The sequence below is a fragment of the Rhynchophorus ferrugineus genome, unplaced genomic scaffold (genome assembly GCF_030347505.1).
Source record: "Rhynchophorus ferrugineus isolate W39M unplaced genomic scaffold, kcgeb_rfMv2 rfM6, whole genome shotgun sequence".
In the NCBI taxonomy this organism is placed as follows: domain Eukaryota; kingdom Metazoa; phylum Arthropoda; class Insecta; order Coleoptera; family Curculionidae; genus Rhynchophorus; species Rhynchophorus ferrugineus.
In genome coordinates this window covers 19,597,088-19,721,185 of record NW_027472585.1, presented here as the reverse complement: position 1 = coordinate 19,721,185, position 124,098 = coordinate 19,597,088, and the positions used below count along the sequence as shown (strand labels likewise).

At 32.7% G+C, this 124,098-nt stretch overlaps 6 protein-coding genes and 1 non-coding gene across 8 annotated transcripts; 5 read left to right on the top strand and 2 right to left on the bottom strand.

The window, feature by feature from the left end:
• The first annotated feature begins 5,796 nt into the window (after positions 1 to 5,796).
• Positions 5,797 to 14,448, top strand: LOC143198434 (uncharacterized). Its single transcript, XM_076407632.1, has 3 exons — positions 5,797 to 5,885; positions 11,441 to 11,517; positions 14,076 to 14,448. Exons 1-3 carry the CDS (start codon positions 5,862 to 5,864, stop codon positions 14,320 to 14,322), a joined length of 348 nt encoding a protein of 115 aa, XP_076263747.1. The 5' UTR covers positions 5,797 to 5,861; the 3' UTR covers positions 14,323 to 14,448.
• Positions 14,449 to 28,829: 14,381 nt separating this feature from the next.
• Positions 28,830 to 31,912, top strand: LOC143198435 (uncharacterized). Its single transcript, XM_083059056.1, has 3 exons — positions 28,830 to 28,947; positions 29,010 to 29,071; positions 31,676 to 31,912. Exons 1-3 carry the CDS (start codon positions 28,930 to 28,932, stop codon positions 31,830 to 31,832), a joined length of 237 nt encoding a protein of 78 aa, XP_082915182.1. The 5' UTR covers positions 28,830 to 28,929; the 3' UTR covers positions 31,833 to 31,912.
• A 16,221-nt stretch (positions 31,913 to 48,133) lies between these two features.
• Positions 48,134 to 48,548, top strand: LOC143198923 (uncharacterized). Its single transcript, XM_076408546.1, has one exon. The coding sequence runs from the start codon at positions 48,207 to 48,209 to the stop codon at positions 48,474 to 48,476; it is 270 nt and encodes an 89-aa protein (XP_076264661.1). The 5' UTR covers positions 48,134 to 48,206; the 3' UTR covers positions 48,477 to 48,548.
• A 1,582-nt stretch (positions 48,549 to 50,130) lies between these two features.
• On the bottom strand, positions 50,131 to 63,567 carry LOC143198630 (small subunit processome component 20 homolog). 2 transcript variants are annotated; one of them, XM_076407971.1, is made up of 16 exons: positions 63,375 to 63,567; positions 63,036 to 63,322; positions 62,651 to 62,984; positions 61,407 to 62,591; positions 60,589 to 60,770; positions 60,175 to 60,537; positions 59,955 to 60,119; positions 57,307 to 59,899; positions 57,058 to 57,248; positions 55,915 to 56,170; positions 55,249 to 55,854; positions 55,023 to 55,193; positions 52,904 to 53,142; positions 52,692 to 52,845; positions 51,362 to 51,544; positions 50,131 to 51,303 (listed from the first exon to the last, which is right to left on the bottom strand). In XM_076407971.1, exons 1-16 carry the CDS (start codon positions 63,417 to 63,419, stop codon positions 50,206 to 50,208), a joined length of 8,052 nt encoding a protein of 2,683 aa, XP_076264086.1. In that variant the 5' UTR covers positions 63,420 to 63,567; the 3' UTR covers positions 50,131 to 50,205. The 2 variants fall into 2 exon arrangements, with proteins under 2 accessions (XP_076264086.1, XP_076264085.1); XM_076407970.1 differs by having other exon boundaries at positions 60,175 to 60,770.
• TRNAC-GCA (transfer RNA cysteine (anticodon GCA)) lies at positions 56,277 to 56,348 on the top strand. The gene has a single exon. It is a non-coding gene; the product is annotated as a tRNA-Cys (tRNA).
• Positions 63,568 to 63,850: 283 nt separating the features above from the next.
• Positions 63,851 to 65,171, bottom strand: LOC143198631 (beta-1,3-glucan-binding protein 2). The gene is made up of 2 exons (XM_076407972.1): positions 64,713 to 65,171; positions 63,851 to 64,345 (listed from the first exon to the last, which is right to left on the bottom strand). Exons 1-2 carry the CDS (start codon positions 65,065 to 65,067, stop codon positions 63,918 to 63,920), a joined length of 783 nt encoding a protein of 260 aa, XP_076264087.1. The 5' UTR covers positions 65,068 to 65,171; the 3' UTR covers positions 63,851 to 63,917.
• Positions 65,172 to 71,027: 5,856 nt separating this feature from the next.
• On the top strand, positions 71,028 to 123,207 carry LOC143198433 (facilitated trehalose transporter Tret1). The gene is made up of 4 exons (XM_076407631.1): positions 71,028 to 71,118; positions 92,509 to 92,714; positions 112,070 to 112,352; positions 121,885 to 123,207. The coding sequence occupies exons 2-4, from the start codon at positions 92,660 to 92,662 to the stop codon at positions 122,984 to 122,986; spliced, it is 1,440 nt and encodes a 479-aa protein (XP_076263746.1). The 5' UTR covers positions 71,028 to 71,118; positions 92,509 to 92,659; the 3' UTR covers positions 122,987 to 123,207.
• Positions 123,208 to 124,098: the final 891 nt, after the last annotated feature.

The following is a 124,098-nucleotide window of genomic DNA, read 5'->3' as shown; positions in this document are numbered from 1 at the left end:
AATGTACCGTGTCAATGTCAGTGAAAACGATGACTCCTGACTGAAAAAATCCGTGAATTGGGCTTCGAATTGCTTCCTTATCTACCGAATTCTCCAGATCTGGCCACCAGCGACTATTTCCTGTTCCCAGATCTCAAAAGAATGCTCGCTGGAAAGAAATTTTCATCGAATGAAGAGGTGATCGCCAAAACTGAGCCTATTTTGAAGCAAAGGACAAATTCTACTACAAAAATGGTATTAAAAAGTTGGAGTATCGCTATAATTAGTGTATTACCCTTGAATGCTGAGTAAAAAAAAGCTAATTTTGCCAAAAAAATTTGTTCTACTATGCTAGGTCGGGGCCTTTTCAATTGACCTGTTAGTTATTCTTAGAAGTGCTTATTGTGTATAAATTGTTGAACTATACTTTTTCACTTGTGCAAGCAGATCCAGTGGTGAACTGTATCTTTCATCTGTAAACCAGATACTTTTTTAAAAATCGATCAAAAGGTTGCAACATTAACGAGGGTTGATTGTTTTACAGTAAGAATTTTTAATCGACAGTAAAATTCACAATTCAATGGTGGATTTTAAACTGAACACGTTTCAGGATCAAAGGGTTTATACTACTTTTTTATTATGGTGGTATTAAAATGTGTAAATTACATTTTTAGTGTAACTAGTGTTAAACACTGTTTGAAGAGTAATGTACGTCGTTGTTCACACCTGTAAAATTCATATCATTATTCTGATCATCCACTATTTCCGGTCCATCTTGAGCCTAACGATATTATTTAATACACATTTTAATAAAGGATATAAAATAACTTAACTAACTTTCCCCATATCACGTATTCTCTATAAATGATTAGATTCATCAAGTACGACAAAACAAAGTGAAATTTATCGATAAATCTTGTAACACGATTCACTATATCAAGTTAATTATGTTGCGCATGGGCCATCTCCGTAACCGCGACATAATTTATGATTTTTCCGTATCACTGAAACATCTAGCCGGTCAGTTAATCATCTGACTAATCAAAGAGAGCCGCTGATCTTAAATTATTTGAAAATTTCGACCGGGCTGCGTTTCGCCTGCGTTCACACCAAATCTCGTAGGGATTTATACGTTAAGCATGCTCGAAGTGCTTCAAAGTTCATGGATTTGTTAAGTATTACGTTGATTTATTCGGTTAGGATTGCGTTTCTACGAAACAATTAATCATTGATATGGAGGAAAAATGAAAATGTATTCTTATGGTTTTGTTTATTGCCTCATGTTGAATAAAAAACTATTTTTATATAACGGTATAGGAATCTCTAAATAAACACGAAGTTTCTGTCTATTTTATGTTAGTTCTCAATAATACCATAGAATAATATCATAAACTGTTAAAAAATTAAAAATATGCATCGGATAATCAGATCGTTCTTCAAGTTTGTTATTTTTTATCAGCTACTCTATGGTAATAAGCAGTTTTGAGAATGTTTTTTTGATTTACTCTCACTAAGTTAAGCAACCAAAAAACTGTAAATAATTACTGTACGTAAATAAATGGACATAGATCGGAACTGATGAGAACATATACCAATCATTATGAATAATATTATTATTTCATAAAGTAACAACTCTAAAGTTATACCCTTATTTATCTTAGAATAATTCTTGATGCAAAACTTCATTTGAATAAGTAGTATACAAATCTTGTTGAAAAATAACTCTGGAGACCATGTTTATATATAATAAATTCACCGAAGAACTTAAAACAAAAGTTAGTGAGTGCTAGTTCTTGCGATCGTGAGCTGATCGTATCTGAGTAGCCTTTTTACCTAGGCTAATATATATTACAAATTACGCCTTCTAGCCGCCTTGGTGACGCAGTGGTAAAGGCGATAGGACGATCCTCCTACTGTTGCGATCCTGCTGGGGCATGGTCGTAAATTTATGTTTGTTCTTGTTTGAAATTTCTGATTGTCCTAGGCAAGAGTGTGACAAGGAAAATGATCTCAGTTATGCCAGTAACCAGGCTAGGTAAGACCGGATGTCTTCTGGGATGATTTTTAAATTTGGTCACTCGCCAGTCGGTAGGCTTAATGCTGAGGACCGTGGTTTGAAGACAACGTTAAACTGTAGGTCCAGTCCAGATAAACCCATAGTTGGTAAAAGGAGACTTTAAAGTATATTTAAAAAAAATATGCCTTCACCATTTTTTATAAACTTCTTTTAATAATATCTTCATAGTGATATTAATTATTTCAATGTACAGACAATGCCCAAAAAATGTTGTTTTATAAATATTGGCTAATGTTAATGTTTCCTATTTATGTAAGTAATTGGAGGTATTTTTGTACTATACTGTCATTGCCCAAACAAAGTACTCGCATAAAAGTGCAACAGAAAACTGTAACAGACATCAATATAGATAAAAGTACCTAGACTGGAAAATAAAAGCTAATGAGCAAATGCTGATCACTAATAACCATAAATAATATATTAAAATGATTAAATTGATTGAATCAATGTCCGTTTAAATTAAGTTATCAAGAAGAAATGAAAATAACTGAATTGAGATATAAAAAATATAACCAGTTTTCCAAAATAAATAGTATATCGTATATACATCTAGATATTAATTGAATGATGATTTAAGACAACACCTTCAGATACCGACTCTCATTCAATGAATTAAGAAAATTTCATCGAGTTCTCAAGAGAGACTTCATTGCCATTTTAATATAATAGTATAAAATTACCACACAATTCTTAGATTGTACTGGAGTAGGTTGGTAGGTATATTTAATTTAAACCAAATCCTAAATTAAGCATAAAAAGTATTATTGTAGAAATTAAGCAATTACTAATAGTTTCTCCTGCGTAGTTCTTATACGTAATAAGACAACGGTTTCAACAATACAGATACATATTTTGAAAGTATTTTAATTACGTTACGATACTGTCGATTATATTTAAAATATAAAGAAAAACATTTTACCGATGAAAATCTGATTCAAAAAATCTACTATTTTGGTATCAAACGAAAATAATTTAAACAAATAAAATACACTGAAATGGACACTGAAATGAATAAGTGCAGATTATTTTCGCTCTGAGCTAATCCATTTGACATGACAACTCTGGGCCATAGATTGCAAGAAGGATACACTATTGCAGCTAAAATCAGAAATTCTAACTCACCCACGTACTCATCAAATATAGCCTTCTAATTGTTCAGCGCATAAATATGTTATATAATATATAATAAATATAATACGAAAATGAATCTATTATTGAATCGCTGACAAATCGACAGCACACTTCGTCAAAAATATTTTAATTAACAATAAGGGGAAAAAGTAATCACAATACATGCAAATACCTAATTCCTTAAAATTAACAATTCACCATTATCAGATCTTTTAGATATTTAAATAATTAAATTCTTACGTTATATAAAAAGTTTCACATCAAACAGATTAAATCAGGTGTACCAAAAAGTAGTGAATTTAAGAGCAATACCACTTTATGCACTGAAGTAAAATGTCTCGAGTGGTCAAGACGGCGAGACAGTGCTCTACGGCTGTACGAGCCGCGGGTTCAAATATCATATTGCCCTGTAATAATGAAAATTTATTAATTTCAATAATAGATGTTTTGCCAAATAAAGATGCATATTTGGCAAAATGCCTAAAAGTCAACTAAAAATAACTAATAAACTATTAAATAAACTCTTGTTTAAATCAGTTTGTTTCTCTTGAAGAATTTCCTTTAGAAGCACCACACAGTTTATATATTATACATTTCCGTTTTCAGACTGCATATTATATAATATCTGTTGAACATATTGCAGAATTACTGAATTGATTACCTTTACATTAAAATTCCACACTTGTGACTATTATTTAGACCAATATTCTTATGTTGTTACAATTACTGTACTACTATTAATTATTATATATCATTTGACTGTTCAAAAATCACCAGAATCACCAAAACCAGAATGTTCATTAATGTGCTTGTTCGGTATCTTACATATTAAAATAACGTGCCAAATCCTATTCCTCTTGAAAATTACCAAATATTCATTAAAATTAAATAAAATATACAGAATAATTTATAAAGTATTCCATGTTGGTTGTAGTTTTGAGCCAAAATACTGCAAAGAACACTATCTGAATCAAGCGAAATTGACTGATGTTACTCCAGAGCAAGGTGACAACGCCCCAAGAAAAACGACAAAACTTCTGGCAATCAGCCTATAAAACTATAAAAGGTTAAGTTTTTATGATATCAATTGTCTGATATGTTAATTAAGAATATTTAATTAAAACGTAATAATATATGAATTAAATAGTAAGTTTAACTATGTTTACACACATTCTAAAATACCTATGAGAAAATTGGTATGAGAGAAGATAAACAAATAATAACGAGAGAAAATTAATCGTACGGAAGCTTCCAGGTATAATCTAAAAGCTGACAAAATTATATAAGCATTATAGAAGTGTATACACCATATTTAAAACAATATTTTGATTTCTTCAAACATTTAAATAGTAGCTAAAATAATAATGATTCCCAAATCAGGGAAACCCCAGGAAACTAGATGACATCATTTACTACCTGACTAACCATCTATAAGTTTATTATCGATATGTTTAAGCCTTTTAACTATACATAAATATTATTACAGAACGTAGATATAGAACATTAAAAAATAAAATAAATAAGGAGAGGAGACGGTATTTTTAGCATCTCATGAAGAATCAATACTAGCATCAAAGAATCTTTAAACACACTTTAATAAAATACTAAAATAACTGGTAATCAAAGAAAATTAAACAAATATGACCAATAACTCTTACACTCAGTAGAAAGTTCATCAGCGAATATTAATAATTGGCATTTCCAGGCCAAAGACGCTAAATACATTAGCATTCAAATAGATTAATGCCTAACTTAGGGAAAGCAAAAACTTCCAAAAGGAAAACAACTTGGATTTAAACTATAGTAAATGTTTTAGTCCAACTAGCATAAGTTATCATTAAAAAAACAAGCTATTATTCTACGAATCAATAATTACACGTATATCGTCATATGGACTCCAATTATCGTGAACTGCTAGCAAGTCTAATATGCCATCATTCTATGGTGCCAAAACCAGATTGGTGTTATTGTCATTGTTGAAGCTCTATACTATGTCTCTAATGAAGCTATATACCTTTAGAATCCATAAGAACTCATATTCATTCAAATCAAAGTGTTACTACATCTCAGTGTATTTGCTAATCACCTAATCGAACGAGCTAAATGTATGACCTAAGAGTGAAGTGTGTAGACTAAAATGTTTAACGCATTCCCGGCTGATTGATGGACATATATATACTTTAGATTATGATTAAAAGTAAGATATTTTACAATGAAGTGGTTTTCTACATGTTATTTATATTATAGTTATCATAAGATACTTATTGAAAGCTGGACAGATGAACGCCTAAGGGTAACACTTGATGGCATATTAAATATGTCTAAAAATAACTATATACCAAGCATAATGATTCTATAAAAACGAAACAGGGCCAGGTCAAAATGAAAAACAGAAAACTGAAATGATTTTTATCACGTAGATATTCTGACCCCTAATTTCATTCATAAAATCTTGAATAGCAGCTGTCGGAGCGATGCCGGCATCAGAGTTGGCCGCCTAACGGTCAGAGGAAGACGAGTGACCAAGGGCCGGTAGCATGGAAGGGTTATGGGGCATATAAGCTTATATAATCATCGTCGGCGCCAGTTCGATGCATTCCTTCGTTTATCTCCGATACTCTAACAGGTGTTGAGACACAGAACAGCCCGACCGAAACTTCAACATCGCGTCATCATGTTCACAACCAGTCAATTAATGGTGAGTACACATTCTATTGTGTTTTTTTTTCTTCTTATCTAGCAACAATAAACACATAACCGCAATTAGTTTCTTACTAAAAATATCTAATAATGCAATTATTAATTATAATTATTTCAAAAACCCATATTAATTTTACTCATTTGATTCACTCAACTACGTCTCGTAAGTAGTTGCTTGCTTTTACACTTTTTTATAATCATAATTTTTATTAATTATTTATTTGAGAAATAGAGATTTATTTATTATTTATCATTTAACTTTTTCCTAATTTTAATTGAAACTGAAGTTTATAATGTTTTATTTTAAATCAATTCAAATCAATAATAAATCAATCAAAAAAAAGTTATTCGTATATTCGTTTTAAATTGTATTTTCTAAAAGTTATTTTTCCACATATACCTTTTGTATTCTTCACCAAATAAACCTTAATTTTAATTAACTTTGTTTTATCTAGGCCTGTAACAAACCGAAATTAGTTTCTTAGCAAAAAATATATGAAAACGCAATTATAAACAATAATTTAATTATACTTTAAAATACTACTTTAAAAAACCAAATGAACTTTTACTCATTTCATTGGCTCAACAATTACGTCTCCTAATTGGTCGCTTGCAAACACTTTTTTTAATTCTAATTTTAATCAGTTATTTGTTTAAAATAAATAAATATCATTTATTGTTTGTCATTAGTTTTTTTTAATTAATTGAAAATAAAGTTGAACAAATGAGTAAACAGAAAAAACGAATTTCCCCACTCATTATATTATGTATAATGTCAATTTAATTGTCAATTATAAAAGAGTAATTAACATTTGTTCGAATTACAATTTACTAAAAGTTTATTTATCATATATGCCTTTTATATTATTTACCAAATAAACTTTAAATGTAATTAACTTTGTTTTATGTAGGCATGCAATAAATTTATGTTTATATCACAAGTTATTTTATTCCATATGTTTTCATATTTAAGAAACAATTTAATTTTTCAAATATGCCTTTATTACTTTAAAAAATATACTGTTTATAAGGCTTTTAGTTAGCTTTGTTAAATGTAAATCTGTAAGCGTCAGATATATATTTTAATTATATGTGTTATATGTATAAATAATTTTAAATCTTATTAGATAAATGAATAATATTTGAGTGGTTGTTAACTGAAATTACAACTTGTTATATATTTGTGCAATTATCTATTGAGTTGTGTTTCCAATATTTTATGCAGTTTATAGTTTAACATATTCTTGGACATATATTTTCTTAAGGTGCGATTTTGACCCGGCATTCGACTGAGAGAAATTATAATCTGAGAAAGCAATGTCTAGATGGAGTGTGATCTCAGTTAAACTTATTGCTATTTTGTAAACATTGTACCGTAATAAGAACTTCTTGTCTATTCAGCCATTCATTATATCCTACGAACTTACACTAACAGTTTCACTAATACTTCAGTAATAGTTTCAGATTGTTTTAGCTATTTTGTATTTTTATATTTCACAAAAACTGCTGTGATATATTTCCTATCGAGACGGTATTGTTTTTTTTTTCTTATTTTCTAATAAAAAGAATTACAAAATTAGTTTCTTGCCAGGCAAAGAACTAATAATGTAATTATAAACCCTATATTGTATTCATCTTAAAAAAGAACCATATAAAACTTTTAAACTCATTTTATCGACTAGTTGTTTGCTAACATTTTGCGGATTTTTCATAATTGTAATTGTCATTTCAATTAAGTATTTATTTAAAAAAAATAACCAACATTTATTATTTGTCAATTAATTTTTTCTAGAATTAACATGTATAACGTATAATTTCATTTTAATTATTTCATGATTAATTTATTAGGTTCTCTGTAACGGGAATGTAATTAATATTGAGATCATAAAAAAAACGGTTATTAAAATATTTTCAAATTTCAGTTTTCAAACAATTGGTTTTCAACACATACCTCTTGTGTTCTTAGCCTAATAAAGTGCAGTTGTAATTAATTTTGTTTTATGAAAGTCCATAAAATTTTATTTAAACAAAATACTTCTATTTTGTGGTAAACTTGGAATTATCAGCAAATTTTATTTTATTTTTATAAACGATTTTTAACCATAAAAGTTTTAACTTTCAATTATGATTGTTTACCTACCTGAAATTGATGATCAACTAGTATTTGTTGATGATATTTAAGTAACAATTTCATTTTCCACATCTTTTTTTTTAATAAACTGATATAATGGTATATGTTACTGTTAGCTTTGTTATTTGTAAATCGGTAGACTTCTTGACTATTCAGCCATTCAAATCTCGTTTTTATGGCACTTAAAACTTACATAAAATTTTATTTCATGTTTATATTTATCAAGAGATATACAATTTTATAATATAGTAGTGATTTTCTATACTTTAGCTCAAAATTGGCTATTTCATGCCATATCATTGCAGGAAAATGGCTAAAATTGGCGGAAGGCCTTAATATTTCTTCGAACCCAAACCGTTTAATATCGTATCAATAAGCTTCCACCTATTTAAAGATAAATTTATTCAGTACCATCTTAAACTCTCCATGAACATTAAATCGCAATCACTGCTCCATTTTCATGATGTAAACTCCCATTTTTTCAGCGCTAACTGGTCGCATTCTTTGATAGACCAGAAAGCCGAAATACAGGTGTCGATCTTTTTTTTATATCTATTCTGACTCGGTCAATCTTTTAACATGTTAATCGGGCCGATCTGTCGGCTTATAGAATGAGTTCTCTAGTTAAAAGCATCATGTTGGTATTAATGTAAAACCTGACGATGAATCGAGAGAGACAAAAATAGTTTACCTTCTCCTTTTAAACCGTATAATTAGAGCTTTCCTCTTCAGTATTTCCATGTAGATTTACGTGGATTTTGTAAAATGCGACCGAAAATTTTCGTGATAAAAAAAATTAGTGTTAATGTAAATTATGACGATAAATCGAGAATAGTTTGCTTCTTTCTGTTTAACTCATTTAATTGGGGTTTTCCTTTTAAGTAATTCCCTGTAAAATTTCACGAATCTCATGCTAAACATTTGATACAATTCACGCGTCAAATTTAATTGAAATGAATGAAATGAAAATAATAGTGTTCTGATACAAAATCCCTCATATGCTAATTTTTTAAATTTACAATATTGTTAGATATACAATCAAATGACATAGGCATAAAATAAAGATCTAGAAGGCGGTCTCCGATATATAAAAATATTTTTGCAGACCAAGTTTGGGGGGTCCAAATGAACAGAGGAAATATTTATAGCGGAAAATTAAAAAAAAGTATTTAAATAAAACAAGTTTTTTCGAAACATAAAAAATATTATCTAATCTAACAATTAAGCCTAACAAGTTTTATCAATTTTTGATTTACCCAATTATCACATTGGCTGAAAAGTCCCGCGCGTAACAAAGAAAACAGGTTTTTTGTTCAAAATTGGCTTTATACATATCCATTACTTTTATTGATCTTCAACGTAATCTCCATCACGAGACATTCCCACAATCCCCCTTTAATCATTCCGGCGCCTCTATTTTGTACAACGATTTATCTTTTGCCTAAAAATAGGCCTATCACCAGTTGGTGTCCGTTCAGATGACGATCGTTTTGATTCCGGAATCAAGTGGTTCATCCAAGTTTCATCCTTTACCATTGCCAAACACTGCTCTGCAATTTTTGGTTAGCCCTAACCTTCAAAAGATGCCTGTATAAATTTGACAGCTGTCGGATCATTAGTTTGTAATTTATAGCATTTTGAGTGAAGCAACTTTTTTTATTGTGAAAAAAATGGATATAAAGGAATTTCGCGTGTTGATAAAATATTACTTTTTGACGGGAAAAATACAGATGGCCGTAAAAACATCATATCATTCACGAATATTTGGGTATGAGAAAGCTCTGTGCATAGTGGGTGCCGCGCGAGCTCTTTTTGACCAAAAACAACGACGAGTTGATGATTCGGAGCACTGTTGGAAGATGATCAAGCGTAATAAACCCGAGGTTTTGCGTCGATATATGACAATGGATGAAACATGGCACCATCATTTCACTCCGAAGTCCATTCGACAGTCATCCGAGTGGACTGCACACGATGAACGCGCTCCAAAGCTTGGGAAAACGCAAGAGTCGGCTGGCAAGGTTATGGCGTCTGTATTTTGGGATACGCATAAAATAATTTTCATTGGCTACCTTGTAAAAGGAAGGACCATCAACAGCGACTATTACATAGCGTTAGTGGATCGTTTAAAGAGCGAAATCGCGGAAAAACGGCCGCATTTTAGGAAAAAGAAAGTGCTGCTTCACCAAGACAATGCACCGTGTCCAAAAATCCATGAATTGGGCTTCGAATTGCTTCCTCATCCACCGTATTCTCTATATCTGGATCTCAGTGACTATTTCCTGTTCTCAAATCTCAAAAGAATGCTCGCTGGGAAGAAATTTTCGTCGAATCAAGAGGTGATCGCCGAAACTGAGGCCTATTTTGAAGCAAAGGACAAATCGTACTACAAATGGTATCGAAATGTTGGAGGTTCGATATAATCAGTATATCACTTGAAGGAAATTATGTTGAATACAAAAACTAATTTTGCCAAAAAAATGTGTTTTACTATGGTAGGCCGGGGACTTTTCAATTGACCTATTAGTTTGGAATAACATATATTTCATACAATAAAACGTGTTCTATTAAAAATATATAATAAGAGTTCTTAGAGATATTCTGTTCTAGTTTCGACAATATCTCTGATGATAATCATTTAAAACTGAAACATAAAATTCCAATTCATTTATTACAAGAGATAAAAACTTTAAAGAATCCCATTGAAAGATGCTGAAAAGAAATTACTTAATTACTTAAAATAAATGAGTAAAAATGTATGGTTGTCTCTTTTGCGATTCAATCAATTATTATTAATTCACAAACAATTAAATAATAATACAGCCGACTTGGTGGCGCAGTGGTAAAGGCGATGAGACGGTCCTCCTACTGTTACGATAGCCGTGGGTTCGAATCCTGCTGGGGCATGGTCGTAAATTTATGTTTGTGGTTGTTTAAAATTTGTGAATGTTCTTGGCAAGAGTATAAAATCCGACAAGGAAAATGATATCCCAGTCACGCCAATAGCCAGGCTGGGTAAGACCGGATGTCTTCTGGGAGGATTTCTAAATTTGGTCACTCGCCAGTCGGTAGCCCACATTAAACTTTAGGCCCAGTCCAGATAAATTCATAGTTGGTTAAAGGAGACTTTAAAATATATTTAAAAAATAATAAAAATAATACATAATTCTCGCTAGTAAATTATTATCGGTGATTTTCCACACACTTGGAATAATTTTGCAATACATTGTAAATACCACACAATTAATTCAAAATATAATTGCATTAAACAAATGTTATTAAAATAATACAACCCAAAATAGTAGTATTGTTTACCTATTTAAATTTTAAAATATATTATCTCATTAAAAATAAGATCAGCTTGTTTTATGATAATTTATTTAAATAAGAACCAAACTAATTTCTTGTTCTAATCTTTCTAGACTATCCTGGCGGTCATTCTAGCCCTGTCATCACAAGTATCCGCCTTCTGGTTTGGCGCAGAGGAACCCAAACCCTCGTGAGTACCATTCCGCATTAACATAAACTAATTAAATTATTCGATGTTTCCTTTAATTCCGATCTTATTAAAACGAGACCTGTTTAACAATTGCTCTTTCCGAGTGATTGGTATGCAAGTACTACCGGTCGTCAACGCATGTGGTCAAATATTTTCGAATTTAATTACGTGAATGGGTAGGTTTCGCTTGGTCATGATGAACGTGGCGAACAGAGCATTAGTCTATTTGGCTACCAGCTCTCGGATGTTCAAGTCACGATCGATCTTTTCGAGAAAATCAAATAAAGCTGCTCGTCTCCAATGGAGTAGAGTTTAATTTATTTTTTCGATGTTTAATATAATTTTTTTCAATATGTTATTAATTGAATTGGGCCGACATAAAATATTTTCTAGTTAGATGAGTGAATAAAATATGTTGTATATGTGTTATTTGATATACGGGGTATTTCATGAATATGAATGATATGATAATGAAAAACACCTGAAACTATAACAATTCATTCGTATTAGGTGTATTTTAGCATACACGATAATAAGAATCCTCAACCATTCGCAGAAATTTTGATATTGTTGACTTCTCAACCAATTTTTATTTAAAGAGCATTTGGCATATCAGTAATTTTTCCTAAATATTTTTCTTTATACCAGATCTAAGATTTTAGAGTCAAACTGATTTAACATCTGATTAGTGATCAGCCATTATGCACTCCACTGCCTTTTCAACCTCAGGATAGTTCGTTCGTCCATAAGGTGTTAATGCTATTAAAAACATTGTTTTAATACGTTTGGAACATTTAATTTATTGGTGCAATCCCAATGATTGTCTTTTTGTCCAACTCCTAAACAAGTATATAATAAAACTTGTAAATGTTTCTGTTGATCATCTGTTGAAACATCTGATTTTTCGTAATAGAAAATAAGATTATTTGTTTAATTAAATGCTGTATTATTCTGATAAATGTGGCTCGAGATTATATAAAGTAAAAAGTAACAATGTATAATCTACTCAAAGTTTTTTGTAAATATATCATCAAGATGTTTAATGTATTACCTGCCGCAATTTGTAAATTCATTTCAGAATTAGACCTTATTGTCAGAGAATATTTTCCTTCTCATTTTATTCTAGTTAAAAAGAGACACAATGCTGTCTGACAAGTTCGAACATGTTACCGAACCAGCCTGTCAAAATCGTCCGGTTGTCAAACGTATGCAAAATTGTTGAAAACAATAGTAAAAAGAGGTTATAACTCTAATCTATAAACTGTTGTGGCTGCATATTTAACTGTAGTTTTTAGATTTACTATAATGTTAAAATAAATTATATTTAATAATATTTTTGTTTCATTATTTTATTTAGATTAGAATTTTATTATAGTTTAAAGACAAAACAAACTAAAACTCAGAGTTGATTCAGAGTTAAAACACAAATTTAAATGACGTAGGTACAAAAAACTTTGAATAGACTATAATTTTAAAATATATTAAATGTGCATTGTTGGTTGCATAAATTAGAATATTGAATTATTGAAAAAAAAAAGATTTCATTTGAAAATGAAGCTTATAGAAACGGGTCGTTAAAAATAGTCGTAGAAATATACAGGGTGTTTAAATGAGAATGTTTATATTTTAAATTTAATGGATTATAGAGGCTAGCGAGAAGGGACCAGATATTGCAGCTCCGTCGTGTTCTTTGAGAAAAAGTATGACGTAGTTCATTCGAGACTACATTTCTTCATTTATACATTATCAGTGGGAGTGAGAAGCCAAATTCATGGATTTTTGCCATCGTTTTCACTGACTTGACACGCTGGACTGTTTTAGTGAAGCAGCACCTTATTTTTCTTCAAATGTGGCTTTTTTCGGCAATTTCGTCCTTGAAGCGGTCCAATAATGCTATGTAGTGATAGATGATCCTTCCTTTTTCAAGGTAGTCAATGAGAATTTGAGAATTATTCCATGGGCATCCCAAAATACAGACGCCATAACTTTGCCAGCCGACTGTTGCATTTTCCCACGATTTGGAGCGGGTTCATCTTGCGGGTGCAGTCCACTCGGATGATTGTCCATCCACTGTCATATATCGACGCAAAAGCTCGGGTTTATTACGCTTGATCATCTTCATATGACGTTCGGTTAATATTTTAGACTGTCTGCTATTTCGTTCAATTTCAATTTACGGTCAATCAAAATCATTTTGTGGATTTTTTAATGTCTCGCATCTTTTGAGGCTTAGGGCTAACTAAAAAACATATAAATTTAATTCTATCTATGTGTCAGGCCGGGGACTTTTCAATTGACCTGTTAATGTAAAGAACCTTAGAAACTTATTTTACTTAGAAAAATATCAAAACCTTCGATTTTAACAATTAAATGTTATATTGATATATTCGCCAATAGATATCGCTGACAAAAATTGCATGAAAGCACCCAAAATGTTATTGCCTATAATTTATTTAATATCTATTCTGTATATGTAAAACTTGCTCCACTACATATCCAATAATTGAACTGTACAATTCGAAATGTGGACTTAAAATAACTGTTATACTTTTTTTCAGGAACGCTAGGGTTTTATACCAACCATCCGACTATTATAGACAATATGTACCTGCCCCATTGCCTTATGTGCCCCTCCAAGTACCTATACCAGCTCAACTAGCACCAGCCACAATTCAAAATGTACAACTAGTACCCTGTCTGTGCCCAGTGAATCAGGAATATCCCTACGAAAACGACTTTTTCGCCAGAAAAGCTCCGATCAACCAACAACCCTCAGCATCACCTCAACAGAAGCGCCGAAGATAGAGACGGAAGAATTAACATTTTATATCGAGCAAAATGTACAAGAAAAACTTTCACGGGTTACTAGAAATATTAGTACTTAATATATAACACTGTAGTAATTTTATACCATATGTACTGTTAGTTAGCTGTTAGTAGCGATGTTCTCTTTTATTGTTGGTCAGAGAAAAAGTATTAGACTGAATGTATTTATTGTCATTGTTTAATATAGTTATAGTGCCTTAACCTCCATATATATAATTTATATATTATTTATTTTATAAATAAAGACTGTTAGCATCGTATTTTATTTATTAATTGTTTGAAAAAGTATATTCATTATATAAATAAAAACTACAATCACAGTTATTTGTTACAATAAAATGAAAAGATATCTAAAAAACATGCACAAGACAATTAATTATTTTTATTATTAATTACTTATTCTTAACATTAAACATTCAAAAAATCTAACTTTTAATACTTAACTATAGCTTACAGTGGTTTACACACACATGATATCGTAGTTGAACACATAATATAGTGAAATATTGTTATAATATTTTATAAAAGCACTACTTAAATTTTTTGTTTTAAGTTTGGTTCTAAAGAAGTTTTCTATATTCCTTAGACAGAAACAGTCTATATTATTTCACTAATTTCTTATTATATTTTTTAACCTAGTTTCCTCCATTATTGGATGTTATATCTACATTACTGTATTATTTTGTATCATTATATCCCTCATTTTTCTAGCTTCCAATAGTTTTCGTATATTCCACATGCATTGCTGATTTTCCGTTAAACAACACATATTTTCCATTGATTATTTATCATTTTCTCCTTAAATGATCCTACGTCTTCTACGGAACTATCGGAAGTACGGAACATACGGAAGATCACGTACTGAAGTGATTTTCTACATTTCATGTATATGATAATCATAAAAAATACTTGTCGCCCACTAGGATAATAACTTTCCCCTGAGGGTTCTAACACTTAGGGTTATTAAAAATACTTCTTTTTAACTCTTTAACAATTCTCTTGTTCGTTGGTATTTTCATTATTTGCATTTCATGGTTTTCAGTTCATACTAGAATATGACTGTTCCGACTTAAATAAAATACAAGCAGGTATGCCACAAGGAAGTGTATTGGGACCAGTTCTTTATCAGCTCTACACTCGAGACTTGTCTACATTCAATAAAAATGTTATTACTACATTTTCAGATAGCACTGCAATTCTAGCCAATGGAGATAACAACACTGAATCAACCGAAAAGTTACAACTATTGCCGAAATACATCACTGGAATGAAAATTGAAATCAGCATATTGATTTCACCAACAAAAGTATCAAGCACTAGCCGCCAAAATATATAAATAATCAATCAAGTAATCCCGTATGGAAATATAGCCAAATATCTTGACATGACCCTTGATGTTAAACTCAGATGGAAGCCTATATAGTTTCTTCTTCTACTCCCTTCTTCTTTCCATTAAGGAAAAATGTGAAGAACTCAAGCTGAAATTCAAGAAATATATACTGGCTATTGGGTAGATATTGATCCCTGTCAATTACCAATAAGTCTTGAAACCACTTAACTTATGGTGTTCAACTCTGGGGTTGTACCAGCCAAAGCAAAAACAAATATTATATAAAGATTCCATAACAGGGTACTACGAGGTATTGTTGATGTTCTATGGTACATTTGTAACGACAAACTATATAATGACCTTTTTTTTATAACTTTATTAGATACGCTTAGTACAATCTTAATTTACAATTAATTTATTACTACTTTTCCTATGTACTTGGATTAATTAACAAGCAAGACGAGTGCGAGAAAATACATCAGTATGTATTCCTCAATTATAAAATTATAATTATTTATTAATTATTAACTTATAGCTATGGTTTACACTAATAATACACACTAAATGTTCACACAAGTTCATATGGTTGTGTTCGTTTCAATCTCCTGACATCCTGCGCGCTGTCCAGCAATTGTATTGCTTCCACGTTAGTATGATTTAGTAATCTTCTTTCGTGTTTCAATGCGATATCCTGCACAACTTCGCAAATCCATTTGATTTCAAGTTCATCGTGCAGTTCTTCATTGGTTACATAGCGATAGGCATTGGTAATCAATCGAAGAACCTTGTTTTGAAAGCGCTGTATGACTAACTGATTTGAATTTTTAGTGCATCCCCATATTTGCACCCCATAGGTCCAAATTGGCTTTATATTTGTATTATAGATCAACCTCTTTGATTTTAGATCAAGTTGAGAGTATCTTCCGACTAACCAGTATAGTTGTTTTATTTTGGTTCTGTGTTTTGCTTTTTGTCTAACGTGATGCTTCCAATTTAATCTACCGTCAAGATGGATTCCAAGGTATTTTGCTGATTCTGCTTGAGGAATCGAACATCCATTGAGTGATATAATTAAGTTTTTAATATGACGACGATCTGACGGCAGAAACTGTCGATAGCATGATAAATGACTATGCCTAAATACATTAATAAAGGGTCCATCAGCATATCAATGTTGAGATTCTCTACTTCCTATAAAGTGATAACTTGGTGGAACCATTATAGAGAGTAAGACCATTTGATCTAGTTCACTGAAGTTAAATGCAGTGCACATAGTAAAAATAATGACATAGATGTTAAGCCTAAATTGTCCGTAGAATAAAGAATAAAGAAGAATAAATCGTAGAATAAAGAAGTACTTTTAACATTTTAAAACCGTAACAAATTAATAGTTTTCTTTAATTCCTCTTAACGTAGGAATTATGTTCATATACTCTGTATTTTCTCTTATTCTCTTATTTCTTTTTGAAACTTTTTAATTTTCCGAAGTATAAATTGTCATTAACTGTGGATAATGTCATATTTACCGAAATGTAAACAACAAATTAATGAATGTATAAATAACCCGAAGTATGAAATTATTTATCATCGCCAACCTTCATAAAACTGATAAGAAATAATTTCTGCCAGTAATACAACCATTTTAATCACTTCCTGCTTCATATTTACAAATGAGAAAGAACATTACATCACTGTCTGGTTCATGCTCTTCAATTAATACTTTACTAGAGGGCTTCTAACATACTTATTACACAACGTTACGCAGTCGATGTCGACCGAATTTTGATATGGTCTCGAATCTATGGACCAGAACACTTGCGGCGATTATTATTAACAGACTGCTTGAAAAAAGATTCATACGAACCCAGGAAAAAACACAGAGGAGCTTATATAAATTAATCTGTTTTCGACTCAGTTATGTAACGACATGTTGTAATTATGTTTCGTTAAAATTAATCGTTTTTTTTTCTAGACAGAATAAGCCATTAAGCAATTCTAGGTGTCGAATTTTCCTATCATTGGATAGTTTAATTTGATGCAAGATTTTTTGCACATAATATTAATAGTGGTTGTTCAATAACGCGCTTTTATTTTTGAGTATGAATTATAGAGGAATATATAGAAAGAATAAAAAATATCTTTGATAACGCATTTCAAGAAGCAATTGTTTTAGTATAAAGACCAAATTTCAAACAGTGCTCATCTTATATATATTGACTCAATTAACTGATATTTCCAGAAGGTTAGGTTGAAAGGTTGATCTCATTTATATGTTGTAATAGTACTGATTTTTCTAGTCGGTAGAATAGCTGCATATAGGAGATATAATATCGTATTCAGTATAGTGTCTTGTGGAACTCCTGATTATATTGCATGTATCTCAGCGTGTTTATTGTCTTGTTTTATAGTAAAATTTCTATTTGTGAGATGAGATTTTAAAACAGAAAATGAGCATGATGGAGTAGTTTTTCTAATTTAACCAGCAAATCGGTATGGCATACCACATCAACGACATGAAATATGACCAGGAATGATGCCGAGCAATATGTTTTAGCATTTAAATCTACACTTATTTTGTCTGTCAGTCTATGCACTTGTTTAATGATTTCTTTATTCTTGTTTCTATTGTATTATTAAGCTCCTATAAAACCATCTATAATATCTCGTTTTTTCCTGACTTGAGATTCATAATTAGTTCAACGACTTTCTAAATGGTAGATTGATAATCAGGGAGCTTTTTAACAATCAATCTGTCTCATCAATTAAAAAATCAATCGATGTGAACTTTTTTACCAACTTAGGCATTGATTATCATAGTAATTGTTAAAATAGCACACCTCTAATCCACATAAGAAGCAGTGTAAAAACAATACTGGCTAAAGATATCTTAACTTTTTATAATTGACTGGATTTTTCCAGGATAGTGTCTTGGGACGGCTGCTGTATCTGCTAGTGATGTCCAACAACAAAATAAACAGTACCTGGAATGTTTGACGAGGACAGAATTATTATGGAGAAAGTTAGACGTCTAGCAACTATACTGGTCGGAATATACTCTCAATTTGACTTAAAATCAAAGAGATTGGTTTTGTCAGTCAAACTAAAACCAATTTCGACCAATGGAAGACAGACATAAGGTTGCACTAAAACATCAAAAGAATTAGTAATCCAGCACTGTCAAAACAAAATTCTTCAATTAATTATCAATGCTTATCGCCGCATATCCAACAAATATATGCATGATGAACTCGATGTCAAGTTTATTTACGAAGTTATTCAAGATTTTGCTTTAAAACATGAAATAAACCTAATAATTCACAGCACAGTGGAAGAAATACAGCTACTGGACAACAGGCAGTAAATCAGAATATTAAAGAAAACCAAATCACAGGAACTTGTACAGTGAATAAGTGTTACTCTCAACTTTAGCTTAAGTAAATTAATTTAATTTTAATTTGGGAATTACTTACTGATGTATATCTCTCGTACTTGCCTTGATGGTGTATTAATTCGAATAAAACAGAACAGTAGTAAAAAAATAATTTGTAAATTAACATTGTAGTAACCACATATAATGTAAGATGTATTTAATAAAAAGATTATAATCAAACTCTCAGTTTCGTTCAGAACCTCCATCAGTAATCTGTTTTTAAACAATACCTGGTGGAATAATGCCAGCGATGCAACGTTATACATTAAACTACCAGCCTCCTTTCAGAGCATTCATCGGTTGTCATAGACCAGGCCCTCTGGTGACCCGCTAGCAAAGATAAATCGGTGTCCGGCCCTAATTCTTTCATTTTAACGTGAAGAACCAATTTAGGCTTCAGCGTGATCATCAATCAAACCGGAAAACTAGTGAGAAAGAAAAATTACGAGCCAGCCCGATCAGCGTCTACCATCTGAAGAGTTTATTAACTTTCAATTCATTATCGACAAATATTCACCGTTACTGTTTCGGATAATGCAACTGAGGTGGTTCACAATTGATCTGTCGATCGACAATTAATGTTCCCACGTCTGAAGCGATTATCTTACGTGAGGTCGTTTAGGAATTTCTATTATTTCGTGACTATTGAAGTTGTCTTAGATTTTTTATCGAACTGATCATTTTTTACTTTAAAAGTACAATTTATTAGTACAATGAGGGCGTCTATTTTTAGACATCTCAATTAATACACCATTCAATCTTAACCATTCAACATTTGGTGGCCACATACCCTGAACTGCAAGCTTCTGTCTAAAATATCGTAAACTATGTTTGTTTCCAGCAACTTCAGTGGGCCTTTGATGGCTTTACACCTTGAACTGCGATGCATGTGTCGAGAGTCAACAAGTTTTTCAAAGCATGGATGTTTCTTACTTATAATAGTTTATAACATGTCAATTGAAAAGTCCCCGGTCTACCATAGTAAAGCACATGAATGGGAAAATTATTTTTTTTTATTCAACATAATTCCCTTCAAGGGTGATACACTGATTATAGCGACCCTCCAACTTTTCGATACCATTTTTGTAGTACTATTTGTCCTTTGCTTCAAAATAGGACTTAGTTTTGGCGATTATCTCTTCATTCGACGAAAATTTCTTCCCAACGAGCATTCTTTTGAGATCTGAGAACAGGAAATAGTTGCTGGGGGCCAGCCTCTATCCTGACTTGTAGTAGATCACTTCAGTAAATGATCTACTGTACAACTTATAATCTAAATCTTATTCTACATACTATTCTAACTTATTTTAAGGTCTATCCTAACTTATTCTAAAATCTATTCTAGCTTATTCTCGAGATTATTATCGTCATCGCGCACATCTAAGTGATTGGCGAGTGCATTGGGATGCACTAATAGTCTCTCAGGGTACTTCGCACTAAAACTCCAAATCACACTCGTTATGGGTTCTATGGAGATATCACGCTGAATCATTTTATTGGACATATAATATGGGGCATCGACGATGACTCGCAACTCTTTATTCTGAAACCTCTGGAGGATAACTATGTTAGATTTGCTAGTAGTACCCCACAGTTCAATACCATAGGTCCAAATGGGCTGAAGTATTAACTTATACAGCAAAACCTTATTATCTAATGATAATTTAGATTTACACCCTATCGGCCAATACATTTGGTTTAGTTTAAGCCCAGGCTATTTGCCTTTTGTAACTATATGTTCGAAATGCATTCCCAGATATTTAACTTTGTCTGCTTGTGGAAGTTCATGATTATTAAATTTTACTGAGGGACAAGCTCTTCTACAAAGGGTGAATCTCACATTGGTAGATTTTGTCTCATTTGCTTTGACACGCCACGTTTTCAACCACAATTCGACTTTGTTGATGAAGTTGTAGGTTTCTTGTGGTTTATATTCGAAAGTTTTAGATATAAAACGATATTAAAACGAAAAAATATTTCTAAAACATTTTTAAACGAAATTATTTAAGATTTAGCAATGCTTTACATTTTGAATTACTTTCCATTCTTCCCATATTAATGGAATTATCATGGCAAGAAGAGTCATGGCAAATTTGTGTAAAAACACAATTAACAATAGTATGATGATGTTGCTACATTTTATACTTTTATAGAGAAAACAAATCGAAAGGCAAATAGACCTATGAGAAAAAGTTTCACCCCAACATAGATTAACAAAATTAGAAAGTAACGAGAATTGTCTTTGTTTATAAGGTATTTAGATTTTCTTAAGCAGCTTTCGAGAGAAGAGTGTAATAAATAAGCAAAGAACGATGCAATTTTATTTAAAAATTTAAGTAAAAAAATATTATTTTAGTCAACCTGGTGTATTTATTGCTCTTCAGTATAGATTTTAGGTGAAAAATATGAATAAAAGATTAAAATTATATCAATATACACTTAAGGTAATGAAAATATGCAATTAAAATGAAACAAACTGTGTTTAACGATTCATGCAATAAGGTGTGACTATATGATATTTTATTCGTTAAACCTTGTATCAATTATTTTGATTATTTACTTATAGACCTAAGTTTTGCAAAGTCATTAGTTCATTTAATGACTGTAAATACATTTTTTAATATAAATTTCTAAATTAAAAAAAATACATTTCCTAATTGTGTTTGTTATTGTTTTAATATTCACAGTAAAGCCAAATGTCCATTTCAAAATTGTTTTATTTATATATTCTCTGTTTTAATATAAAACATTTAATCCTTCATTTATTATTCCATATTTATGTTTATAACATAAAACTTGTAATTACTTATATTTAAAGCCATAAATATTTCTGAAAATAATCTATTGATAATTCTGTTATAATTTTCAGTGATGTAGTAATAAAAAAAGTAATTAATACTTTTTGATTGTTAAAAGTTAATGAAAATTATAGTTTAATTAAATGCAATATAGAAAAGATTAGTGACTGTTAGATCTTGAGATAGCATTCGCATATTTTAACCAAGTTTAAATAAGTTTTAATAGCATCATTTTGAAATTATTCTCTTTATTATGTAAAAAACATGATTAAGTTAATAAACGAAAAGTCTCGCATGGTAAATAACTTCAACTTCAGTTCTTTTATTTTTAACTTGCTCCATACAACGGAGTATTGCATCGAGATTCATAGTTCACCATATTCATTCATTAGTTAAAATTGATGCTAAGTGGGTGTATTATCCACAGTTATTATTGTATGTGCAGTTGTACATATAAGAGGGAGTAGACAAAATTATATATCTTGTTGCATGTTGGTAAAATTACTTCCATAAAAATATTGCTACTCCTGGACACAGTTTACTGTCAAATGTAGGTTATATTTCAATGTATTATATTCTAAGTTCTCTAAGACTTCAAAAGAAGGCAAATCATTGATGATCAGTTATCAGGAGATTCTGTGATGAAAATGGATGAATTATTTAAGGCTTCACAAAAACAGTATCCTCGGTCTTGACAACATATGTAAAATATAGTTAAACATTAACGGCGAAGGAGAACAAGGGGCAAAACTTAAATTTTAGTGACTGAGACCGACGAATATTAAAAAAGATTCTGACTACACAGTATAGCGGGAGTTCTACAAAGCTAACATTCATGGATGGGCTGCCTTGCGAAACGCAAGCCAACGCTAAGCTGCGAAATAAGTGGTGCAACGATAATAAAACCTGGACATTTGATAATTGGTGGAATGTTGTATGGTTCGATGAATAATCGTTTAAATTGTTTCCTACAATCGGTCAAGTTTAAAGATGGAGAACCCCAAAAAAAGGCCACTATCCATAGTGCCATCTTCCTACAGTCAAGTAATATCGTAGTATTCGGTAATACTGCCCTATACCAAGATGGTAATGCACTCATAGACACAACCAAAAAGATTCAGTCTTGAAATGAGGATTATCTGAATACCATCAAACATCTTCCCTGGTCAGCATAATGGCCAACGTAATTGAACAATTATGGGGTATTTTATAGCAGAGAGTGACAGTAGATTTCCAACTCCAATATAATAAAAACAATTAACTAATGTTTTGGTAGAAGAATGGGATAACATTTCCCTGAAAGCTATTCAGAACTCACTGAAGAATTCACTTTTATTTTCGATGTCTAGATTATGTTGTTTATATGCAGATATTTGTGGTAGAACGACGATATAATTAAATTTAATACGCCGGCTTGGTGACGCAGTGGTAAAAGCGATAGAACGGTCTTCCTACTGTTGCAATAGCCGCGGATTCGAATCCTACTGGGGCATGGTGGTAAATTTATGTTTATTCTAGATTGTTCTAGGCAAGAGTGTAAAATCCGACAAGGAAAATGATCCCAGTCACGCCAGTAACCAGGCTAGGTAAGACCGGATGTCTTCTGGGATGATTTCTAAAGTTGGTCACTCGCCAGTTGGTAAGCTTAATGCTGAGGACCGTGGTTCGGAGCCCACGTTAAACTGTAGATCCAGTCCAGATAACCCCATAGTTGGTAAAAGGAGACTTTAAAATATACTAAAAAAATAAAGATATAAACACATGATAAAATTTAATTAACAGATAACATCAATTTAATATAACAATAATTCTAAAATAGCTGAATTCTCAAATTGAAATAAAAATACTAAAAACCGAAACATATTTTTGTGTGAAATTAAAATAATGACATTAAAAACGTCGATTTTCGTCATAGACCGCGCTATTCATGCAGAAAATGACTTAAAAAAGCGAAAGTATCAGTTCAGCTTTGACGATTACGACTTTTGGTTAACCGGTAACGAGCCAAGCTTAACTTTGAAGCATCGGAAGAAATCAACGGGTGCATCGGTCGATGGAAAAAGTGAACGTTTACATTTTTGATTCACGACGATATAATTTAGACCGGAAGTGAATAAAATAATCGATTTGTTTTTTTTATACAGGGACTAAATAAAATATTTTCATTCAACTTGGGTAATTATTGTATATCGGATGTGTATTTTATTGGATGTCTTGATTAATTGTGTCTAGGTCAACTTATAACATGTTCATTTTGCAAAAATAAATAGTAGGAAGAAGATCTTCCAAATATATATACATATATATACGAAAATTATATATTCGAAAAGAGTATGAGTAGAAATTTGAAATAGCCTTACCACGTAATTTCCATTTCTTGCCTTTACTGGTTTAGCCCACCTTAAGCAGTATACAGTCCAAATTAAATTTAAAAAAACATGTTTTTTAAAAATTATAAATTATTTTTCTCAATTAAGTAAATATTAAGAATTCCTCAATCTCATATCCTACAATTTATATTCATACTTACAACACTTCGGTTAATAAGTTATCACTCACACATAAGTAGTATGTTATACAAAGGCAACATTAAGCTAATCTAGACATACTATGGGGCACAGTAAGCAACGGCAATATTGAAATAGTAGAAAGATTCCCATCAAAGTATTAAGGGACATGCTCAATATTCCCCAAAACATTAGCAACAGGTACATGTCTCTGATCTAGACATTAATATGAAAAGAGTTATGACAGTATAGCATAAAATATAGTGATAAAAAATAGGTTCTATTTAATATATAGTCTATTCAAAGTTATTTTGTATATACCTCATCGAAATTTGTAACGTCAAAACGTCGCAATGTTGCCGCATCAACTCTGAGTTTTAGTTCAGTTTAACTTTGACATACAACAAAATACTAGTTAGATAAATTAATGAAACAAAAATGTTATCAAACATATAAAGTTTATTTTAACATTATTCTACTTCTGATTCATATAACAAATTATCCAAGGACTTAAAAATGCAATTAAGAACGTAGGTGTAATAGTTTGTAGGTTACAGTTAATAATTTTGCGTACGTGTGACAACCAGACGACTTTGACAGGCTAGTTCGGTTTCACGTTCGAACTTATCAGCAATATGTCTCTTTTTAGCTAAAATAAAATGGGAAGGAAAATATTGTTTGATTTTGAATTTTTTATGCAAAAAAAACCTGTTCAAACAAAAAATAATAGGGACAACATAATATTTCTTTCCAAACCGAGCAGCGATGTGTCGCCCAAAATGTATTGGTAATGAAGGTAAAGATGAAGAAAAAGTGGCTTAAATAGGCAAATAACTATGAAAATTTCATCACTAAATACCGAAAAGAAATTATGAACAGGTCATTTGCCTGCTCTATATTAGAAAAAAGTCAATATATCGCGATATAAATAAGCATAAATATCCTGCAGACTATAACAAACTTCCTATAACAATATAATATTTTTGCGGTCTGAAGCCCATTGAGAATATTTGATACCTCATTAAGACTGGTTCTCTGATGATGAAAAACATATATGCTTACTATAAAACTAAGAGTATCATAAAATTGTTACAGCAATAAAATATTCAAGTTTTAGAATGTCCTGGAGACATTCTGCATTACACCTCTTTAAAGATTTAACTAAACTTAGTTTTTGTGGAGCGACAGAAATAACAAAATCTACTGTATTAAAAAAGGGGGAAGATGTTTCATGATATTTGGCTGAACTGAATGTTTTTGGACGTAATATGCTAGACATAGTAAGAACATCATTAAGGATGTCGAGAACACAGCCACTCCAGCTAATCTTGCTTGTTTTTTTTGGTAAAGTAAGCACTACATACATTATTTATATTTACACATTATTTATATATTATTTCCATGGAAACAGTGTTGCCATCATGCAATGTAGTATATCTTGATGTCATTCATATTATTTTGTGTATCCCCCCTATGTTTTATTATACTGTTTATTCAAAAAAATATATTAACAATTATATATTTACTTTTAAAATAATTTTCTATCATATATTATTTAATTTAATAAGTATAATTTTAATAATAGTTTAATACATTATTAAAATTATTACATATATTACATAATTAATTAAGTTAATTTACCAAATATACATATTTAATATGCAATTTTGTATTATTTACAAACACGTATAGTTTTAATTTTTATAGGGCTTTAGAAACTGATGATTAGAGTGATCTTTTAGTTAAATATGAAATTGTGCATACCAAGTGACAACTTGTAATAAGAAAAATCTTAAAATGGTAGTTCGAGCCTGTTAGATTACTTTTTTGTCGCTTTAACGATCGATAACTTCGTGTTAATATAAAGGGGACGGAGACTTAATAAATAAATAAAATTATCAACACAAGCAGTGGGGCTAAAGGTATAAATAGTGTATATACAATCTAAAAATGAACACAAATACAAGACTACAAACACAACCATAACGAAGTAGAGGTTCTATCCAGATATCACACATCAGCACCCATACCGAAGTAGTAATGGTTATTTGGTCAGTAACACTAAACCGAATGCACCAGAAATCCAAGGAATCTGTCTGTATTTTCTCCTCTTAAGGCATTTCTAAGATTTTGCAGCCTGTATATAGTTCTAATCTGGGTGAAGCTTGGACAGTCGTTCAGTATGTGGTAGATTGAAATAGGGACAAGATCACAAAAGTCACAGTGAGCAGGTGGGCCCGAAGTCATCAAGTGACCGTGCGAGAGACGACAGTGGTCCAATCTCAGTCGATTCAAAGCTACTTCATGGTAACAAAGAGAAGGAACGCGTAGAGAGGAGAAGAAATAATCAGCTCTAACATCAAAGAGCCCGTTGTGGTTGGCCTCCTGGGCTCAACGACGTTGTACCTTGTTATTTGTCAGTATGAACACAAATATCCGTGATGGGGAGAGGAGGCTGCCGATTTAGCCACACTATCCGCGCGCTAATTTCCCGGTATATCAACGTGAGAAGGGATCCACAGTAAACTTGTCCTGATCCCACTCAGAGGGTACGGATGGTTGACAGTGTGTCGGTGACCAGAGGATGGTTGAACTTCTATTGGATTTTATTGTATTATTTGTTAGATTACTTTCGAAAAATGCATTAAATTTTTGCTTTATTAAATATTAACGCTGGTTCAAGTTAATAAATAAGTTGTTCTTAAAGATGTCAGTGATTCACAAAACTGACTTTTTTTGTTTCTTTAAATAAACTTAAAGTGTTTATTAATTACTTATATTATAGTTATGTCTACAGTTACAATACAATGAACACTATAAAATACCCGAACTGTCTTCGATCATACCATTGGATCTTATTTTATAGACTTAACTTGACCAATAACTAGTCGTGAATATAAACTTACCGTGAATATGTTCGTGAATGCTTACGAACTTTAGCTAAAACCAAATGGTCTTTTGCTGATATCGCTTCGGGTTTGGGTTAGTGAAGTGTTCTGCAGGCGACAGAGATCCTGTCTTATCATACTTGATTTACTGGGATTTAATCGAGGTGTTCAAGTGTTGTAAGGCGCCTATGGAGAACCTTACACTGAGCATTTTCGTGAAATTCTTTACAAACGGGATAGGGGTATTGAGTAACGCGCGAACTGTAGTTCAAGTTGTCTCTCAGAAATACACCTGTACCACATCTGTGCTCCGTAGAGTCGCTTTCTGGGGGATTGAAAATTTACTTTTTCTGCAGAAGAGTTGTAATAGTAAGCTGTACACGCCATTGCCTTTGCAAATAGCGTGCTGTATTTGAGCTGACCATTAGAATCTGCGGTCAAACTGGAGACTGAGGTATGAAACTTTCTGGAGTCAAGGGATGGAAATTTTATCAATTTGGAGGCGATAGGCGCAGAACTCCTTCTTGTGGTGGAATAGAATAGCCTGAATTTTACTCGGGTTTATCTGCAGCCGCCAGAATTTGTAACAATTACTGGTCTTGAAGTCTGTTGCGAATAGCGTCGGAACTATAACCGGTTGTGAAAAAAGCGGTATCATCTACCTAAAATGTTCTGTGGGAAAGTTTGTGGAGTGGGAAATCAGCCATATAGAGGTTGAGTAAGGCTGGAGTTAGTGGAGCACCTTGCGAACCTCCTTCCGTAGGAGGAAATATTTTTACGAGAGGAGACTGAGTCACCGATCCTCACTTGAAAAGGCCTATATGAATCTATCAGAGAAATTAGACCTAGAATATTAGACCGAGGATACTTGATCGAAAGCTTTGGAGACATCTAAAAGATGGCTCCAGTTTTTCGACTTTTCTTAATGCTTGGTGGATTGTTGCTACGATGCGGATACCTTGATGAAGGCTTGAATCTTTGGCACGGAAACCGAATTGTTCGTTCGGGATTATGTAGTATGCGCCTGTGAGTTAGTTTAAAGCGTGTAATATCGTTCTTTCGGCAAATTTGGATACTTGTGAACCTCTTGGTTCGCCCTATGGTAAACCATACGGTATCTAGGTACGGTAAACTAGTAGTCAGGCAGTGGCAATAAAATATCCTGCCAGAGAAATCCAAAATATACCGCCTATAATATTGCAGATATAAAAACGATATTTTGGGATACAAATATAAAAATTGTATAAAAATGTTTAACAAATAGACTAATTTATCTCTCTAACATCCTCAACAGAGTCTATTAGAGAATCTTTAATGATTCTACATATCATCTTCAAATACCAGGAAACGATAATCTTGAACATTTCTCAACGAGACCCGGTAAGATTCCTCGTTAACTCGATTACGACGCGCTAAACAAAGAGGTCCTTTCTCCATGACTACCACTCCGAAGCGACAATCGACCGGCTGGTGTGTTATATGAACATACCCGATGAGTATTTGGGTTGATCATGTAACACCCTCCACTTAGGTCGACTAATATGTTTCCTTGTTATATAAAAAGAGAGCGGTCAGACCGAGAACGCGACAGATAACGTTTTGGTGGCCTGTTAACGAAGCTGTCGACGGAAGAATGAACTTTTTCGCGCTGGTGAGTTTGTCGTGTTAATTTTTTTTTTGCACAGGGTTCGAACCGAGTGATTTTTTTTCCAGTTATTCTTTTATTTGACGTCGTTGTTGTCGATGATTTTCGTCAAGGCAGGCGGAGGAGGGGGGTAAGTCACTTATAATATAACGAATGAAGCTTAGATACAATAACATGATTTAAAAGCTTTTTTTAATACTGAACCAATTAGTCAACGAAATCAAATAATCACAGTTCTTTCTAAATAAGTTTTACAGCATTTTAAATATAATGTGTATACCAAAAAGTTTCCTTTGTTATAAAACAAGGTATGAGAATTATTATGAAAAAGTATTGTATTTTTTGTAACAAAATAACGCGAATATTATTTGGTTGAGGGAAGAATTCCTAAAGAAATATAAATATATTATAATAAAACAATTTCACTATCTATAGACCTGCATATTTCCTAATATATTCACCAATGAATCCAAATATCCCAATTTTTCCTAGTATATTAATATGAAAATATGTAGAGTAAATTTGAGACCTTAGAAAAATTTTATTTTAAAAATCAACTAATCACTTTTGGAGACAAAAACAATTTTAATAATATTATTTTACATGAAAAAGTAATTTCTCATTAGAGATAAATTAAATTTAAAATATTTTTATCAAAAGTAATTTATCATCTTATCATTTAACTAGACTTACAAAGAAATGTTTGAAGATAGAAATGTGTCACAGTTTTTCTTGATAAGAAAAAAGTGTAGACAAAGGCAATAAATAGCCAGAATAAGCTGAAGATGGAATTTAAGATGTTGACAAAAGTAAAACATAAAATATGTTTAATCTAAAACTATTTAATCTAGTATCCCTCAAGTAATCATATTTCACTACATAGCAATTTTACCACGTAATTAAGCATTAAATTTTATTTATTTACCAAAATGTTCATAAACGTAATACTTCCTAAACCAGACGCACAAAAACAAATTTACAAATTGCCAGATACGTCCTCAGTATAATGGGAAATTAAAAAAAAAACACAGCGTATAAAATTACTTAGAAATTTTATTTCAGCTAATAAAAATAATAAAATACAATATATGGAATAAAATATTAAAAATTACGCTGAAGCTATTATTCATATTATGAAGTCCATTCAATTAAGAGTACTGGAAAAAGTAAAGTTTTCAAAATATTTAGCAAAAAAACTAGTTTAATTAATATCTTTCTGAAATGATAGTTCATAAAAAATCAAGTTTTCATAATTTGTCTATTGTATAATAATCAAAGGAACGCCTTTTGTAACAAAAAAGAGTGTAAATTTGTTATGTGCAGTGCAAGAATCAAGCATTTCCTTTCCGATGTCATATTCTTCAATTATTTCATTAAATGTACCATCAACCTTTCCTACTCCATTCTTGAAATCTCCCAGAACTTATAATTTTCGTTCAGCTTTATCAGATATCTGTGGTAGATCCTACCAGAAGTTTTCTTTATTAACAATACTATCGTCTTGACCTGCAGCTCATGCAATTATTAAACATTTTATTCTTCTCTTCTTCTTCTTGTTGCTCTTCCTCATTTATTATTAGTAATATATTTTCCAATGCTAAATGACTCTATGTAATAACCTAAGCAATGCACGACAGGAGTGTTGACCACCGAAAAAAATATCGATATTTCGATATATTGATATTTTAATAAATATCAATATATCGTTTTCGATATTTTTAAAATAATATCGGTATATCGATATATCGGGAAAAAAATATGGATATATTTTTTGCAACAAGTATAAAAAAGTTTTAAAGGCTTATTAAATATTTTATTTAATTTATTTTGAAAAAATATCGAAAAATATCAGCAAAAAAGAATTTGGTATATCGACCAAAAAAATTTCAGCGAAAAATATCGATATTTTTTCAGAAAATATCAGTATATCGATATTTTTTCGGCATCCCTAATAGACGCCAGTACTCCCTTCCGTCCTTTTCATAAGCGCACTAGCGTTATCTATGTCTTTATTGCGTAACGTGATGGCCTAAACATTTCTCTATTTCTTTATTTTTTTTTATTTTTTTTTATTTTATCTACTCCATTATAGATAAACATACTAACATTACTCATTTTAATTAATGCTAAACAACTACCTTTTTGTTTCAGTTACTGCTACTATACGATTCCCAACGTGTTTAAATTCTTCCGCCAGTTTCTTTTCCTTGCCCATCAATCGTCGTAGGCTCCAGATTACCATTTTCCAAATTTTCCTCATTTTTTCAATATATGGTGTCTTTTCTCTTTTTACCTTGCTTAGTCTATCTTTATTTACAAAATTATTACACCTATACCGAATATTTCATCAGTGCAACTTCTGGATTTTTTATCTAAAAATCGACATAATGTAAAAAAAATATCGATAAAACGATATAATCATCTCATTCAAAGCAGTCCCATTTGAAGAACCATTAGATCTTTAATGTTTTTGGCATGTATATGATAAGAAAGTTGTGATAGTTTTATTAACTTCATTGTTTAAACCAACTTTATCAGTAATAACCAAATGAAGTCTTGGTAATTCACCATATTTTAGAACTAATTAATAGGAAAAGCTTTAATTTAAATTAAAGCCCTCTATTTTGCTATTTTCATTCTGTAGAATGGAGAAATTATTGTGGAGAGATTTACAAGATTTAAAATCATTCAGTAAAAAAATGTATATTACTAACTAGTATTTTTTATACCCTAGACATCATGAGCACGTTAAGATTATAGTTCCTGAAATCCATCACACTCACCATCATTACGAAGAAGTGTACAAAACCGTTCATCATGGAGGTGGAGGTGGTGGTGGACATAGCCACGGTGGCAAACCGTTCAGTTTTAGTGGACACGGTGGATGGTAACTGACGTATTATCTAGTCGAATAACCATGTATTCAGTACAATATTTGTATATGTAAAAACGTGATATGTATTATGTATTGTTAAAATGTAATAAAGTTGTTAAAGTTGTTAATAGTTGAATGGCAGTCTATTATTTTTATTTTTATTTTACGATGGCGTTCCACTAAACAATTGGCAATTTCCATTACGGCAGTTTTATCATTTATATATATTGAACTCACGTATATAATTTAAGAATTAGCAATACCTATTTTTCATAAATGCTAGTATCTTCAAAAAATATTAGGACTCTATGCTCGTAGGACTAATAATATTATCGGAAACTATCATTTTATGTCATTTGGATGCAGAACTGTACCGTAACAACAATAATTATTTTGTTGGGAAATCATTTCACAGTCAGTCATCGAGAAATTACATTTTTTTAAACATTTGTAATCAAAATTATTTACAGTAATATCCCTCAACCTCACATTATAAACCAAAGTGATTTCAATCACCAAATTAAATGTATGGCATCAAACGTTAATTAAGTTTAGGTCTGAACCCTTAGATCTGAATAATAACTGTTACTATGTATAATATATTACCTACCGCAATTTCTAAATCCGTTTCAGAATCAGACAATACTTTCCTTCTCATTTTATTCTAGTTAAAAAGAGACACAATGTTGTATGATTAGTTCGAACACGTAAACGAATGAGCCTGTCAAAGTCGTCCAGTTGTCAGACGTATACAATATTCTTGAAAGTAATAGTGATAAGAAGTGAACTCTAACTTATAGACTATTGTGGCTGTATAATTAACTGTAGCTTTTAGATGTACTGTAATGTTAAAATAAATTATATTTGATAACATTTTTGTTCAATTATTTTATTTGGATTAGAATTTTGTTGTATATCAAAGCCCAACTGAACTAAAACTCAGAGTTGATGCGGCAACATTGCGACCTTCCTTTGAGGTAACAAGTTTAGATGACATATGTACAAAATAACTTTGAATAGGCTATAGATAGTTTAATAATTAGTTGCAGTATATGTGACAAATGTTTTTTAAATAAAATACATATTTTAATTATATATACGTTAAATTTTTATGGCTAACCACAAAATTAAAAAATTGTTAACTAATTTTGGCAGCAAAAAAGAAAGATGTGTATGAAGGGAATTTTTAAACTGTTTAGATGTGCCTGGCTTACCGCCGTACAATTTACAAGTGAATATTGGTTCAGTAGTCATCATGCTTTGAAATTCAAATCAAGCAAAAGTATTCGTTTACACATTTGGAGTCGGCGATTTCGGTCAAACGGTCCAGTAACAGTATGTAATAGTCACTGTCGATGGTACTTCCTTTTTCAGGGTAGCCATAACCTTGCCAGCCGACTGTTGCATATTCCTACGCTTTGGAGCGGGTTCATCGTGTGCAGTCCAATCGGATGACGGTCAATTGGACTTCGGATTGTAATGATGGAGCCATATTTCATCCATTGTCACATATCGACGCAAAAACTCGGGTATATTACGCTTAATATTCTTCAAATATTGCTCCGAATCATCAGTTCGTCGTTACCAAATATTCGTGAATGTTATGATATACACATTCAGTTGATATCTTTAGAGTATTGACGATTTCATTCAGTTTCAATTTACGGTCATTTAAAATCACTTTGTGGATATTTTAAATGTTTTTGTAGGTAACAACCTCTTCTGGGCGTCCACTGCGTTAACCATTTTCGGTGCTCATTTCATCACGTCCAAGCTTAGCATACCAATCCTTGATGGTTGATTTTCTGGGGCAGTGTCCCACTCAGCATCAAGCCAAGTTTTTGCTTCAACTGTATTTTTTCCTTTTTTATCCATTTTTTTCACAATAACAAAAGTTGCTTCACTCAAAATGCTATAGTTCACAAACTAATGATCCGACAGCTGTCAAATTTATACACGCATTTTTTGAGGGTTAGGGCTAACTAAAAAAGCGCCATTCTCAAGCGCAATGATATGGAATCTACAATAGATACAACTCCTGTTAATCAGTCTGGTGTAGCTGTAAATTTGATTTATCCAATGGAAGTTGTCATGAAATTTAATAACAACAGCAAGCCTAAAAAGACGCTTGAAATCGATAATATTTCACCCGGGTTATTGAAAGAGCTGCCACGAAAAGCATCATCATAATGACATGCATATTTATTATACTATTTATATATGAGACTGAAACATGTCTCAGAATGTCTTAAGATGACACAAATAAGTATGCTTAAAAAACCTGGCCAAGCGGAAGAACAAGTTGGATCTTACAGACTTATTTCACTGCTATTTATAAAAATACAAAATTTTCCAAAGTGTACAGACCAAGTGTACAGAATAATAAAGGCCATTGAAAAGGCTTAGACAAAGGAAAGAGGAAAGAAAGGAAAGATAAATTCTGCCCTCCAATATTTTCAGACGTCTTACAAGCTTTTTACCGCGTATGGCATTTGTAACTAATCTACAAAATAACCAAATTGCTGCCGCCGAACTTAACTGGTGGTGTAATATTTGTTCGAAATAAAATTCCAAAAAAAAGTTTCACATCAACGTCAATCTCAATTTTCAAAATTATTTTGGCTGAAGTTCCTCAAGTTATTTATTGTCTTGGGACCATCCCTGTATCTCATATGTTGCTCTATAGTGCTGATATCCCAACAACAAAAGGAACAGTTTTTCGGGCACTTGCTGACGACAGAGTTATTATGTCAAAATATATAACTCTGCCTAAATATGTAAAAATTTACAAGTGGCAGTCAACAAGATCTACAAAAGGACTACAGACTAAGAAATATAGCTTAATAGCTCCCAAATATGTCTATGTTAATTTTGTATTGCGGCGAAATAACAAAAACCTAAAAACAACGTATCTTGATGATAGGTTAAATTGGACACATCATGATGGACAAAAAGCAGAACAAATCAGATTCAAAATGTACTGTACTGATTAGTTGGAAGATACTCTCGACATAAAATGAAAACATTGGTTTATCAGTTGTAGGTATGTTCGCCTGGTCGGTCGGAATGTGTGGCTGTCGATGCGATTATTTGTCCGAACACTCACTACTATTTTGTGGAAGGAATTCGCACCAGAACTGAAAACATTGGTTGAATCAAAAGTTGTTTATTACGATATTGGATGATACATCTGGTCGACGGAAGAATGAACAGGTTAGGTAGAGGAAGTACGGTAGCGCTATGGAAGTGGTACTGTTACAAGGGGGTAGAGAAAAGAAAAGAGAGCGAGACATCGTCGTAGTGGTCTTTTATAGCCGGGAACCGCATGGTACCAATCCACCAACGTTGCCAACCTTTGACGTTGATGTAGGTGAATGCGTGGTAGCCTAAAGGGTTATTGCGGTCGCTACATCACCCCACTCCTAGTGGAGCTGCTGTGAAACGTACCTCTATGTAGTGCAGGTTCCGGAGTAGTTCTGTGGTTTTCGTCCATCGCGTTAGTCTCGTGAAATTCCACATCGAACGACGCTCTGCAGGTAATAGCAGGAACACCACCCCTATACCTGGAAATCGAGAATGAGGGTGGGCTGTAGAAAAATACGGATACCCCAACGGGCCAAAAGGATTAGAATCGAAGGAAATGGAAAAATGGAGGAATGGGAAAATCGGGAAAAGAGCGTCGAAACTACTAAGATATGGATAGATGCTAGTGCCAAAGAAGGGAAAGCAGGCATAGAAATAGTGATATAGACAGAAACAGACGCCAAGGAAGAGATGAGTCTTAGAACAAAAGTCGAATCGAGCTCCAGAGCGGCAGAATTCGTAGCGATACAGAAAGCCATAGAACTGGTACGGGACAGAAGTCTCCCGGGACCAATCACCATACGAACGGACAGTAGGATGGTGCCGGAGGATGACAATGGAGTAAAAGGTAACCGCGGACAGACTCGCGAGAGAAGCCACCGAAAAGGAATAAATAGGGCTGGAAAACCAGGGATGGATCAGCACCAGAACCATCAAAAGGATCAAAAAAGGAGAGGTAAAAAGAAGGTGGCAGATATATTGGGAACTATCCATTAAAGGAAGAACCCTTTACAAATACTGCCAACAAGTGGAGACAGGAAAGATAGGACTAAGTATAAAAGCTATGCAACTGATGACAAGCCACGGGAATATGCAAGCTTACCTGCACAGATTTAAATTGAGGGGGACCGATAGACTCTGCGAATGTCGCACAGGACCAGAAGACACTACGCATATCTTGGAGACATGCATAATTGGGAAAAAGGTAGAGGCCCGAAACAGACATCGGACAGCCGACCGGAACTACCAGTTAAGAAACGAAGATGGGCTAGTCGATGAGGAATCTGTTGAAAGATTAACGTTTGAGCCGAAACGGTGATCGATTTTAAAAAAAGGGATACCCAGAACAGCAGCCAAGAGGAGACACATGCAGGCGCACAAGAAAGCGGCCAAGCTAGAAATCTGGGCGTGAACAGGAGAGGAACTTAAGGGAATAAAAGGCGCAGTAACATCGCGACGGTACCGAACAGGCGCTCGGAAACTCATTCGTGAATGTTATGGAGATTTTATGTAGGAATGACCAGCTCAGAGCTTTAACAACCGCCAGAACCAATGACAAATTCAAATAGTCTCGAGGAATAACGTCGACTATGTGATGTTGATGGAACCCATCCTGGAACCGTTCCTCGTGCTATCCTTTCATGCACGTGTCGAGCACCTGTCGAGTGGCTTATATTCACGTCGGGGTTACCAATTTAGGGTTTCGGTGAATGGAGGTAAAACGAAATTAAACATAGGTGTTTACATTATGAAATCGTTATTTATTGAAGTAATATAAAAATGTGAAATACAAGTGGTAAAAAAAGGCTGGCAGTGATGTTACATGGAGGCAAGACTCGGGCAGTGGATGGTGGCAGGTCTAAACTAAACAATGGTCGGTAACTGAATGATGAAAGTACCCTTTAATAACATCCCAGATAAACATCTCAGGGTTGCCAGATAATCGTTATCGTTTCATAGTTGGCGTTGCTAGCACCCCGCCCGTGTTCAACATCTGGGATTATATTTCTGGGTATTTTGTAGACCACTATATTTTGTTTGTTATTCCACGATGTAAAATTCGATATGCATCAAGGTAAATACACAATTATAAAGCCAATACAGACCAATGGAGTATAATTGGAGTACTTAGATTAATTACCAATGCTATCGCTACATAATCAGCAAAGAACTGCATGACCTATAAATCCAAGTTATCCAAGATTTCGCCTTAACGCATCAAGTAAGTTTACTAAGTCACAGTCACGTGAAAGTGATGTAGCTACTGGATAACACGCAGTAAATCAGAAGATTGAGAAACCCAAACAATATTTAGTATGTGTTTACGTGTCGTCAAACTATATTTATTTGTTCTCGTATGTGATAACCAAAAGAAAATGTCGTATATCACAAGGTTATACACTATACAGAGTAAACCCAATTTATTTTCTTTATAAATTACTAACAAATAATTGAATTTAATAATTTGTATTACCTTAATAAAGTGCTAAATTAAGCTTAGCAAAAAGGCAACTCGACATTCATTGACTCTTAAGTGGTAAAACATTCACCAGGATCAGCTAGCACATTAAAATTTACTGAGCTTAAGAGTTGTTTTGTAAAATATAGCTTATTGTAGGTATAAACGATTTGTTGCAAATTTTATAAAATGTAAGTAATTAATTTCAACACCTAATATAATATTAATATTATATCAATAAAGAAAACTACTCTTCTTCACGATAATAAGTACACCAGACATAAGAGATCATCAATCGGTCGTTTCTATTAACATATCAGAGATATGGGGAACTATAAAAACCAATCTTTGTGGCTTAGATGCGTTACGGCTTTATCTAGATCGGTGTTGATTGGTGTTCTTGACACAACACCTCGATATCTTATTCAATTTCGGAGGCGTCAAAGAACTATAACACCGAGCCACAATCTCCACCATCTAATTTTCGGCGAGAGATTAATGGTTTTTGAAGAAAATGTTTATTACTTTATCTCTCTTTCTTTCTCGGTCTCTCTCTCCTTCTCTCGATGTATCCGGCGACCGCTGCGACCGCGGACATCTTCATTCCAATAACCTCTAACGATCTTCCTATGCAAATCTCTCTAATTAAATATAAACAGCGTGTTCCGAGAGCATACAGTTAGAGACAAACGTGAACTTTTATGGTGCCGACTCTGGTTTTAATGACTAGAAGAGAAGAGCTCTGTTGTAGAAGCGACGTAGGTTTCTGTGAACGTTTATCGTTGATTGTAACTGTAATGATCTCTGGTGTTCATAAAAGAGTGAAATATTCTGTCGTAAAAATCACCTTTTACCACAAGCTGCATTTATATTATTTATAATGCTTATTTTTTATCAAAAAATAACCGGAAATTGGACAATAAAACATGAAATATTTGTTATTTATCAACTGTTATTCCCCTTCCGAAATAATATATATATGCCAAAGAATAATCCAACAATCTTGTCGCGAGTTCATTTTTGTCTTCTATGAACTGAAATCTGGAGTCCCGATGTGGTAATTGGAGTATTAGACAAAGAAATAACTAGCCGGAAATCGAATCAAGTGATGATATAGAGTTTAATTATGTTTGTTCAGTTTCAACCAAAATTTCATTCACAACGATGGTCTTCAAGAGTGTTCTAATCCTAAAGAATATTTCTAATAAATTCGATTCAGTCTAAGCTTTTGAAACATTCTCAAAAAATAGTGTGATATTATAGAATATTCCTAATTTTCTATTAAATTTTGAAATATCACCCAATCAATTTGCAGTATAATCACTGCCAATATCTGTCCATTATGAGTTCACATACATTTCAGTGTCCCTCTAACATTCTGAAACATTTTTAGAATAGACCATAACCAAAGAAACAGTACTTGGAACATTTGCCAACGAAACAATTATCATATCAAACGATGTATTTCTGTCGAAGGTTATAAAAAATGTACAAGTATCAAAAACAAGTACTGAAAAATACTGTTCAATATCTCCAAATCTATTCATCTTAATTTTGCGTTGCGGCGAAATGACAAAAACATAATTATATCACTTGACGGATGCCCGATTGCTCAAGCAGAATCAGCTAAATACCTCAGCATACATGTCGAGCAGATTAAACTCTTGATCAAAAACCAAAGAGATTGGTTTATCAACCAATCATAAAGTCAATTTGGGAATATGGGGTACAAATATGGAGTTGCACTAAAACATCAAACCAGATAGTAATTAATTGCCAATGTTTATCGCCACGTAACCAACGAAGAGCTGCACGATAACTTCGAAATCAAATTAATTTACGATTTATCAAGATTTCGCCGTAAAACATAAACTAAGGTTATTAAATCGCAGCAAGGAGGAAGCAATACTGGACAACACACAAGAATTCAGAAGATTGTAGCGAATCAAATGACACAAATTTGTATAGAGTATAAGTAATTCTCTTAACTTTATCTTAAGTAGCTTAATTTTATTTTAATTTGGAAAATATATACTGATGTCAATTGAAAAGTCCCCGGCCTACCATAGTAAAACAAATTTTTTGGCAAAATTAGTTTTTTTTATTCAACATAATTCACTTCAAGGGTGATACTCTGATTATAGCGACCCTCCAACTTTTCGATACCATTTTTGTAGTACGATTTGTCCTTTGCTTTAAAATAGGCCTCAGGCAATCACCTCTTCATTCGACGAAAATTTCTTCCCAGCGAGCATTCTTTTGAGATCTGAGAACAGAAAATGGTCACTGGGGGCCAGATCTGGAGAATACGGTGGATGAGGAATCAATTGGAAACCCAATTCATGGATTTTTTCCATCATTTTCACTGACTTTCTTGTGGTTGGGGAAGCGGCACTTTTTTTTTCTTCAAATGTGGCCGTTTTTCGGAGATTTCGTCCTTCAAACGGCTCAATAACGCTATGTAATAGTCGTTATTGATGCTCCTTCCTTTTTCAAGGTAATAAATGAAAATTATTCTGTGCGCATCCCAAAATACAGACGCCATAACCTTGCCAGGTGACTGTTGCGTTTTCCCATGCTTTGAAGCGGGTTCATCGTGTGCAATCCACTCGAATGACTGTCGATTGGATTTCGGAGTGAAATGATGGAGCCATGTTTCATCCATTGTCACATATCGATGCAGAAACATGGGTTTATTACGCTTGATCATCTTTTGAAGCTGCTGCAAATCATCAACTCGTTGTTCTTTTTGGTCAAAAGTGAGCTCGCGCGGCACCCACTTTGCACAGAGCTTTCTCATACCCAAATATTCGTGAATGATATGATGTACACGTTCAATTGATATCTTTATAGTGTCTGCTATTTCGATCAATTTCAATTTACGGTCATTCAAAATAATTTTGTGGATTTTTTTAATGTTTTCATCGGAAACAAACTTTTTTGGGCGTCCACTGCGTTCACCGTGTTCGGTGCTCATTTCACCACATCTAAACCTAGCATACCAATCCTTGATATCTAATTTTCCTGGGACAGTGCCCAAAAATTCGGCATCAAGTCAAGTTTTTGCTTCAACTGTACTTTTTCCCCATTGTATATTTATCAACACGCGGATTTTGCTTTTTTTCACAATAACAAAAGTTGTGTCACTCAAAATCTAGTATTATATCTAGTATCTAGATTTAATTCTAGTAGCGCCATCTATGTGTTAGACCGGGGACTTTTTAATTAACCTGTCATTAATCCCGTACTCGCCTTGTCCGTGTATTAATGTAGGTACAACAGAACAGTAGTAAAAATTATTTCGTAAGTTAAAATTTTATTAATTATATTTAATATAAGATGTAATTAATAAATAATGCTTATATTTAATTATATTTGAAGATTTTCATGTGGAAGGAATTTCTTGTGATTCCGATATGGAATTTAGCGCCAGTTGGAATTACATTTTTACAGCATTGCTTAATTATTCTTTCAGAACGTTTTTCTTTCTCATTTCCGTTCAAATATTCGCAATAAAAATTACATGGATTATAAAGAATCCTATGGTGAATTGAAAAGTGCTACAACACTTTCAATACTTTTTAGGTTATATAATATATTGTATATTTTGAAAACGAGGGGATCTCTATTTATGTCCCATACCTTAAATATCATAAATTCTAAAGCAATTTAATACGGATATTCATTTCCTTTTCCCCGAAAAACATATTCCACATATTCCAATCATTTGCCTGCAGATGAGATATTTATTAGTCTATTCAAAGTGTTTTTGTATATGCGTCATCAAGATGTTCAATGTATTGCCTGCCGCAATTTGTAAATTCTATTCAGAATCAGACACAATTTTCATTCTCACTTTATTCTAGTTAAAAAGAGATATAATGCTGTCTGATAAGTTCGAAAGTGAAACCGAACAAGCCTGTCAAAATCGCCCGGTTGTCAACCGTACACAAAATTATTCAAAATATTATAATTACGGGTTATAAACCGAAAGTTTTTTTAAGGCTTTGTTGCACGTGATGCAGCTGCACTGAATATTAGTATGGGCAAGGCTTCCAAAATATTTCAAAGAATTAAAAACACTATAACCTTAAATTCACCAAAAAGAAACCATGTATCAGAGTTCCAATATACGAAATGTATAAAAGCATTAAGTAGTTTTTTCAATCGACACATAATTTAATACAATTATTTCAGAGAAAATTGTTACTCTTGAAAGTATCCATAAAGAGCTGAAAGATATGCAGCTATTATAGGGGTGTTGAACATCCCTTCATACACTGTAGGTTAATATAGGATTTAAGTGGTGTAAATATAACACACGTATTGGTTTAATGGAACTTGCAGACATTGCTTTTAAAAGAATTCAATGTCTAAAAACATAACAAAATCAAGGAAGAATTATTTTATTAATTTCTATATTTAGATAAGACGTGAACATTTCATAATGGTACATTGGGTCACTCATGGCAAGATTATAATAAATATAGCGTAATAAAGGCGATAAAAGTTGATTGAAAAAGATAAACGTGGGAATAATTATCGATTAAGATTTGTTAGTCATAATATTTATTAATAATTCATTGCAGGTATAACTAGATATCATGAGGAACTACTTCATGGTGGAAACAGTAATATAAATGAAGTATTTTTATTTTTGATGCAGAATTAGTGTTTTCCTTTAAGTCCAAGGGTGACTACCATGGAGAAACGAAGCATAACTGGTTTTTGCAGTAGTTTGAAAATTAGATTTTAAAGAACTTGGAGGAACCTTCAGTTATTGTTATGGACAGTTCACCATATCATAATAAACTGGTGGAGAACATCCCAACAATGCATCAAAAAGGACTGCAATTAAAGAATGGCTTAAAGTACATACAATAAGTTTTGAAGAAACCATGTTATAAAATGAACTATTTCAAATTGTTACTAGGTAAATATAAATGAAATATTTCATTGCGTTTTTTCGCAATTTACTTTTTTTAGAGATAAGCCCGAAATAAAGCTATATAAGTTCATCAGATGGCTGAACAATATGGTCACTTACTATTACAACTTCCTCCCTATCACTGTATATTCAATTCAATGGAGTTGATATGGGGGGGGGGGTACAGCAAAGACTTCTTATAATAGACATGCTGGTCGAGAAGGATATTCCATCAAGAACTGTTTGGATATGTGGAAGGAAGCATTGTTGACCATATCACCTTCGGTTTGGATAAACTCGGTAAGACATACAGAGGAAGAAATTGAAAAATGGTGGAGTCGTGTACATGTTTTAGACAGATTGGAAATTAACATTTTAGTGATTGACTTGGACAGTAACTCAGAGAGTGAAAGTGACTAGAGGAAACAGGATATGAGATAATGCTGCGCAATGCTAGAAATTCCTGAGACGGAGTGATGAGAGTGGAAACAAGTAAATAACAACTAATAAAACAACTCCTACAAACTATTATACCTGTATTCTTAATTGTACTTTTAAGTCCTTCGATAATATATGCATTAGATGTACTATAATGTTAAAATAAACTAAATATATTTGATAATATTTTTGTTAAATTATTTTATTTAGATTAGAATTTTGTTGTATCTCAAAGCCAAACTGAACTAAAACTCAGAGTTGTCAAATTTGGAAGACGCATATAGATATAAACTTTGAATAGACTATATGTTGAAACGAAGGTTATTTATATCAGATTTAGTTTATTTAAAAAACGAGTGTATTCTTTTTATGTCACATGTCTTAAAAATCACATATAAGTATTGGGTATGATTTTCACAATTGATGATTTGAGGAGTTCCTCCAAATACCCATCAAGTTAATAGTGGAAGCAAAGATGGTAAGTACTAATTAAAATTACAATTACTGCCCTCTCTACTAAGTTACTATAAACAAACTCATACAATACCAGTTAATGGATTAAACATGATAGATAAATGAGTTTCATAACAATATCATACAGAATATCGCAGAAAAATAAAGATCAAGCTATTGTTACCATTTAAAATTCAGCTAATATATCTGAACTTCGTTTCCTTCTTTCTTCGCGTAATCCGATAAATGTTTAAGGATATATTTCCATGGTTCAACATCGGTTATGGACCTGATGTTTAATGTACGCTCAACAATCTGCCGCAGATAGCATACCGTGGGACTTTAGGATGATTTACTAATACGTTCAGATCGAGGAGTATTAGCATAAAACTACGATTTGGATGGTTTTTGTACAGACGTCCGCAAGCTGACGCATAAATACGTGTTTTCATTCACGTTTCTTCAGAAATAACTGTTTCCTGTGTAGGAATATCTGTCAGTTCAGTTTTATGGCGACATATTTTACACGGGTTTCTGTGCATCGTTGTAGGTTGAAGATAAACTGCATCATACCATATTTGTACGACAAATTATTTTTTGATTTTAAGATTATATTAACTAGTTTTCGATCCACAGGATGTGTTACGTATAAGCACTATTTCTTGTATATTTTAGTATCGACAATATGTCTTGTGACATGTATAACGACATAAGTTGGTAGTTAGACTCAGTAAATATTTTAAATTATTTTTTACGACTTTTCCTCATCTGTTCGATAATATAGTGGCGCCACCTTGATTAAACGCATTTCGGATGACTATATCAATCATGTTTTTGGGGATGCTGAATACGAAATTTGCTTCCTTTTTTCTTAAGTAAACAGGTTTCGTGACAGTTTGGATAACTACAGTCCGTTCAATAAAAGAGTGAAGTCACGTCGTCTGAATTAATGACGTCAAAATATTGCAGTGTTGCCACAGCAACTCTGAGTTTTAGTGCATTTTGGCTTAGATGTACAACAAAATAATTCTAATCTAAATAAAATGATTAAACTGCTAAACATCTAATACATATATTAACGAAGGACTTATAATAGTTTGTAGGTTAGGGTTGTGTTTTAGTATATTTCCATTGAATTTTTTCTGTACCATCTATAAGTTCCAGGCGCGATTTTTTAAGTAATGGCATCTGCTTTCCTTTTTTTAATCTGAAAAACGTTTTAATTAAACTTAACTAAATCTAATATAGCCATTAGTAACGAAATAGGCCTGTAAGTCGGATCTTATTCTGCCAGTTTTTCAAATTTTTTAAGCATAATTATTTAAACAACCTCGAAACATTCCGGAGCATACTTCGGTCTTCCTTTATGATACAAATCATGGTATAATGCAAATCACATAAAACGCGTATTGCCCATTGGTCAGATTGTTACATGCTAGTAGAATAAAGAAAATATCTGATTCAACGTAAAAATCTTTATATTCGCTGTGATTTTTACTAGTCTGCGGTAACTTCAACGGAAATGATAATAAAAAAGGCACGTTGCCAAAAGCCACCAATAAAGTATATGAATAAAAGTTACTTATAAACCGAGCTTTGAATAACGCACTTTCAACTAATAAAGTCACAATTCACAGATTCTATTCAGACCACTCCATCCAATATTTTCAGGTGTTTTCAGGGCAGTGCTCTTGGCCCTTTGCTAAATATCCTTTATACAGCTAGCGTACCGGCCTCAGACACCACGACTGTGGTAGCATGTAGTGACGATATGGCCATCATCTCAGGAGGATCCAAAATCAGCCAAAAGGAACCTACAACTTCATCTCAACAAAATCCATTTGTGGTTGAAAACATGGCGTATAAAGGCGAATAAGACAAAAATCTACTCACATGACATTCACCCTGCATAGGACTTGTCCTCCGGTAAATCTTAGTTTCTTTTTTGATAACATCTTTATTAGATATGCTTATAATTAAGATTGTACTCTTAATTATAAATTAATTTATTACTATATTTCATTTGTACTTGGATTATTTCACAAGCAAGACGAGTGCGAGATAAATACATCAATATGTATTCCTCAATTATAAAATTATAATAACTTAAACTATAGTTTACGAGTTATCCAGTAGTTACATTGCTTCCACGTTAGTATGATTTAGTAATCTTCTTTTGTGTCTTAAGGCGAAATCTTGGATAAATTCGCAAATCCATTTGATTTCCAGGTCATCGTGCAGTTCTTCGTTGGTTACGTAGCAATAGGCATTAGTAATTATTGGAAATTTCTTTTGGCAGCATTGGATGGCTAGTTGATTTGAATGTTTAGTGCAATCCCATATTTGCACCCCATAGGTCCGAATTGGTTTTATCTGATAAATCAATCTCTTTGATTTTAGATCAAGTTTAGAGTATCTTCCAATTAACCAGTATAGTTGTTTTATTTTGGTTCTAATGTGGTACCGTCAAGATGGATGCCGAGGTATTTTTTCTGCTTGAGGAATCGGGCATTCATTGAGTGATATAATTAAGTTTTTATTATTTCGCCGCAATGTAAAATTAACATGAACAGATTTGGAGCTATTAAGTTGAATCTTTCGCCCATTCGTAGATTTTGTTGACTGCCTCTTGTACTTTTTCTACTTCTCTAGGCAGAGATATGTCGTTTGCCATAATAATTGTGTCGTCAGCAAAGATTCTAAGTAGTGTTTCTTTTATCGTTAGGATGTCAGCAGTGTAAAGCAGATGCAGGAGAGGTCTTAAAACGCTACCTTGAGGAACTCCAGCCGAAATAGTTTTAAATATCGAGATTTCGACGCCATTTCGTGCGAGACTCTAAATTTTCTTCTGAAAAGATATGACTCCAGCAATTGACAATAGTTACGCGGTAACAATTTGCTCCTTTTACGGATTAATCCCAAGCGCCAAAACCGATCAAAAGCTTATGAGACGTCCAGGAATATTGCAGGGCAGTATTTCTTTTCCTCAAACGCCTTTTCAATAGCCGCAGTTACTCTGTGCACTTGATCGATTGTTGACTGGTGATTTCGAATTTAATATTAATTATTAATACGTCTAAATATAAGTTTCTCAAATAGTTTGGATATTGCAGGTAGCAGTGAAATAGGCCTGTGAGATTCGACTTGTTCTGCAGGTTTTTTGAGCATAATTAATTGTGCCACCTTAAAGCATTCCGGAACATGCTTTAAATATATATGTCAACATGAAGATAGCTTTTCGTCGCAGTTCTTTCAATAATCCAGGTGAAATGTCATATGTTCCAGCTGCCTTTTTAGGATTGAGGTTATCAATTTAAGTGGCAACTTCCAACAGAGAAATTAGATTTAGATCTATATCGGGTTGATAAACAGGAGTATTGTATGTACTCATGGTAGATTATATATAATTAGGTTGAAATATGTTAGCCAAGTATTGTGCGAACAATTCAATTTTTTTTGCGTCGAACCCATCCATTTCGATCATTTTTAATTGGCGGTACTCGAATAATTGGTCTTTTAAATCTTCGAGTTGCTTTCCATGGCGAATAATCGTTGTCTGCTTCTGGGCTTAATTCACTTACATCTTTTTGAAAGCAATTCTGTTTATATTCTTTGATCTTTTGTTTCGTCTGATTACTAATTCTATTAAAAATAGTTTTGTGTGCAGCATTTCTGGTTCTGTGTCATACTCTTCTAGCTTTTCGCATTTCTTTTATCATTTCTCTAATTTCGAGATGGTAAATTACTTCATATTCTGATTTCTCTTGGAATAATATCTTTTGCAGCTGACCGAATTTGTTATATTTTTGGTTTGTTGCTCAAGGTCATCTATATTTTTAAGTCTTACTTTTAAACTGTTTGTTGAAGATTAAGCTTTTTTGTTTTTCTTAAGATTATCGCGCCCAGTGTTAACAATACTGGAGTTTGATCAGATGTTAGATCGCACAAGCTTTCTGTATTAATTTTATTTCATGAGATGACTTTTGAAATGTAGAAATCCAGCAGGTCTGGATAAATATTAATAATGATGAACTCCTGCAAGCAGATAATATTAAATACCTGAAAAATCATCTGAATCAACGTTTAACTTGGTTGAAACATATACTAATACAGCGTAAATACCTTGGGCTTAAACTGGATCAGATGTATGGGCTTATGGGTAAATCGAAATTATTTTTGGATAATGAGGTATTGCTGTATAAGTCAATTCTGTATGGTATCGAACTGTGGGGTACTTCTAACAGATCCAATATAACTATCCTTAAGAGATTCCGAAACAAAGTGCTGTGTGCCGTCGTTGTCTCCCCACCTTACACCAGTAAAAAACTAATTCAGCGTGATATCCTCCTGGAAACCATAATGCGTGTGACCACAATAAGTGTCAAGTGCAAAGTACTCTGAAAGAGTGTCAATGCATCCGAATGCACTCACCAAACAATTAAATGTGCGCAATATCAGTGAGGTGTGTAGGTTAAAACGTTTACTACATTCAAACCTGATTAATAGACACGTAGAATAGTTTTTAAAATAACTTAGAATAAAAATTAAATTAAGTATAACAATATTTTAGAAGTTTGTACAGGAGATCACTTATTAAAACAATCTTCTATGTCTCATTGTATCACATAAATCCCATACTCATTGTCGATTGGGTATATTGGGGAATGCTAAGAGAATAATTAAAAAAAACCATTTTATAATATTTATATAATTATCCCCGAAAAATACTTCAAAGATGTTTATATCTTACTAATGTTAAAAAAATTGTTAGTAATTTACGTGAAAGAGCAACAATGCCGACGTTCTAACTTGTTTAAGACTTGATGATAACAAAATCCTTAGAGACTGTCATATCCAAAATAAAAAAGGGACTATCGTTAAGGTTCTCATAAAAATAAATAACGTTTGCTTCGCGAAAACTCTTTCTAGCAATATTGCACAAAGTAAAAGAGAAAGTACGACAGACGAAGCACGTCGCGCAAAAACCCAACGCCCATAATTTCGTCGCGTTCCGCTTTTAGTGAACCACAATGCGGTCCTGCTCGTCCGTCCTCCTGCTGACCATCTGCCTGGTCCTGGTGCATTGCTACGACCCCACCGATCCGGAGATCAAGACCGTCATCCCCCCGAAAGGCACCTTCGAGGCGTTTTACCCGCGCGGCGAAGATGGCGGTTCCGCGAGAGCGGCCCATTCGCATGGCAGCTTCTACAAGCACCGCAATCCCGCACTGGTAGATGCTAAAAACGCAGCCGCTTACGGATTCCGCTTCGACGGAGGAAGAAGATTCAACTATGAATAATACTATTGCACCTTTCGTTTGATACCATATTTTGTACGCTGATGTTATACCGCAATAAATTGTCCGAATCAAGCACGTTGTTTTTATCCCAAATTTAAATCCATGATCGAAATGGTTTGCGTAATTTTCAAAGAATGGTGAAGGAGTTAATATAAAATGGTGAATGCCGTTTTACGACAAAATTGCGAATGATTACTATTGTGTCTTTCTTCGATATTGTACCTATGTATATAATTAATTTAGTGTTTTATATATGAATAACAGCGTAAATAGTCTGAGAACAATTACGACCAAGCAACATAATATACAGGTTATATTATATGTCAGAAGTAGATACATTTTTGTAATACAGGAATATCATAACCATAATTATCAATAAACCACCTAATGAATTAACCAATGAATTATTTAACAACGAACTGTCTGTACATTAGAACCCAAAATTTTTTTCATATCCAATAAAACCGCTAATGCGCGACATAGATGACATGTGAAAACATATGACATAAGTTTAAATGTAAAATTCGTTTTAAACTCAGATCGGATTTTTTATTCTCATTTTATCCCAATTAAAAACAAACAAAATTCTGTCTGATGCGTCGTAACATGTAATTGAACAGTTTATGAAATTCGATTTGGTTGTACTGTCGACCGTGTTGTCAGATGACTACAAAATTCTTCAAAACGTTAGTGATAACAATTAGATGTCATAAACTGGTAAACGAACTGATGTCACAAATTTTGATGACGTGCATTAGCTGTTTTATTGGATATGCCATATGGCGTACCATTTTAGATTTTCTTGTAGCGACCTTAGGTCACCACAAATAAACCCACGCTGAATTCTGCGGTTGTCAACGCTAGCGGATTGACACTATGCGATCTCAGGGTAAAAAACACCAACAAGACGATGTGTCTCTGTCTTTCCTCTTTCAACCTGTCCTTTTACCACATAACCTTGACCTGACTTAACCTTCCTCTCGTCGATCACATGTAAATTTTAACAACATAATTAAAGAGGTTTATATTTGTCAGTGTTTTCTGTTGGTGTACAATAGATCAATAGAGCAATAGATTGATTCAAAGTCAATACACACAACAAACGAACCACAAAATAGACAGACCTCAATGTTTTGTGAAATGAACATTCTCACATTCTTTAGTTCCGAAGCGCCATCTGTGTCAAATTTCGTTTAATATTTATTATGGGATTTAACAGTCTGTAAACTCTGCTGACCGAACAATGGAAAAATAATTCATGACATTGCCAAAAAACCAGTTGAAACAAAAATTTAAATTTTATATTTGCATTTAAGGTTGAACTGGTTGTATAAGTATTAAGTTCAGTACCGATAGTTCAATTAATAATCAAGTACTTAAAAAGTAATGATAAAAATAAAAAGACAAAAATACACAAAAAGAGACAAGCGACATGATTTATTTTATTTTTAATTTGAGAACTAAAATAATCTAAAAATTATTCAATGATTGAGTTTGTTTAGAGCTCCATTATTAAACTAGGCTATTTCTAAAAATAGAAATAAGATTGGTATTGATATAACAATATACGCCCATTAAATATGACAAACAATAGCCGCATTGATTTGGTTTACCTTTTCCCATAGTTGTTACTTTAGAAAATGAAAAACCCACCAAACAAAAAAATCAACTGTATTTATTTTTTTAAAAACTTTAATATCACAAACTATCGTATTTTCTTCCTTTTAACTTAAATGATGTCCGAATTATCTTCCAGATCGACAACTTTCCGCCGCTTAAAGTTCTTCTTCCCCCTGAGCTCCTCCAGCTTCCGTTTTTTGGTCACCTTCTTCTTCTCGTGTCTCTTGATTTTCTTTTGGGCGTAAGCCTCCGGATCGATGACGGCCAATTGCGTCCTTGATCTTTTGCGTTCCGCTCGCTTAACCTCCAGATTTTGTTGCAAACTCTGCAAGGTTTGAGTGTAGAGCTCCACGCCGATCTTACCCTTGAGATGCTTGGAGACCTCTTTGGCTAGTTGTCGTATAGGAGCGTTTTTCTCATCTGTACTGATCAGTTCTCGAACCAACGGTGCCACGAGATGGTGTAGAATTGGTTTCACGTTATCTGTGTCCAGCACTGTGACTATACCGGCAATCCACTTGAACACCTCGGTTCTTAACGTAATACTAGATACATTTTCGATGACCTCGCTATTGACGATCTTCCTCATTCTCTTAGCCAGCCACAACAAGTTGATTTTCTTCTCAGATGTGTGAGGAACTTTTTGTAAGACTCGCGCGATGAACACCAGATTCTTAATGACTTGTTCGGCCAGATCGCTCTTGATGTCGCCGGGTTGTAACTGATCACACAAATCCAATGTGAGGTTTTTGATGTACATCTCTGGTTCCTCACACAGATAGCCTTCTCCCGACTTGCTCTCCACTAGTAAATCGGCGAGGTGGTCGATGTCCGTGGAGGATAGAACGAAGCCCAGGAACTGAGCGGCTGATAATCGGACCCAGTCATGCGGATAGGCCAGCAAGGACTGTGCGTGGAAAGCCAGCAATTCAATATCCTTGGTTTGCTTCAAGAAGGACGGGCAGACGGCGCATATTTTCAGGACCATCTGCATGACTTGATAGTGGTGGTGATCCTGAATCTTTTGCATGACATCCGATAGCGATTTCTCCTTAGGGATCATAACGAACTTCCCCGGCGTTTTTTTAGCGAGCTTGAACAGTCTGAGGATGCGCGGTGTTACTACAGGCAAGCGGCTTTCGAAGTCTTCTTTCTCCACGGTCACGAATATCCCACAAATTTGGGCACCGAGTCTTTGATGGTTTAACTGTAAAAACATTAATATATTCGTTATTTATTTAAGTGTAATAATCAAAAAGTATTACATCTGAATCCTTCATCCACAAAATTAAGACATCGAACAAAGGATCCCGATCGGTTTTGGAGAGTCTGGACAGCATCATGGCGATGCAAGCTGCCACTAATTTCCTACACTCTGGGACATCGTCGTTCACCAGCCTAGCTCCGAGCGATATTAGCATGGTTCCTGCATGATTCTTCAGTACTGGCTAAAATAACATCACGATAATATCAGTTATATGTAAACTGTTAGATGTAGAAAAAAAATAATCTAAGATTATTTTGACTTATATATTGTTGCAATAAATTTTCTTCATCAATCATTTCATATTATTTACAGCATTTAAAAGATATTGAAATATAACAAATATTAGCCAATTAGAAGAAAATCTTAATTATATGTAAATAAGTTGCTGTTGTATAAGTAAATTCTAAAATATATGGACCTATAAAATCCAGTAATGGGAAAGTTCCGTGAAAAGGAATATAAATAAAATATAAATATTTCAAAATAAAGCCCTAAGTAAGGAGGCATGAAGAGAGAATCTAATAATAATATATATAATAATATATAGAATATATAGATAATAATAATAATAGAGTATTTAACTGGTAAAACAGCAGTTAACACATGAACATTATTACTATGGGGAGCTAAATAAAGATCGATAGGTTCTCGTATGAGATATATATCTATAGTTCAATAACAGCCAATGCACGTCATTAACACCGTCGAACTTATTGCTAAATTCGGTTTATAAAAAACGTAAAATCCCTTTTAAACTCGCAGCATGTTTCTTTCTCATCTTAATAATTAACATTACCCTACTGGTCGACAACGATGTCATATATCAATGTAAATATAATAAAACGCTAACCTACAAACGGTTGTCGCTATTTAATTAACTTTAGTTTAAGTTATTCAATAAATATGCATTAGATATACTATAATATTAAAATAAATTTTATGATCAAAGTCAAACGAAAATACGAAGTAAAAAAGTTCAGTGCGGCAACGTTGCATTATAAATTTTGATGAAGCGCATTGGCTGTTTTATTTGAAGGTCTATAGTTTTTAAATTAATGTACAAATTGTAGATCAGGCTACAACGGCTAGTAAAAACGTATTAATAATTGTGCACAAGAAGAAACTTCATTAAGCATTCCAAAATTGGTCTTATACTAGAGGCCATAGACAATTTGGCTAAAACATTAGTTAAAAATGTTACTGCGTCCGCTATATAGCTTAAATATTATTTCATTATAAGAAAACGTCTTTAAAAAAATTATGTTCTACCATATACTTAAAAATTTAAAACATTCATTACTTTTTCAACCACCTAATACATTACTTACCAGTGGGAAGGTATGAATCAAAGTCTGAATCATGTCGATGGCAGATTCTCTACCATGTTGCAGATCGTAACTTAACTGAGACAAATAGAATCCCAGGTGTTTCTCCAGTGTGTCCTGCAAGGGATACTCCATCAAATATTGATGGAACACCGTTCTGAAAAAGAAAATAGATCAGTTGTAGCCGGGAGAGAATCGCGATGGGAGACAAGTACCTTGCTTGGGTCCGGACGTGGTTCAGTTCGGACGTTATACTCAGCTCAGCCACCTTCGACATGACCGAATTGATCTCGGTAGCTGTCAGTTTCCTGGCTATGATGGCCTTCAGCAGGTTGAAGGCGGTGGCTTGTCGATCGTGATCGTGCATGTCTTGTTCGACGTAAAGCAGCAGGATCTTGAGTTGGTTCTTGTCGATTACGTGATACTGTACGTCCCTGACCAGCACTGCCGTTGCCTATCAAGATGGATTTTAATCATCATGAAAATTATAATGAAAAACATGAAAAACACTATGCATGCGTTCAATTTTTTGACCATGATGCATGAAATATGGTAATGTTAATATATTTGTGGTATGACAAATACGAGGCATGTTAAAGAAACGAAGGGAATTTAGACATTTTCTGAGCTTTATTGATCTGATCTGATCTGATCTTTAGGACCATTTTTAAGGTGTTGTCTTTGCAAGCATTATAAGAAAATATTACTAAAATTTTCATATTGGTTGTTTACATTTTTGTCACCTCCGTTTTGGTAATTTCGATGATTTTGAATGTGTTAGGAACAATGAACCAGAAAATTAGGATACAGTGATATAAAGATCTTAAAATATTGCTCTCAGTTAATCTTCTATGAATAAAACAATACATTACACGTGGTATAAATGTTTTTAAAGTCACTATAGAAACCTTAAAGATGACGAGTACATAGGTTGCCCTAGCATATCAACAACCAATGAAAACGTAAACCATGTATGGCTTTTAAGTTCCAATAATATACCACACTGCTAGTTTGTAAATTTTTGCCCAAAGTGTAAAAAAATCATACGCCAGTCTCTATATTAGCTAGACATTGCACTGCGTAATTTCGTCAATTGATAAAATTAAAACAACTTGAGGAGGCAAATAAGACTAAACATTAATCGTTGAAAGATCACAAGGCTACCTCAAAAAAACGACTTCCAGAAATGCTCTGGGGATTGGAAGAAAACATAAGTATGGACGAAGTATGACTTTGGAGGGGATTTAAAATATTTTTTTATAAAAATCAAAAATTAATTTTTTTAAAAACACCTTGTATGATCTAAACCAGAATCGAAATATCAATAAAAAATTCAGAGTAAAGATGCTGAAAAAATATCGATTTATATCGATCCATATATATTTTTCAACAAATATCGATATTTTATTGACCGATATATCGATATTTATGTTAGTCCATATTTTTTAAACTGAATTAATTCTTCCTTAATTAAGATATTTCTTAAACGCTTTAAAAACGTATTAAATATTTTTAATAAACTTTAACTCGGTACTTAATTTTAAGGCTTTACTTCATTTTAGTACTTAACTCGAAAGGTATATTAAAAACATTGCTATATTTGAAAACGTTAGGATATCGTTATTTTATTGAGCTGATATATCAATATTTTTCCTGATTGTTGTAAAAAAATCGAATTTTTTTTTTCTCTGATATATCGATGTTATTTAAAATATCGATATTTTACTCTCGGCGGCCGACATCCCTAATATAGACCATTAAAAAGGTTAAAATTGAGATTTTTAGTTCTTTATCAAATTTGTCGTGGCCAATTTCCTTTTCTGGTCCTTATATTTTAATTTTATATTAAAAAGTATCGATATATTTTAAAAAGTAAAATATCGATATTTTTGTTGCTTCCGAGGTTTCTACAAAGACTCTCTCAGATAAGATGGTGATAAATATTAATTAAAGCCAAAAAATTCACAATTTCTTAAAACATTAATCATCATTGAAATGAAATCATTTTAGTTCGATTTAGTTTTGATTTATTTGGAAACAAAAAACGTGATAGATTTCTCTAGGAAAAGATATGAATATAATTTCCAAAATGTCAATAATTTTACAGCATATAGTATCTGGTGTAATGTTAATGTCCATTGTGGATATTGTTGACTCAGACCACCAGTATTAACAACGATCAATCTCATATTGTTTGCTAATAATCGTTTCATTACATATATTTGTTGAACTAAAATAAAATCCAAGACATCATTATAATGTCGATTTAGTACCATCATATTTTCCAATCGATATAGAAAAATCGCCAAAAAAAAAAAGTTAAAATATAGTTACCTTGAATGCCGAGACTACCAAATCGAAATTATCCCCTTTGCTTAATCCGGAAGCTGCGTATTTATGCAGGATTGCAAACATCTCCTTGGCGATCGACTTAATGCGCGCTTTCATGGATGGCAGCTCGTATTTCATTACCCACTGAAGACACTGCAACGTCACCGTGCACAACTGGAAATGCACGAGATTGTCATTGAATGTCAGTACCATCAACTCCAACTCTTACCTTGACATGTTTTGATTTCAAAGAACTCTGGAAAATACCCACAAATGGATCTATGTATGGCCTGTAAACGACATCTTTTATTTTCTCCCTCTTCAGCAGGGCTAGGCACAATCTCAAACCGAACTCGACCAAAACGTAACTGTTGGTGTTTGAGGCCACTTTAACGTTCAGTTCCCTGTACTGAGTCCTATTGCCCGGAATCCTGGGTATAATGAAGCAATCCTCCCGTTTTCTCGCCTGTTTCTCCTTGTCTTCCTCCTCCTGCTTCTTCTTTTTGCGAGGTAAAAGTTCAGCGATCTTCTGCGCTGACGTGCCATAAGCAAATTTCAACAAAGACTCGCTGGAAATGAAGGTATTCTCCACCAGTCCCATTACAATGAATCGCAGAGCTTCCTGCACCTTCTGGATGGTCTTGAACGAGTGCGAGGATTCGATGTACTGTTTGATGGGTAGGATAATATCCATCAGGCACTGCTCGGTGATATGTTGCGCGAGTATCTGCAAGGTATCGTAGCTTTTGGTAGCTTTAGCTTCAGAGACCTTCGCGGTAATTTTCACCACTTCTTTTTCTTCCGACAGGATGCCGAAAAGGTCAGCCATACAAAGCTGAAACGAAATAAACAATCAGAAAACGCGAAATATATAAAAAAGAATCGATTTACTCACATTCAACACAGTCAAAAGTATTTCGTCAATGTCTCGTTCTTCATAGGTTCCTTTTAAACAACTCAATACTCCATGAACCGTAAATACGAGAACGTGAACTTGAAAACCTCGGTTCAAGAGTGGAGCTATTTCCCTTAACAAGAGTTGGAGATACTTCGGACCTAAAGTAATCATAATATTTTGCAGAGTTTCTCGAGCAATTCTTCTCACAGACTCCAGCTGAGATTTCAAAAATGAACATAGTTTCAAAAATACTCTAAAAAGCAATAAATATTTTATTATTACTATTCGAAATATGTAGGCTGTTCTTGTGGGTGTTAACCATTAGTATTAAAAGAGATCTAGAAACAAATTATTTAGATGGGGGTATAGCTCAGTGGTAGAGCATTCGACTGCAGATCGAGAGGTCCCCGGTTCAAACCCGGGTGCCCCCTAGGTACTTTTTTATTTAAAAATGTTAATTGACTAAAAAAATATTCAAATTTTCTAAATTATATTTTATTAAAATATGTTTATATGATAAATTGATTTACTGAAAATCCTTAAAGTATTTAAAATTTAACCTTAGATTTTAATGACTTAATTAAGTAATGAATTCATTACTGTCACTGTTTACATTTTTGGTGGACACTGAAGCAGATATCAGAACTGTAGAATGATTTTTCTTTACTTGAAACAACCCATATTTTTATTTTTATTTTCATAATCTTTGGTAAAAAAGTCTATGTTCTGATGATGGTGAGATATTACAGTTTACAATTTTGTTGATCTTTTCAATAACTTACATATTTTCAATAAAAACCTTTTGAATATATTTTTAAAAGGATTTTTCAATACTCAGAATATTTAAATAGCGAAAATTTACTATGTACTTAAACATAGTTAAAATTTAAAATAGTAGAAGAGTGTAGTAGCCATTCAATAAAACTTTGATAAAAACATCCTGTTTCGAATTGTTTTGTACTAATTGCTGTTGCTGTTCAAATAAAGAAGTAATTGTTGAAGCAAAATTTGAATTTTGTCTAAAAGCTGTTTTATTAATCAGCCCCGACATCTACTGAAACAGCACATAAGTATAATGTTTCTAGACCAGAACACCACTTCTGTAACCATTAAAGGTTAAATTGAAAAATAAAAACATACCCCGGCAAATTATGATCTAAAATTTCCTTTGGCAATCTTTGGAGTAACTTGACCACAGCTAAAGATATAGGGACTCTAGCCATATCTTCTTCTTCTCTCTCTGCCCCTGTCTTTTTCCTGTTCACCTTATGGGCGGTCTCGTAATTGGTAAATTGAGCCAAGACCCGATGTAGTTGCGGCAACAAAACAGTCTAAGGTTACAGAGAAATTATGAGTTACAATATTCCACAAAAAAAAGGATTCGATTACCTGAATGGTTTTAATAATTCTTGTCGCTGTAGATTTACACAATATAGTGATTTTCTCGGTGATCTTCTGACTGTTATCCTCTGTACCTTCTTCATCGTCATTCTCGTCGACATCCTCATCCAAGACATCCTCGACTTCCACATCAGCCTCAGCATCATCTTGAATTTTTTCGTCAGCCTCTTCAGTCTTATCCTCCGTAGCTGTGACTACTTCCTCTTCCTTCGGAAGGTTTTTCCTCGACAGATCCATATCGACGTGTCCCTTGCTTAAGTCGAAATGGAAGGCATCCAGAATAGTGACCGTCAAACGCACCAACTGTTTTTGGAACTCGATCTTGTGCCTCAGTCTCAACAAGCAAAATTTCAGTACACCCTCGTACTGATGCCATGGTAATATGCGGCAAATCACTCCCATCATCTCGATGGCGGCGTCAATGACCGCATTTTTTCCTTGGAACTTTTCCGAGCACAAGTAGTGAGAGGCCAGGGGGAGAAGGAATTGAGTCAGGGACTTCGAATTGGGACACTCCGTGAGATCTCTGGTGACTTGGCAGAATTTTAACATCGCCCTGGCGTGCCTATGAATCTGGAGGTGGGTTAAGTTCTCGAAGAAGTCCACTTCCAGATCTTCTTTGTTGGCATATCTGTTCAAGTCTCGTAAAATGAAATGGCTTTCTGGACATTCCCTTGCCAGATAACCCAGTAGTGAGATACACTCGTTCCTCAAATCGGCATTATGGTATGATCTCATTCCTTTTTTGATCAGTACAAAGACACAGTTCGTCAAAACATTTTCCAAAGTTTTATGGTTATTTCCGAACTTTTTTATCAAGTAAGGGCACAAAATCTTTAACGTGTGAGAGGAACTGTCTTTTAAGGCCAGATCTTTCTCGCTTTTCATCAAATAAAAACAGTTATGAATCAGCAATGTGCCCAGGAGTACATCCACTGAATCCGCATCGATCTCGGTCTGTATCAGTCTGAACGCATTGTGTCTGCGTTCGAAATCTGGCTGATCGATCCATTTAGAGTCGAAAGCGTTGAGCTCGCTGGCCAGCCGCGCCAATCCGACCAAGTCCGGAGAGATCTCAGAAACCCTATCCAGTACTTTCAAAAGAATTTTCCTGGATGATGGGTGCGGAACTTCACCGAAAAGAGGTATGATGTTTGGTAGATGCAGTTTCGGGTCGTTGACGTTTCGAATCAGATTGTAAATAGTGGTGAACAGCTGTTGGACGATGTCCTCGTCGCTGGTGCACCGTTTCAAAGCAAGCGGAAGGAGCAGGTGCAATATCGTATCGCTGATGTCGCTTTCCCATACCAGCTCCGATATCCTGGATAAGATGAAGAGTTCGCGCGCGTTCAGAGTCTTATGCTTCCCCTCCAGCTTCTTTTTGATCTTCTCCAAAACGGCCGGAACGTATGGCAACAATATACAGCTACCATAGTTTAATTTATCGTTAATCTGAACCCATTTCAATATCTTTTCATCCAATGGCCGGACGTTGGATATATCCAGGTCCATATCAGTTGATCCCTGCTCGAATTTCAACATGCTCTCGACCATCTCGAGGATGGCGTTGGACACAGAGGCATTGCTCTTTTCATTCAGCAACAACTTAAAGACATGTGGCAGGATATAGTCATCGGCGTCCTGCTGCCTGTGTTTGACCAACAGTTTGAAGAAACGAGGATGAGACGCCCAGGTTTTGAACAGTTTGAATAACGCCGTCGGACTATGGATACCCTCAATGTTCAACTTGTCCAGATAAGGCCAAACAAATACAGCAAAAACGGCGTTAACTTGGGCCTTCGTCCATGGATACTGATCGAAGCGTTCGAAGAATTGCTCCACCGAATTGATGATGGATGTTCTCACGTTCTTCAACATCGAGAAATACCCGGAATGAACCTGCTCGATGTTGGCGGCGATGGATTTAATCATTGCACCAATGGCCAAGAGAATTTTCAACAGATAACCCAACAGTTTGTTACCCATAAGTCCACCGAACTGATCTAAAATCACGTTCACCAAATTTACAGTACTGAGCATTTTTTTGGGTGCTAGACATTTTTCCAAATTAACTTCACCGGCCACATAGTCAACCAACTCTTCCTCGTCGTCCAATATAAAGCGAGAATACGCGTGAAATGCTTTCTGGACAAAAATTATCATTTCACGCTCTTCGCATCCGGCCAGGAACCGCAAAATCAGATGTCTCCTGTTCTGACCGGAAGATTTACCGCCAGTCCGCAGACCCGTCTTCGTACTCATCTTGCTGAAGACTATTTGCAGTATCACCGGGATTAGATTGTCTCGATGCTCCAGCTGGATATCAGAGGTCTCTTTGTCTACACGGAAACTGGTTAAGGTGTGTTTGAAGTTCTTCTCATCCACCAAGTTATATAGGTGCTCCTTGTAAGGTACTAGATATTTGAATTTGTATGTCATGACACAATCTAAAGCTGCCTTTTGAACTGAGGCGTTTTTGTGCTTCAAGAGCTCAAAATAGAGCTGGTATAGTTCGGGTTCTCGATACGCCGATTTGGGGCTTCGAAATTTGGAGAAGACGGATAGTTTCTCTAAGAGTACCCTAGATAATTCAATATCATGTTAAATATAATCAAACCAAGCACAAACAAACTTACCTGATTACAGTTTTCCGACCCATTTTTCCCAATTCGTTTGGTTCAATTCTGGGTTTAGCATCATCATCCTCTTCCTCTTGGGTATCTATAGGGCTATTCTCATCAGAAAATTCCTTTATATTACACATCGTCGCCAGTTCTGCATTTTTCCTGGTGTACTCATGCCTACAAAAAGAAACATCTTTACAATCTGCTCAATAGAAACCAGTAACCAGCTTACTCGATAAAATTTAGAAACAACTCCGATAGATCCCTGGTTCGGGCTTCAGCGACATCAGCAAATGAGGTCATTGATTTCCACAATAACCTTCTATAATTCAGGAAGTCAGGTTTGCCGGAAACCTTTTGGCTTTCCTGATATTGTTCTTGTAAAATGTTAAAGTCGGTTTCCAATACATCTACCTCGAACGTAACAGGTTTCTTGACATTTTGCACTACGCTTCTCAACTCATCCCCGAAAATCGGCCAGAAGACATCTGTTGGTAACCCATGGGCGTGACTCTCGATGATATTTACAACGGGTTCCCACAACAGCTGGAAGTTCATGTACAAGACGCCGCACAGATACCTCATCGGTATCGTCCTAAAATCAGTCTTATTGCACATGATCATCTGGGGCTTGTCAAAACTCAACTTCTCGAGCCTTTGCAATTGTTCCCGATAAGTTTGCACCGAGCTCTCGATAGATTCGACCTCGTAACACAACGAGAACACTTTCCATTTTTCCTGAGGCACATCCGGGTCGTTTGAGTGTCTCAAATTGAAACATGGAAGTGACTCAAAGGCACTGTAGATATGGGAGGTTAAAAGTCTTATCTGAAACATAAAACCAGATTTAACGTACAACATTTAAAACAACCGCAATGAAAACCTAAAAGACTAATTTACAATAATAGTAGATATATGTAGTAAATATTTTCAAAACTGTTATTGTCTTTTTTTGTGAGATATGTATTAACTAAAAATAAAAATAGTATTTTTTAAACACGTTGATCTAAAAGCACAACCTTAATATCAGTAAATAAAAACATATTAAATATTTATTTTACTTTTTTGGATTAATTGAACTAATTTAATTCATTTAAATATAAGAATCCCAAATATTAATTTTTAAAGCGGCGATCTAGAATAACAGCCTTAAGGAAAGCAATAATTAAATTATTAATATTAATAGTAATTAAATTTAATCCTTTTGAGTTTTTTTATCTGATTTAGAATATATCAACAAAAAAATTCTAATAGGGCTAAAAAATATCCCCTTACATAGTTTTTTTGTAAAAATACACTTAAATTCATGAACATACTAGCTTTATGATGTAGTTGGTCATTTCAGTTCATTCATTACAATTCGGTTTTTATAAAATTATTAATTGGAGGTTTTTCATGTTTTATGGTAAACTAATTAAATTAAAAAAAAAACTTAACTTCAATTTAATTCATTAATATACTAACCTCGTGATATGGACTGGTGAAATTAACATTGCACGTCGAATCAATCGTCTTCAAGAGGTCCAGTGTAATGATATCTTCATCGTCTTTTAACATTGTGACTAATAGGCTGACTATTTTCAGAGAAATAATATATGGAAGATCAGTCAGATACTTAGATAGAACAGACAGAATTTTGTTGAAATGTTCTTTTATTACCGATGGTCCAGTTAAATGAAACAAAGTCTCTATTGTGATATTTAGTATAAACAATCTTTTTACTAAGGTGTTGTCATCAGAAGATTCGAATGAGTCTAATAATATATTCAAATGATTTGATATACGTCCAACAATGGCATCTTTTTTTGTTGATTTTAACACCAAATGAGGACAACAGACCAGAGACGAAAAATAACCTCCCACGTTAGTCTCCCATTCTTCTGAAAGAATTCCATCAAAAACCACTGCAACATCCTCACTATAATCCTTAAAATCCAAAGGATACTTGATCCAATCCTGCAACTTGATACCATCATAACACAAAGGAGATTTTATCAAAACTAACTTGGTTAAGATATTCAAACACTCGGTATCTAACTTATAGGTACCAATTTTTCTTAGAAAACTAGGAAGAATGAGCATTTCAAAGAATGAACAACTCTCTACATTATCTACAAAATATAAGAGCAACTTTTTGTCATTCAAAGCAAGAGTGTTTCTGATTATTTGCGAAGCTTGCTCCTGGGGAAGCCGGATGTTTTTGGATAAAAGAACAGACACAGAAATCTGTATCAACACCAATAAAACAGGCTCACTTAATTTATCAAGAGAAATTAATCGGACAATTTGCTGAACAACTGGTGAGGCATTTTGTAAGAGTTTTCCATTTCTGTATTCAACCATTTGTCCCAGTAACTTTAGAATCATTTCTATGTTTTCATTAATATTTGAACCAGTTTTATGTTGTTCCTCTAGATTGGATAGGATTTTCAGTAAAATTTCCCATATTAATGAGTTTTTTTGAGGGTTTATGTACATAGCAATATTAGCTATGATATGTTCATTTATTTGGAATAAGATTGTATTTGAAAATTTATTGTTCCATAAAGATTCCAGAAAAAATGGTAAAAAGTGCTCAGCACAGCTATGAAACTGTCCATTTACTCCTTTTATAACTTCAAATAGCAATCTTCCACAGCCAGCAAATCCCTAAAAATGTTAAATACTAATACTAATATTCATTAATAATTTATTTCACTACTACTTACATCATCCCTTTTTTCCACTTGCTTTATTAACAAATCCAAAAAAGCCTCTTTATCTCTTACTTTTCTAGTAACAAAAGCAAAACTTTCTGCAGCAAATCCACTAATATAATAAGGCTTGTCATCAGATAGCAGTGGTAATAAGGACACAAATATTTCATTGATATTTTTAATAAAAGGTCGCCACAACAATTTAAACATATGAGCAAGGCATGTAAAAATCCATTCTAATTGCTCTGTATCTTTCGTATTCAACAATTCTATCAATATCTGAAGGAACTGATCATAATATGGGTAAAATTCCTTTTGCAAATCCTGTGCTAACGCCACAGCAATCCTACAAATATCTTTTTAAATAATATTCCTAAATACATAAAAATACACTTACTCTAGAAGAGGTTGCAAACATAGTGGATTCTTTAGTTTTATATGTTTCACCAAAACTTCAATAACACGATCCTTATCTAACAATAACTGAGGTAAAGTTATATAATTCTGTACCCTCAACTCTCTTCTAAACTGATTATAAGCCTCAGTTAAATTTAGAGTATCCCATTTCTGGATAGTTTGATAGAAATAACACTCGCCTTCTTCAGACTGTTGTTCATATTCGTGCCGAACTTTATGGAATATATCGACATCTATATTCGATATACGTTCAGAGAATGGTTGAAACTAAAACGATATATTAAATTATCTTTATACAATATAAGATACGTTGTATTACCTTAAAAGTGTTGGTTTCTTTGTGTTTGGTCGATTTGTTCTTCATTTCCTCAATATTCACTGACTGAATCCTATGTCACTAAATCACTTTTTTAAAACATTTGATCTCATTTTAAGCAGAAAATACGCGTGTTTACAATTAATATAACCTAATGTATTTGAGGTTAGAGTACTAACCATAGAAAAAAGGTACTAACCTTAAAATTTAAAAGCACATCTAAACTTTTGGAGATACGCTACGTTGCCAACTTGTTCGGATATTACTTTTTTGTTGGTAAAATAATGTATAAAAATTAGATATTATATTTCATCTCAATTTTTTATTAATAGTTAATATGAAAGCAAGATTGGCATTGTTTGACATTGTGAATTAAGACAAGGGCTTGCTTTTGCTGGTTACAGAACGTTTTAAAATATTTTATTCAACCAGCTGTTAAAATCAAAATTTGGTTAAGATAAAATAAACGGGGCAACCAGTAAAACATAGGTATTTGTAGATTTTAATTAATAAAAACAATACAGATTTGTTTATATATGTTATATTCTACCAAATTAGCTCATTAGGTGTACCTCTCAGTTTATCGCTTGCCAAAATTACTTTAAGTTTATCATTTAATGTTTTCATTTTAAATGCAATAACATTGTCGAAACCTCTGTCAGCACTTTCTACTTTAATATGGGGAAGGTGTAATTTATGCTGAATAATATCGTTAACAAAAACATCAGCGGGGTGCGGATGGGAATTATGCCCGGAGATAATCAATAAAGTAGCTAGATCAGGATTCTTCTCCACTAAGGCAAACAAAATCTTATGGATTTGTGCCAGAGACACGATTTGTGCAAACATATCCTTCTGTAGTCTCGTGGAGTTTTCGTATAGTTCACAACATAGATCCGCTTGCAAAGAAGGAGGTGAGGCAGGCTTTCCATCACTTTTTTCCACTGAGGCAGATGTGGTGGTTGTAATAATATCTGTAATTTAAATAATGAAATTATTTATTAAATAGTATCTATACATTTATGAAAAAATAAGTACTGCAGCGTTAATATGGAGAAGGAACATTGCCATCTAGATAATTATTTATAATTTAGTAAATGTAATAATAATTTAATTGAATTGAGTTTAATATAAAAATATAAAAAATATATTAAAGTATAAAAATTGAATTTAATACATTGAGAAAAGGTTTAACTGAATGCTGTATTTCTTAGCTACAGTACTTTAGACAATTATATTGACTTTTGTGGATAAAGTATTACAATTATTTTTAGAATTATTAATAGGATATATGGCGAAGGTGCTGGTTAGATCATATGTAAAGAAAGGATTAGTACTCACCGGTCACACTGTATTGACCATCGTCGTACCGGTATCCCAACCCGTCTTTAATCACGAACAACCAGTAATAAATCACGTCTCCCTCTTTCAACTTGGTGCGGGTTTCGTTGAAAACCCATTCGTGATTCTTCTTCCGCAGGATGTCCTTGGAAAATTGACCGGCTTCCAGATCAGCCATCGGTTTATTGATGTTGCCGTGAAAGGCAAACAGACTGATGCCTTCCTCATCCGGTATGGCTACGGTAAACCCCTTGGGATGGACTTCGATCTTGGGCTTGGGCACTTCATAAAGTTGGGTCTGCGTGGCCCGGACAACCGAAAACACACAAACGACTATCAAATTGCACATAAACATTTCGGCCTGCAAGGTCTATGCGAGACTAGCGATGGTTTGAAAGATGATTATTATTAATATGTGCTGATGTACTCTTTCTACCAGATCTGTCCAAAACAAAACCGGTATAACATCCAACTTACATTAAGTATCGCTTTTATATGGAATGTATCTATGACTAATAGTAAAATTGGATGGTAAATTACCAATTCTTTTAAGAAATGAATAATTGTATTTTCAGTACAATAAATACCTTGTCAATATAAACATATTCGATGACTATAAATCAGGGATTATATGACGTATTTTCTGCTGGTGGTATCTTAATTGCGAGTTTTTGAAAGTTTCCATATTAATAGTCATCTGTTAATTCAGATAAACAGAAAATATAATTCTAAGATATTTCTTAATCACTAAAAACAAAACAAGTACAGTTTTTCATCGATAAGCTTCTGTCTATTAACCTAGCAAAAAATAACAAGGTCATTTTATTTCATTAATACTGGGAAAAGGTTCGTCGATTTTATCAAGCCATCCTTAAACGATAAAATAACTTGAAAATCCATTTTTATATCAAATTTGGTGCAATTAAAATGTTCATACGTTATTTTAATACTTAGAGATAATAAATTTGATACTTTTAACTAGAAATAATCGTGACAGGGGGTCTTATTCGGTATAATATTGGAGAAAACACGAAAAAAGCACGTCACCCTCAACGTCATGTCAGGTGTTGTCGCTGAGAACAAATGAATTGTTTCAATCTTGAAAAATTAGGACGCTTGCTGTTTTATGTGCAGTCCTGGTATATTTAATGATAACCTTTGTTGTTGCCGTTTGATCTTAATTAGTATTAATTTTGGCTATGTTAATTAAAAACATATGTGCATAATAATCAAGCGGTTCTGTGCTTTAGAATAACGCCACTCGTAATATTATGTCATCATTGTCAGTAGTAAATTTTGCATGTGTGTATGTTTATGAGTTGTGTAGTAAACTATAAGCATTTTTAATATTCAGGCGATGTAATAAAATTTAAAATGTCGGAAATGTTGATAAACAAAAACGTTTTCGTCATTTAATATGCTTAATATGCTATTCGAAAAAAAACGGTATTAATTTACATTAATATATACAGAAGACAAGTAGATGACGTCAGGCTTAATTAACCAATTTTAATATGAGGGATAGGTTGATACTGATATTGACTTTTACGTAGAGACTTTTTAATTATATTATTAGGGTGTTCATCTTCCTGAATGAAAAATGAATAATACAGAGGAAATGAGATGTCCAATAGAATGTCCAATAAAACGGTGAACGCACGTGTCAACATTTATGACGTCAGCGTCGTCTATATGTTGCCGCACCAAATTTGGCTTTTAATATATAATGTTTGCTGATTTCTGACATTTTTTACCAATCCAAATAGGATTTTATAGATTGATTCGAATACATGTTCTAAAACATTAGACAGTATTATATCTCTTTTTAATTAAAATAAAATGGGCAGGGAAAGTCCGCTTCGAGTTTAAAACGAACTTAGAAACGATGGAGACGTGTTTTATTAAACCATTATATCAGGAGTGGCTACTTCTGGAGAATCCCAACCGTATTCTGAAAATTTCGGTAGTTTCCGCCTGATTATGCAACGTTGCCATTTACAAGCATTCAGGAGTTCGACAGCTAATTCCAATTCTAATCCAACGTATTACAGCAGCCATTTTGGATTCAACTTTGGTGTTGGTAGAAGCTCTGTTTTGTAAGATTGAGAATTATTTATAGTTTATTTGTTCTTGTATTATCTATATTTTGATTATAAGTAAGTAATGGATAAATCATCAATTTGTGAATATTTTCAAAAAACTATTATAACACTAAATCTAAACAGATATATGAGGTGAGAATCCATTCAATTTTTATTTTAATATTGCAAATTAGATTCAATTCTATACCGAATTCTTCATACTTTATACGTAGTTGACTCAGTGAAAATAAAAGTATAAATAAACATGACTTTATGTCCTTTATGGGAGTATATCTCATCAGAATTGGAGCTCGTTGATCATATAATCAATCCACAGCCTTAAAATTGAACAAGAAACATTGAAGCTCATGAAACTCGCTTGAAGACTTTTAGTTTGTTAGTTCCTATTTTGGTAAAAATGTGACTACTTCTAAATTTGAGTGGATTGATCAATCATGTTATTAAAATCAAATAAAAATATGATGAAACTAGCTGGAAAAAATGAAATAGATGCTATATTGGATGAAACATGAGTTAATTTAAGTAGCGAAAATTTGAGGAGACTAGATTTATTGACTCATAAATACTTATGTAATATTCAGCTAGCAAACGAATTGAATTTGAGTGTTGAAGCATGAATTATAATCATAATAAAAATGAAAGACAATATGAAATGTTAAAAGAATCAAGTTATGAATTGTGTGTATACTGTACACACACAGGCTTATCGACATACATATCGATTTGAATAGCATTCATTACTTTTATTGAGTGAATTGAGACAGGGGTTTCCATACTGTTTTTGCGGGAGATTCCATGAGGAAAAAATGAGGGTATTTTTAGCGATGTGTAGAATATATTATTGAGTAATTTTAAAGATAAATGGGTGCTTGCGTTTTTGTATATTAACAAATAAATTATATTTGTTACTTTACATGTTGCTTTATTTTCTTTTTTTCCTATTATAATTAAATTTGTTTATGACAGGTTAAATAACTTAGACATAATATATAAGCTTATATAATAAATTAAGTTTCAAGTGAGATTGTACGTTAATTTATGAATTAAATAATATATACGTGAGCATGCGTCACTTTTGGTCGGGATGAGATCTCCTTCGGGTATTCTGAGAAATAGCAATACTAGAATGGCTTTCTCTCCCCCTGTCAGGATAACCGATGGAGGGGCCGCAAATGAGGAGCCTGCTCCACCAGCGTACCATAGAGGGATGGAGGGGATTTATAATCCCGATTGAAGGAACTTCTGCTCGGGGCATTCATTGTTTTCCGACCATTAGAGTAGCTTATTAACGATAGTTTCCTCTAATAAACTCTTAATCGTTCCTATAGTTTTATTGACTTAACCACGTGCCCTCTTCACTTATATACTATATTACTCTAGAGATTATACTTCACGTATACGAATAATTTACGAGAACTATAACTTTGGTTTGTTATTCTAGTGTTGCTGTATTGATAAATAATTACATACTGTTTTATTTTCTCTTTTCTCTTTTTAAATTGATATGTTTATGAAAGGTTCTTCACATTATTTTTTTTTATATTATAGGGGATCAAAAATATATAAAAACATTTTAACCTGACTCTCAGCGGAAATATTAGGTTATATGATATTAGGTTAAATTAATATTATACTTATATTCTTCAAATCACTACATAGTATAAAACAAAGTCGCCTTTTCTGTCCCTATATCCCTATGTGCGCTTAAATCTTTAAAACTACGCAACGGATTTTGATGCGGTTTTTTTCAATAGATAGAGTGATTCAAGAGGAACGTTTATATGTATAATACATGCATAATATATTAAGGCAACATTGCTAATTTTAGAGATTTCTAACGTGATGTCGTAAATTAACCTATTTTTTAGGCTTATTTAGCAATTAACAAAAACGCTGCCTAACCCTACGAGTTAGATCAAATTAATGTACTACAGTATTGTATACCATAAAAAGGTCTACAAAAAAGTCCGCGATGGTATATGTTTATCTTTTAGGGATAACCCACATTAACGATTTTTATTGTTTACTTTTTACGTGAGAAAATGGCTTATTTACGAAGCTATTTTAAGCAATACGGCATTAATCCTTATCGAATTAAGTACCTTAAATACAGTGTGCAATTAATATAGATCAATATGGTTCCTTACAGCATGTAAATTAAACAAATATTTTCGGAGATATTACAAATTTAAAATTTGCGTTTAAAAATGTGTAATGTATAGTATAGGGGAAGTATAGTATAGGGGAAGAGGAATTGTTTTATTCTAAATTTAATGCGTGCAGGTCAAGGGCAGTAATGAATGAACCAAAAATACTGGATCGATTTTAATCATGTTTTCATTGAGTGACATAGGCATATATATTTTATGCCCGTGCAAAGTCGGAGCGGGCCGCTATGTTTTTATATACAACGTTCATATTTTTTCTGCAGTGTATTTAATTTAGTATCAGCATTGCACCCGTGCGAAGCCGGGGCGGGTCGCTAGTATATGTATAATTTTTGACAAGTGGCAACGTTACAAACTCAAAAAATTTACTTAATACCAACTTCATTGTCATTCGACAATTAAATATTCTTTATAATTTTAAGTAGAAAATCCCTAAAAACTAGTGACATTTAATTTTTGGCTATAACGTTTCGAATAAAAAAGAAGAAATATGCTTTAACAATTACAAACTGTAATTGCTATTATACAATGTCATCTATGATCACAACACATAGAATTATAGAATGGACACTTAAAGGGGCACAGCTGTAAACATCTTTTGCGCGTTGGATTCACTAGAGGGCGGTAGGTAAAAATATGACAGATTCCTTTTCTTCCTGTCCATTTGAAATTTTGTGACAGATTGTATTGCTTTTTTTTTCTATTTTTCTGTATAATTATAAGAAAGTTTGTTGTTATGGCTTTGTATTGTAACTTTTAAGGTAAATATTATTTGTTTAAATACAAAAATTTGTTAAAATTCAAATAAGACCGGATGTCTTGTCTGGGATGGTCTCTAAGTTGGTTACTGGCCAGTCGGTAGGCTTAATGCCGAGGACCGTGGTTCGGAGTCCACGTTAAACTGTAGATCCAGTCCCAATAAATCGTCGTTGGTAAAAAGAAGACTAGAATATTTTAAAAAATTCAAAATCATATGAGTGTTAATTTTCATATACAATTAAATATTTTTCGTAAGAATCTCCTCTAGCGAGAAACCGTTTTTAATTTGTTGGAACTGGAATTGACTGGTTTGAAAACTGAATATTATAACACATGGTCCTTCACGGATGCTTTTGAAATTAACGACTCATGCATCTTCACTTTCATGCTGATAATGACCAGACAGTATAACACCAAAATTACTAAAAATCAAGTGTATATGTTTTAATATTGCATTCAAGAAATGTTATATTTACTTTTATGATGCTATTATTATGTTGTATTACCTAAAAGGCAAAAGATGTACAAAACCCATGTACTCATGCAGTTAGACGAATGAAACATGGTTATAATTATTATAAGTCCGTTTAATCTGTGTCTATGATGTGCATTGGCCGTTTGGGCTTAATAACAATTAAAATGTTATCAATGTTGACGAAGAAAAACTTTTTAGTTATTTAAACTGCTTGTTGAAAAAAAAATATTTATTCATTCTGAAGGTTGGGTTGATATTGGCATTGACATTAATATTATTTTAATGTAATTTTAGGTTACTTATTTTTTCCATTATGTTTAAAATAAAAATTAGAGAAAAAAAGTGATTTTTTAAGTTATTTTTTGAATAATCTGATAATAATCACTATTTCATTCGGTTAAGATTCGTAGGAAAGTAAAAACTGGTATCAATTAACTAATGCCTTTAATCCGATGAAATTGACAATGAAATATCTTCTTAAAAACTAGGTTATCTAATTCCGATTTTTGTGACAATTATATTTTAATCTTAAATAGACCACTAATTCTAGATGAGATAAAGCTAGAGGTTTTTAACCACTCTGAAAATATATTAAACTAGGTATAATTTTGTTTTAAACTACAGACATCTTTTGGTTAGATGTAGCCTTATATAAAATATATAGCTATTGATATTTAATTAAACTTTCTTTGCAATGAATATCGACGATATATGCTAATAAAGAAACCGTTACAACCAATAACCAAAAAAAAACCAGCCTGTCGACCTTGCGCACGATTTTCAACGTCATGTTATTGAACTTACGCCAAAACAACAAATCCACACGACTCAATCTGAACTTATTTCCGTTTGCCAGACGACTCCGTCCCAAAACAAAAGCGTATCGTAAAAAAATCAATAAGGTGAGTAGGCGTTGCTTGAAGTTCGAATTTTAATAAAATATCTTTGCCTGTAGTGAATTTGTTTTATTGACCTATTATAACTACAATTGCTATTTTAAGCACGTTTATTGCTTTTGTGAGGTTTGCTGAGACTTCGGGGTGTCAGTTTTGTGAAGTGATTTTATTTTATTAGCTTGTTTTTTTAAATCTAATTCATCAGTAATTATTTGACTTGTAATTACTCTGGGTTTAAGTGGTCGCTTTAGTTCACCTTGTTATCTGTCGTAATCATGTTTACTCGTGCAGTTTTTTTTGTGTGTACCGTAGGAGATAAGAAAATAATTTATTAAATACTCCATGCCTATAACAAAATATATAGGTGCTGACATTGAATTCATTGGAGTTTATATTTATATAAATGTACGTTTTCTCTGGTTAGTTCATATCATTGACCTCCTTTTCATTACCTGTTTAGTTTTCTATTTTTAATTCGATAACTATAACAATGTTAGAGGTTTTTATATAAAAATATGCTTACAAATTAAATTGTAAATCATAATATATTCGTTAATTTTAAATAACTATTCTGCAAACATGTCAAATTATGTTGCCTTTTATTAAATAATTCATTATGATATTGCTTTAAAAGGTTGTAACATAATAATTGAATTACTGGTATGACACGTGCACATTCTCTTTACGATTTTTTGTTTACTTTCAGCAGCTTGTAAGATAATCTAATGTTATTACAACAGTAGTTTAAAGTATAGATATGAATTAGCTATGCTAATTGAATAACTAAATGCAGCGTAGGCTATGATTTGTGGTTTGGCTTGCATATATATCCGTATTCAATATCAAAACTATATCTATGATTATTGCTTATTTGCTTTACATATTTCAATTAGCAATGCCAAATGAACAAATAAAAATGATATAGATTAGTGGTGTCGGCCACCTAGAAAAATATCCATATATATATTGAAAACGATAATAAAAAAAATATTTCGATATATTGGAGAAAAAAAAATCGAATAATTATCCCTTACAAATAAGTAACAAAACCTATTAAAGCTTTAAAATTAAGTGTCAATTTAAAAAGTATCAAAAATAATTAAATGGTAATTTTTTTAATAATGTTTAAAAAATATATTTAATTTTTTTCAAACAATATCGGCTGACAAAAATATCGATATATCGAAATATTGACTAAAAATATTAATATTAAATGGTTTTTAATAATGTTAAAGAAATATATTTAATTAGTAGGCTGTGATTCGTGGCATGGTTTGCAGAATTTCCCTTGTTTAATATCAATGATATATCTATATTTGTTTTACATATACATATTTCAATTTATTCCAAAGATATGGGATTCTGTTGGTTTTCACAAAATCCCTCTTATCGCGGTTTTTTTACTAGAGAGATTTCATTTCGTGCGAGATAAATTAAACAAACAATGGAGATCGTAGATCATGAATGTTGTATCAAGGAAAACCAGTGAACACTCTCGAAAGGGTATTTCAAGGCCAAGTCGATGTTCAAGATATCAACCGAACGTATTGGTGACGGTGGTATTGTTCGATTACTGGACTTGAAGGTGGAAACGTTGTCTAAATCTGTGTCAGATGCGTGAAAAAGTAGCGTTTTTCTGTAATCATTCGAAAGTGTGTTTTTCAATTTGATATGTTTGAGACACCAGGAGTGTACTAAAAACTAAAGTAATGATACATTAATCGTATTTATGAATCTTATACCTATAGTCATATAAGCCTCTCGCGAAAAGTTTTGCTTTACCCTACATCCAGATTGGGTTATATCGACCGTTCAAGTAATTTGATTGGCCAATTTAAATATGCATTATAGGCACCTGTAAAAAACATTTCGCTCTGAAGACATTTTAGTAGTTCTTTGATAAAATTTACCAGGCAGGTGCAGCACGTGGCAGCCCTAACGCCATGTTTAATTGAACAATATAATTTATATAAAAAACAATTTAATTTCTGAAATAAATTTATTAAATAAAATTCAAATAATGAAATAGATATAATTTGCAAAAATAAATATATCTAGAAAATATAAATATTATATATACAAAATCATAAACAAAGAACTTTGGAACAAATAAAAAATACTTCTTCAGTCTTTTGTCTTCTTCATATTTGTTTAGTGCCATCAATTTAATAGGATCTATCAGAGTTCTGTCTTGTTGTTTTCTTTTACTGAAAGCAAACTTTTGAGTATTTCTCTGTTAAAATGTTTCTGTTTATCTCTTTTGTCTTCAAAGTATATAGCGTACCTTTTTATTTTTAATATTTTATCTGGAAAATTATTATGCAGTGTAACAGGTCAATTGAAAAGTCCCCGGCCTACCATAGCAAAACACATATTTTTGTCAAAATTAGTTTTTTTTATTCAACATAATTCCCTTCAAGAGTGATATACTGATTATAGCGACCCTCCAAGTTTTAGATACCGTTTTTGTAGTTCGATTTGTCCTTTGTTTCAAAATAGGTCTAAGTTTCTGCGATCACCTCTTCATTCGACGAAAATTTCGTCCAGCGAACATACTTTTGAGATCTGAGAACAGGAACTAGTCGCCGGGGGTAAGATCTGGAGAGTACGGTGGATGAAGAAGCAATTCGAAGCCCAAGTCATGGATTTTTTCTATAGTTTGCACTGGCTTGTGACACGGTGCTTTGTCTTGGTGAAGCAGCACTTTCTTTTTCTCATGCGGCCATTTTTCAGCTATTTCGTTCTTCAAACAGTCCAATAACGCTATGTAATAGTCGCCATTGATGGTTCTTCTCTTTTCAAGGTAGTCAATGAAAATTATTCTATGCGCATCCCAAAATACAGACGCCATAATCTTGCTAGTCGACTGTTACGTTTTCCCATGCTTTGGAGCGGGTTTATCGTGTGCAGTCCACTCGGATGACGGTTGATTGGACTTAAGGCCAAGTTTTTGGCACGGATAAAGTTTATATTGAGGAAAAGTTTTTAGGCCTAAAATGTTTGCGTAATATTCACACCAAATAAATAAATTGTAATAAAACGAAATAAGTCCAAATCAAGTAACCAGGAATAGCCGTCAGATCGGTGACACAAAGTATGTAAACAAATATTTGAGGCTCTGGCCGACGCGCTGCCAGTTCTGACTCGTGTTAGGAATCAGTTCCAAGTGCTTCGCGTCCGTTTACGTAGATTCACATTTGTTTACCGTATCCAGCTGAGTATGTTAAGTTATTGACTCTGGTCAGTTTATTTTGTAGACGGTGGGTTTGGAAATTGGAGTTTCGAATTGTCTTGGGTATGCCATAAGAAATCGGTTTCTTTGAGGGTGATCCAGAGAGGTACGTTTGATAACACTCGGATATATTGGAGATGTGTATGGTATGTATCACTTAGCAATCTGTTTTTGAAACAATAATATCATATAGATTTTCATCGTAGATATATCATTAGCCGATTTGTGTACCTATTGATGCCATCCTCAACATATATCTTCAAATCTTGATGCTATATCTGGTATAGTATTTCTCTTGAGGTGAGAATATCTTAAACTGCCCACTTCCTGCAGTTCAGCGTCAAAGTGGTTAATGTATTGGTCTGGTCTACTCTCAATTCCTCAATTTCAACTTCATTGTTCGCAGATTCAAATCTAAGTACAGATATTTATTGTTTATGTGCGTTGGAGTTTTGAACATAGCTCACTTCTTTTTTTTAAACCTTTCCTAGTATTTCGATGTTAGTGTGGCTCTTCAAGTAGTTATAACTCGGAATTTGATGTGTATATTACAGTCTGAAAAAAACCAAAACTGTCATGTTTTCCCTTTAAGATATAAGTTTTGTTTGTGTGGTTGTAAAAATACGTCTAAGAAGGGCTAAAACTTCACCCGGTTACTTGTGTATCAAAGAAATATAGATAATTATTTACCTCGGTTATTTCATTAGAAAGAAAAAGAAAATTCTAGACTTTTGATTGGTTTTTAAGCAAAGTATTTATCATGCAGATACGTAATGTGAGACCGTACAATCACGTGACTGACCTCTGATATTTACTTGACATAGCCTCTGACCTAACCACCGAATACACAGGCTTAGAATGTGATATTCCTTGTATAAATTTGTAACCAAGTATTGTTCGTCCGAGTCACTTGAGGGCGCGCAAAACGGGGAAATACTAAAGGGAGAAATTGAAAAATAGGAGTAAAAATATTATTTATATTTCAGGGAGAAATTAAAAAATAAAATATAAATAAAAGATTTTATTTAAACAGTAGTTAACACTTGTGTAAAACTTTTTCAAAATACATCGAAAAACAATATCTAATCTGATAACTAATTATTTTCTAATTATACATTGTTATTACCTTAAATGTTATAAAAACTGTTTGTCTATGAATATATATGTATCTATAAAAATTTCCATTTATGCTCTTTGTAATTCTATTTATTTTTTTCATCCGCCAGAACAAGCAACACCTAACTATTTTTCTCATTACATTGATGTTGCTCAGTATGTTGTGCACAATAATGTTAAAAAAGACCTTCCTGGCAATATCTAAATGAGAAATTTCATTATATCTGGTTATGTACATTCTTTAATGAAAAAAAAAATTAGATACAATAAATAAAAGGTCTAGAAATATCTTCCTGGTACCGTCAAATAACATTTAGATAATATAACATAATAGCAGAATCATAAAAATATATATAATAATTCTTACTTGCAATATTACCTGTATATGTGGCAGTACTTTTTTTGATGTTATGCTGTTGTTTATTACTCCTTAAAAAGTTGTTTGTAAAGTGCCATCAACTTAAAACATAATTATTTTGAATAGGTTTCATTTCATTTTGGTTTTAGTCAGTAGAATATGACGTCCGAAATTAGTCACGTGATGCGTATGAAATCTTCGATTAATGAAATACTATCCTAATTAAATATTATCATTACAGGTGCCTGTAATGATAATTTAAACTAACCAATGAAATTCAATTGCCATTCGACTGTTGCGTTCTCAGCCTTTTCCTATTGAGACCACGCAAAACAATTATGAAATTATTTGTATTGAGTTAACACTCTCTATATTACTCTATAGTTTTAATTTTCATACATTTCAATTTACTTCCTTCGAAAAAAATAGCTGAACTGAACAATTGCTGATTTTATTATTTAATTTGTAGCCATATTTTCCTTTCCGATGGGTTAAGGAAAATGCATCAGTGATTATATACATGTATTTCAATGCACTTATGGATGTAGATTTTAATGAAATACTAATAAAATTACAATTAGTAATGTTGGTCAAACAATGACATTCCTCATTTGGGTCCACAATTGCGAGCCTGAAATGAAAGGTATAAACTCCCTCTTTCTGTTAAAAAATTTTATATAAGAGATCACAGGAGGTTTCCTGAAGAATATCATTATTTAGTTTTTAAAACCATTTCTGCATTAGAGCAGAATCCTTCCGAATATAATAAATTTTATTTGAACCTTTCACTTTCTGAAGTATAACACTCAGATTATTATTTCATATGTAGACAAATAATATTTAACTTAAATGGTACAAAAATACGTCATAACAACAAATTTACTTACAATTAGACACAAAAATGGAGAAGAAAAAAATATAACCTGTCGCAAAGATGTCACAAAATTTGAAATCGATATAAAGAAAAGAAATCTGTAATATTTTGACCTTCGCCCTTTTAATGATTCAAACGCGCAAAAGATGGTTACGAGTATACCCATTTAAGTTCCCATTTTATATTTTATTAGTGTGTTCGTACATTTAATTTTTGTAATATATATATATATATATATATATATATATATATGCATAAAAAATAAATACAAAAAGAAATTTTACTGCATTCACATATTCTAAGAACAGAAAATAGTTGCTCGGGTCAGATCTGGAGAATACAGAAAATGAGGAAGTAATTCGAAGCCGAATTCATGGATTTTTGCCATCGTTTTCACTGACTTGTGACATGGTACATTGTCTTGGTGAAGCAGCACTCTCTTTTTCTTCAAATGCGGGCGTTTTCCGGCGATTTCGTCCTTCAAACGGTCAAATAACGCTATGTAATAGTCGCTGTTGATAGTCTTTCCTTTTTCAAGGTAGTCAATGAAAATTATTCTATGCGCATCCCAAAATACAGACGCCGTGTTGCCAGCCGACTGTTGCGTTTTCTCACGCTTTGGAGCGGGTTTACCGTGTGCAGTCTAGGATGACGGTCGATTGGACTTCGAAGTGAAATGATGGAGCCATGTTTCATCGATTGTCACATATCGACGCAAAACTCGGGTTTATTATGCTTGATCATTTTCAAACACTGCTCCGAGTCATCCACGCGGCACCCACTTTGCACAGAGCTTTCTCATACCCAAATATTCGTGAATGATATGATGTTCAGTTGATATCTGGTAGAGTGTCTGTTTTATTTAATTTCAATTTATGGTCATTCAAAATCATTTTGTGAATTTTCGTCGGTAAAAACCTCTTTTGGGCGTCCACTGCGTTCACCGTCTTCGGTGCTCATTTCACCACGTCTAAACTTAGCATACCAATCCTTGATAGTTGATTTTCTTGGTGTAGTATCCGCAAACTCGGCATCGAGCCAAGTTTTTGCTTCAACTGTATTTTTTCCCTTCAAAAAACAATATTCCATCAACACTCGAAATTCCTTTTTATCCATTCTTTTCACAATAAAGAAAGTTTCTTCACTCAAAATGCTATAATTCACAAAGTAATGATCCGACGGCTGTCAAATTTATACACGCATCTTTTGAGGGTTAGGGCTAACTAAAAAATGTATATGAATTTCATTCTAGTAGCGCCATCTATGTGTCAGGTCGGAAAATTTTCAATTGACCTGTTAAATATCTATCGTTTGTTTACTTATATCGAAAGAAAACTTGTCTTTCCGCGTTAAAATTCTATTAAATAATTTAATTCAAAATGTATCGTAAACCTTATGATTATTTGCCATACATTGCTATGCAAACCGTTATTTTTTTAATTTTTTTAAAGATGTCTGTTAAAATTACTGTAATGTTATTGACATGACAGACTAGGGAAATAAAATAAAAGAGTGTCACATCATGGAGTAATAGAGAGAAAACTCAGTATGGGTATCTGGAAAAGTTTTGCTTTGTCCACCATTCAGATGGGGTTATATAGGCCATTCAATTAATTTGATTGGTCAATTTAAATCTCCATTATAGGTACCTGTAAGGGAAATATTTTGCCGTGAAGACATTTTATTTACATAAAATTATCTCTTTTGGGTTTTTTTAAAAAGGGTTTCATATTTGTTTAGTGCCTTCAATTTAATGCGATCTATTAGAATTATGTCTTTTTAATTTCTCATACTGAAAGCAAACTATAAGATTCTTTCTAAAGAGGATTGATTTCTAAAATTAAAAAAATAAATATTAGATATTTTATATAATTATTAATATGAATAGACTTATCCCAACACACAGTCATCCAGTCAGTTTGGTATTTTTAACATTATCAACCATTTTTTAACAGCCAAATACTTCTTCAAAGAAAACGATTCTGCTTATCTTTACTATTTGTGCATTCGGGTATACAACTTCCTAGATCGACAATTCACTTTACTTATTGTAGCACCGACATAAACGTTTAAAAAAATTATACGCATTATTCCTTACAGATATATTGAACGATATATATATTGACTTTGATATATTGACGATTGATATATTGACGGAATCAGGCATATTGAAAATGATGCCCGAAATAAATAAAGAATAAACGCATCACAGAAACAAAGTGACCTTTTTCTTTTCATTTACTCGGTTGACCAGCTTGAACTAAGTGGTCTTCGGCTCATGTCGCTTCAGGTTCGGGGTATAGTTGTTTTGCGGGCGACAGAGACCCTGGGTTACCACTGGAACTGTCGTAGTCTGTTTACTACCGGGGTTTGTGGACGGGAAGGGTTTTATCAAGATGTTGTCGTGTTTTAAGGTTCCTATGGAGAACCTCGCACTGAGCATGTTTTGAGATTTTTCACAAACGGGAGGCCTGATTCGAGGTTTGTATTGACGTTCCTCATAAACCATGGGGCTCGGAGTAACGCATAGACTTTTTTGGATTGGAACACTTGTAGTAGTTCAAGTTGTCTCTCCGAGACATACCTGCACTATACCTGTGCTCCATTGAGGTAGAATGGACGGACTAGCATTTTATACAGAGTGGCTTTCTGTGGGATTGGGAGTTTGTCTTTTCTGCAGAGTAGAGGAAATAGGCTGTACATGCCATTTCCTTTGTAAATGGCGTGCTGAATTTGGACTGACCATTGGAATCTGAGCTCGAACAGGAGATCGAGTTATGAAACTTTCTGGAGCCATAAGATAGGAACTTTATCGATTTGGAGGCGATAGGCGCGGAACTCTTTCTTGCGATGGAACAGAATGGCCTGAGTTTTGCTCCACGCCATCGCTTGGTTCAACTGTACTTGAAGTCTGTGGCGAATAGCGTCGGGTCAGTAACAGGTTGTGAAGAAAGCGGTATCGTCTGCGCAAAATGCTGTGTGGGAATGTTTGTAGAGCGGGAAATCAGCCATATAAAGGTTGAATAGTGCTGGGGCTATTGGAGCACCTTACGGGACTCCTGCGGACATTTGTTTACGAGAGGAGATTACGTCACCGATCCTCACCTGAAAGGACCTTCCGTCCAAGTACGAATCTATCAGGGATATTAGGTCATTTGGTAGACCTAGCTATTTCGCTTTAAATATTAGACCATGGTGCCAAGCTTTGGAGACATCTAAGAAGATGGCTCCCGTTTTTCGACCCTTTATCAGTGCCTGATAGATTGCTGCGACGCGGGCAGCTTGATGGAGGCATGAGTGTTTGGCACGAGAATCGAATAGTTCGTTCGGGATTATGTGATGTGCGTCAGTAAAATCGTTTAAAGCGTTTAATATCGGCTATATTTTTCGGCAAGTTAACAAGGTGAGCCAATTAGATCCCGTGGTGGCTCGTAACATAGCGATTAAAACAATAAATAACTCAAATGTAGTGACACCTAGACGTTGGACGTCGAAATATTTCCCTAAAATTTCCTATAAAGTTAAATCTCTATTATTATGTGGTGGCATACTGTCAAACAGAGGCATAAAATAATTTTGATGAAGTAGCTAAGTAGGGCATGGTGCTGTCTGGCCCCTATAAAATTTGTCTCATCTTGTTAGTTTACAGAATTAGTCATAATAGAGTGTAAACATAAATTGCATTTTTACATATTTGTGGGGGGATATATATTTCTGACTATATGCGTTTTAATTGATCCAAAAAATATGCTACTTATCTCGGCTTAAAATATAATTGTTTAATTGATGTCACTTTAATAAACATTTTTAACGAGCAATATAATTTGGCGCTATTAAAATAGTAAATATATTTTTGAAATTGTTTTGTCATTTATTGTTGATAACTAAGTGAAAAATAGGTTAACTTTCTACAAAATAATACAAATGCTCTGTATAAATAATTATATACATACTGGATAAAAACAACGATGGTTTATACACACTCGTACTTTGTTCAGATAATTTGGGATTTATAAAATGACCCATTTTTTAAATAGAGCTGGAACGCTATTCAAAGGAAAACGATGTTTCATTTCTTCGTTTTCTGTACATCCATAATTTAGCCATAAAAAAATGTTAAACGCACTCTTTCCTATGTCAGGTATACAGAAAATTAGGTTAAAAACAAACAACAAACGCGTTATAGAAACTAATCAAATGACCAAATCACTCAAACAATAAAAACTAAAGGCTCGGAAGCCAATATTCAAAGTCATCTATAAAGTTAAATCTCTACTTAGTTTACGACATTTTTTTTTAGCTAGAAATATTTGGTCTTTGGTTTTAGGCTAAACCTTTAGCTTGATCAAGCTGTCTATTAGACATATATTTGTATCTGACTTGGACGTCGGATATACTGATATAACCAGCATCTTATAAAGATTGTATTTCATTAGTCCGAGTCAGGATTTACGCCATTGTTTTATGACTTAGATAAGGTCGTTAAATATTGTCTTTTTTGTAAAGAAAAATTGCCGGAAATAATATTATAGGTAAAATAATAAATACAATTTCTGACATTATGTATATTGCTACTTTATTCTTAAAAATAATAAACAAGTTGTTAAGTCTAATTAAGTAATTGTGTAAAGACAGTTAAGTTTAAAATCTAAAAATATTTTCTAACCTATTTCAGTCTCATTTTGTAAATTACATTCATAATAATTATATAAAGTTAGTACTTATTAATCATATTATAATAATATAATCAGACTTTTACCAATCATTCTAAGAGATAGTTTAGGTCCTGGATTTTCTTTCTAGGAAAAGGTTTTATAAAAAACAGGTATTCGCAAAAACAGCGTCATCATCTTAACTTCATTATCATCCTCGTCAGTAGATTCTAAAAGTGAATCGTCATCAGATGTTTCCTCATCAGAAGACTGTTTCTCTTGTCGCTTGTAGTTGTTTTTCTTCTTCGCTGCATCCATATTCATTCTCCCACATGTCAGTGAGTGACAACTCGCCCTGTATGATTTGGAAACCATTTTTCAATCTCCTAGGCATAGTATATTTTTAAAAGAAACAAATGAAATATCGAAAATTAATAAATAATGCGCAGACAGTACATATACCATTTAAATGTGTAATGCCATTTACATTTGAATTTCTGGTATTGTTGTAATGACCATCTAATACCTGTATAATGGAATTGTCTTTAGATAATTTTACTATGGACATAACGTGCTTCAACCATTTTGTGAACAGTTCACGCTGGGCCCAGCCAGAACCGGGTAACGTCCATCAATGGTGCCTGGAGGTGATCCATCGAGTAGTTTAGTCGCCATGTTTTTTCTTGAAAAAGTTATCAATGAAGGAATAAACTGACTAGTAGCTGACATACAAGCAGCAATAGTTAATAATACACCCTTCCCGGCAGATGTTAACTTGTGAACTTCTCCTATGCCTTTCACAGTCAGGATTTTTTGACTTTGTGCTGAACAGTGCTGATTCGTGTTTCATCAACATTGAATATATTATTAGGATTGACTAAGTTAATAATTTGCAGCTCAGGAATCAATATGTCAAATAAAGCTTTAATGTTTTCTGCTGTAAAACCTTGGACAAGAGCTCGTGCAAATTATTCTGGTTTACTGAATAACAAATCAGGATAACGAGTCACAAATAATAATAAATTAAAATATAATACATAAAAAAATAAAAATAAATGTATCCATTTTTCTTTCGCTTTCTTTTTGATGTGTGAAAATGGATGTGGAATATTATTCCTGATAGCCAATTGGAAAGCTATTCGTTTTCAATCAGAAACGGTGATGCCATAATAACTCTTATCCATTTGTGAACAACAGTTTACCAACTTGTCTTCTAATTCTACTGGCAAAATGGCTTTTCCAGAATTTCTCACGTACTCTTTCAGTAGTTTTTTAGTTAGCTCTTGGAAAATGAAATAACTTTACTGCTTTTTTATAACCAATTTATATCGTTGATATAGCTTTATCAGCTTCTCTCACCGTTAGGGTCCAAGAATGCTCTTTGGCATCCAAATATTAAAAAAAAATCTTATGTGGTCTTGTTGTGTTGTTACTTCAACGTCAATTAACTATATTTTAAATGTTTAAAATACATAAAAGTAACGCTGGGAAATTGGAATGAAATATACTTTCCAATATTTATTTGGCTGGATATTTTCACTATCCAATGAAACATATTTACTAATTTTTGGCATTCTTATTTTACACCCTTACCCATAAACTTGGCGATAGAGATGTGATATAAATGTTATGGTTTTATTTATTGTTTGCATTATGATAATTGCAATGTAAATTAACATAGTTGCTTTTAAAAATTGTATTGTAAAGGATTATATATTTAAAAAAAATGGATAAATAGTAAATTATCTTTAACTGAAAAATAATAGAAAGAAATTACTAATATACTTAACTGATATGCAGTTCAATAAAATATGACGTTAATATTTTTTTGTTTGATAAGAGTGTTTTTATGTTACTTTAGGAACAATTATGTAAAATGTTTCAGTTTTCTAACCCTTTCGATATTTGTTCAAACCTTTTGAGCTGCTTTCGAATTTTAATATGGAAAGATTTGTTTTCTATAGTCTTAATAGCTTTTTAAAAAATTGTATTATATTATATCATAATATAATATAATACACTATCAATTTAGCAATGAGGACTTTCAGAGAGCAGTTAGAGCCTTCGTAAAAGTACACATTATGTTTCGAATGTTGGAAGGAGTTCTTCCTGCAGATCTATAACCACAGGGTTTAGCAACTGCGGAAAATGAATTTTCAGAGACTTTGTCTCTTCACGTCACGAGCCAACAATGGACGAATTGCGATCGAAGTCAACAAAGTTTGGTAAGATCACCCGAGTCAATCAAGTGACGTTAAAAACGACTGTGGGAAAATATCGTTCCAACAGCTTCATGTGCTACTCACATAAATTTGGCATAAATCAGAAAGAGTACTACATTGTAAAAACTATGCAGGTATAGGCCTCTTATCGATTGTTAGGGACCTGTTTATGAATATCACATAAATGAGGTTTCAATAAGATGGCAATTCGAGAAAAGCAAGTCGGATTTAACGCAAATTGAGGATAGGACATTCGCAGTTAATCAGTTTATGGAGGACTTTGACGTCCAGCTGGACATGTGCACCTAATGATTATTAATTTTCTTATATCCAAGTGACCCCAAGTGAGATCTCAGCTCTGCTTTTTCTTTGATATGGCGTTCAATTTGATGCTCTAAACTCGTTCACTGATCTGATGTTCACTAAAGATAGGGCTATTCGTTGATAAATGCATTGAGATTTTATCATTCTTCATAATAGAGTTCGCACTGCAGAGCCATATGGCTTCAGAGTTAATGAAGAAAACAAGTCAAAAGTATTAATAACTGACGTACTTGCTGCTGTTGTAAATCATAACCGGATCCGATACTTGAGTTAAATTCTATATGTTCCTAGCCGAGATTGTGTTAGAAATCAAGTTATTCGTTTAAGGTACCACAATTAGTGCACAGTTGAGGAACAACAAATTAAACAGAAATGCAATTTACAATGGTTTGGACATGTGAATGAGTTCCCCATAGACTTCTGTGGCGAAATCGAACTTTTGAATAGAAAACTCAGCGAACACTTCTAAAAAAGACATGTATATATCATATCATAGAAATCGATGCCAAAAATAGAAGATTAACATTGTTCAAGCCCAGAACAGCTGTGGCCGGTCGCCAACTGTGGCGAGATTTAGTGAAGAATATTCGAATCCTACGATACCAATTGCAGAGTATCGGTTGGGATTTTTGAGAATTGATATTGTTCCCGAGCTACGGATTGATTCTGTTGATATGGTATTATTTTATTCCATTATTAGGTACCACTATTTTATTCCTGTTTTATAAAAGAAAAGTAACATTGAAATGTGATATTAATTTTACACTATCCTTTCTCCAACTCTTGTTCTTCAATTATCGACTATTCCGACTGTTTTTATTCGATATTTCGCAATAGTATATAAATGTATTGACCAGGTGTACCGAAAAGTCATTACCGGTTTTTCTAACAGATGTCGCCAGGCTTGAGTATATATGCTCTGTGTTTGGTGGGATCAGAGTGGCGTGGTGTATTACGAATGTTAAAACTTGATGAAACAGTTAATAGTGATCGCTACCGACAACAAGTGCCGTCTGATAAGGCAAAACTGGTCAAGGAAACGTTGAAAGCCCTTGGATGGGATATTTATCTCACCGTACTCTCCAGACCTTGTCCTGTCTGATTATCTACTTTTCACGTCAATGGGGCACGAGCTTGCAGAGCAGCACTTCGTCAATTTCGGGGAAGTTAGAAAATGGCTCGATGAACGGTTTTACCAAAAGACAAACAGTTTTTTTGAAATAGCATTCATAAATTGCCTGAAAGTTGGCCAAGATGTATAGAATCAAATGGCTAATACTTTGAATAAATACATTTTCCATTTTCTTGAAAATCAGTATTTTTTCCGAAAAAACCGGTAATGACTTTCCGGTACAACTGGTAATTTCATAAAAAATTAGAATAGATTCAGGATGAAGAGTTCCTCCAAAATGGGATTTGTTTATATAATGTTTAATATAAATAACAACACAGTAAATGTATTTTTAAACTATTCCTTATAAAAAAGTGTAAAAGATGGATTACTTTTTACCACACTTGTAAATACCTCAATAAAGTAGACAATATAGTATCGTAAATACATAAAAATGAAGTGACAGTCCTAGTAATCATGATATAATTTATATTTAACATAAAAATAATATTTTAATATCGTCATCACTTAATCCTAAAGTATTTGTAAAAACAATTTCACTTAAGTTAGTAATTTTTTAAGCAGATTCCGTGTTGACTCTACACATTTTATTTGAGGTAATTCATCTTGATATTTGTACTCGATTGTTATCTAATCAGTATTTTTTTAGACTGGGCGTCAAAAATCTTTGTCTGGGTATAACACATTCGGTAAACAAGTTTACATTGATGTTCAAATTTGTATGATTCTAGTGGTAACCGAGGAGTGTGCTTGATTTTCAATGAAATGAACGATAACATAACTTGATTTTTGAAATTTTGTTTATAGGGTGTAACAATTTAAATGAAACCTGGTAATCTTCTTAAAATAGCTTTAAACCCCATTTTTATAATGGCAAAGTCATTGTGGATTTGCTGGCATAAATCAATAATCCCAAAAAAGATATCAAGTGGTGCTAAATAAAGTGATCCTAATAGTTAATTCTGGTTATCGAGCTCAACAAATGTCTGAACCAATGGATTGGATACTAGGAAATATATTTTAATAGCTGCAAATCCGTCCATGTCTATATTGCGTTACGGCAAAAGTTAGAAATTCACACTTGAGAGATTCCCAGTTCCTCAGACGAATTAGTGAAATAGCTCAGCATCTATCCATTAAATAGGAAACATCACTTTAGACAAAAGGTTGGCTAGATTTACAGTGGCAAATATGGAGTTGCGGTATATCGTCAAATCCGCTTCTAATCCGAAGTTACTAAAATAAATTTCACAGATTAATTACTAAAATCATTTCTATGTAACCAAGAAATAACTGCACGATGCTCTCTCGCGCATTGTTTTAGTAAAGGACCTAGCAATAATACCAGCTGTTCCGGTATTGTGAGTTTCAAACTTTCATTGATCGACAATGAAAGAGTTTTCTGCCGGCTTGGTTGGCACAGTGATAAAGGAGACAAGACGGTCTTCTTACTGTTGCGATATCCGCGGGTTCGAATCCTGCTGGGACCTTGTTATTCATTTATGTTTGTGATTGTTTAACATTTAGGATTCCTGCCACGCCAGTAACTACGGCTGGATAAGACCGGATGTTTTCAAGGATCTCCAAGTTGGTCACTCGCCAGTCAATCTCGCCGAAGACCGTGGTTCGAAGGTCACGTTAAACAGTAGGCCTAGTCCAGATAAAACGAAAATTTCAAATCTTATATTTTTTATATCGGTACTCATAATTATTAAAATATACAAAAATCCCCGTTTTACTTACACCAAGAGTCTGTAATTAATAAAAGGTGGACGTAATTTATTATATGCATTACAGAAAGGATTTGTTTTGCATAATATGGTTATGTATTTTAAATAACTTAACAAGTAGTTAAATAAAAATTAAATAAAATGCTATTTAAATATTTAGTAATAGACATTTTAAAATTATTATACTACTTGTTCTGAATATTATTTACATATTATAAACAAGTTGGGAGACAATTGAGAAAAAATAATAATGGCTAAACCAGATTTTGGCTCATGGCTGTTCGCCAGATTATTTTGCATGAAGTCATTCGATTATTTGAATATTTTAGATTAATTAGATATTTATTTATTACCTATTTCATGCTTTTGTTTGGTTACGTATAGATTAACATTGGTAAATATTCGTAGAACTATTCGTAGAAATTATTTGCTTTGACAGCGTTGGATTGTTATTCGGTTTAATGTTTTAGTGAAAACGTATATTTACAGCACATAAATCCAATTAGTCAAGTTTGAAATATCTTAAGACTAACCAGTACAGGTAAATTGTATTTAATAAATTAGCTATTTTGTTGCTTCCTAAAATAATTTAAATCCTATTCAGAAATGTCTATACAAATTGTATATACCTTAAGATTAGTTTTTTAGGAAAGAAATACAATTTATGGTAGTTAAATTTAAATTAAAATTTCTAGTCTAATGCAAAAATCAAAGATCTTAAAGTCTTAGTGGTTCAACAATCTGCACAGTAAGCAATAACCGTTTATTATGATTATAATATAAGTTATAATATGTGAAAAGGTTTAGAAAACAAAATTATTCATTTACTTAAAAATATTATTTTATCTAACGGAAAGAACAGGCGACTGGTTGAACGGCGATATAAAGCGATATTGAGGGTAAAAACATACCAACCCGTCTCAAACGTTTAACATAGAGGTAATCAAAAAACAGATGGATAGATAGTCTGGGCCATATTACTTAACATCTCCCTTCTAAATAAACAGCCATGAGGATGTACGTAGTCACTATTATGCCTGGACAGCTTATAGTTGTAGTAAAATTATGTTTGAGTATCCCCTATACCTTCGTTTCGCCTTTGAAGATTCTTCAAATGGCACTGTTTTTTACCCAAATTTCCATGGTATCCCTCTATCAAATGGTTTACCAGCTTTAATGACTCTAAATTCCAATAGAACCGCAAGCTTCTACTCAAAAAAGTCCTCAGTTTCGGCGATCCCTCTATATTGGGCGAAAATTTCTTCCCAGCGAGGATTCTTTTGAGATCTGAGAACAGGAAATAGTTACTGGGGACCAGATGTGGAGAATACGATGAATGAGGAAGCAATTCGAAGCCAAATTCATGGATTTTTGACATAGTTTTGATTTGCTTGTGACACAGTCTTTTTGAAACAGCACTTTCTTTTTCTTCAAATGCGGCTATTTTTCGACGATTTCGTCCTTCAAACGGTCCAATAACGCTATGTAATAGTCGCTGTTGATGGTCCATCGTTTTTCAAGATAGCCAATGAAAATTATTCCATGCGTATCCCAAAATACAGACGCCATAACCTGTTGAGATTTTTTACGCTTTGGAGCTGGTTCATGGTGTGCAGTCCACTCGGATGACTGTCGATTGGATTTCGGAGTGAAATGATGGAGCCATGTTTCATCCATTGTCACATATCGATGCAAAATTCGGGTTTGTTATTCTTGATCATCTTCAAACACTGGTCCGAATCATCAACTCGTCGTTGTTTTTGGTCAAAACTGAGCAATATGAAAAATGTCAAGTCAAGGCACCCACTTTGCACAGAGCTTTCTCATACCCAAATATTCGTGAATGATAAGATGTACACGTTCAGTTGATATCTTTAGAGTGTCTGCTATTTCATTCAATTTACGGTCATTTAAAATCATTTTGTGAATTTTTAAAATGTTTTCGTCGATAGCAACATCTTTTGGGCGTCCATTGCGTTCACCATCTTCGGTGCTCATTTCACAGAGTCTAAACTTAGGATACCAATACTTGATGATTGATTTTCCCGAGGCACTGTCCGGAAACTCGGCATCAAGTTTTTGCTTCAACTGTATTTTTCCCCTCAAAAAGCAATATTTTATCAACACGCGAAATTCCTTTTTATTAATTTTTTTCACAATTACAAAAGTTGCTTCAAAATGCTATAATTCACAAACTAATGATCCGACAGCTGTCAAATTTATACACACATCTTTTGAGGGTTAGGGCTAACTAAAAACATATGGATTTAATTCTAATACCGCCATCTATGTGTCAGGCCGGGAACTTTTCAATTGACCTGTTACTGGGAATTGTTTATGAGTCATTGAACACCTTCAATCCACCTTTTGTGATCTTAGAGCTTCAGTTGGGATACATTTACCCGAACTCCCCCCACTACTTCGCTAAACTCTTCGACTAACTACGGAACGATGGTCAATCCAACGTGAACCTGTCTTCTTTTCTTTATAATTAATTTGATTCCGGTTAACTGAATGAATTTAAAAGAAAACAGTCTTTTGATCTTTTCGAAATCTTACTGACTGCACCAGTTATAACATGTCAAAGGGTTTCGAAAACACAAACGAAAAAAAACCATTATTTTACTTGAAAATAAAATAATATTTAACGGGAAGAAGAGGCGACTAGCTGAACGGCGGTACAAAGAGACGCTGAGAGTCTCACTCGTTCATCTTGGTCAAAAAATAAACAGTTGACCGGATAATCTGAAAATCACTTCACTGTGATCCACCATGTAAAATATTATCTTAATTAGTTAGTTCTATTCTAAATGTTATTCTAAAGGCCATATAAGGCCGTAAGACCAGATCGGATAGTGTTAAAGCCTTAATCTATGCACTTCATCATCACGTCTCACATTTAGCTGATCAGCGAGCCCATTGGAGTGTACTAACACTTGTTTAAAATGGTTAACACAAAAATTTTGAATTATACTCCTTATATGTTCTAGAGGGATATCGCATTGTTTCACTTCATTGGAGGCATAATACAGAGCATCGACAGTGGCACGAAACACTTTGTTTTGGAACCATCATATGATGGCTATTTTTGACCTGCTAGTAGTACCCTATAGTTGGATTCCATATGACCAAATAGTCTTAAGTATTGATTGGTATAGCAATACCTTGTCTAATCATAAGTTGGTTTTGAGCACGAGCCAATACATTTACTATAGTTTAAGTTCAAGATGTTTTCGTTTAGCAAGTATAATATATAGATATAGAGTTTTCTTCTACGGAAGTATATTTGTGTAGTATATGTACATGTAGAATGTACTGTTATGAAAATTTGCCGTACTAGCTTCGACAAGTAACATGTACTACAAGCAAATCTTTTTGGAATGTACTCAACTGCCAGAAACTTTTTATGCCGAGAAATATGCTATAAATGTAATTCCCGGTTGACGTATTTATATTAGATCAAATTGTAGATGCAGTTATGCCATAAAAACTCATGCTCTATATTATGATGGTTTTGGCTTTTGCTACCTTTTACCTACTAAATATATTACAAACGACTTCTCAAACTAGTCGATTGTTCTGGTAGTATATTAAAGTACTTCTTACGGATAACTACATAATGACGGTTGAGTAAGAATATCAAAATCAGTGGGTTCTGACATCTGTCAAATTATAATTATATAATTTTCGAAGTAACTTAAAAAAATACACTTATAGTTGTTAACTTATCCTCATTATTTTCATATATTAAAATTAAAAAAATCACCTCATGGGCTTTGAGAGATATTTTGCACTATTATATAACTTCAATTTGTGGGAAATTCGTTTTTTAATATTGCCACATCTGTTATCTATCAAAATATAAATAATCTAGTTGTTGGATGGTGGATACTACTGCTGTAATAGTGAATTTCTTGTTGTAATTGGTGCAAATTATCTTGTTTTTGAATATTTTCAAGAGTATAATTTGTTACATCAACATACCATGAAAATACAGATGTGTAAATTTGGTGTTTTTTGTTAGCTTTGTGGTGAAATGACGTTTTCTGGCATTAACTAACGTAAACTAGAATTACATTGTCGTGAATGAAGGATTATGAGTTAAGCAGAATCAATGGATTTTGGCTTGTAGTATGCTCTATCATAGTAAGGATGCCGAAAATATCGATATATTAATAAATTTTTCAATTATATATATACATATATATATATATATATATATACATATATATATGTATATATATATATATATATATATATATATATATATATATATATATATATATATATATATATATATATATATATATATATACTAGCGACCCGCCCCGGCTTCGCACGGGTGCAATGCTGATACTAAATTAAATACACTACAGAAAAAATATGAACGTTGTATATAAAAACATAGCGGCCCGCTCCGACTTTGCACGGGCATAAAATATATATGCCTATGTCACTCAATGAAAACATGATTAAAATCGATCCAGTATTTTTGGTTCATTCATTACTGCCCTTGGCCTGCACGCATTAAATTTGGAGTAAAACAATTCCTCTTCCCCTATACTTACTATGAAGATTTCCTGCTATCTTTGGAATATCTAAATTCATACAATTTTTATTACATTACACATTTTTAAACGCAAATTTTAAATTTGTAATATCTCCGAAAATATTTGTTTAATTTACATGCTGTAAGGAACCATATTGATCTATATTAATTGCACACTGTATTTAAGGTACTTAATTCGATAAGGATTAATGCCGTATTGCTTAAAATAGCTTCGTAAATAAGCCATTTTCTCACGTAAAAAGTAAACAATAAAAATGGTTAATGTGGGTTATCCCTAAAAGATAAACATATACCATCGCGGACTTTTTTGTAGACCTTTTTATGGTGTACAATACTGTAGTACATTAATTTGATCTAACTCGTAGGGTTAGGCAGCGTTTTTGGTAATTGCTAAATAAGCCTTAAAAAATAGGTTAATTTGCGACATCGCGTTAGAAACCTCTAAAATTAGCAATGTTGCCTTAGTATATTATGCATGTATTATACATATAAACCTTCCTCTTGAATCACTCTATCTATTGAAAAAAACCGCATCAAAATCCGTTGCGTAGTTTTAAAGATTTAAGCGCACATAGGGATATAGGGACAGAAAAGGCGACTTTGTTTTATACTATTTAAAGATATATCTTATATATATATATATATATATATATATATATATATATATATATATATATATATATATATAATATATATTATATATATATATATATATATAATTTGTTGTATGCTTATATACTATAAGCATACAACAAAGCAAACGAAGAAATATAAGAAAAGAAGAAGAATAGTTCGTAGAAAAGCTATATATATATATATATATATATATATATATATATATATATATATATATATATATATATATATATTTATTTATCTATATTTGTTTGCCATATTAATTTTCCTTGCCTAAAATTAATAGGAATATATTAATGAATTTTATTTATTTCTTCAATAGTGTTATCATTTATGTAGTGTATAAAAAATACACATTAGAGAAAAAAACAACAGAACAATACAGTGTTACTAATTAATTAATTAAATCATAAGTTTCTTGAGAAACTTTCTCCCAGAAAACAGTAAAAATGTATAAGTAGAAAAGTACGGCGGCATGATAAGCTGACGATTTGATACCGACGAAAAGCGGTATCCCTGTCGAGTTCATCGTTTGTTATACTTTGTACAGTTTTCAGATTCGCGTGGATCGTACAGTTCTCCTTCAATCCACCATCATCAGTATGTGAGAGGCTATTGGCGATGTAACTGCTACGCGCGTGGTGACTGAACAAGTTCTGTTGTTTTAACCAATTTGAAACAATCTCAGGAGAATCATCAAGATGGGTTCCCATGGAGGAGGATCATCGTCTTTACAGTATTTCGCGTCTTTTTCGGGTGAGTATAATAGAAATGGACAAAGACTTTTCTTTTTAGTGACCGCCAATTTGAAAACAAAGGAAAACATTTTGCGTTATTGTAATTGTTCTAAATTGTCATCATATCGGTACCGATACGAAATGTTTTTGTTGTTTGTTTTTTTTCTGTGGTTAACCATACATTTTAATTACTTAGCGTTTTTAAAATGCCAACTGCTGACTGAGTTTATTGTTTTATTTTATCGAATTTAAACATAATTTAACTATTAACAATATATATTAATTTTTATTAATTTTATTCAATCTTAAAAAAACTATTTTTATTCTAATTGTACTGGAATTATATAACCATCCAATTATTGTTGAAAGGATTTATTATTTAATATTATACAACTTATGAATTTAATTATTGTTTATATTGTTTTTTTTGTAAGTATCTATCTGTTTTTAAATAAATATTTGTTTTATAGATAAATGTAAGTTTTGAAAATAATCAATGTGAATTTTACTTGGTTGCATATTGTTTCCTTCCTATCTTTCTGTAGTTGATATTGCTCTTCCTCTCATTCTATCTTATTCCTATATCCAAAAGATTCTTTTTCTAATGAATAGTTTTAATATTCGGTCTATTGAGGGAACCACTGACCTTCTAAAAATAGTAATCAATCGTAGAGTGGGTCTGTTCTCTGTTTGCCAAATATTTTATCAACGACTCATATATTCATAATTTAAAATGAGAAAGTAATCCAGAGGTGCTAATTCTGGCGGATAAATCGTGTGAGAATGGTGTTATCTTTTAAAAACTAATCGTAGAGAGAATACCAAGACCTGACATCACGTATTTTCCAGGTGATGATATTGAATTTGCCTTCTTTGGAGCAAATTATTCTTTTTTGGTTTACTGTTCTGACTCTTTATTTCAGATGTTGCCTGCTAAGAACTATGGCTCATTCATGATTGATGTGAAGTAATGCCAAATACTCTTTCGATAATATTTTTTATTTAACGTTAATCAATTCGTGTTGATATATTTCATTAATATGCTTTGATATGCAACACTGTCTTAAAATACTTTTTATGTCTGCTAATTCACGCACTTTTCAGCGAAATATACTACCAAACAAAAAAATTTTGGTTGTCAATTCTCGTTAATTTTGGTTCAAGAAAAATGAATATGACAATGAAACACTTCAATTAGCTCTAGTTTCGATTTTTATAATTCTGATAAAAAGTTTTATTGCCGTAACAATGACCTTGAAAGTTTATCGGTTGATCTTCTCGGTTTACAATGTTAATTTCTGATCATATAAGAATGAAAGTCGAAATGTTGAAGTAGGCTGTCTCTTCAATCTTCGAATAAGTCCAGTATTATCGAGCAGTTGTAGTATTTCGACGTTTTAAAATGTTTAATTTATTCGCTGACTTAGATCTTTATAGATGTCCTCATTGTAATGTATCATGGGACGTTAACGATGCTTCGAAAAACTTTGCCTTGGTAAGTCTGGATTATACTAATATGAGATTTCTTTGTGCAATCCCATAAGATTTGCTTGTTTAAGAATAATTTATTGTGGAGTGTTAATCCGGATTGTCGTCCACACAATCACTACATTTTTGAGCATTATACAAACTTTAACTTGGCGTTCAATGTCATGCATAAGTATTATAGTCTTTCCAACAAAACAGCCAATAAATTTCATTAACGTAAAGTTAATTAAACCTAAGTTAATTTAAACTCGGAGCATTTTTCTTTCCCATTTTATTAATTAGCATTACTTTAGTTAAAATGTGAGAAGAGATAAAATTCGATTTATATTGGTACTGGTCGACACCGCTTATGCACATCATATGTCAATATAAATATAATAAAACAACTCTAACCTACAAATCATTTTGGCTCTTTATTTAACTGTACTTTAAAACCTTCAATAAATATGCATAGATGTTCTATAATGTTAAAATAAATTATATATTATAACGTTATTTTTGTTTGATTATTTTATTTATGTTAATTTTGTTGTCAGAGATAAAGTAAACGAAAACTAAAATTTGGTACGACAACGTTGCATTATAAATTTTGATGACGTGCATTAGTTATCTTATTGGAAGGACTATAGCTCTGTTCACATATGAAATTACTCTTGAACTACTTATCCTGGCAGGTGATCTACTTTTTTTTGGTCTGTACTTCCTCAAAATTCATTCCTCTATTCAGCTAATGAAAATACCTGAGAAAATATTGTGCAGTGTAATTATGTTACACTATTTTGCGAATTGGGCAACTATTTATAATGTGATGACCTCAGAGATTATATTGTACGACGAAGCAAGGAAGCAAATCTCTCAAGGAAACCCGTCCTTGGCCAACACAAAGTCTCTACATTTATGAGGTCTACGGTTAATTTTTATGCAGATTTTAACTTGGAATTAAAATGAAATTTTAAATACCACTATTTCCGTATTTTTTTTTTGTGATTTTGATGATGCAAAGTTACCTAAAATCAAGTGTATGTTACACTGGCGACCGATAAATAACGTATTCAGAATTCTGTACGAATGCAAATGAAAATATTTTTATATACATTGTATATTTTGAAACATATAAATTTTGGAACCATGTTTTGAGACTGGAGGAAGCTGATGAATATTAGCTAATGATAAAGGGTTAAATGAAATTGGTGTTGACGAAGATCTTAAGATCTGAGTTTTAGCATTAAAGCAAGGAAATAATAGATATTATTACCTTACAAAAATACGCACTAATAGAGGTTAAATTGTATGATATATACTAAATGGACCAATATGCTGCAAATAGTGTGGTATATTGCTACCTATGGTATATGCTATATTGGAGAATTATCTCAATGAAAATGTTTAAACAACGTAGGAAATGTAGTAATGTCTATGTAGGGAATTTTATATGTGATGCCCCTGACTAGAGATAGAAAATATGTGTAGAAAACTTACATGATTGAAGAGATTAGGTATTATATCCTCTTATAAATATTGGAAGTAAACAACTCCTAAACATCCTGAATTATCTTTTTTTTAAATGTTTAAAGTTTCCTTTTTACCAACTAGGATTTATCTAGACTGGCCCTACGGTTTAACGTGGGATCGAAGCAACGTTCCTCGGCATTAAGCCTACCGATTGGCCAAGACCATCCTAGAAGACACCCGGTCTTACCCAGGCTGGTTATTGGCATGACTGGTATGGTTACTCCATGTCGGATTTTCAACTGTCGTCTATAAAGACATTTACAATTACAATCACAAGCATAAAGTACATCCGTGCCACAGCAGGATTATAATCCGCGACCATCACAACAGTAGGAAGACAGTTCCGTCGCCTTAACCACTGCATCAAGGAAGCCGGAAAATTATCTATTGCATTTGATGATTTTAACATTTATATACATAAAATAAAAACTGCTATCCATTTTGTATTATTGAGTTATTCAGTGTAATCAGTATTAAGAATTATGGCACACTTAAAGTTGGCGTGTATTACTTCTGATTTGTTTAATTTGGTGATGCTGCTCCGATATCCTAATTATCGATTTTTGTTTCAATTATATATGAGTGATGATTTTGATGACAATGGCAAATAATTTCCTGGAGGACCAAACATGTTCGAATATCATGCATTGCAAGAATTATTAGATCAAAACGTAGCCCAAAATAACTTTCAGACAGCTTAACAGTTGATGAACAATGCTTTTAACCATAAAATTTTTTCATATATTGAAACAATTACCGATACAAAGAAAAATATATGACTTACTAGTTGTTGCTGGCTGTTACCATTAACAGATGCAGATCCCCAATTTTTACATATTATTATTTATTGTATATTATTTTACGGCTAATCCGGATGCGGAAATTGCAATAAAGAATTAACAATAAAGCGTAGTGTTGTTCAAGAACTACAAACATTTCCTCATCGGAACAACGATTTATCGCTCGACGTCTCAATGTCGTCATAAAACCTGACAAAGCACTTGGTGAACACACGAGGAAGTTTAATTCACCTATAATCGATCAGGTGGTTATTGTTATTATCGGAGAAAATTTGCACGATACATGTTCACCAGACCATCTAATATGAAATAAATGAGAACGATGTCCTTATTTCGAATATTATTTCATCATTTGAATCAAATATTTTTGCTATTCATATCTGAAGACAAATAATAACGACTAAAAACTGTGACTGGTCACTTCAATAAAACGACCATGATGATAATTGTTTATATAAACCATTATATTATTATATTTAGGTAAAAATAAAATTCTCTTGCTATTTCTGTGTATATTTACGTAATAATTTATGTTAATTTTCCTATGTATTTTAGAACATTCGTTAAAGTAAATATAGTTGATTATAGTCTATTTCTTAACTTTTTTCGGTGTTTAGAAAGTTTTTATAGCATCACTAAAATAACAGTAAAGAATATTTAAGTTACGAAACACCACATAATATATAAGGGTGGAAACGAAAAATAATTTCGGGTTTTTTTAATAAAAGATTGTATACCTCTAGTAATATTTATTCAATACATATATAATATATCTAGCAGTGCATTCTAATAAAATGTAGTCCAGATATAAATGACTATCATATAAATGAGTAATTCGTTAACTTAGCCTAAAGAAAATTGAAATGTAGCTTAGGTAGCTGCTGAAATAAACACAAATCGGGATATTTTTGAAAAGAGTGATTATGGGAAGTAGAAATTGGACCTCGTACGATAATGATATATAAGGAATATAAGATAAAAGCCCAGATAATATTTATTCAAAACCGATATTAACACCAAGAAAATGTGATGTTTTGGTAGAATTGAATATGAATAGTTATTTTACATGGCGGGTCCCCAATATGTCATTTTACAAATCCATATCACCCACCTTCGAACTCTGCTCTTTACCTTTTTCAATTGTCATTACGAAATTCTAACTGAAAACTGGTAAAGGTTTACATTAAAAATGATAATCTGATGGAATTAACAGTATTCTTAGATTAAATACATTTTCGCCTTGATATTTTCTTGTGAAAATGGTTGTTTATTTATATTTCTCTATAGAGTTAACAGAGTAGCGAACACTCTCTCCTACCTTTTATTGCGGTATTCAGAGATTCATACTTTACATACTCAATTATCCATTTGTCTAGCAGAAAAATATTAATTTTATTAGCGCTTTTAGTTGTTGGAGTCAGAACAGTTTTTTCTCTTAACCATAAGAAACTATTTAAAATTGCATTTTGACTGTTTGGATATATTTTCACAACTAAAGAAATTACGTTGTCTGAAATCTTATCTTCTTTTTTCGAAACATTGTCATTATTTATATCAAGCTTCAAAATATCTTAAATTATGCTGATGTGGAATTTTGCTTGGAGTTGTTAGAAACATTATTTTTAGATTTTTATTAACATTTAAACCAATAGGTATTTTAAAAGCTGAGTGAGCTGTTTTGCCTTTATGAATAAAGTAGCTGCAGTCCCTGATAAAGTGACAGTAGCAGCCTAGCTCTTAATTTTTACCATTATTGATTAAATATGTTGTTCCATTTCCATGGGCGTTATAATTGTGTATACCACTATTTCATTTATTATTAAAATCTTTCTCTTGTAATCGATTTAATTTTAAAACTACTTCGATCGACTGTGATAAATCGTGAGTTACTTTACTGAGATACTGATGGTTATTAAATCCTCAATCAATCTGGAGGCTCCAACTATTGCAGTGTTTTGTAACAATATTTTCTGTCATGTAACAATATTTCCAAGAAAGATAATATATATGAGTAAGTACTATAACCGCGAAATCGTCATTTCTCCGCTCTATTTTCATTTGTTTTTTAACATTTTGACAAGGGCTATAGAATTAAAAGACCTGCAATGCGATCTTCCATAAATTTTTATTACACAATCTACCCGTGGAAAATAATTATTACAATATAATTTCCGTTATGTAATATAACTCCACTGACATGTAGAAGATCGCTTCAGTCGGTGGTCTGCTGTACAAACTTATAATCTAAATCTTATTTTAGATACTAGTCTAACTTATGTTAAACTCTTATTCTAGAGATTATTAAATTTCACTCGATGTGTCTATTAATCAGTTCGTGTGATAGTTTACGTTTGAGCCTATGCAATTCACTGTCATCGCACACATTTAACTCTTGGGCGAGTGCATTGGGATGCATTAACAGTCTTTCAGAGTACTTTGCACTAACAATTTCAATCACACTATTATTAGTCACACTAGAATTCTTTTTTTGAGACGTACTATGAGGCATCGACGATTATTCGCAACACTTTATTCTAGAACCTCTGGTGGATATTTATGTTAGACTTGCTAGTGTTACCCCACAGTTCAATACCATAGTTCCAGATGGGTCTAGGATTGACTTATAAAGCAAAACTTTATTATCTAAAGATGATATAGATTTCGCCCTATCAGCCAATACATTTGATATAGTTTAATTTCAAGCTGCCTGCGTTTTGTAACTATATGTATTTTTTCATGTCAAACGTCGATTAAAATGCATTCCAAGATATTTAACGTTGCTTGGGAAAGTTCATGATTATTAAATTTTACTGAGGGACAAGTTCTTTTACAAAGAATATGCACCTAGTTCTTAATCTTTTTGGTGCTATGTTGTCTAGTTCAACTCTGCGTAAATTTGAAGGCACATATTCGCCTGTTTCCAATGTATCCGCTGAAAATACGTGTTATAATTTTCAGTTTTCAAACCTCTCCATATTCTTCCTTTGGAAAAATATTATATTTCAGTTTACTTCTGATTCTTTCTGAAGATTCAAATGTGGATTGCGGATTCCAATGTTTACCATTTAGCCCTGTTTTACTTTTCGGAATTATCTGTGAATATATACATATTATATATTTAAATTTATTTATCGATGTAGATTTTAATGAAATACTTTAAAACTGTTAAAAAATTTAAAAGGAATTGCATTTTGGTTAAGCAATGATCTTCAACATTTGGGTCCATAGTCATCGTAAGAGCGGTTGTTGCATTAAAACTAATTTTTATTAAACCTTCATATTCTGGAAGACTCTAGTTTCTATTTAAACAAATAATATTTACCTTTGACTATATAAAAATAACGCTATAGCAACCTTAAAATTATACACAAAATTAGAAGAAAATAAACAAATATAACCTAAGATGTCTTACAAAATTTCAAATTGATAGAACGAAAAGTAATCTGTTATATTTACTTCCGGCCCTCTAGTGATTTAGACGCATAGTGAGAACATGATGCGATGTCCATTTAAGTCGCATTCTATAACTTTATGTTTTGTGACAAGGACAGTGGGCGAAAATGTTACCATAGTAGGGTAATTATTGTAGCTGTTAAAACTAATTTTAAAAACTCCCTCTCTCATTATAAGACAGTCAGTCAGCTCTCCTTATTAGGAAAAGTCGCTAATCAATTGTTTAGTAAGTTATTCTACAGGTTATGTAACCGATAAAAGATCCCTTAGTAAAGTAGCTCTTGCTATTTAAACAGACGCTATAGCGCTATAAAAATAGAATATGTTAATTGATGCTATCAGATGTTATAAGCATTATCGGCATAGCGAAAACCTAGTTTAAAATGAAAAGAAAGAAAAAAAGCTGCCATGTGGCCTGTGAGTGATGAGACATATAACATAAAGGAATAAAAACAAGCGATAAAAGTACCGATTAAAATACAAATTCCTTTCAAAGACGTAAAAACATATCAAACAATATTTCCTGTATGTCTCATCCCAGTCTAATTCTTTTCATTATGCATGGTAATGTACAGATAAAAGTTTATCTTTATTTAAGTTATCGCTATATATAATATTATTTGCGCTTAATGATGTGTGTTATATGTGGTTGTGTAATTTTTTTTTGTATAATACAATGTAATCTAAATACCCGACAATTTTATCTATATTGGGTGGTTTTATTTCTAACGGGTGTGTATAGCTTTGTTGATGTCTGGAAATTACAATTAGTGGGATGTCGTTTCCAATTTATTTGAATTAAACTTATTGAGCGAGTTTTCCGGTTCGGAAAATGGGAAAAACAGTTTTTGTTTCGGCAGCGTTATTGCTTTGATATCAGAATGCAATCACATATTTATACTTCAAAAGTCCAAATATTCTTTATATATATATATATATATATATATATATATATATATATATATATATATATATCGCTAAAATCGATTTGGATAATTTTGGTCTTGATTTTTGTCTCTTTGTGCAAGTCCAGGGAAGGTTTAAAAGGTGAATAGATATGAAAATGCTTGAAATAAAAATAACAATTTTGCTTTTCCTTCGATGTCGAGGATCGAATTCGACAATCTACGTGTGCGAGAACTTTCTTAACTTCGGTGATTTTTTGTGATAGTGACACTTTACTGCTAAGAGCGCGAGAACTTTTCTCACTTTGATTAATTACAATTTATAATGGCGAAGAAAAGACGAGCAGACTTAGTTCGTCGCTGTCATCAAATGTGCGAAGATGACCGGAGAGTGACAGATCAAGAAAATAGTCGTATTGCTATGTCAAAATTGAGTTCTTTAGAGAGTGACAATGAAGTAGATGGGCTTAGAATGCAACGAGCTCATGCATATCAAACACAACAACAGCGAGCACGACGTAATGAAATTGAGTGATTCCGCAGACACAGTGCTCCTGTGATCCTGGAACGAGCTACATTCCACTATGATGCGACAATAGATTATTGTGCTGACAAATATGTAACAATTGGGAGAAATGACAATAATTTGCAAGGCGTTAAAGTAAAGTGGTGAATCTACTGGATTATGTTGTGCTGGAGACATAGTAACATTGCTACAATTGGTCCCACCACCAGATCCTTTACGCTCTTTAGTTTCTTGGATTGGAAATGATTTTAAGCATTTCTTGACCAACATTCAGAAATATTACAGCTGTTTCCAGATTACATCATTTGGCGCTACACATATTATACAGGACAATTTCATGCCCATTTTCCCACAGTTGACCCAAATTGTTTGCAGTGGTTACCAAACACATGATACATGGACCTTGCGGAGTTTTCAACTACAATTCACCCTGTATGGTTGACGGTAAGTGTTTCAAGCGAGACCCAAGATGCCTGATTGCTGAAACCATAACGGGAAATGATGGATAACCATTGTATCGTCGGCGAATGCGGACAGTGGACGATCAGTAGTTGTGAAGGTAAGAGGACAAAATGTTGATGTAAACAATCGTTGGATTGTGCCATACGCGCCAATATTATCCAAAGCCTTTGAGACTCACATCAATGTGGAATATTGTAACTCTCTGAAATCGATAAAGTATATATGTAAATATGTTAACAAAGCTAGCGATATGGCCGTCTTTGCTGTAACCAATGCAAATAACGAAATATCATAGTACGAGATGGGTCGCTATATACGTAGCAACGAAACAATTTGGCGTATCTTTTCACTTGCGATCCATGAAAGACACCCTACAGTAGTCGATTTAGAAAATGGCCAGGAAGAAAAAAGTCGAGGATTCGAGATTGTCGAGGATCTCAATGCGACCATTCAGAATTTTGTTCCGGGACGGTAGGTTTCCTTCAAATCAGTCGACACCGTTATGAATAAAGACGACTTAGTCAACTATCCCACGGAGTTTTTAAATTCACTGCCATTGCCTGGATTACCACCTCACAACTTGAAGTTAAATGTAGGATCAGTTGTCATCATGCTGCGAAACATTAATCAACATCGACTGTGCAACGGAACAAGACTGGCTGGGAATAAGATGATGAATAACGTCATTGAGGCAACAATCCTAAAGGCAAAAATACAAAGGAGAAGATGTTTTGATCCCGCGTATACCGATGATTCCAACGGATTTACCATTTGATTTTAACCGTTTACGATTATTAGGTCTTTTATTTATCGATTGAGGCAATACGAAGTCTGCCGGGTCGGCAGTTGACCGGTAAACAAATCCCTTTGATCAACCTCAAGTTGGAAGTATCTTCAGATTAACAACTACATTTCTTTGATTTTGAGACAGTTCTGCATTTTGTCTAGCGCGATGTTTATATTTATACCCCTGATACGGATGCCGAGATGTTTCGGTAATTCTTCTTGAAGAATTGGGCATCCATCAAGTTTTATAATTATGTATTTATTATTTGGCCGGAACCTAAAATTAATGTGAATAGATTTATTACTTCCTGAGCTTTGTCTTCCAATCTGTAGTCCATTTGAGGATCTCAGGGACTACCACTTGCACTTTTTATATAACTGTGTGTAGAAAAATGTCTTTTATTGTAATGACTGTGTTATCGGTAAAAGTTCCAAGTACTGTAGGTTAGTTTAAGGACATCAAAAAGGTTTTTCGAAATTCTAATTGTTTCCATAGTTGTAACTCATATATACTTAGTATATGTATATATTCAGAAACAAGAAACAATTTATTAATTTAGCCTCCCGCTCTAAAACATATACATATGGACCGGGTATAGGACAATGTGAATTGCGAATTATTTAGCCGTTACCATTTTTAATTAAACACTATCATTAGTACTTAGGCACTTAGGCAGTTGAAAACAACGACAATTAAAAATAACGGCATAGTCGATAATAAATATATTTTAATTATTCTTTTACTTGGAAAAATGCATAAAATTCAGACATCCAGACCTTTGCTTAAGGAGGTGAGGTAAGAACACCGTTATCTTTACGTGTTTTAAGTAGATTTTTACTTTTATTTTTATCATTGGTAGCTGAAAAACAAAAGCTACGGAAAAAAGGCAACAAAATAAAACGTCTGAAGATAAAAATATTTTAAACAATATAACCCAAGGGTTAAAAAGGTAAATATTGGAAATTAAAAACAATTCCATAAATAGCTGTCTGATAAATCTAATACATGACATGGAAACAGACTATTCGCTCTGGAAAGCCACTAAATATCTGAAATAATCATGTCTATACAGCCTACTTATATGAGATCTATATGGAAATTGGGCATGCAACAATCAAGAAAGAGCGGAAGCATATACTGACAAAGTATAATTATTATAATTTTCCTCACAGAGAATGTGAAAATTCGATAATACAATTAGTCACGCTGAAAGCGTTAACTAATGTTATCAAGGTTGACATTAATCCAAAGATATCACCAGGAAATGACTTAATAATAGGACGATCGCTGCAAAAACTACCAGGAAAACTAAAATATATTCCAGACGTTTGGGAGATCGCTAAAATTATCATTATCCCAAAATCATTAAAATTATTAAATTAAATAAATAATCTCACCAGTTCGGGTTTATTAATATTCGACACTTGACCAGGTCCATGGAATAACAGATGCAATTAAAAAGCCCATGAAAAAGCCCAGCTATATTCTTACATATAGTAGCACAAGGAGCAGTATTCTGACCAATGTTAATTTAGGTTTGTACAAATCTTAATGAAGGTTTAACCGAAAAAATTTGAATCGACGAAACAGAACTTTTATACGAATTACAATTTATATAAAATTGCAATAAAATGTTACACCGTCTGTAGTGGAAACTAAATAATTTAGTTCATTCTTTCTTAAACAATCGATTGTTTCATGATGCAACGAGCAAGTGTACGCCTAAAACAAAGAAAGAAAACCTAAAACAAGAGATAATTCATTGTTTTTTGTTCTGGCCTAAAACCAGTCGGTGGAATACAGGACGCATAGCTGGTCGCGGATACTTCCCTGGAGTGACAAGTTGGGTCGGGTTATGTGGGACTGCCACTGGCCTTACCAATACACCAAACCGAAACTGTCTCACAGTTGACCCCTGTGGATCGCTACTGCTACTGCATTAAATTTGGCGATGTGGCACCCACTAACCGGGCAGCCGTTATTGGACAGGAGGACCCGACGAAAAAACAGATAGTGAAATTGCCTATAGATTCCCGAATTTTGGATTTAGAGAGGTCCACGGCACCATCGAGCAAGTGCATGACTTGGATGGTTGAACGTAAGAAAACGAACAATAGTGTTGCGCAGCCTTCCTTGACATTAACTAAGCATTCGACAAGATGTGACATAATGTGACAACTCTAGAAAATTAACGAAATGTTAACATACTCTTACTTCCTATTTTTAAAATCTTATCTTGAAAAAAAATTGCTACGACGTAAAATATAACTCCGACAACTATACCACAAGACACAAGACAGCATACTGGGAGCAATTCTTTATATAACATTCACAACAGATATTCTCACTCATAAGCACCACTACGACATATGCAGATGATATCGCGGTTAACAAACTCATCTCCATTGCTAGCATCACTTTCAATCACTATTCTGATTTATTCTTCAAACTTCCGTATCAAATTTCACTTAAATCTCGCTTTAATATTCGTCATCTGGATACACGTCAAGGGAATCACGATTGTATCCGAAAGGCCCCAACTACGCCAGCCTCTGATCGAAGCACGGCTGGAGCGATGATTAAAGCCAACATAGATAAATCGCTTCAAGTAACGTTAGACACGCAACACTTTTAGACACAGGTACGCATCTTGACCGACTTACTTGGCGCAAACATATATGAACCAAAAGGAAACAACTGGACTGCAAGCTTCGGAACATGTACTGCTTTATCGGACGCAAGTTACATTTGTCGGCTGCCAGTTAAAGGGTCATCTATAAAGCTATACTGAAGCCTGTATGGACGTATGGTATACAGTTACGGAACACAACCAGCCACAGTAATGTCGAAATACTGGAAAGGTTTCAAACTAAAACGATGAGGCCTATCCTCAATATTTCACCGTACATGAACAATAAATATGTGTGCCTAAATTCACATCTGCGAACACTGAAGGAAGAAACTGAGTAATACAGCAAAAACTATTAAGCCAGACTAGATTAATACATTAACCAGTTAGCTGCTGAACTGCAGGGAGTGGAGAGACTAATTTGCAGATAGAAAATGAGGATGGCATCAATGGGTGCACAACTCAGCTGAAGATATATCTCTCGATGAAAATCTGACAACATTGTATATTATTGTTTCAAGGAAACAGATTGCTAACAGGATATACTAAAAGACTATTTCTCAAACATTACTATTGCCTTATTGTTATTATTATTATTATTATTATTATTATTATTATTATTATTATTTATACCAATTAATGTAGCACAGCTGAGATATCATTCTCTAAATTAAAATTAATTTAGGATTACTTACGATCTGGAATGTGCCAGGAGCGTTTTTTTCTCGTCTTTTTCTATCAAATATGTTTATTTAAAATGGACATTCTAAATATATTTTATTTGACCTTTTGTTTTTTAATAATTTGGAATACGCATTATATAACTTTTTTTTTCTTCAAATGCGGCCGTTTTTCGGCGATTTCGTCCGTTAAACGGTCCAATAACGCTATGTTATAGCTGCTGTTGACGGTCCTTCCTTTTTCAAGGTCAATGAAAATTATTCCATGCGCATCCCAAAATACAGACGCCATAACCCTGCCAGCCGAGTGTTGCGTTTTGCCATGCTCTGGAGCGGGGTCATCGCGTGCAGTCCACTCGGATGACTGTCGATTGGACTTCAGATTGAAATGATGGAGCCATGTTTCATCCATTGTCACATATCGACGCAAAAACTCAGGTTTATTACGCTTAATCATTTTCAAACACTACTCCGAATCATCAACTCGTCATTGTTTTTAGTCAAAAGTGAGCTCGCACGGCGCCCACTTTGCACAGAGCTTTCTCATACCTGAATATTCGTGAGTGATATGACGTACATATTCGGTCAATATCTTTAGAATGTCTGCTGTTTCATTCAATTTCAATTTACAGTCATTCAAAATCATTTTGTGGATTTCTTAAAATGTTTTCGCCGGTAACAACCTTTTTTGGGCATTCACTGCGTTCACCGTCATCGGTGCTCATTTCACCACGTCTAAACTTAGCATACCAATCCTTGATGGTTGATTTTCCTGAGACAGTGCCCGGAAACTCGGCATCAAGCCAAGTTTTTGCTCCAACTGTAGTTTTTCCACCCAAAAAGCAATATTTTATCAATACTCGAAATTCCATTTTTATCCATTTTCTTCACAATAACAAAAGTTGCTTCACCCGAAATGCTATTATTCACAAACTAATGATCCAAAAGCTATCAAATTTATACATGCATCTTTGAGGGTTAGGGCTGACTAAAAACATATGATATAATTCTAGTAGCACCATCTATGTGTGAGGCAAGGGACTTTTCAATTGAACTGTTATACAATAATATTTTGTTATCTAATGCTAACTTGGAAGTCCAAGTTGTTTCCGTTTGGGGAGTGTGTGCTTGTTACTAGTTAGGCGTCGATCTAGGTGAATACCAATATATTTAGCATTCTCTGTTTGCGGGAGTTGAGAATTATTGATGTAGACTGGTGGACATGATCTACAGAGCGTAAAAGTTGTATAACTGGATTTCTAAATTTGAAGAAGCAATAATGGCCACATTTGCTGGGGTACCGTATTACTCGCTACAATTAACAATATTGGGACAATTATAAATAGAGCAGAAACAGCTGTCAATACATTACAATAACGAACTAGGACATGGAGAAAAATATCACATCAGGGAAGAAATTAACTAGTTTGCAAAAAACATCAAAATACACTGCATGAACATAAAAACATCGAAGTGATACAACTGCTGTGAACACGACAACAGAGCAGTCACCAGGAGGTTGAAGATATAAAATTTATTTTAACTAAAGCAATTATGTGTAAAAATTATGGAGTAAAACTGTGGTCTATACTAGTGGCAGTACATCTACTACATGGTAACCTAGTTTGTATCTGAAATCGTAGATTTGGACTTTTAGAACAAAAAGAAGAACAAATTACTAAGTAGTTGTAATGAAAACTAGTTGTAAAATATGTCATGTGCTTTTAAATAAAAAAATCTTACATATTCATAAGGTTTCACAGTATCTCACTACATCTTCTTGAAGTCAAAGCATGCACCAAAGCCTGCAAATTTCTTTCTCGACAGCATTCGTTCATTATCTTAGAGATAGTGCATAGTCATAAAAAACAATGTACAATATTCTCAACACTAAATTCATTGTCGTTTTATTCTTTTGCGTAGTCTTGATAAAATATCTGACATTGATATAACATCAACCATTGACAAATATTTTATATTCCAGTATAAGTCAAAAGTTTAGATAATAGACGCGTATTAAATGGATATAACTAAAAAGATGCAATTAAAAATTCCAAAAATGTCATAGTTAGCTATTCTGCTCACGTAACAACTACTATATAGTCAATGACCCATACCAGACTATCCAAAAGACAAGTGTCGTTTAGTCCAAGGCCGTAACAACGCATTCTTTTTAAAGCCATTTTGTATTTAAATTTATGACTAGCTGAGTTTCATTATCTACGTTCAAAACTAGTAGTAATGTTGCAAAAATCAATCAAAATGATTTAATGGATATTTTCTAGTCTTTTAGTAAATTTAGAATGATGTGGTAGGTGAAAGGACATTGCCTTGCCCTGTGCATGTATTATAGATTAGTGGGTATTAATATTTTCAGATAACGAAACGATTAGCAAATCCTTTTTGTTTTATGGAACCCAATATAAAACAATTACAAATGAACTATATCTAAAAAATTTACACCAAAAAACATTTATTTTAATATGTTAAAAGTAAAAAAACAATTTAACAAAAAATTGAACCGAATTCAAAAAATAAATAAGGAACTAAATAATCAAATTTAGATTTTTAATATATAATAATTTAGAATTTAAATTAAATTTAGAATAAAAAAAAGGTTTGAAAAAAATATGTACATAACAATTGTTGTAATAACTAAATAAAAATAAAGAAAAACTTTATTTAACCTATCTACTATGCGTATTTTATATTCTACTATATACATACAATTTAGCTCGATACTCACCTAAAATGTATTTATTTTCAATTTTATTTTAACTACTACCAACTTATTACTTTAAAGTCGGCGTGAAGTAACAAATTAGATTTGCTTAGGTGGCAATTTAATTTTGTGTATATGTCACAAAATTATATTATTATTTGTGTATTGTTTGAGTTCGGCATCGACTTCAAACTGATCAGTTGGTAGAAATTAAAATAATATTGTAAATAGATAAATAAGTTTAGAAAGGTATTGAGCAAAATTGTGTGTATATAGTTGAATATAAAATACGAGAAGTACATAAGGGTTTTGTTTATATTTATTTAACTATGACAACGATTATTATATACACATTTTATTTTTTTTGTTTCGTGCTAAAAATCAAAGTTTGATTATTTTTTATTTTTTGGTGAGTTCCTTATATATCTTTTGAAATCAATTCAATTTTTTTGTTAAAAATATTTTATTTTACTCTTTCTAGTTATTATATTAAGTATTATAATGTTTAGACCAAGAAAAGTTGTAGCCCGTATGAGGAAAAATAGGAATGAAAAACAATGATTGAAAATAAACAACGCTTCAGCCCCCCCGCTGCTTAGACTAAGTGATTTGACAAATGATCTAACCAAACTAGAACAACAACAAGTTGTTGCCCCCGTCAGATTTTCCATTACATCAGTTCAGCAATAACATTATACACAAATATCTGATCTTTTAGATAAAAAAAATATGTGAAAACTTTGTACACGTCTTTAAAATTTCGGTTTTCCTTCGATTTCCCCTCTTTCATCTGAACAGATCCTGAGTTGGTTCCAATGGGACCACCTTGGAAGTGCACTCTTTCGAGTAAAAAAATAATAATTGACGGATAAATCGATGAACATACATTAAAAAAATAAACAGCCGAACATAGATCTTCCTCCTTTTTTGAAGTCGGTTAAAAAACACTCTTTCGTTCATAAACTTCTAATATAAACGGCTGAAATGTTATTGCTGTTTTTTTTTAATCATTACAATTCAATATTGTGTCCGTGAGAGGTGTTGGCCTAGTCGGGATAACATCTAATCTTAATCTGAATTTATTTGAATAATGATACGTTCTGACAAAAATAATCAAGGTTAAGAGAACCTTTTTTCTTACATCAGGTTATTCACTCCTGAAATCAACCGAAAGTTTATTGTTTTTTTTATTATATGGAGAACAATGGGTAACAGCTATTTCTTATGACAATTATTATCTACGTGACATGTCTTCAGCAGGACTGTAAGCACATCACTTCAGCAACTGGTTTCCTGTGTAAAATATCTTATTCTCCTTCTTCCTATTTCTGCAACTATCCAGTAGTCAGATCGTAGGTAGTAAACGTGTTCGTCTATACACTTCATTGTTATCACGATATTTAGCTGATTGGTATATATTGTTATTGTTGTGCACTGACACACTTTCGAAATACGTAATATCAATCATTTGAATTATAGTCCTTATTTATAAGTGATAAACGTATAGGCCGATATGACGTGACCTTTTTTTTCGGGTTTGAGAATCATAATGATTTCAATAATTTTGAATTATTAGTGAAATAATACATTTAAAATATTACTTTTAACTTTTCTTTTGGTTTTTTTCTTTTACATAAATTCCCTTTTCTTAATGGGTTGAATTATTTTTAATAGGGGAATGTAGAGAGTGGGCAATTTTATTTTCTTCATCTGTAAATATGTCAGACAGGAAGGGTTTAAGAACATTTTTAGATGAGTACAGTCGATTACAACTTTACTTGTTCGTAGCCCAATTATTGTCATTGTTTTTAACTGGTATTATTACGTTGTCACAATTAGCGTTAGATTTTTCCAGTTATTCTAAAATTCCTTGATTTTACCGTTGTAGGTTAGTTCTTTCAACACATTTTATTGCTCTGTAAAATTTTCTCTTCCATTTTTATTTATAGCACATTTTCATAGCTTACTTCGTTTGATAAGATCTAGGAATCCTAATAAAGGGTTAGAATTTGTTGGGCTTACCACGCTGGTTCTTGTGAATTTTTTGTTATATTTATTGCTGATTTTCTCTCAATTTTTAAAAGCTAGTTTGGAAAAATCATTCTATCTACCTTTTCTCTAAAATATCCAGCTAGTTTTGTTGTTACACAGAGAATGGGGCTTATATCTGTGGTGGCAATTTTGACTGATAATTTAAGACTGATATTATTGCTGGGTAATTATGAGACAATAGATAAAAGCATGATTCTGCTCTAAACTTTTTTATAATGTAATATCGTAGTCATAGTGTATATGTAGGTTTTCACACCGCCCATTGCTTTGATTAATTCCCTTTGATGTTATCAACCTTGTACAACTTGAAATGTACAATTTCTCGCGATATTCAAACGCAGCTCTATTGATGTACATATGATCATAACATATGATCACATTGTTAACAGTATTGGCATCGGGTTAGAACTACAACGATATTTGGAATTTTTAATCTCCTCGTAAATGAACGAGGAGATTGAGTTCAATTTTTTTAATTAATCTCTTAGATTTTAAACAATCTGCCCGTGAGCAGTAAGAATTATAATATAATTTCCGTATACAATATAACTCTACTGACATATAGAAGATCGCTTCAGTATATGATATGATGAACATAAAATTAAAATCTATTCCTTATTCTAGATACTATCCCAACTTATTCTAAAGACTAGTTAAACTTATTTTCTAAATTATTATATCTCACTCTATGTGTCTGTTGAGCTCAAAATGAACAATTGTTTATATTTATCGAAGTTAATTTCCTACAAGCCCTTTTCCGTGATTTACTATACATGCCGCAAATATAGTTTTTATGTAAGCTAATATATTATATTTTTAATATACCTTAAATATTGATATTTAACAAATAGCAAATACACTCTATTGCGTCGCCACAAAGATTTACATATTTAGCAGTCTCTATTTTATTTACGAAAGTTATAGAGCATTATTTTCCCTAGAACGTACCCATTCATAAGATCGCTAAATGTATTTATGTTTAAATTAATTTTGAAACCATAAGTATTTGAAAAATAATTACGAAATACGCCAGAGTCGGGCATTTGAAATACAAATTACAAAATACATTTTTAAGAAGTAAGTGAAATACAAGTGTCAAATATGTATTTGTATTTCAATTATGTATTTTAAGTATAATTCATTCAAATACTACCCAAACCTGGATACACTAGCGTACTCACCAGATAAAGTGCCATCTGACTATCACTCGCTAGGTCTATGCTATCGATTCGTTTATATTGTACCAATGTTTCTTAATAAATGTCTTTTTAAACTAAACAAATTATCAGAAGACATGCAAGTATCTGACATTGTGATGATACCTTAGGAAACATAAGCTAAAAATAATTTTGTTTTAGGTAACCTTGCTCTGGTGACCGATGGAATGCACTATGGTTGGCCCTCACCTACACTGCCTCAGATACTTAACAATACAGATTCTCCATTGTCCATAACGAATGACGAAGGTGCACTGATGGCTGTGATGCCCCTATTGGGCGCTGTGATAGGAGCAGTGGCAGCTTCCTTTATCGTAGATTACTTCGGAAGAAAAAAAACTATAATGTACACGGCGGTACCGTTCTTCCTGGCATGGAAAATGATCGCCTTTGCTACCTCAGCTAAATATCTATATATCGCCAGGTAATTTTGCATTGTAGTTAATCATATTTGCTATACGTGCTATACCACTAACACTACCCAACCAAATATAAATATACTTTTATAAAGAAATTAACAGAAACATATTATAGTTAAAGAATACATAACAGATATGACAAAGACAAAACTATTAGCTGCAGTTTAACAACGTTTAAAGTACGATTTTTTATGAACATTTTCTTAATTATTTGTTAAACATATGTTATAGTCCGTTCAACAGTGAATTCACATCATCTAAATTAATGACGTCAAAACGTAGCAAAGTTGTCGCATCAACTCTGGTTTAACTTGGACAAATTCTAATCTAAAATGAAACAAAAATACTGTTATCAAATATAATTTAATTTAATATTATAGTGCATCTAATGGGTATATTATCGAAGGACTTAAAACTTCAATTAATTATACAGGTTTAATGGTGTGTAGGTTATGGTTGTGTTTTATTATAGTTACATTTAGCGTTGGGAACTAACGACTGAAAACAGTCGATAGTCGCAAAATAGTCGAAACAGTCGGTAGTTAAAAACATAGCGTCTGAAAATAGTAATTACTATTTTCAGTCAAATGCACGATTCTACTTTTTTTTTCATTCGTGATGTCAGACGAACATGTAGGAATTCTTGTCTGTATAAATTGTGAGATAGGAAAGGAAGGAGATAAATGCTTGGAGCAGTTAATATTAAATGTGTTTATATTTTCCGATGATAGTATAAGCGAGACAGAGATGTATATATATTCATTCACGTGCTAATTTTAAAAAAGGAAAGGAAAAAAAAACTAATTTCTATTAACATGCAATCAATAATATAATTTTAAAGGAAGTAGGATTACTTTTATACTGAATATTTTGTGAATTTGTAAAAAGGAATGGAATAATAATACCACAAATGTTTTATCGTGTTTTATTATATTAATTGCTATTTTTAAATAACATAGTATAATAAATATAAATAGTACAATACAACTTAAACAAAACCTAGAGACCAAAGATGTTCAATAATCATAACTACTAAATAAAAAATACATAACTACTAAAATGGTCGTACAATAACTACCAGATACTTTTTAAATAAAAGTTTTATTTATTTTTGAACGGAAATATTTTTAAATTACTGGTCTCTCGTGAGGCGATTTCTTCGATCGTTAATTATTTGCTCAGATTTTGAAAAAACTCGTTCCGAGGGGACAGAAGTTGCGGGTATAGAGGAATATTTTACGTGTAACTGATATAATTCAGGTAGTGTCATTTTATGGGCTTGCCAAAAATCCAATGGGTTTTCTAAACGCCCAATAAATGGCATTTCCAAATACTGTTTAATCTATAAAGTTGCTGCAGTACTTGGAGTAATTACTTCTTTCATTTTAGTCATTTTTTTATCAAAATATCTCCAGATGTCAATACATTTTTGGTCAGTAGTTCTATCTTGAATTAAGAGTTGTGGAACTATATTTGTGATAACTTCTTGTATCGCCTCAGCATTATTTGTAATACCAAATCCTGTTCCAAATCTAAGATCTAAAAATATGGATTTCCCGCATATCGTATTCATTTCTAATATTGCCAGTCTTTTATTGACGACATCTAATAGACAATTTTGTAATTTTTTCCCCATTCATTTGTTAAAATTCTGGATTTGAATGTCGCAGTCTTCTTATTAACGGTATAATTAAAGACATCGTGGGATATCTTTCACCAGATAACTCCGTGATTTATGCTCATAATTTCAATGGGCTTTAAAGTTGAACACATTCTGTTAAGATAGTCCATTCGTCAACAAATAAAAACTGTGCTGCTCTTCTTAATAGCAATCAAGATAAATTGTTGAATAGTAATATCGAGTTTTCCTATCAGAAAATGTATTTATTACAAATATTTAATATACTTTATTCACCTCTTTACCGTTACTATTTTTAAAAGAAATTGAAGAACTGCTACTGCAAAAAATTCTTCAAATCTTTTGGAATTGATGCAATTTCTGAAACCTTTGGAATCTAATTTTAGTTTTCAAGATTTTAGGAAAAAACTTTTGACAAACAAAAGGCTTGGACAAAAATCGTGAAAGTTTATTAAAAAATTATTACCTATTATGCCAACCCAAAGTATTACCTATTATGTCAAAAGTATCTTACTATTTATCATTTACAATTTTACTTTTTTGCCCTCGAAAACTAGCGTGCCAAAATGCTGGTATATTAATTTACAATATACAGTTATTCACAAGCAAACTATAAAAAAACATAAAACTACAAATATTACATTATTAAATACAATAAAAATGCACATTGTTAAAAATCCAAAAGTAAACGACTGAAACAGTCGATAGTAAATAGTAATAAAATCAGTCGGACCAAAAATAGCGACTGAAAGAGTCGATAGTAAAAAGTAGTAAATTACTAAACAGTCGATAGTGTATTTCAGTAGATTGTTCCCAACATTAGTTACATTGAACTCTTTTGCACAGCAACTATGAGGTAGATTTCTAGGCACGTCTTTTTATACGTAGAGGTATTCCCTACACACCTATTCCAGCTAATTCACAAATGTATGTCCAAGTAATGCATTGTACTTTAATTAGAGTGCATATTTACCTTTTATGGTTTGTATTGTTATTTTTTGTTTACTTGTTTTCTTCGATACAGTGTTTCCTTGTAAAGTCAGTTTGATATCACTGTATTTCTTCTGTTACTACATGTGTAAATTTTTTTGATAAAATTTTATTTATTTAATCACTTCGTTGTCCATAATGCATTTGTCATATCTGCGAAACAGTTAGTATTTCTTTCATTAAGTCCTGAGCCACTTCCAATATAAACCTAGTTCACGATTCTGTCATTTGTTAATTTCAAGTCAATCAAATAGTGTTATTATAGACAATCCTTCTTTCTATATATCCAAACAGTTCTGCTTGCATATTTTTCTGAACCTGCATTTTTGTTGTACCAATTCTTACGTGTGTGTCTATATCTACCATACCACATAATAATTCGATCTAATTAATTACGCAGTGATGGGGAGGAAGACGTTACACTCTATGGCCATATTGTTTATCCGTCCGATCTACTGTTTATCTTGTTGCATGCCTATTTCTAAAAAAGTAAATTATATATAACGTAATTAAATATTTCATTTATATTTACTTATTTATATATTGTTTCACTCGCTTACTGATATATTGTTTTGTTTTTTTTGGTAGATTTTTGTCGAAAAACTCCACTAACTCAATATTAAACTGATTACTATTTCATGGTTTTCATTGTAAAAACTATAGATATTTCCTATAAATTGCCGGGAGAGGAAGTCGAGTAAACAGATCGGATATAGACCAAATTTCGTACCTTGTCAGTTTATCGAGGAACGAATTAAATGTCGAAAGCATGTTATTGTCATTTTTATTCATTTTCGTTCTACGTTCAGCCTATACAGTGGCCCTTACTTTCGAAATTAGGAGTTAATAAATTAAGTCAGTTTTAACCTTCAAAAATTAACCTATGGTAATAAAAGTTCCTCAGACATCTTACGATGGTTCCATTATTTGTCAACTGATATTCGCCAAAGATATGTAGTCTTTTCATTACTCTTCATCATACCAGGTGTACTGAAAAGAAATAGATGAAGAATAGGCTTAAATATGAAATGTTATGATTTGACACATATGTCATTTTATACTGATATCAAGCTTCAAGGCTATTGGTGTTATATTTTGCGAAAGTAACACTGTCATATAATTATACCTCCTTGAAAATGTCAGGTCTTGTACCTAAAAACGTGCATTCAGGATTGTTTTGATAGAAACTTACGGTAAGAATAATCTAATCTTAAAAATACGTGAGTGGTTTAGAAGATGGAAGATGAGTCAATTGAATGACAGCCAAATGTAAAATAGAAAAATGATCTGTGAAATGCTTCTTCAAAGGTCCGATGATACTGTAGTTATAAGTTATTTTTGCATCGAATACTGACGGGTGTTGAAAAGTGGATTTATTTTAAAAACCCAAAAAATCATGGTTACCACTTGGCCAAGCAGGCTTAAGACTAAAGCGATTTGGCCTTGGAGTGGAACAGCCATCTGTGCGGTGTTTAGTGGGACCAGAGTTGATTTTGAAGTGTTGAAACCTAGTGAGACAGTGACCAGTGAGTGACTAGTAAGTCGCGATCAATAGCAAATCATAACTTTAAATATGCATCGCACGGAAAATGTCCAGACTGTGCCCGAAGACACGGTAAAGTAATTTTACAGCACGATTATGCCCGTAAGCATTAAAAGCACTTGGATGGACATTTATCACGCCCGCCGTACTCTATAGATCTTACGCCATGCGATTATCAACTTGTCAAAACAGTGGGACACGCGCTTGCAGAGCAACACTTTATCAATTTCGAAACAGAAAATATGTAGGTGGACAAACAGTTCTTTTTGGGATGGCATAAATTACCTGAAAGCTGGGAAAGATGTATAGAATCAAATGGCCAGTACTTTGAATAAATGCATTTTTCTATTTTCTTTAAAATATTATAGTTTTATAAAAAGTCGGTGATGACTTTCCGGCGCACCTGGTAGTAGTGAATGTAATTATATGGTCATCATTAAGTGGTTAGATTATTCATATTTAGACAGTTAGTAAGCGCCGATCAAAAAAGGAATTTTAAAATGTTGAATATAGAAGACATAATAGCACTAGATCTAAACGCCCCTTTATGTTGATCTTAGAATTTTTAAATCTAAAATATTCTCACTGTTGAGCAGTGTAATTCACTTTATTGTCATATCATTTCATTGATCAATCAAGACAGTAGATTAAAAATGTAAATACAGCAGGTTTTTTATGCTGACGCAACGATATTGATTTGTAACTTTCTCCATTTAATATGTTAACATAAAAACACGATCGGATATGGTGTAAAACTTAAGAAACGAAATAATGAGTGTCACTGTAAGTCTGTGTGTTGTTGTTATTTTTGCTCAAAAGTGTGTTAAATAAACTGGGTTGACACAAACCGAAAATTCGTATTGCGAAAAATGAAATATTTGCTCAATTTGAACGAACATGACAGAAACTGATCAAGAGGCTTTCTGTTTCCTTTAGAGGGCTATTTTGGTGGTACTGTTGCGTCATCACAATTGTCGGCTTTAATTTAAACAGTTTAAAAGTCGCGATTTTTATGTCAATTACAAATAACGGCCTAGGTAACCAAAAAAAGTTACTAAACGGCCTATAGAGAAAACTTATTCGACGACAAGCCAGCCTAAAACTTTCAGGCGGCTTAGCAATTGCAATCCAGATTTACCAAATCCAGACCAGCTGTCAAGAACTTAATTTCAAGAGAATTATTAGAAAAGAGGCATTAATAACAGTGTGACTTATTATTATTAAATGAAAATAGAAAATAATTTTGTATGTTGCGAAATTTTTGTTTGTAGGATTGAGAAACTTTTATATACTATTTGTTTATAATTTAAAAATATTTACAGATTTTTCACACTACGAGGTAAGGAAACTATTAAGACATAGAAGGTCTTGTTATAAATATCACTACATAGTATAAAACAAAGTCGCCTGTTCTGTCCCTATATCCCGATGTGCGCTTAAATCTTTAAAACTACGCAACGGATTTTGATGCGGTTTTTTTCAATAGATAGAGTGATTCAAGAGGAAGGTTTATATGTATAATACATGCATAATATACTAAGGCAACATTGCTAATTTTAGAGGTTTCTAACGTGATGTTGTAAATTAACCTATTTTTTTAGGCTTATTTAGCAATTAGCAAAAACGCTGCCTAACCCTACGAGTTAGATCAAATTAATGTACTACAGTATTGTACACCATAAAAAGGTCTACAAAAAAGTCCGCGATGGTATATGTTTATCTTTTAATCCTTATCGAATTAAGTACCTTAAATACAGTGTGCAATTAATATAGATCAATATGGTTCCTTACAGCATGTAAATTAAACAAATATTTTCGGAGATTTTTTTATTACAAATTTAAAATTTGCGTTTGAAAATGTGTAATGTAATAAAAATTGTATGAATTTAGATATTCCAAAGATAGCAGGAAATCTTCATAGTAAGTATAGGGGAAGAGGAATTGTTTTACTCCAAATTTAATGCGTGCAGGCCAAGGGCAGTAATGAATGAACCAAAAATACTGGATCGATTTTAATCATGTTTTCATTGAGTGACATAGGCATATATATTTTATGCCCGTGCAAAGTCGGAGCGAATTACATTATATTACATTTAACATTGTGTTTTAATATATATATTAATTGAATTAAACATTTTGTTTTAATTATCTCACTCCTACGAACTGAAGTTTGATTGTTAGTACAGCTAGGCGTTTAAGAGTTGATCCCTCTATAGGTAGAGGTCTATGAATTTCTGATATCAATTTTGAATATTATTCCAAATTAAATAAAACAGTGGACTACATGATACAGTAATATAATATATATTTATTTCATTTTCTATGATAACATTAACAAGATGGACTAAATCTAAAATGCGGCCACATTGTTATAGAAAACAAATAAACAATGAAATCCCAGAAAAACAATGCTTATAAGATTGATTAAAAAAAATTCGCAACATGAAGCAGTGTAGATGTTGCAAAATATATTAATAGTAAAAATTACAAAATCAAACAAAATTTTCATATAATTAATTATAGATGTATATTTAAAAAAGCTATATCAAAATATAATTATTTAACATTAATTTATACCACTAGATTAAGAATATGATATTACAAAGTAAAGAAATGAAGACATAACAAGATTATACAGCATTAGAGGTGGTTTAGACATTTATTTACGTTGTTGAAATGTGTCATATTTTATAAGTTCAATTTTGTTTTATTTCTTTTATTTATATTAATATTAGCTGCTAGTGTTACGTCAGCTGTTATTTAAATAATATTTCGAATTATTTAACGAGGAATAAAAACTTATGTTTACCAATAATTTCAAACAATTTGTTGAAATAGGCAAACATTTTCATTAATCATTTTAGAGTAATATAGGGTATATAATCACCTTGGAATGAATTACATTTAAGACAAATACAGCTTAAAAAATCTACAGTCAAACATAGAACCTCTTCCTCTTTTGAAGTCGGTTAATAATGATATAAATGAAGAATTGTGCTTTGACTTTCGAACTATTCCAAACAAAACGTTTTCCATTTTCATTGAAATATGAACAGAGGTTGGCTATTATTCCAGATTACGGTTGAAACTTATGATTGGTTGATAAGCAACACAAGAAAACAGTAAACAATTTCGCAAAATCGTTCTGAATGATCGAAAAGTGCAGTTGCGTGAGTTAAGTAACATCTTAAAGATATCAAAAGAACGTGTTAGTTTTATATTACATGAGCATTTGTCTATGAGACAGCTGTGTTCAAAGTGGGGCCGCGTGTGCTCACTGTTACAATAACAAGAACGTGTTGAGGATTCTGGGCAGTATTTGGTTATATTTAAGCTCCCGAGAGCACAATAATCTGCTGGAAAAGTTATAACCTCGGTATTTTAGGATGTGAGTAGTGTAATAATTATTGACTATCTTGAGAAGGGAAATACCGTTAACACTGAATATTATATATCTACAGTGGAGCGTTTGAAGGCCGAAATTACATAGAAAGACCGTATATGGCAAAATAAAAGTTTGTTTCATGAAGTCAACGTACCGCGCCACAAGTCAGTCAAAACAATGGCAAAACCACATGAATTTAACTTCGAATTGCTTCTATCTCATATTCGTTATATTTTGTTCGCAGCGACTAATGGCTGTTCGCAAATCTCAGAAATATGCTCACCGGTAAGGAACTGATGAGTATTTTGAGGCAAAAGATAAATTCTTCTACAAAAGTGGTATCGAAATATTAAAATGGAGATTACGCTGATGACTAAAGCTAATTTTGAATAAAACAAAACGCGTTTCCTTTATTACGCCCGGGATTTTTCAGTCCATGTGTTTATTAATAGCGATAATCCTGTTAATAGATGACAACTCTCTGCCAGACGTTGCTAAAGTTATGTAAAAGATACATTGTTGCAGTTCAAATACTGAGAGAATCAATAGTAAAAGCAAATTAACTTAAAAGTCACAAAATGTGATAATTAGCTACAGAATAGTTCCGTATAAGCATAAAGCAAAATATTTGAGGATAATATTGTATGCCAAGCTCAAGTAGAATAACATTTTATGAAGAAAGAAACAGGTCAAACTTGAGGTTATACATAAGGGTATTTATGGTTAGTGAAGTCAGTTTGCGAAAAAATACTAAGTAAAATTGGGTGAACATAAAAATTTATCCGGAGGTTTAGAGGGTAGAAGTGCATGAAAATTATGCCAGTCTGGACATGTTTCACACACGTTCAAACAATTTTTAACATCTACTGCTCTATTAATATTCCAATTCAATGTTATTGCACGTTTTAAATTATCATAATCAATCCACAGATCTCAATAAATATTCCGCTCTTAGAGTCACCGAACATTCCATATTCTTACCATCATAGTCGATGGACTCTAAGACGATGATTAGATGTTATTCTCCTATTTCTTAGTTGGTTTAATATGATATTATCACATCTTAAACGAATAATTTTAATTGTAATACGACCTTACCGTAAAACACGCAGAATTTGTCTTACGTATCGCATCTGAAATAGCTAAAGCTTCGAATTATTAGACTGTATCAATGTCCTATTGTTGGGGCTATAGAGTTATTCTTACAGTATTTTATTTCTTCTACACACGCCATCTTAGAGATGTGAAATCTTCTACACTACTGTCATTTTCTTCCCCTCTATAGATGATCCCAGGAACTTGAACTCCTAACTTGTAAGACTGAAATAGCAAGTGAATGGGACAAACTGTTTTTCATTCGTGTACAGCTAAATGGAACCACGGTAAGATGTCGGAAGAGGTTGAATAATTTTTAGGAGAGTTTTACAAATAGATATGGGACTTATACTTCGGTAGTTAGTGACTTGGAAATTTTATCATTTTCCTTCACTTTGGTTTTAAGGCATATACCTATATATTTAAAGATGCCTCACTGCTTGCACGCTCAGTTCATAAATTATATCTATTTTTAACCGTAAAACTTTATCATATCACTTGAGAGATACTCAATTCTTCAAGCAGAATCAACGAAATACCTCGGCATCTATCTCGATGGTAGATTAAATTAGAAACTTAGTGGATAGTAGATATTGAAAAGTTGGCCAAAGAGGTTAAATCATTAAATTATAAAACCTATTGAGACTTAGGTGATGCGCAAATGTGGGCTTGTACCAAAACATCAAATTAATTAGTAATACAATGCTGTATAATAACATGTTCTGCTATCTATATGGGAGAATATTTTCAATTGCTTAAGATGAGGCCTTTGAAACATGAAATGAAGTTACTAAATCATAGAAGACCACACCAACTTAAGTTTATAATAAGCATATCTAATAAAAAATGCAACAATATTATTAAAAAAATTTCTTCTTTTCATAGGCTGATTGCTGGTATTGCCGATGGAGTTTCCTTCACCGCCGTGCCCATGTACATTGGTGAAATCGCGGACCCCAAGGTGCGAGGCTTTCTCGGCTCCAGCTGTTCTGTATCTTGGATCCTGGGATTCCTGATTATCAATCTCTTGGGCTCTTACCTAAGTATTAAATTGACCGCCATAGTATCCTCGTCTTTGTGCATTATAGCGTTTTTTACGTTCATGTTCATGCCCGAAAGTCCCTATTACCTCCTCATGAAGAACCAGACGGAAGAAGCGAGGATAAGCTTGAGGAAGTTCCGAGGAAATGTGAGCGTGACCGAGGAAATGGAACGGATAAAGGCGTCCATTCAAAGCACCAGCAAAGCTCGAGGGAAGTTCACGGATCTTTTCACCATACCCAGCAACAGGAAGGCGTTAATTATCGTTGGAGGACTAAGAGGGTTCCAGCAGTTCAGCGGCACAACCGCCATCACCTTCTACGCCCAGGAAATTTTTAAACTGGCCGGCAGCGACGTGTCGCCCAAGGAAGCGTCGATTATCTACTTTGCGGTTATGTTCGTCATGACTATCGTATCGTCAGTTATTGTGGATAAAGCTGGAAGAAAACCCTTGCTTGTTATTTCGATAACCGGCTCGGTATTAGCGTTATTCATCGAGGGTACTTATTTCTACATCAAAGACGTTAAAAATGCGGACATAACTGCTTTCGAGTGGGTACCTGTAGCTGGACTCATCATGTTCGTCATTCTATTCAGCCTTGGTATGCAAAGTATACCAATATGTCTGCTGGGTGAATTGTTCCCTACCAGCGTTAAAGCCTACGCTTTGTGTCTAGCGGATGTCTACTATAGTTTTGTAGCCACCATAGCGTCCAAGTTCCTTCAAGTCATGAAGGATAACTACGGAATACACATGGCGTTCTACGGTTTCACTATTTGCTCAATCCTCGGTCTTATATTCATCATTTTCGTCGTTCCCGAAACAAAGGGAAAGAATCTGGAAGAGATCCAGAGGTTCCTTCGAGGCGAACCCGTACACGCCGACGTGGAACTCCAGGCTATGAAGCCAAAAACCGATGACGAGGTTAACCAAAACGTGGACTAAACCATTGGTTTCCGACGATTTCATATATTGTGTTCTTCAAGTCAAGTGCCTCGTTCGTCCATTTTTTTACGTATTTTTTTCTTGCGCTTCTGCAAGAGACAAGTATTTTTTTTATAGGAATGTTTTTTTAATGAACATGGTGCAACTAAGGTACAATGTATTTTAAATGTTGATCTCTTTATTGTATATAAAGAACTTTAAATTTATTAAAGATTATGAAAGTGAATTGTTAGTTTTATTCTAAATAAGCTAAACATAGGTGGATGTTGAAAAGGAATGTAATAAACAATATACAATCATTCCAAAATTCTTTTGTTTGTGTTAGAGAAACGAAAAAAAATTTTATATAAATATTGCCTACATTTAGAAACAAAAGTCCATCAACGACTTTACAAAATCTGTGTCTGTAGACATGCCTTAATATATCAAGTTCTCCTATGCTTACTTCACCTGATAACTGGTTAGTTTTTTTATTTTACTTGAATTCAATGATAACCTTTAGTGCATACATTGTCTATACGGAAGTATTATTCAAAATGTTTTACGTAGCAAGCCGTAAAAATTGATAAAATCACATTATTCAGTCAAATATGTGTCACTTGACCTCAACCTGGTGAAGTAATCTAACTATAATGGTATTTGGTTTACTCTTGTTGAAGGCTTGGATTTAGTTAATATTTTACGTAGAATTTTGAGAATATATAGCCAGCATAACAGCGAATATAACATTCCTTTCCATCTTGGCATTTTTATCTTGTATAAACATATACTGATTTCATTCACAAGATTATTACGGACTTATATAGACAATAAACAAAACAAATGAAGCCTACATTCAAATGTTATTAACTACATGCAAATGTTAATTAAGTAATATTGCCAATTTTAGACATAATAAAAGGTACCTAAAATGGTAAATACATACAATTGAATGATATTATTGTTGTGAATAAATTACCGATATTCAAACTATACTGGCTGATTCCCGCCTTATAATAGTATTTTGCTTTGGAACCAAAATACACATACACTGTTTGGCTTTTTAGCTATGTGTAATTAATTTAGGGGCCCTGGTACTATTGATGTACTGTAAAAAATCTAATCACAACACA

Coding starts and splice junctions, on each gene's coding strand:
- LOC143198434 (XM_076407632.1), top strand. CDS start 5,862: ATGTTCACAACCAGTCAATTAATG. Junction 5,886..11,440: donor TCACAACCAGTCAATTAATG/GTGAGTACACAT, acceptor TAATCTTTCTAG/ACTATCCTGGCGGTCATTCT. Junction 11,518..14,075: donor GCAGAGGAACCCAAACCCTC/GTGAGTACCATT, acceptor ACTTTTTTTCAG/GAACGCTAGGGTTTTATACC.
- LOC143198435 (XM_083059056.1), top strand. Junction 29,072..31,675: donor AAGGCAGGCGGAGGAGGGGG/GTAAGTCACTTA, acceptor TTTATACCCTAG/ACATCATGAGCACGTTAAGA.
- LOC143198923 (XM_076408546.1), top strand. CDS start 48,207: ATGCGGTCCTGCTCGTCCGTCCTCCTGCTGACCATCTGCCTGGTCCTG.
- LOC143198630 (XM_076407970.1), bottom strand. CDS start 63,419: ATGAAGAACAAATCGACCAAACACAAAGAAACCAACACTTTTAAG. Junction 62,592..62,650: donor AAGTGGAAAAAAGGGATGAT/GTAAGTAGTAGT, acceptor TAACATTTTTAG/GGATTTGCTGGCTGTGGAAG. Junction 56,171..57,057: donor TTAGATCATAATTTGCCGGG/GTATGTTTTTAT, acceptor ATTGCTTTTTAG/AGTATTTTTGAAACTATGTT.
- LOC143198631 (XM_076407972.1), bottom strand. CDS start 65,067: ATGTTTATGTGCAATTTGATAGTCGTTTGTGTGTTTTCGGTTGTCCGG. Junction 64,346..64,712: donor TGGTCAATACAGTGTGACCG/GTGAGTACTAAT, acceptor TTTAAATTACAG/ATATTATTACAACCACCACA.
- LOC143198433 (XM_076407631.1), top strand. CDS start 92,660: ATGGGTTCCCATGGAGGAGGATCATCGTCTTTACAGTATTTCGCGTCT. Junction 92,715..112,069: donor GTATTTCGCGTCTTTTTCGG/GTGAGTATAATA, acceptor ATTTTGTTTTAG/GTAACCTTGCTCTGGTGACC. Junction 112,353..121,884: donor AAATATCTATATATCGCCAG/GTAATTTTGCAT, acceptor TTCTTTTCATAG/GCTGATTGCTGGTATTGCCG.